Genomic DNA, 110,549 nt, shown 5'->3' with positions numbered 1-110,549 from the left:
GCCCGTAGTCAGCTGGGATAGGCTCCAGCTTGCCTGCGACCCTGTGGAACAAGATAAAGTGGCTAGAGATGATGAGATTTTATTTGAGGTTGTTGGTTTTTGCCCTGGGCAATGGTTAGCACTGTCGTCTCACAGCAAGAAGGTCCTGGGTTCAAGCCCAGCGGCTGACGAGGGCCTTTCTGTGTGGAGTTTGCATGTTCTCCCCGTGTCTGCGTGGGTTTCCTCCGGGTGCTCCGGTTTCCCCCACAGTCCAAAGACATGCAGGTTAGGTTAACTGGTGACTCTAAATTGACCGTAGGTGTGAATGTGAGTGTGAATGGTTGTGTGTGTCTATGTGTCAGCCCTGTGATGACCTGGCGACTTGTCCAGGGTGTACCTTTCGCCCGTAGTCAGCTGGGATAGGCTCCAGCTTGCCTGCGACCCTGTAGAACAGGATAAAGCGGCTACAGATAATGGATGGATGGATGGATGATTTCCCTGACCTGATGCTCATGAGTGCTGATAAACTATCTGTTGCTATTAGTGTATTGTTTTGGTTGTTTTCCTCTACCCATAGTAATCCTAGCATTATGGTTACAAGCTCTACTGAGAGATGATCTGTTGTTCTTTTTATAGCTGTGGCGCTACCAGAGCTTTTATTTTGAAATGTAAAGGTCAACGTATAACTTCCTGTTTATATCACAGACAGGAAGAGGATCTGCGGTGCAACATGGCGTCCAGCAGTAGTGTAAGAATTATTTTGGGTTTAATCATCGATTTCTAAACAGAATTATTATTTGGTTAAAAACATGGGTATGTTTTAATCATGTTATTGATGACAAGTTAAAAGTCTGTGTTTGAATAAGATGCAGAGTACTAACTAACTATTAATCCAAGCACAACACACATTGCTAATGTTAGCTGCTTAGCAATGTATTGTTTTTTTTTTGTGATTTAAAAAAATATATAAAACCAATCGAAATGTCCTCTGGTTCTTTAATAGGGCTGTGAATTACAGGATTTTTGTTAATGTTGCTGGAGTAGACCAACTAATTCTTCATACACACGTGTATATATATAATTTTTTTTCCCAGCGGTGTGACGATTCGATTCAGAATCGTGTTGCAGTGATGTATTATGCATTTTGAATATGCCTCCTTCACATTTCTCATATGTACACTTATATATTGCTCGTTTCTTTTAATGAGCTGTGTAATAGAACATGAACGGTCTATGGAGCACTTGCATGTGACGTCACAGCCGAGCCAGATTGTGACAGACGCCATCTTGTCGGTCAAACGCCATATTTCCGCCTTCTACTTCTACCTTTTCTTCTGGAAAACCCTACTATATACAATTCTACTACAACGGCTGCGGCTACAAGCTCTCCCTACCTGTGCACGTTTTTTATGTTTTTTGTGTGTATTTTTGCGTGTTGTTCGTCTGTACCAGACTTCAATATCCACTACAACCGTATGGACTTACTGGACATTGGTTTCCAGCAGAAAATGACGGTTTGTAGCGATTTCCATTGCATGCACAACATTCCGGACGAGAAAAAAAAAAAACATTCCGGACGAGATAGCGAGACCAGTGGGGTCTCCGTGGATTGTTATCGGAAGCAAAGCGAAGGAGGCGGCGCCGGGAGCGGAAGCAAATGCGAGGCTGCAGAGTCGGCCTGTTGACTAAGCTCAGAAAACAGCTACTCAAACCTCCACTGCTAAGCCTCTATCTCTCCAACGCCAGATCCATGGTGAACAACACGGACGATTTGGAATTACAGCTGGAATTACCTTATTCTATTCTATAATCGGCTGGTCAGTGCTATACTCAATACTTAAGTGACTTACCCGTCCAATGAGGATTCTTGTTTACAAGATGCCACATCTGAGTCGCTGACAAATCCTGAATTTCTGTAAAGAAAACTGTCCAGAGATTTATAAGCACGCAGTGCTTCACCACTGAACAGCGAGGGAAAGTTAATGAGGTAATTATACACGTCCGGGTATTCCGCTGGCAGTTCCATATCCACTGACACGGTCGTGAAAACTCCGTCCGGTAAGCCATAAGGGTCACTAATCTGTAAATTGTTTATTTTAGACATATATCTAGTTATCTGTTCATTAGAAAAATGAGCCGTGTAGTCCGTCGGTTGAAATTGATCCATTCTGTACACGAGTGCAGCAGTATTCAGCTGTGTTTTTTACCGACAAGATGGCGTCTGTGTACTTTCCGGTCACGTGACTGCAAGATCTCTATTCATGGTAATGGGCATGTTTAGATCACGTGACGAGAAGGGCTACCTGGGGGCGGAGTCACTCTAGGAACAGAAGTCTTGTTGTTCTTTTGGCTGCTCCTGATTAGGGATCACCACAGCGGCTCTTTCGTCTCATTGCTCCCTGTCTTCCGCATCCTTCTCTACCACTTTCATGTCCTCTCTTGCCACGTCCATGTATCTCCTCTTTGGCCTTCCTCGTTTTCATTTGCCTGGCAGCTCCATCCTCAACATTCTCCTTCCCACATGCTCTGCATCTCTTCTCTGTTAACTCGGGCCCCAACCGATCCGGTATGGTATTTCTCTTTTCAAGCCGCATGTTAGATTTGGCACAGTTTTACGCCGGATGCCCTTCCTGACGCAATTTATCTGGGCTTGGGACCGGCACCAAGAGTACGCTTATGCACCCCCAGTGGCTGGATTAAGAAAGAAAAGAAAGCACAACTTTATTCATCACACACTTGTGAAATTCCTCTCTGCATGTAACCCATCTGAAGCAGTGAACACACACGTGAGCAATGAGCGCACACACATACCCAGAGCACTGGGCAGCCATGTTAATAGCGCCTGGGGAGCAGTTGGGAGTTAGGTGCCTCACTCAAGGGCACCACAGCCCAAGGCCGTCCCATATTAACCTAATCGCATGTCTTTGGACTGTGGGGGAAACTGGAGCATCTGGAGGAAACCCACGCGGACATATGCAAACTCCGCACAGAAAGGCCCTCGCCGGCCGCTGGGTTCAAACCCAGAACCTTCTTGCTGTGAGGCAACCGAAGACAGCTGACGTTCTGCCGGAGAAAATCTTTGATTAAAGTGCATATTCTGGACCAATTTCGGTTTTTTTATATGAAAGTATGTCCCTTTACACACTCATCCAGAAGGGTAATTTTGCACAAGGCCATCTGTCTACAGCAGAAAAAAATAAAACAACAAAACGCGTCTGGAAAAATCCCAAGGGAGTCTGGAGCCAGATTTGTGACGTTACCTGCGGAAGCACCAGCAGGCTGCGAGAGCTTTGCACGGTTTCAGTGCACAGCCTGTGTAGACCAAGCGCTCCCATTTCTCTCTCATTGTCCGGTCTTTTGGAAAACGATGAGTACTAATCCCATCAAGATTGCACTGCAGTGGTTTAAAGGGAAACATTTTAAATGTCTTGGAATGGCCTAGTCAAAGCCCCGACCTCAATCCAATTGAAAATCTGTGGTCAGACTTGAAGATTGCTGTTCATCAGCGGAACCCATCCAACTTGAAGGAGCTGGAGCAGTTTTGTCTTGAGGAATGGGCAAAAATCCCAGTGGCTAGATGTGGCAAGCTCATAGAGACTTATCCAAAGTGACTTGCAGCTATAATTGCTGCAAAAGGTGGCTCTACAAAGTAGGGATGTTAACCGATGACCGTTTGACCGGTGGTTGACCGAATCAACGTCAACCGGTTAATTTTTTTTTTTGGTTGTCGGTTAAAAAAAAAAAATCAATCGTTTTGAAGCTGCCGATTTTGGAGCGGAGAACCTGGAATTCCGTGTTGTAAACACTTGGGGCATGCCATGCGGTGTAAGGACGACAGCTGACGAATCAGAAACACCCATTCAGTCATGTCCCGCCCTCCCGCCACAGTTAAAGACAGCTGACAAATCAGAAACACCCATTCAGTCATGTCCCGCCCAGCTGCCACTCGGCGAAAGAAAAGTGTAGACACAGGCTTTTTAGCTTACAAATTACTATTCTGTTTTTTTTTTATTATTATTAGAAGGCACACTGAGTTTAGTCCTGCCTTGGTCAGTGCATTCTGAAAGTATGTTTTGGTCTGTAGCCAACAATGCATGTTATTGCAGATCATATCTCTCCACACAAACTAAAGGCGCAGATGCCGACTTTTTTTTTTTTTTGAATCGCACAGATCCGTTTTTTTTTTGGGGGGGGGGGCATTGGAGTGTCTGATTGTAATTTCAAGGTGGATTCTGTATTAAAATTACTAAATAGGTGGGTGCCGTTGCAGTCCATGAGGCGTGGGGGAGGAGGGCAGTGGATCGGGGGGCTGCGCGCGTTTGCGCGGAAGCAGCGCAATCAGTTTATTAAACTGTATATTAAATTTTGTGCGGCTTCGGCGCGGGCGTGTGCGGCTTTCTGATTTGCTGTTTTCTTCTTGTGCTTGTACTTCCTGTGTTTCGTGGACTGTGGTGGCATTTGCTTATATGCAGAATTTGCTTTGATGAACTTGTGGTCAGACGCTCCAACTTTGGAAAGGAAGGTCGGATCTGCGCGATTCAGCCGTGGAGAGGGCGGCATCCGCCAAAAGGCGCGCTGTTTGCATTCCTGTAATAATTCCATCTCATCTCATCTCATTATCTCTAGCCGCTTTATCCTTCTACAGGGTCGCAGGCAAGCTGGAGCCTATCCCAGCTGACTACGGGCGAAAGGCGGGGTACACCCTGGACAAGTCGCCAGGTCATCACAGGGCTGACACATAGACACAGACAACCATTCACACTCACATTCACACCTACGGTCAATTTAGAGTCACCAGTTAACCTAACCTGCATGTCTTTGGACTGTGGGGGAAACCGGAGCACCCGGAGGAAACCCACGCAGACACGGGGAGAACATGCAAACTCCACACAGAAAGGCCCTTGCCGGCCACGGGGATCGAACCCAGGACCTTCTTGCTGTGAGGCGACAGCGCTAACCACTACACCACCGTGCCGCCTGTAATAATTCCAATTCTAGAATTTTAAACTCGTAGGTTAACCGACTTTAACCAGCTAATGAGGCTCGGTGGTCGGCCAAGATTTTTTTTTAGTTTTCGCCATCCCTACTTCAAAGTACTGATATTAGGGGGATGAATAGTTACGCAAGTTGAAGTTTTCTGTTATTTTGTCCTATTTGTTGTTTGCGTCACAATAACAAGTAAATAAATAACAATAAAAAATTAACATCTTCAAAGTCGTAGGCATGTTCTGTAAATGAAATGATGCAAACCCTCAAACAATCCATTTTAATTCCAGGTTGTGAGGCAACAAAACCTGAAAAATGTCAAGGGGGGTGAATACTTTTGGAAGGCACTGTAATAGTCAACAATAGGAGGACCGCATCAGATGGCGTGAAGAATGAAATGAATCTTTGGTTTGTGCAAGTAATTACATTACGTTAATGGCATTTAGCAGATGCTCTTATCCAGATCTACGCACAGCATACCCAGAGCAGTTGGGGTTAGGTGCCTTGCTCAAGGGCACTTTAGCCATTCCTGCTGGCCCAGGGAATCGAACTGACAACCTTTTGGTCCCAAAGCTGCTGCTTCTCACCATTAGGCCATGGCTTCCCCTATTATTTAAAATATTTAAGACTTACTCATATTAATTCTGTATAACGTTACCAGCATACATACCTGGCCCCTCAAAGGATGCATTTCAAAGTTAATGGACAGGAAAAAATCCTTATTATCTCCAGCTCACTTTAAAGAATGAGATTTCCATGTCTTTTACCGAGCCTCACATGACTCCAAACTCCTTTTTCCTTTTAAAGCATGTTTTCTCTGAGAATAACGTTGATGCTATTAAACTGAGTGATTGAGAACGAAACTAGCCATCCGAGGCAAATTATTTTTCATGTCTTTAACAGGCAAAGAATGATTTTCGGCGTAAATGGGACAAAGATGAGTACGAACAGCTTGCTCAGAAACGAATCACAGAGGAAAGAGAGAAAAAAGATGGTGAGTACATTGTCTCTTAACCCCTTCAGACCTGTGGGTGGGTTGTTTGTTTTTTAACTGAGCAAAAAAATTTTTGCACAGCTCATTTTTACTTTTCTTTAAAGTAGAAATGAAGTCTGAATATTTTATTTTTTGCCAACTCGTGTTTTTTTTCCATGTCCATTACAATGAACCAATATATCAAGAAACCTTCAGAACAAATTACCATATTATTTTAGTATTATATTTTTATGTCTCGTCTCGTCTTCTTCCGCTTTAAATGGGACCGGGTCGCGGAGGCAGCAGTCTAAGCATGGAAGCCCAAACTTCCCTTTCCCCAGACATCTCGGCCAGCTCCTCGGGAAGAACGCCGAGGCGTTCCCAGGCCAGCCGAGAGACATAGTCCCTCCAGCATGTCCTGGGTCTTCCCCGGGGCCTCCTCCCAGGGGGACATGCCTGGAACACCTCCCCAAGGAGGTGTCCAGGAGGCGTCCGAAAAAGATGCCTGAGCCACCTCAGCTGATTCCTCTCGATGTGGAGGAGCAGCGGCTCTACTCCGAGCTCCTCCCGAGTGACTGTGCTTCTCACCCTATCTCTAAGGGAGCGCCCAGCCACCCTGCGAAGGAAACTCGTTTCGGCCGCTTGTATCCGCGATCTTGTTCTTTCGGTCATTACCCAAAGCTCATGACCATAGGTGAGAGTCGGAACGTAGATCGACCGGTAAATTGAGAGCTTCGCCTTTTGGCTCAGCTCCTTCTTCACCACGATGGACCGGTAAAGCGACCGCATCACTGCGGAGGCTGCACCGATCCGCCTGTCGATCTCACGCTCCATCCTTCCCTCACTCGTGAACAAGATCCCGAGATACTTAAACTCCTCCACTTGAGGCAGGACTTCTCCACCAACCTGGAGAGGGCAAGCCACCCTTTTCCGGTCGAGAACTATGGCCTCGGACTTGGAGGTGCTGATTCTCATCCCAGCCGCTTCACACTCGACTGCACACCCCCACACACCACCACCACCACCACCCCCAAAAGAAAAAAAGAAGGGTTAAACAGAATGGACAAAATACTTTTAACTTGGTTCATTACCAGGGGGGCACGGTGGTGTAGTGGTTAGCGCTGTTGCCTCACAGCAAGAAGGTCCGGGTTCGAGCCCCGTGGCTGGTGAGGGCCTTTCTGTGCGGAGTTTGCATGTTCTCCCCGTGTCCGCGTGGGTTTCCTCCGGGTGCTCCAGTTTCCTCCACAGTCCAAAGACATGCAGGTTAGGTTAACTGGTGACTCTAAATTGACCGTAGGTGTGAATGTGAGTGTGAATGGTTGTCTGTGTCTATGTGTCAGCCCTGTGATGACCTGGCGACTTGTCCAGGGTGTACCCCGCCTTTCGCCCGTAGTCAGCTGGGATAGGCTCCAGCTTGCCTGCGACCCTGTAGAACAGGATAAAGCGGCTAGAGATAATGAGATGAGACACTCAATGGCCACTTTTAATATTGTCTAAACCATCACTGAAACCACAAGATCTGAATCGACTGTGCCAAATCCCTGCCGAGTTATAAGACCTGCCAATGTCTTACTTAAAGTAATGGAGTTTTTCTGTCAACGCTTGATGTTGGAATGGGCATGACATCTTTAGTTTAAACCAATAAAAATGCATGGGTTTTTTTTTTCCAATTTGAATAACGCTTGGTTACTGATCATCCAATCACAATGAAGTTATGACCTGTAACTTGCTCTCAAAGTTTCAGCCATCACACAAGACTCACCATGTGAACAGGAGGAGGAACAAGCACCTTTCTCACCTTTCAAATACATATATGTTATTTACCAGCTGGGAGGTCCGTATCGTGAAATACTGTGACCTCGGCCTTAAATACTGACCTCCTTGGTCACGGTATTTCACGATACGGACCTCCCAGCTGGTAAATAACATATATGTATTTGAAAGGTGAGAAAGGTGCTTGTTCCTCCTCCTGTTCACATGGTGAGTCTTGTGTGATGGCTGAAACTTTGAGAGCAAGTTACAGGTCATAACTTCATTGTGATTGGATGATCAGTGACCAAGCGTTATTCAAATTGGAAAAAAAAAAACATGCATTTTTATTGGTTTAAACTAAAGATGTCATGCCCATTCCAACATCAAGCGTTGACAGAAAAACTCCTTTACTTTAAGTAAGACATTGGCAGGTCTTATAACTCGGCAGGGATTTGGCACAGTCGATTCAGATCTTGTGGTTTCAGTGATGGTTTAGACAATATTAAAGTGGCCATTGAGTGTCTCATCTCTAGCCGCTTTATCCTGTTCTACAGGGTCGCAGGCAAGCTGGAGCCTATCCCAGCTGACTACGGGCGAAAGGCGGGGTACACCCTGGACAAGTCGCCAGGTCATCACAGGGCTGACACATAGACACAGACAACCATTCACACTCACATTCACACCTACGGTCAATTTAGAGTCACCAGTTAACCTAACCTGCATGTCTTTGGACTGTGGGGGAAACCGGAGCACCCGGAGGAAACTCACGCGGACACGGGGAGAACATGCAAACTCCGCACAGAAAGGCCCTCACCGGCCACGGGGCTCGAACCCGGACCTTCTTGCTGTGAGGCAACAGCGCTAACCACTACACCACCGTGCCGCCTGCCATTGAGTGTATATTTAATTAATCCATTCGTCCCTTTGTTCCCTTCTCTAGGCAAACCTGTCCCCCCGGTCAAACGAGAGCTCCTCCGGCACAGAGACTACAAGGTGGATTTGGAGTCTAAGCTGGGAAAGACCATCGTCATCACCAAGACCACACCACAGGCTGAAATGGGCGGGTAGGTCACTGGTGCACGTCTGCTCTCCAGATTTCCGCAGCATGAATACATATGCTTTAATCACACACATCAGTGGTTGCGAAATGGAAGTTGAAGGTTTGGTTGATTTTTAAACTGAAAGTGGCCACCTGGGATTCACGTCTGGAAGTTTATTCGCATGCTTTCTGGACAAAGTCTGCCCCTTCCCAGCTTTATGCACTGTTTTCCAGCCCAAGAAGAAAACCATCATTGTAAAATGTCCTGTAATATTTCAATTTAACATTGTACGGTATTTTTAAATGAAGCAGTATTTTAAAACGTTCTATTTTCTTAAAGCTAGATGGCCTTTCGATTTCATAAAATCAGTGAAATTTAATTCCCTGTGAAATTTGGTCATTGTGATACAGTGGTACGTCGGGTTACAAACTTAATTCGTTCTTTGACTCCGTTCGCGAACCGAATTAATTTTTCCCATCGAAATTAATGTAAATCTAATTAATCCATTCACCGGCCCCAGAAACAGGGTTTTTTTTTATAACTTTTTATTAGTCTGGTTAACACCAGACCATATCACAAGTGAAATATGGTCTGGAATCCGCCTATTGAATTTCTCGTAGGGGAGATGTGGTTTACGATTGTCAACGGCCGTTTATTGGACGTTGCGAATGTCTATCATTTGGCGTATACGTAGCCCATGGCCAATCATGGCAGTTGTACCCGGTGACGTAGTTAGAGCAACGAAGAAGAGAAGGAAAGAGAAAGAGAAGGCAAAACAAAAATAGGAAAACGATGGCACCGAAATTATTTCACTTGTGATATGGTCTGGTGTTAACCAGACTAATTCAGAACAGTGTCTAAAGCTTGATCGAAAGTTTGGTTCGTATCGCTCGCCGCCATGTTAAATGTGATCCGTAAACAGTCCCAAATAAACTACAAGCTTCCGTTTGTCGAGTAGTACGCGTCACCGTCTTCCCACCCCTCCCCACTCTCTGATTGGCTCCCTAACTCAGGCGAGGCTTTAGACCATAGTTTCCATGCTGTCTTTTCAGATCGGAACGATTGTGCAAAGCAACATGGGATTTCCCAGGCTAACTTTTTATGGGTTCATGTGTGGAAAAAAATACAGAAAGGAATTAAAGATAACCTTAATTATAGAAAAATACAGTAATACTAAAATAAAACATAGTAATTGTACAGTACACTTTACCTTTGTGGTTGATAGTTGCTGGCACACGTGGATGGAGGAGGAGGAGCACTAACACTTTTCACTTTCTTGCGAGCCATAATGAGGGTTAATTTAATGCAAAAAGCAAAAAAGGAATCGTATCAACACAACGCAATGACAAACAATGTTCACAGCACGTCACCTTGAGTACAACTGATGCTGCCGCACGCCTCACGTGGTGCGGAAGCCCGCCAGTTTGTGCGTTCGTGCATCGAAGCATCGTTCGCAAATCGAAGCAAAATTTGTTCGGAAGTGGTTTGACTGTATATGTTTATTTCTGTAATAGCTTACAAAATATCAGGCCATTCTGTGGCTGGGAAGTTATTTAATTTGAGGGGATTCCTGAGCAAATAATGTGCATGAAATCGCTCGCTTCGTGCAGTCAAGCAGACAGAGGAAGTCCATGTGTGCGCACGCACAGGTTTACTTTGACCGTGCACTGACAGTTCCATCATTCTGTCGCTAAACGAACAGCTGATCACACCGAGGTGCTCGCTGACCGCCGATATTTATTAGTTTGGTCCTGCGTTTCCTTTCCTTCACGATATAACGTCTTTTCTTCTCGCTTTCCGTTACTGTAGTCAGTCTTTCATTCTCACGCTCGTGTCCTCTATTTTTTTCTCCTGTTTCAAATTTGTATCCCACACTGCCTTGCGTAAACGGGGAAAGCCCCCCACGTGATGCATGACGTGGTATCTTGAATTGGGTCATGGTGAAGCAGGAAAAAATAGTGGAGAATTTAGGGCCACATGGCCCTAAATTCATTAATTATTATGTTTTAAAAAAAAAACTAATAAAATTGGAAGTCTGTGATTCGAATTCAGTAGCTTTCGGTCCACTAAACAAAAATAATTAGGTGTCGGGGAAAATTATTTTTATGACCTACGCTTGAAAAATCTGAAAGGCAGTACAGCTTTAAAGGGGATTAAATCAACTTGTATTATTGCATATGTTGTTACCATAAATTAAGAATAGCTAGTGATAATGACTAGAACAATTCATGAACACAAATATGAGAAGAAAGTTTGCACGTTTTAATATAGAGATGAATTAATTCATAGCCCAAGGCGCTGATGGGGAATCAACCTGCTAGGTGTATCAACCGTGTGATTGGACAGTTTAAAATTAACTCGATTCTGAAGCAAACCTCAAATCTGTTAACACCGGAGACTAAGCGGTTGTTTGGTAATGTTGCCAAATGTGCCCATGCGAGTTTTGCACTACTTCAGTCAGTGGAGCAATCGGATCACAATATGCATTACAAGACGTATTTGACCCCATTGACGTGCCGTCCACTTGTGATCTGGTCACACTGAGGCAGATATTAATACAGATATTACAACCCCAATTCCAAAAAAGTTGGGACAAAGTACAAATTGTAAATAAAAACGGAATGCAATAATTTACAAACCTCAAAAACTGATATTGTTTTCACAATAGAACATAGACAACATATCAAATGTCGAAAGTGAGACATTTTGAAATTTCATGCCAAATATTGGCTCATTTGAAATTTCATGACAGCAACACATCTCAAAAAAGTTGGGACAGGGGCAATAAGAGGCTGGAAAAGTTAAAGGTACAAAAAAGGAACAGCTGGAGGACCAAATTGCAACTCATTAGGTCAATTGGCAATAGGTCATTAACATGACTGGGTATAAAAAGAGCATCTTGGCATGGCAGCGGCTCTCAGAAGTAAAGATGGGAAGAGGATCACCAATCCCCCTAATTCTGCGCCGACAAATATTGGAGCAATATCAGAAAGGAGTTCGACAGTGTAAAATTGCAAAGAGTTTGAACATATCATCATCTACAGTGCATAATATCATCAAAAGATTCAGAGAATCCGGAAGAATCTCTGTGCGTAAGGGTCAAGGCCGGAAAACCATACTGGGTGCCCATGATCTTCGGGCCCTTAGACGGCACTGCATCACATACAGGCATGCTTCTGTATTGGAAATCACAAAATGGGCTCAGGAATATTTCCAGAGAACATTATCTGTGAACGCAATTCACCATGCCATCCGCCGTTGCCAGTTTAAACTCTATAGTTCAAAGAAGAAGCCGTATCTAAACATGATCCAGAAGCGCAGACGTCTTCTCTGGGCCAAGGCTCATTTAAAATGGACTGTGGCAAAGTGGAAAACTGTTCTGTGGTCAGACGAATCAAAATTTGAAGTTCTTTATGGAAATCAGGGACGCCATGTCATTCGAACTAAAGAGGAGAAGGACGACCCAAGTTGTTATCAGCGCTCAGTTCAGAAGCCTGCATCTCTGATGGTATGGGGTTGCATTAGTGCATGTGGCATGGGCAGCTTACACATCTGGAAAGACACCATCAATGCTGAAAGGTATATCCGGGTTCTAGAGCAACATATGCTCCCATCCAGACGACGTCTCTTTCAGGGAAGACCTTGCATTTTCCAACATGACAATGCCAAACCACATACTGCATCAATTACAGCATCATGGCTGCGTAGAAGAAGGGTCCGAGTACTGAACTGGCCAGCCTGCAGTCCAGATCTTTCACCCATAGAAAACATTTGGCGCATCATAAAACGGAAGATACGACAAAAAAGACCTAAGACAGTTGAGCAACTAGAATCCTACATTAGACAAGAATGGGTTAACATTCCTATCCCTAAACTTGAGCAACTTGTCTCCTCAGTCCCCAGACGTTTACAGACTGTTGTAAAGAGAAAAGGGGATGTCTCACAGTGGTAAACATGGCCTTGTCCCAACTTTTTTGAGATGTGTTGTTGTCATGAAATTTAAAATCACCTAATTTTTCTCTTTAAATGATACATTTTCTCAGTTTAAACATTTGATATGTCATCTGTGTTCTATTCTGAATAAAATATGGAATTTTGAAACTTCCACATCATTGCATTCCGTTTTTATTTACAATTTGTACTTTGTCCCAACTTTTTTGGAATCGGGGTTGTAATATTTTATCAGTATGTCTCATAAGTGGTACACTTTTCTCCATTCAGGTACTACTGCAACGTTTGCGATTGTGTTGTGAAAGACTCCATCAACTTCTTGGATCACATCAATGGCAAAAAGCGTGAGTATTGGGTTTTACATGTTTATTTGCCGTGTCACTAAACGCAGCAGGTAACACAAATGAGAATTGACTTCTCTCCTCTTGTACAGACCAGAGGAACCTGGGAATGTCGATGCGAGTTGAACGCTCCTCGCTGGACCAAGTGAAAAAGCGTTTCGAGATGAACAAAAAGAAGCTGGAGGAAAAACAGAAGGAGTACGATTTTGAGGAGCGAATGAAGGAATTGCGAGAAGAGGTTGGTTATGGAATCGGGATTATTCTCCCGTAAGGAGGGTTGTTTTTAAATTTTAGAAGGAAATACGCAGAGCTACGTTTGTAACAGTAAGGACCAGTTACTAGATAGTCAAATAAATAGCATCGACTACTTTCACGTACCCATAATGCTTTGTGCCTTGGTGGGGGGACCAGATGCTATATTTGTTTTACTAAGTCAAATAACCTCAGTCGTTTCTTCGACTTCACATGGCGGAAAATTACTTTTCCTGATTTAAAGTTTTATAGAGTACCTAAAGAGGCTAAGCGTTGAAAAGCGTTGGTTAGGCAGAATTCACCGTCAATTTTACACCGACAGACAACACACGACTGTGCTCTGCACACTTCAGTGGTGGAGTAAAGTGTGACGATCCAGTTCATGAAGTCTACAACCCCTCTGTGTTTGTGTTTGGTCATAAAAAGTGCAAAAAACAAGAACTGAAAAGGACGACTTTATTGAAGGATCGACTCCCAAAACAAAGCGCAAACGATGCAGTGTACCGTAAGTAAGCGAACGTCCTTCACCTCTCTCGATTACGTTCATTATGTCTTATATTAGATATGGTTAGTTTTTTTCTTTTTTATCAGACATCTAGTTTTAGGTTTGTTTACCTGACATGTTTCGACGTACGTAACTGTCGTCTTCCTCAGAGTGTCACCGGATGTTGTTGGTGACGCATCAAAGCAACAAACAAGAACACAGGGGAGTAGTAATATTGCCATACATCAGAGGAATAACGGAACGCATCCAAAGAGTAATGAGGAAACACACCATCAACACACCTGTCAAACCATACACAACACTCCGTCAGATTCTGGTTCATCCCAAAGACAGAATACATCCGGAAACCAAATGCAACACCGTATATGAGATTCCATGCCAATCATGCAATAAAACCTACATCGGGGAGACAGGGAGGAGCCTCACCACAAGGAAAAATGAACATAAAGAGTGCGAAAAGGAGACAGCTACAAGACAAACCCGAACAATAAAAGAAAAGGCACAACAGGAAAATTACAAGTCAGCCATAACAGACCACTGCAAAAGAGAAAATCACATTATGGATTGGGGGAATGCCAGAGTCATCCGCACAGAAGATAACAAACATCAGCGCTGGATCAGGGAGGCCATGGAGATCCGAAAGCGAAGCCCGAGGACCATCAACCGGGATGAGGGAGCATACATGCTCTCCCATACCTGGAGTGCCATCTTGCAGGGGACGAACGGACAGCAGAAGACGTGACCGACCTGTCAAACCAGACAGGAAGGTCACGCCTTCGGAAACATCAGCCGATAAGATGCGTCACCAACAACATCCGGTGACACTCTGAGGTGGTGTTTACATTAGACCGTATCCGTCTCGTTTTCGTCGCGGATGCACTGTCCGTTCACATTAAAATGCCGGGAAACGACTCCACAGGCGGAACAACTTGAATCCGCCAGGGCCCACGTATTCAACCCAGTTCGTATCTGATCCGGTGCTGTGTAAACATTGAGATACGAGGAAACGCAGTGCTGAGCTCTAGCTGACGTCGTCATTGGACAACGTCACTGTGACATCCACCTTCCTGATTCGCTGGCGTTGGTCATGTGATGCGACTGCTGAAAAACGGCACGGACTTCACTTCCTGCTATTGTTTCCGCCTTGTATCACCTTTTTGTTTTTCATTAAAGAGTATAAAAGTATGAATATAATGGTTTGCTTTGTCATTCTTAATGTTGTTCATGGTAAGATGCAAATACTGCCCATTGTGTAGTTATGATTGTCTTTTGGCTTGCCATCCTTCCACTTGCAAGTGGTGAGTGACTTGCGCATGCCCGATATGCACTGGGATCACACACACAGCGGCTAAGTCCCGAATCACTGCTCGTGCGCTTCACTCGTGCGCTCTGTGAGCTGCGCAGGGCCGGAGTGCGCACCCTTCAGAGGGCACTCGCTGTTCAGGGCAGAGTGATTTGGAGCGCAGCCGCTGAGGAGGAAGCGCTGAGCCGCACTGACACATTTCAACTTGTGTGCCGTCTAATTAGTCATGTGATTAGCGTATCCGTGTATTGGCGTTGCTGTGTGCACGCGAATCGTTTTAAAAACGTTAATCTGATGATCCGCTGATACGGTCTAATGTAAACACCACCTGAGGAAGACGACAGTTACGTACGTCGAAACATATCAGGTAAACAAACCTAAAACTAGATGTCTGATAAAAAAAGAAAAAAACTAGCCATGTCCTTCACCTTTTAGTGTTTCTGTAGGAAGATCGAATGTCATATTTGTCCCTGTCGTCCTAACAGCTGAGAGAAGAGCAAGCAGGCTTCAGGAAGGGTAGAGGATGTATGGGCCAGATATTCGCTCTGAGAAATATCATTGAGCAATGTTTAGAATGAAACTGTCCTCTCTACATCAACTTTATTGACTTTAAGAAGGAGTTTGACAGTCTGCATCGTGATACTCTATGGAAGATTTTAAAGTGCATTTCACGGGTAAATTCAGGAGCAAGATCAATGTAATTCTCTTATTTTATATTAAACTTTGGTCATATATCTGTAACATAATGCATTCTCTGCAATTTTTTTTACCTTGCACAATACCAGAAAAATTCAGTTGAAATCAAGCCATTTGAGGCGAATTGGTCCGCCTCTGAAAAAACTTGCCATTTTTGGATTTCCGGGGAAACATTGATTTTCGTGACGTCGCGTGCGGGATGCCTCTGTCTGAATCCTATGTCAGCGCTGGTTTGTTTGAGAAAACGACCTGGTGGTTTTCTGCAAATTTCTTCATCGTTATCACGTAATTATTAAAATGGTTAACAGATGTATCGTAGGAGGGTGTAGCAACACCAATCTTGATGGGATTAGTGCTCATCGTTTCCCAAAAGACCAGACAATGAGAGAGAAATGGGAGCGCTTGGTCTACACAGGCTGTGCACTGAAACCGTGCAAAGCTCTCGCAGCCTGCTGGCGCTTCCGCAGGTAACGTCACGAATCTAGCTCCAGACTCCCTTGGGATTTTTCCAGACGCGTTTTGTTATTTTATTTTTTTCTGCTGTAGACAGATGGCCTTGTGCAAAATTACCCTTCTGAATGAGTGTGTAAAGGGACATACTTTCTTATAAAAAAAAACACGAAATTGATCCAGGATATGCACTTTAGGGTCATATGGGATTCCTCCCAAGCTGGTTACCTTGATAGAGTTGTTCTACCAACATTTCGAATGCAGTGTCATCATCGACGGAAACCTATCTGAGTGGTTCCCTGTGAAGTCTGGTGTGCAGCAGGGCTGTATCATCTCGCCTGTGCTCTTCCTCCTTGCCATCGATTGGATTATGCGTAACACCACAGCAGACAAACCAAGAGGTCAGTGTCAGTTGATGGACTCTACTTTCCCAGCTGGAAGATCTGGATTTTGCTGGTGATCTAGCGTTTTGTCATCCACTCAAAACCATCTATAGGAGAAGACTGAAAGACTGCATAAATTTGCAAACCAGATTGGCCTGAACATAAATACCACCAAGACACAAACCATGTATATTAACCCAACCACAACAGCGCCCATCACAGTAGACGCCAAACCACTTGAGGGAGTAAATGAATTTACCTATCTGGACAGTATTGTCTCATCTCATCTCATTATCTCTAGCCGCTTTATCCTGTTCTGCAGGGTCGTGGGCAAGCTGGAGCCTATCCCAGCTGACTACGGGCGAAAGGCGGGGTACACCCTGGACAAGTCGCCAGGTCATCACAGGGCTGACACACAGACACAGACAACCATTCACACTCACATTCACACCTACGGTCAATTTAGAGTCACCAGTTAACCTAACCTGCATGTCTTTGGACTGTGGGGGAAACCGGAGCACCCGGAGGAAACCCACGTGGACACGGGGAGAACATGCAAACTCCGCACAGAAAGGCCCTCGCCGGCCATGGGGCTCGAACCCGGACCTTCTTGCTGTGAGGCAACAGCGCTACACCACCATGCCGCCAGACAGTATTGTGAGCTCCGATAATGCAGCCAGCAAAGACATCACTGCACGCCTCGGAAAGGCACAATGTGCTTTTGCTGCACTTCGTTCCATCTGGAAGTCTAAACAGTACAGTCTATGCATGAAGATCCGAATATATAACAGCAGTGCCAAGTCAGTTTTGTTATATGGCTCAGAATGTTAGAGAGTGGTACAGAGTGACATGAGGAAGCTAAACGTTTTTCACAATAGATGTTTGAGAAGGATTTGTGGTATCTTCTGGCCAGCAGTAATATCTAACCAGGAGCTCTACAAAAAGACTAGAAGCTGCAGTGTGGTTGATGAAATCAAACACCAACACATGAGATGGCTCGGGCCTGTCTTGCGTATGGACCAACAGCGGATCCCCAAAGTTGCCCTCATGTGGACACCCCCTGGAAGGTGGAAGCCTGGAAGACCTAAGACCACTTGGAGAAGAACCATCACCTCTGAGCTATCGGAGTTAAATCTATCATGGGGTGAGGCACAACATCTTGCTAAAGATCATCAAAAGTGGAGACGCTTGTTATTAGCCTTATGCCCCACTCGGGGCGAAGAGGATTAAGTAAGTAAGTAGTAAATCCTAACGGCTTCCTCTAACAGCCCAAAGATTGTCGTAATCTGTTAGCATTGATTTTTACGCTAAGAAAATCAGAGTGAAGGAAATCAAAATCAACTTCAACTTAAAAATAAATTTGACACTTCTGCTGTGTTTACAGTCCTTACTTGACCGAGTGAATTCCTTGCTTGTGTTCCCATGCACAAAGCGTTTTATATTTTCTTACGGATTTCTCGTCGTAACCACCCAGCAAAAACCATTCTCACTGTGGATTCTTCTATGATCAGTGTCGGTGTTTCTCAGCTCTTCCACCAATCTTTTAACTTATGCAGGTCAGTAATTGTTGGAACAGCCGTTTTGAGAGACGAAGAAGGCTGCTGACTCACTGTCACCCGAAGTAGAGATGTTCAAAGCGTTCGATACGACATTTACAAGCACTTTTTCATCGACTGATTTCTCGAAGTCCACAGAAAAGCCTTTACAGATTTCTTTAAGCTTTGGTTTTGGTAGTTTTGACACTTCTTTGACGGTTTTATGGAGATTTAAATTACTGTCAGTGTGCGACGCAGTGTTATTTTAGTTTGTTTATATTTTGGTTACCCCCACCCAAGGAGCAAAGCATTATGGGTAATGCGAAAGTAGTCAATAAGGTCGAAGAATATACATTTGCAGTATTTGGAAGATGTCCTTATCTACGTCAACAGTTCCAAGTGACTTATACACTTCTCCATTGGGTGTACATTTGTTGATTTCATTATTTTTTTAATCAGCCAATCATGCAGCAGGAGTAAAATGCATTAAATCAGTCCATGTTCACATCAGATATCAGAATGGGGAAAGGAAACTGTCCTAATCTAAGAAAAAAAATGTGGTGAATTTTTTCTTTTTTTCCCCCCTTCTTCCCCCAGTCTTCAGCTGTTCAGTTTAGGAGAGTCTGTTCCCAGTGGAGTCTCATGGTGATGATACACGGGGCAACTTTTTGGGCAATGTTGCCGAGCAATGTTGCTGGGCAATTGCGTTTTGACTCTTTTCTATTGAGATTGGGCAACATTGTTTCTTTCTGAATGGTTTTGATAATCTCTGGCAACTTTTTGAGATAAGCCAATCAGAACGCGAGTATCGAGTCATGTGACCGCCGGTGAGGTTCGGATCAGAAATTTCAAACAAATATGGCGGCCGCTCAGTGTCAGTGGAGTGAAGAGATGGAGAGACTCCTCATCTGTTTTTACGCCGGTAAGTTGTTATTTTAATATTCTATATGGAGGAATTTACCTCACCAAAGCTCTAAAAAACAACAGACAGCTTGATTAAATGGTCACAGCAAAAATTAAGACATCGATTTTTTTTTTTTTTTTAGCTAACTGTAAACTGCCGTTGCTAACTGTTGTTGCCCATTGTTAGTTGCCCTGAAAAGTTGCCCTGTGTCTCACCTAGTTGCCCGTTGCCAGCAACATTGCTCGGCAACATTGCCCAAAAAGTTGCCCCGTGTATCATCACCATAAGTTATTTTAATATTCTATATGGAGGAATTTACCTCACCAAAGCTCTAAAAAACAACAGACAGCTTGATTAAATGGTCACAGCAAAAATTAAGACATCGATTTTTTTTTTTTTTTTTTAGCTAACTGTAAACTGCCGTTGCTAACTGTTGTTGCCCATTGTTAGTTGCCCTGAAAAGTTGCCCTGTGTCTCACCTAGTTGCCCGTTGCCAGCAACATTGCTCGGCAACATTGCCCAAAAAGTTGCTCCGTGTATCATCACCTTCAGACTCCTGTTCCTGGCTGACAGGAATGGAACCCGATGTGGTCGTCTCCTGTTGTAACCCATCTGTTTGATGGGTTGTTCTTTCTGAGATGACCACTTTTGTAAAGCGTGGCTATTTAAGTTACTGTAACCTTCCTGTCAGCTTGAATCAGCCTGGCTGTTCTCCTTTTACCTCTCTTATCAACAAGCAGCTTCTATTCCATCCCCCTCTGATGTTTGATATGAGCATGAACTTAAGCTCTTGCGTCAGTGCTCATTTTGAAAAATGCTTAGTGCTTAACTATATTAAAAAAAAACCTGTGGGACATCGTGGCTCAGGTGGATAAGGCACCATACCATAAATCCGGGGACCCGGGTTTGATTCTGGCCCGAGGTCATGTCCCGATCCCTCTCCGTCTCTCTCTCCCGCTCATTTCCTGTCCCTACATAGTGGGCCTGTTAAGCATAACAATTGTGCACAAAATGAAAAAAGCATGAAACTTTCAGGGTTTGTTCTTGAAGGCATAAGCTTTAATTTGAGACGTGGAGGCATTCTCAGTTTGACCTCTGGGGTCAGCTAGAGGTCATTGACCTCCATGATATCATATTCCTATGCATGAAATTAGAAAAGGCTGTATCTTAACATCTAAATGTGATGTAAATGTAAAATAAATGTGTTTTTCCATGTGCCTGGACATGAAAAAATCACATATAATACTGATATTCCTCTTAGGTGTAACTTCAGGGGTCAGGTAGAGGTCATTGACCTTTGAAATTTGAAGTTTCTATGCATGAAATTCCAGACGGGTGTATCTTAGGATCTAAATGTGATAGAAATGTGAAGTTAATGTGTATTTCCTTGTTTCTGAGCATGAGAAACCCATTTTTGATACTGATATTACTCTTACAGGTCATCTCTGGGGTCAGCTAGAGGTCACTGACCTCCAGCATAATGCATTTCTATGCATAAAATTAGAAACGGGTGTACCTCAGGTTCTAAATGTGATAGAAATGTAAACTAAATTTGTATTTCTATGATTCTGTACATGAGAAACCCATTTTTGATACTGATATCATTCTGAGAGGTCAACATCATGGAGAACAGGCAAGGTTGGGAAACATCCCACATTTTGATAAGTCTATATAAAAATCTCATGTGTTTTGGATTGTAAGAAACAATTCCATATGAATATGAACATGACAGAAATATACTTCAACTTGTCAGAAATTATGAACTTTAACTAATCAAAAACTTGAACTACAATCAAAACTCTAAATGCAGTGTAAACAGTTGAACAGGTTCCATAAAGAACATTTTAAAATCACTATAGTATCTACATTTATTCTAAGGGCCTTGACCTTTGGGGATTACAATGTTGGCCTACAAATTGTAACTACAGAACACTGATTTAGTCGCTGCAGTCACCAGAGCATGTGCACAGTGCTGTGCACTTTAAGGCTGCCTTTTTACATCTACAGTGCCCAGTACAACCCTTTTTGCAACCACAGTGCACAAGTTCATAGCAAGCCTGTGAAGCTTCAGGGAGTGTTGTCCAAAGTGGCTGCCATCCAGCATCGGTGTCAATCCATCCCCAGTCTGATGGACTGGGCAAACATGGTTGAGAAACCAAAGCAAGGTTCCATATATTAGCCTGGTACATTGCTCTTTTTATGTGTTGCCTCAAAGCATCTTGTGTAGGGGGGATGTTTTCCAGTGATCTTGACCTCTGGGTGAAAAGATGCTTCCTTGCCTCATTCACATCTAAGCATGCACTTGTTCTGTCATACATAAACACGACAAAACGTTCCAGTGTAGACAAAGAAAGATCACTCAACTTTTGTGGCATCTGCAACATTTCATGGAAAGCCTCTGTAACCTCTGGATATACACGCCATGTATCCCAGGCAGTCTTTTTACCACGACCACAGAATGAGGAAGTTGTGTCGCAGCCGGTGAAAGAATGAAATGCTAGAAGTGCGGGACAAGTGGAAGGACCCAGTGCAGCAGCCACCTTGTGAATGGCTATCTCATCTCATCTCATTATCTCTAGCCGCTTTATCCTTCTACAGGGTCGCAGGCAAGCTGGAGCCTATCCCAGCTGACTACGGGCGAAAGGCGGGGTACACCCTGGACAAGTCGCCAGGTCATCACAGGGCTGACACATAGACACAGACAACCATTCACACTCACATTCACACCTACGCTCAATTTAGAGTCACCAGTTAACCTAACCTGCATGTCTTTGGACTGTGGGGGAAACCGGAGCACCCGGAGGAAACCCACGCGGACACGGGGAGAACATGCAAACTCCACACAGAAAGGCCCTCGCCGGCCCCGGGGCTCGAACCCAGGACCTTCTTGCTGTGAGGCGACAGCGCTAACCACTACACCACCGTGCCATCCGTGAATGGCTATATAACAGAAATTGCTACCAGCTCCAAAGGCAATCCACATTTCTTCAAGACTGACTTTCTGAAAGACAGCCACTGCCAAGATGACCACATCAGAGTCAACAGTTCGCACCATCACCTTTCTGGCTCCCTTGTTGGCTGCATCTGTCACATGAAGAAACAGACGAGTATCAGCTTCCTCATGAGTGCATGGAACCAGGAGACTGACATCACAGCCTACAGGAGAACAGAGGACGGTGTTGCCTTTTGTGGCATAGACTTCTTTCTCAGGATTTAACTGTATATTTTCCATTTGAAGAGAGAGAAATTCAAATAATTCGGCTTTGTTTTCTTCCACAGACAAGAAGTCTTTCCAGTTATTTGGCATTAGAGTGCCTGGTTCAACTCTTCTTCGGGTCCCCTTTCCTCTCCTCTGTCTGGTCATGGCTTTCAGACTATTTGTTTGGTACACATCCCAAACAATGTCAATGCGTTTTGTACCTGTCAGCTGTGATGGTATGTATGGTACGAACACATTATCAGCATAAGCCTGGAAGGTTTTAGCAGTACCTGGTTTCAACATATGTGCAGCTGCAGCACCATCAATAAATACAGCTTCTACATAGCCAACAGTGGTTTCTGATAAACCAGAATCCATTGAAGTAAGACAGTGAACCAGATCTGACTTTGTTCCCTTTCTTAATATGCCTGCTTGAGATAAGGATGGTGGTGGTGTTTGATTCTCATGGCTGAAAAACTGATCAAGATCACCCTCTCTTGTTTGACATGATATGTAGAGACGAGAAAAAAGGCTACAATCACTCCTCAGAGCAGCAAGTTGCACCTTGTGCTTTGACTGTATCTTCACAGGTGGAGACTTAAACAAAGGCAACTTGTTCTTCGAAAGTGTGTCTGTAATGGGTGTGGTGCATTTAATCAGGCGTTCCTCCATAAATTTCTCGGACTGTTCTTTGCCTAAGACTTCAACCATCTTGACAGTCGTCGCTACAGAGGGATCTGCGATAACTCTAGTGTCCAAGACGAGTAGATCTTGCCCCCTCAATGAGTTGTGTCATGTCCAGAAACATGGAATCATATATTTACTTTACATTTACAGTATTTCACATTTTAATCCAAAGATAGATTGTTTCTAATTTCATGCTTAGAAATGCATTATCGTGGAGGTCAGTGACCTCTAGCTGACCTCAGAGGTGACTTATAAAAATATCAGTATTAGAAATTAGTTTATCATGTCCAGAAACATGGAAATACACATTTAGAACCCAAGATACACCCGTTTCTAATTTCGTGCATAGATATGCATTATGCTGGAGGTCAGTGACCTCTAGCTGACCCCAGAGATGACCTGTAAGAGTAATGCCAGTATTAAAAATGGGTTTCTCATGGTCAGAAACAAGGAAATACACATTAATTTCACATTTCTATCACATTTAGATCCTAAGATACACCCGTCTAGAATGTCATGCATAGAAACTTCAAATTTCAAAGGTCAATGACCTCTACCTGACCCCTGAAGTTACCCCTAAGAGGAATATCAGTATTATATATGATTTTTTCATGCCCAGTAACATGGAAAAACACATTTATTTTATATTTACATCACATTTAGGTGTTAAAATACAGCCTTTTCTAATTTCATGCATAGAAATGTGCCATCATGGAGGTCAGTGACCTCTAGCTGACCCCAGAGGTCAAACTGAGAATGCCTCCACATCTCAAATTAAAGCTTATGCCTTCAAGAACAAACTCTGAAAGTTTCATGCTTTTTTCATTTTGTGCACAATTCTTCTGATAATAAGAGCTTAACAGCCCCACTAACACCACCGTGCTGCCGGACAGTATTGTGAGCTCCGATAATGCAGCCAGCAAAGACATCACTGCACGCCTCGGAAAGGCACAATGTGCTTTTGCTGCACTTCGTTCCATCTGGAAGTCTAAACAGTACAGTCTATGTATGAAGATCCGAATATATAACAGCAGTGCCAAGTCAGTTTTGTTATATGGCTCAGAATGTTAGAGAGTGGTACAGAGTGACATCAGGAAGCTAAACGTTTTTCACAATAGATGTTTGAGAAGGATTTGTGGTATCTTCTGGCCAGCAGTAATATCTAACCAGGAGCTCTACAAAAAGACTAGAAGCCGCAGTGTGGTTGATGAAATCAAACACCGACACATGAGATGGCTCGGGCATGTCTTGCGTATGGACCAACAGCGGATCCCCAAAGTTGCCCTCATGTGGACACCCCCTGGAAGGTGGAAGCCTGGAAGACCTAAGACCACTTGGAGAAGAACCATCACCTCTGAGCTATCGGAGTTAAATCTATCATGGAGGCGAGGCACAACATCTTGCTAAAGACCATCAAAAGTGGAGACGCTTGTTATTAGCCTTATGCCCCACTCGGGGCGAAGAGGATTAAGTAAGTAAGTAGTAAATCCTAACGGCTTCCTCTAACAGCCCAAAGATTGTCGTAACCTGTTAGCATTGATTTTTACGCTAAGAAAATCAGAGTGAAGGAATTCAAAATCAACTTCAACTTAAAAATAAATTTGACACTTCTGCTGTGTTTACAGTCCTTACTTGACCGAGTAAATTCCTTGCTTGTGTTCCCATGCACAAAGCGTTTTATATTTTCTTACGGCTTTCTCGTCGTAACCACCCAGCAAAAACCATTTTCACTGTGGATTCTTCTATGATCAGTGTCGGTGTTTCTCAGCTCTTCCACCAATCTTTTAACTTATGCAGGTCAGTAATTGTTGGAACAGCCGTTTTGAGAGACGAAGAAGGCTGCTGACTCTCTGTCACCCGAAGTAGAGATGTTCAAAGCGTTCGATACGATATTTACAAGCACTTTTTCATCGACTGATTTCTCGAAGTCCACAGAAAAGCCTTTACAGATTTCTTTAAGCTTTGGTTTTGGTAGTTTTGACACTTCTTTGACGGTTTTAGGGAGATTTAAATTACTGTCAGTGTGCGACGCAGTGTTATTTTAGTTTGTTTATATTTTGGTTACCCCCACCCAAGGAGCAAAGCATTATGGGTAATGCGAAAGTAGTCAATAAGGTCGAAGAATATACATTTGCAGTATTTGGAAGATGTCCTTATCTACATCAACAGTTCCAAGTGACTTATACACTTCTCCATTGGGTGTACATTTGTTGATTTCATTATTTTTTTAATCAGCCAATCATGCAGCAGGAGTAAAATGCATTAAATCAGTCCATGTTCACATCAGATATCAGAATGAGGAAAGGAAACTGTCCTAATCTAAGAAAAAAAATGTGATGAATTTTTTCTTTTTTTTTTTTCCCCCTTCTTCCCCCAGTCTTCAGCTGTTCAGTTTAGGGGAGTCTCTGTTCCCAGTGGAGTCTCAGACTCCTGTTCCTGGCTGACAGGAATGGAACCCGATGTGGTCGTCTCCTGTTGTAACCCATCTGTTTGATGGGTTGTTCTTTCTGAGATGACCACTTTTGTAAAGCGTGGCTATTTAAGTTACTGTAACCTTCCTGTCAGCTTGAATCAGCCTGGCTGTTCTCCTTTTACCTCTCTTATCAACAAGCAGCTTCTATTCCATCCCCCTCTGATGTTTGATATGAGCATGAACTTAAGCTCTTGTGTCAGTGCTCATTTTGAAAAATGCTTAGTGCTTAACTATATTAAAAAAAAAAAACCTGTGGGGCATCGTGGCTCAGGTGAATAAGGCGCCATACCATAAATCCGGGGACCCGGGTTTGATTCCGGCCCGAGGTCATTTCCCGATCCCTCCCCGTCTCTCTCTCCCGCTCATTTCCTGTCTCTACGCTGTCCTATCCAATAATAAAGGTAAAAAGCCCAAAAAAAATCTTTAAAAAAAAAACAACTGTTGCTTCCTGTACAAATGAGTGTACAAAAAGAGAAGGACAGATCTTTTACTTTGAGCTATGCTGACGAATGTGGTAAGAAACACAATATTTCCTCCGTCTAAAAGACATGCGGTTAGGTTGGCATGGGGCAACCATGGCCTGAGGTTGGGCTGAAGTGCCCTTGAGCAAGGGCGCCTAACTCTGAAACTGCTCCCCGGGCGCTGTAGTGTACGGTAGCTGCCCACTGCTCTGGGTATGTGTGTGTGTTCACTGCTTCAGATGGGTTAAATTTCACTGTGTGCTTGAGTGTACAGTACGTGTGACAAAGGCTTCTTGGCCTGGCATGGCTTCTAAAAGTAGACCTCTGTTTTAAAAGACACATAAAGATCCATCCATTATCTGTAACCGCTTATCCTGTGCAGGGTCACGGGCAAGCTGGAGCCTATCCCAGCTGACTATGGGTGAGAGGCAGGGTACACCCTGGACAAGTCACCAAATCATTGCAGGGCTGACACACCGAGACAAACAACCATTCACACTCACGTTCACACCTACGGTCAGTTTAGAGCCACCAGTTAGCCTAACCTGCATGTCTTTGGATCGTGGGGGAAACCGGAGCACCCGGAGGAAACCCACACAGACATGGGGAGAACCTGCAAACTCCATGGAGAAAGGCCCCCATCAGCCGCTGGGCTCAAACCCAGAACCTTCTTGCTGTGAGGTAACAGTGCTAACCACTACACCACTGTGCTGCCCAAATTATAAAGATTTAAATCTGAATCCTTCAAGCACTGTTAACTGAAGAGTTAAGGGAAGCCTACTCTATCAGACGGTAGGTCCCCATTGTGCCGCCAAAACCGCTCTGTGGTACAGATTCCGCAAGACCTCTGAAGGTGTGTTGTGGTATCTGGCACCAAGATGTTAGTAGCAGCTTCTTTAAGTCCTGTAAATTATGAAGTGGGCCTCCATGGATTGGGCCTCTCCATCCAGCACATCCTACAGGTGCTCAGTCGGATTGAGATCTGGGGAATTTGAAGGCCGAGTCAGTACCTTGAACTTTTTTTGTCATGTTCTTCAAATCATTCGTGAACAGTTTTTGCAGTGTGCCAGGGTACGTTATCCTGCTGAAAAAGGCTACTGCCATTTGGGAATACCATTTGCCATGAAGGGGTGGACTTGGTCAACAACAATGTTTACTTTACATTACATTACAGACATTTAGCAGATGCTCTTATCCAGAGCGATGTACAGCATACCCAGAGCAGCCTGGGGAGTAGTTAGGGGTTAGGTGCCATGTTCAAGGATACTTCAGCTATTCCTGATGGTCCAGGGAATTGAACCAGTGACCTTTTGGTCCCAAAGTTGCTTCTCTAACCATTAGACCATGGCATAAGAAGAAGTAGTTCAATTTATATAGTGCCTTTCTCACACTCAAGGTCGCTTTACAGTTGGGGGGGAAGTCTGCCAGAAAAGGATCGGGATTTAATTCCAGTGGCATAGCTACCCACAGTCCCACCAAAAGGCACACAAAGATAAATCCTGCACAGCCGCTGGGCAACATCGCTTGGAAAATCACACCATGGATTCACAAAGCGAGCACAAATACACCACCGCACAGAGCGCTGGTATGGATGCACAGAGCACTGGCTTCCCCTTTAGGTATTCGTTTAGGTAGTTTAGGTAGTAGTTTGTCAAAGTAACATCCAAATGAATGCCAGGACCCAAGGTTTCTCAGGAGAACATTGTCCAGAGCATCACATTGCCTCCTCTGGCTTGCCTTCTTCCCATAGTGCATCCTGGTGCCATCTCTTCTCCAGGTAAGTGACGCGCACCCGGCTGTCCACATGATGTAAAAGAAATTGTGATTCATCAAACCAAGCCAACTTCCTCCATTGTTCCAGTTTTGATGTTCACATGCCCATTGGAGGTGATGGATGGGGTCAGCAAGGGCATTCTGACTGATCTGCAGCTATGCAGCCCCATATGCAGCAATCTGCGATGCATTGTGTGTTCTGACACCTTTGTCATAGCCAGCATGAACTTTTTCAGAAATTTGTGCTACAGTAGCTCTTCTGTGGAACTGGACCATATAGGCTAGCCTTTATGCCCCATGCAAATCAGTGAGTCTTTGACACACATGACCCTGTCATTGGTTCATTTGGTTGTCCTTCCTTGGACCACTTTTGGTTGGTACTAACAACTGCATACCTGGAACACCCCACAAGATGTGCCATTTTGGAGATGCTCAGACCCAGTCATCTCGCCATCACCGACCCATCTAGCCATCAGAGTCACTCAGATCCTTACGCTTGCCCATTCTTCCTGCTTCCAACACATCTTCAAGAACTGCCTGTTCTCTTGCTGCCTAATATATCCCACCCCTTGACAGGTGCAACTGTAATGAGAATCAATATTATTCACATCACCTGTCAGAGGTTTTAATGTCCTGGCTGTTTGGTGTATGTGTTGGTGTTTCTTTAGACAGCTAGATGAAAGATCATGTCGGCTTACTACGTTTGAAAGTTGCTTAGTGTCCACTAATGTTCAAAAGTTTGGGGTCACTTTGAAATGTCCTTATTTTTGAAAGAAAAGCACTGTTCTTTTCAATGAAGATCACTTTAAACTAATCAGAAATCCACTCTATACATTGCTAATGTGCTAAATGACTATTCTAGCTGCAAATGCCTGGTTTTTGGTGCAATATCTCCATAGGTGTATAGAGGCCCATTTCCAGCAACTCTCACTCCAGTGTTCTAATGGTACAATGTGTTTGCTCATTGCCTCAGAAGGCTAATGGATGATTAGAAAACCCTTGTACAATCATGTTAGCACAGCTGAAAACAGTTTAGCTCTTTAGAGAAGCTATAAAACTGACCTTCCTTTGAGCAGATTGAGTTTCTGGAGCATCACATTTGTGGGGTCGATTAAATGCTCAAAATGGCCAGAAAAATGTCTTGACTATATTTTCTATTCATTTTACAACTTATGGTGGTAAACAAAAGTGTGACTTTTCATGGAAAACGCAAAATTGTCTGGGTGACCCCAAACTTTTGAACAGTAGTGTATGAACTGAACATTTGAGCAATTCTATAATGAATGGAGCTCTGTAATGGTTTTCTGTACATAATGTATCTCTCTTAAAATGGAATTGTTGTTTCCCGCCTTTACTTTGTGTATCTCCCCCCCCCCCCCCCCCCCCCCCCCCCAGGAGGAAAAAGCAAAAGCGTACAAAAAGGAGAAGCTAAAAGAAAAGAAAAGGAAGGCAGAGGAAGACCTTCATTTTGAAGAGGATGATGAAATGGCTGCTGTAATGGGATTCTCAGGGTTTGGTTCCTCCAAAAAGGGCCACTGAATACCAGTGTGTCATGTTTACCCATGCTGAGGCCTCAGTGTTCTGTCCAACTGTATGACTGGTTAGAGTTTGTCATCTACACCGAATGCCATGAGGAAATACGACGCCAACAAATCATCCATTTATTTGCCACTGTCAGTTATTTGACATCTGAGTGCTTGTGTAAATCTGGTGACTTGTTATTCCATTTTCTTGTCCAGTCTCTTTTATAGATTTGGAGTTACAGAGTAATCTAAAGCAATATGGCGTTATTGAAAACATGTTAATGTGTGGGTTTTTTTTGTTTTGTTTTTAAACAGATATGAGGTAATCAAGTGTATAGGTGCTGAAGGATAAAGGCCAGCATAGATTTGTTTGTTTGTTTGTTTTTGGTCCTCTTCTGAAATTTGAATGTGCATTTGCTGATAAATTTTCATTTTACATTAAAAACCTTTGAACCTTTAAATGCATTTAAATATTTATTCAAATAATAAACAGATTGATTGATTGATTTTTATCTCATCTCATCATCTCTAGCCGCTTTATCCTGTCCTACAGGGTCGCAGGCAAGCTGGAGCCTATCCCAGCTGACTACGGGCGAAAGGCGGGGTACACCCTGGACAAGTCGCCAGGTCATCACAGGGCTGACACATAGACACAGACAACCATTCACACTCACATTCACACCTACGGTCAATTTAGAGTCACCAGTTAACCTAACCTGCATGTCTTTGGACTGTGGGGGAAACCGGAGCACCCGGAGGAAACCCATGCGGACACGGGGAGAACATGCAAACTCCGCACAGAAAGGCCCTCGCCGGCCACGGGGCTCGAACCCGGACCTTCTTGCTGTCAGGCGACAGCGATAACCACTACACCACCGTGCCGCCCATTGATTTTTATTTCAGTAAAAATAGCAGTGTCCAAAATCAACTCGTGCAATTCTTTATCTTTATATTTTAAATAATTGGTTTTATATGTTACATGAACTTATCAATAAGATCTTAACTCTACAGTTACGTACCTCCATGTTGAGATGAACAGAGGAGAAAAAGCACCTCTTCCTGAATGTAGAGTTTACGTTTCAGGAATCAAACACTAAGAATGTAAATGACGCAGATTTCAAACCAGCGCTCAAGGAGGCATACAGAGTCGTCCCTTTATAAAATTAAATATCTTGATGTATACATTAGCAGTGAAATGTTTGCACACCCCTACTCAGTCATAGGTTTTTTTGTATTTTCTACATTGTAGAACAATACTGAAGACATCAAAACTATGAAATAACGTTTGGCGCTTATACGGAATGATGTGGTAAATAAGTGTCAAAAACAATGTGTTTCATGTTTTAGATTCTTCAAAGTAGCCACCATTTACCCTGATGACGCTTTGCGCACTATTGGCATTATCTTAACCAGCTTTATAAAATAGTCACCTGGAATGCTTTTCAATTAACAGGTGCCTTGTCAAAAGGTAATTGGTGCAATTTCTTGCCTTCTTAATGCGTTTGAGATCGTCAATGACGGCGTAGCTCACTCCAGCCCTGTTTAGTCCAGAAGGAACGATCTAAAGTGGGCCACCTTGCGCAATAAATGTTGCAAGCTATATACACTGTATACAAGCTATATATATATATATATATATATATAGAAGTTATATACACCCTAGGAATACTGACCTATTCACCGGAAAGAATCCAAAACGGCGAGGAATTGACCGAGAAGAAGTGATTTTTGTTGAACGGCTCATTAAAGCTTAATTAGTCCATAACTTCATGAATAATTGTAATTAAGCAAATCTGGGTAGAAGTTATATGCACCCTAGGTCCCCCTACCTTCATGCCAGAAAGAATCTAAATCGGTGAAGAACTGAGGGAGAAGAAACGATTTGTGTGGAAACTGCTCGTTAGGGCTTAATTACTCCATATCTTCATTATTAATTGAAATTGTGCAAATTTGGGTAGAATCTATATGCACCCTGGGCAGATCTACCTTCCTGCCAAAAAGAATACAAATCAGTGAAGAATTGAGAGAGAGAAGTGATTTTCATGAAATGTGGACAACGACGGACAACACATGATGTCATAAGCTCATCGCCTGTTGGCCGGATGAGCTAATAATAAAAATAAATAAATAGCCCTATTCCTCGACTGTAGTAATCCATGTTACATCAAGAACCGCTCAACTAAGTAAAGAGAAACGGCATCCATCATTAAAAGTCACTTAATTAAACAAATAAAGAAAATCATTGAATTAGTCGGTATGTCCAAACTTTTGCCTGGTAGTGTATCTCCACTAAAATAGTGTTTGTAATTAAATGTATATAACATATACTGTAATTTTTGTTCCCTTGTATTTGATAGTGAAACATAGCGTTTTCATTGGTGTCAAGAGTAGTGGTGCTTTTTAGTTATTTCTTCCTTTCTTTTCATTTTTTTTTAGTTCACACAAAGTTTGAGTTAAAATTGTAAGCAAAAAGACAAGGAGTCAAAATGTAAAGGAATAAACACACAAAACAGTCTTTAGTATTTACTCCTTATTTATAAACTCGCAGGTTGCCCCCAGACTTCCATGTCAAATTTGGTGAAGATCCGTCGAGAAACGCTGATGTTAACCCAAGGCAAACAAAAATCCAAACATCCACCACCCAGGAGCCCACCGGGGATCCTCTGGGGCCCAAATATGTAATTTCTGAGTTCTGTCAAATTGTGGTTATCTCCTGTATCTACGTACATGCCAAGTTTAGTGACGATCTGTCAAGAGTTTGTGCTGATAAAGGTAACATGAAAGGCATTGAGGGAGGGGGTGGGTGGGCAGATGTTGTGACCCCCAGGGACCTCCCTGGGGCCCGTGCATGAATTTTGTTTATATCTGCAAAATTCCGGGACCTACTTGTTAAATTTGGTGAAAATCCGTCAAGAAATGGTGACGTTAGCTCAAGACAAACAAACAAACTTTGCCGCTTATTATATAGATGCTTAAATAAAGGCAATTCTAGGAGTCTACTTAGCGTTAAATGTAATAACACTGCATTAGCTTTCAAATATGGATGAACAGATCTCATCTCATTATCTCTAGCCGCTTCATCCTGTTCTACAGGGTCGCAGGCAAGCTGGAGCCTATCCCAGCTGACTACGGGCGAAAGGCGGGGTACACCCTGGACAAGTCGCCAGGTCATCACAGGGCTGACACATAGACACAGACAACCATTCACACGCACATTCACACCTACGGTCAATTTAGAGTCATCAGTTAGCCTAACCTGCATGTCTTTGGACTGTGGGGGAAACCGGAGCACCCGGAGGAAACCCACGTGGACATGGGGAGAACATGCAAACTCCACACAGAAAGGCCCTCGTCGGCCACGGGGCTCGAACCCGGACCTTCTTGCTGTGAGGCGACAGCGCTAACCACTACACCACCGTGCCGCCCGGATGAACAGATTATAATAATAATATATCCAGAAACAGGTAATGTTTCCATTTCTGTGGGACTCAAACACTTCGAATAAGTTACAGTAATTCTGTAAAAAGTGACGTGTTTTTAGAATAATCAAATCCAGGAGCTCGGTTAGATGTTCAGTAAACAGAAAGGTCCATAGATGATGATTTCCCGAAGGGGCCATTTATCCTTTGTATTTAAAGTTTTTTTAGCATAGAATGAGCAAAAAGATGAACTGTTATAAACATCTGCACTAATGGCACGATAAAATTAAGGGCATAATTAATGATGGACTTAAAAATTCTTTAATTATTCGTTATTTACTTTCAATCTGTAATTTTGGTAACGGGGTCGCAACTTGTCAGCCGATATCACTGGCAATTAATGGGGAGGGGAATGATTTCCACATATTTGGATGATCCTCCTTTCTGTTGAACATCGGACTTGTGCAATGTTGAAAATACTCCACAGGGATAAATGTGTTCAGGTAACGGGTTTGAGTAATGTGGGAACTGAAATGTACATTTTTCATAACCTATAATAGATGTTGGTTTGGCATATTAATGCAGAAAATAAGATTTTGAAGTATTTTAATGATTATATTTCAAGGTAAACTATATTTTATATATATATTTTATACATTTTATATGCAAGAAGGTTCTGGGTTCAAGCCCAGTGGCCGGCGAGGGCCTTTCTGTGCGGAGTTTGCATGTTCTCCCCGTGTCCGCGTGGGTTTCCTCCGGGTGCTCCGGTTTCCCCCACAGTATATTTTACTAGTATTTTAATGATTATATTTCAAGGTAAATTATATTTCAAGGTATAGTGAGATGGGACAGGCAACCTTTACCTTTACACACATCAATTTTTCACAATACATTAACACATTTAACAACTTCTTCCAGCTTGTCCCACTTATGTGTGTGGGGTCGCTGCCATGTCATATTAATTGCAGCATAGTTTTACACCGGATGCCCTTCCTGCCACAACCCTCCCATTTCCAGGCTTGGGGCCAACCATTTACACGCACATTCACACCTACAGGTAATGTCTTTGGACTGTAGGGGAAACCGGAGCACCCGGAGGAAGCCCATGCAGACACGGGGAGAACATGCAAACTCCACACAGAAAGGCCCCCATCGGCCACTGGGCTCAAACCCAGAACCTTCTTGCTGTGAGCCACCCATGTTAACATGTTTAACTTCCATCCATCCATCCATCCATTATCTGTAACCGCTTATCCTGTTCTACAGGGTTGCTGGCAAGCTGGAGCCTATCCCAGCTGACTATGGGTGAGAGGCGGGGTAAACCCTGGACAAGTCACCAGGTCATCGCAGAGCTGACACATAGACACAGACAACCATTCACACTCACATTCACACCTACGGTCAATTTAGAGCCACCAGTTAACCTAACCTGCATGTCTTTGGACTGTGGGGGAAACAGGAGCACCCGGAGGAAACCCACGCGGACACGGGGAGAACATGCAAACTCCGCACAGAAAGGCCCCCGTCGGCCACTGGGCTTGAACCCAGAACCTTCTTGCTGTGAGCCATCCATGTTAACATATTTAACTTGTTTCTTCATAATATGACCAACTAAACAGTCGACTCCAAGAACCTCATCTCATCATTATCTCTAGCCGCTTTATCCTTCTACAGGGTCGCAGGCAAGCTGGAGCCTATCCCAGCTGACTACGGGCGAAAGGCGGGGTACACCCTGGACAAGTCGCCAGGTCATCACAGGGCTGACACATAGACACAGACAACCATTCACACTCACACCTACGGTCAATTTAGAGTCACCAGTTAACCTAACCTGCATGTCTTTGGACTGTGGGGGAAACCGGAGCACCCGGAGGAAACCCACGCGGACACGGGGAGAACATGCAAACTCCGCACAGAAAGGCCCTCGCCGGCCCCGGGGCTCGAACCCAGGACCTTCTGGCTGTGAGGCGACAGCGCTAACCACTACACCACCGTGCTGCCGACTCCAAGAACCATGCAGGGAAAAATGAATGTCTCACAGTTTGCTGTTGTTCCGTTGTTTGTCTTGTATTAAAAGGCAACACAAGTTCAGGAGAACGACATTTTAATTTCTCTCTGATTACTGATTCAATTTTAAATTCAAAATTAACTGGGATGGGGCGGCACAGTGGTGTAGTGGTTAGCGCTGTCGCCTCACAGCAAGAAGGTCCTGGACTCGAGCCCAGCAGCCGGCGAGGGCCATCCTGTGTGGAGTTTGCATGTTCTCCCCGTGTCCGCGTGAGTTTCCTCCGGGTGCTCCGGTTTCCCCCACAGTCCAAAAGACATGCAGGTTAGGTTAACTGGTGACTCTAAATTGACCGTAGGTGTGAATGTGAGTGTGAATGGTTGTCTGTGTCTATGTGTCAGCCCTGCGATGACCTGGCGACTTGTCCAGGGTGTACCCCGCCTCTCGCCCATAGTCAGCTGGGATAGGCTCCAACTTGCCTGTGACCCTGTAGAACAGGATAAACGGCTACAGATAATGGATGGATGGATTAACTGGGATGTATAAGTTGTAGATAAAGGGCTAAAACTAGAGATGTGTTGTTACCAACGCCAACTTTGTTGGAGGAGGTTATGTTATGTTTTTGCCTCTGTTTGTTTCTTTGTTTGTTCCCAACGCAACTCAAGAAGCAGTGAACAGATTTTGATGATATTTTGAGGAAACGTGGGCCTTGGGCCAAGGAACAACTGATTAAAACTTGATACAAATCTGAATATGTGGCTTGTCAGAGGGATGCACTCTAACGAGTGCCCTTCTAGTTCGTGAAAGAGCCAGCTCTTGTAGGTAAGTGTTGTGATGCGCTGACTCTCAAATATACAACCCCAATTCCAAAAAAGTTGGGACAAAGTACAAATTGTAAATAAAAATGGAATGCAATAATTTACAAATCTCAAAAACTGATATTGTATTCACAATAGAACATAGACAACATATCAAATGTCGAAAGTGAGACATTTTGAAATTTCATGCCAAATATTGGCTCATTTGAAATTTCATGACAGCAACACATCTCAAAAAAGTTGGGACGGGGCAATAAGAGGCTGGAAAAGTTAAAGGTACAAAAAAGGAACAGCTGGAGGACCAAATTGCAACTCATTAGGTCAATTGGCAATAGGTCATTAACATGACTGGGTATAAAAAGAGCATCTTGGAGTGGCAGCGGCTCTCAGAAGTAAAGATGGGAAGAGGATCAATTCTGCACCGACAAATAGTGGAGCAATATCAGAAAGGAGTTCGACAGTGTAAAATTGCAAAGAGTTTGAACATATCATCATCTACAGTGCATAATATCATCAAAAGATTCAGAGAATCTGGAAGAATCTCTGTGCGTAAGGGTCAAGGCCAGAAAACCATACTGGGTGCCCATGATCTTCGGGCCCTTAGACGGCACTGCATCACATACAGGCATGCTTCTGTATTGGAAATCACAAAATGGGCTCAGGAATATTTCTAGAGAACATTATTTGTGAACACAATTCACCGTGCCATCCACTGTTGCCAGCTAAAATTCACCATCAATGCTGAAAGGTATATCCAGGTTCTAGAGCAACATATGCTCCCATCCAGACGACGTCTCTTTCAGGGAAGACCTTGCATTTTCCAACATGACAATGCCAAACCACATACTGCATCAATTACAGCATCATGGCTGCGTAGAAGAAGGGTCCGGGTACTGAACTGGCCAGCCTGCAGTCCAGATCTTTCACCCATAGAAAACATTTGGCACATCATAAAACAGAAGATATGACAAAAAAGACCTCAGACAGTTGAGCAACTAGAATCCTACATTAGACAAGAATGGGTTAACATTCCTATCCCTAAACTTGAGCAACTTGTCTCCTCAGTCCCCAGACGTTTACAGACTGTTGTAAAGAGAAAAGGGGATGTCTCACAGTGGGAAACATAGCCTTGTCCCAACTTTTTTGAGATGTGTTGTTGTCATGAAATTTAAAATCACCTCATTTTTCTCTTTAAATGATACATTTTCTCAGTTTAAACATTTGATGTGTCATCTATGTTCTATTCTGAATAAAATATGGAATTTTGAAACTTCCACATCATTGCATTCCATTTTTATTTACAATTTGTACTTTGTCCCAACTTTTTTGGAATCAGGGTTGTAAGTCCTGTTTTTGTAGCTGTATGCAATCTCGTTACTTTTGCTGATTTAATTATCTATTTTTCAAAATGCAATTCAAAGGAATGCTCACTGGGTAAATAGAAGCCAGGTAAATGATCTGACTCTGAAAAGAGCCAGAATTTGCTCAACTCGGAACCTAGCAACAAGCTAGAGGATGGACTTCGCCTACAAGTCCCTGAAGAAACTAAACAGGATAAGAGCCTACAGATAATGGATGGATGGGATGGATGGACTCTAATTAGTGTAGCTGAACAGTTTTGGGATTCCTGTGCCACCACTTGGGGGCGCGTTTGTGTACCAAAAAGTGAACAATATTTTTATGCAGCTTTTGTGAATTTCTGGTTTAGTGCATAGTTCAGTTGCTATTTATACAGCAGGCGAGTGGTTATGGAGAGTATGAAGTACAATAACTAACTAAGAAAAGACAAGTGAATGAAAAAATGAATGTGAAACAACAACAAAATCTCCTCAAGTGAATGTACTGTTAATAACTCTGAGGTGCTGTTTATTAGACTGTACATTTTGGATTAACTGGATTTCCTAATAATCTAATAAAATGTATATAACGGCCCATTACTAACATGGAGTCAATGAAAAACATCTTGTCGTGTGTAATAATTTGATGCATTTAGTAGTGTTATAGCCAAGACCACCAAAACCCCAACACCAAGTCATGACCAAGATCAAAGTCTATCAAGACTGAGACAAGACCACAACCAGACCAGACCAGTGTGTGTGAGAGAATGGGGGCGTGGAATGGAGGGGTGACAGCCATTATGTCATCTCATCTCATCTCATTATCTCTAGCCACTTTATCCTGTCCTACAGGGTCGCAGGCAAGCTGGAGCCTATCCCAGCTGACTACGGGCGAAAGGCGGGGTACACCCTGGACAAGTCGCCAGGTCATCACAGGGCTGACACATAGACACAGACAACCATTCACACTCACATTCACACCTACGGTCAATTTAGAGTCACCAGTTAACCTAACCTGCATGTCTTTGGACTGTGGGGGAAACCGGAGCACCCAGAGGAAACCCACACGGACACGGGGAGAACATGCAAACTCCACACAGAAAGGCCCTCGCCGGCCACGGGGCTCGAACCCGGACCTTCTTGCTGTGAGGCGACAGCGCTAACCACTACACCACCGTGCCGCCCGGTCTTGACTGGTATTGAAATAAAATCCCGAGTCCTCAGTGCCTGAGACCGAAACAAGATCGATCACTGAAAAATGCGGTCAATTCCGAGACAAGACCTAGACCTTCAAAAAGTGGTCTCAGGTACTACAACACTAGTATTTAGAAAATGGAGCAGAACTGAAATCCAAATGTGGTCATTTTTGTGTGTTTCGAATAGGAAAAGGCCACTGAGGCTGTAGGTTAATCTAGGAATCGTGCAAACCTGTGCCTGAGAAGCAGGCCTGGCTTGAATAAATGGGGAAGCTAGGCAAAACCTCCTCGTATCTTTCAAAGATTTAAAAATAAATAAATAAATAATGTTTCATTTTGGGCATCCACGTCAGATTGTTTGCTATTTTAACCAAACACAACAGCACCACAAATGGTCTTTCTTTCTTTCTTTCTTTCTTTCTTTCTTTCTTTCTTTCTTTCTTTCTTTCTTATTTACTTATCAATAAATAAGGAATGGTATGAAGAAGGGGCGGCACACTGATGTAGTGGTTAGCACTGTCGCCTGTTCTGGGTTCGAGCCCAGTGGCCAATGGGGGCCTTTCTCTGTGGAGTTTGCATGTTCTCCCCGTGTCCGCGTGGGTTTCCTCCGGGTGCTCCGGTTTCCCCCACAGTCCAAAGACATGCAGGTTAGGTTAACTGGTGACTCTAAATTGACCGTAGGTGTGAATGTGAGTGTGAATGGTTGTCTGTGTCTATGTGTCAGCCCTGTGATGATCTGGTGACTTGTCCAGGGTGTACCCCGCCTTTCGCCCGTAGTCAGCTGGGATAGGCTCCAGCTTGCCCGCAACCCTGCACAGGATAAGCGGCTACAGATAATGGATGGATGGTATGAAGAAACCAGGCTGAGGCTGATTTTGTTCTAGCCCAGGCTCTAGATTCTTGCAGCTAGTCATGTCAGGTCATTACACAGAATGAAACTAGATTTGAGCTCTATTTGAGTTGATATTTTCAGCCCACTTCACTGACGCATCCATAACACACCATTAGCAGTAATTGAGAAGGCGTATATCCAGTCGTAGCTGTAACGAATGTGAACACAGTGGGTTGTTTACTCTGTCTTCGCTAAAATACTTCCGGAAGACAACTTAAGCACATATTGTCCAATCAAAGTCCAAATTACACAAAAAAGACAGATGACAGAACCATGAGTGAGGTTTATTTTTAAAATTTGAACAAAAGGGTTACAAATCTTCTGTTTTTACCATGTTTGGAGGATGCTGCATGAAACTAGTAGGGTATTACAAACTTGAAACACAGAAAAAATGCAGCCTTATTGATATGCCATCCATAAGACCTCATGATATAATGCATCAATCTACTGACAGATATTAGCATTTTAGCTCTTCCGTCTCATATCCTAACCACCCGTCATGACTGAGATCACAGAAGCAGGTATGAGATATCCACTGGGCTAAGATCATTGAACAAGAAATGAACCGCCGTGTCAGCGTTATCCAGTGTTTAAAAGAACCGTGAGCTTGTAGTGAAACTGATTTCCAAATCACCATAAATACAGAATGGCACAAAGGTGACAATGAAGGTACACATCAGATTAGAAAACAGATCTTTATTAATGAGGACATAATCTTAATTGTTGCCATCTTGTGTATAATAAAGATTTGGACTTTTCAAGGTAAATAGAATGAAATGTCATTGGCTTGTTATCAACACAGAAAATTTGTCAACAGACAGTTACAGAGGTATGAATATGTTTCTGACTTGAATTGGGTTTTTTGTTTGTTTGTTGTTGGGTTTTTTTTTACTTTTCCTGCTGTTACTTCATATACACCCACTTAGACCCCATATACACTCAGCAACCATTTTAGTTGCCAGGAAGTGGAAAAATCATACTGTGTAGCGAGTAGTACAAAGTTGAAAGTCATGAGGTTACACAAACAGCAGATGCTATCGCTGGGAATAAATCTAGATGATGCTAAACAAGACTGCACCTAAAGTTCACCAATTTCCAACAACAAACTTAAGGTCCACAGGAAAAAAAAAAATACTGAAAGCACAGATTTTCAGGGGGTGGGTGTAAATTACGGTTCATATACGAAAGTCTTTGGTTTTCAGTTGCAACAGTTATTTAGATTTTTTTGTAACGTTTAAAAAAGTATGGCTTGAATCAAATCTTCTTAATCACATATAATAAAATAATTCATACAACCATACAAACATACCAAACATTGCTGATATATAAACTGAAAAGATATGGATGTTTTCATTACACAATATAAAAGTTAGTGTAATACTGTATTAACTGTCTTGAGTGAGCGCTTGGCTAGCTTTAAAATAAGCGCAAAACAAATAAATTTGTACGTTTTTAATGTAGTATAATATCTGAAATGAAATGCACGTTTGGGAAATTCTTTCCTAAATTCTAACTTTAAAACTGAGTGTTTGATGATTTTTGATATACTTAACCCCCTGAGAATGAAAAGAGGTAGTTCAGATTGCGTATGCCCCTCTTCCCCCTTAAAATTTTGGGGGAAAAAACCTGCAAAATTTACAATTTTACAATTTAGATTCAACATTGCATTATCGCGCCATTCCATTGGCTCTGGGTATGGGTCTAGCCAATCAGCAATGAGGTCATAAAGCCATCTGTAATCTTCAGTAGGAGGCCAAAAATAAGGGATTGTCTCATTCAAGTATATTGTGTCAAATAATCACTTAATATGACGATTTGATGCAGGGGCGATTTCTCAGAGACAACAAGGGAAGCCGAGCTTCCCCTAAAATTCTCTCCCCAAACTGCGGCATCTATGACGTTGAATTCTCATTAAAACAATAACTTGCATAACATATGCCCAAGATTGTATTTATGTTCATAACTATCCTGTAACTTATTTGAGTGATGTCTGACGAACTTGCAGTTCGCTACGAGAATCACCTTTGCTGCCAGGCTGTAACCAGCGTTGCCAGATACTGCTGACGTTTTCCAGCCAAAATATGTTCAAAACCCGCCAAAATGCACTTAAAACCGCCCAATCTGGCAACACTGGCTGTAACCTTTCTTATTTCAATGGGCTCTATGGACTGGCAGCCGGGTATCCGTTGCAGTCTATGAGACGGCTCTGAACAGCCAATTTCGGCTAGTTGTTATTGGTTAAAATCGACAAAATCGTCACTTCCAGGGAAGCCGGGCTTCTCTGGGACTAAATGAGACAGTGGGAGGGACAAGAAGCCGGGCTGATGAAGGATTATTGGAGGTAGTGTTTGAAAGACATGAGGAGGGCGGGCTCTGCACTTCGGCGTCGGCGAGGAACACGGAAGCATGATCAGTCCCTAGCGGATGTTGAGAAAGTGTAGTCGTGTGCCAAAGTGCTGTCCAAATTTCTTTTCATATAAACGTTTCTTCTCATTGATGTCTCTGTACATTACTCTGTAAATAAATGTAAATATTACTCGTTGTGCTCCGTTAACTTTCATCCATTCTATCAGTTTGATCATTCGCGAATTCACTCGTTTATTTCATTTGTAGTTCAATCTGGCTGTAGGCTAGCTTGAGCCTTATTGGGATCTGCAGTGCTAGCTGCTAACAGAAATTGGTGAAGTCTCTGGAAAGCGCAACCAGCTGGTATGACAGGGTCACAGACCATTTTCTGGAAAAGGAGCGGAGGGCAGAATTTGTGTATAAACAGTGTGCATCATATAATGTTCATGAATGTGAAGTGTGTATATTGTTCAGTAATGTTAAGAGAATGGTGGGCTCTGTGTTATAGGTTATACCTGGGTATAATATTCAAGGTTCTGTGTGTTGCATAGCCTACCTGGTTATGAATTTCCAGACTGTGTTGCAGAAGATGTTCAAGGATGTGTTGCACAGCTGGGTGTTGTGTTAAAGACTCTGTGTTGCACATCAGGGTATGATGTTCAAGGCTCTTCGTTGAATAGCCAGTGATTTTTGGATGTTTGATATTTTTGATTAAGGATATGAGGCACTAGCCTGGCAAGCCAGACTATAACATGAAATGTACAAGCAAAAATACTTTCTGCCACTAGGTAGGGTTGTCTAGTTCACTATGCTAATGGGGCACACCTTTCTATGCTTTGATATCCGGCCTACAGGTTTTACGATGAATGCGTAAAATGGGCTTCCCCTGTTTTAAAAACCAGCAGCCGCCACTGATTTGACATGATATATCCTGTGTACCGAAAATAGCTGAAGCGAGGTCAGAAAAGCGAATCCAACAGTGTTCACTGATTATTTTGTAATGCAGTATTTCTTAGAACTAAAATCGGTGAAGTAAGAAGAAAAAGATGGAAGTTTTTGTGACATATTCTCAGGAAGGAACACGATAACAACTGAGTTGCAGCACTTACATGGACACCAGAAGGAAGGAGAAAGCTAGGAAGACCACGAAAAGCATGATGTCGAAGAGTTGAGAAAGAAAGAGCAAGAGCTGGGTGGAAGTCCTGGGATGAAGTACGGTCTGCAGCAAGGAATAAGAGTAATTATTCTAGCCATATTCACTGGATATCAGCAATCGCACTCTCTGATTGGCTACCCTACTACTAGGCTATCAGCTCATATACCGTGAGTAGAGAAAAACAAAACGGCGGCGCGTGTTGCTGAACCAACCAAGGATGAAATAAAAACTCTACTTGAAAACAAAACCCCAAAAATACAAAAGAGCAACAAAATATGGAATAAAAGTATTTGATGGTAAGAACATATATTTTATTTTTATATAATTATTATTATAGCATTTTTCACAAATTGCTCCTGTCATTTCACCGATTTGTTTATGTTCGAAGCGGAAATGATTTTGTTGGATGTTTTGCATAAATTTATCGAATTTTCAAAAAATAAAAATGCTCTGTTTCTCAAAATCCAGTGAATGTGGATAGAATAAAACAATTATTCCACTCAATCTCGTCATACATAGCTTATAGTCAACTCAGTGCTACGTGCCTCATTGGCTATCAGCTCATTTACAACTCGATTTCGTGGAATAACTGTTAAATGGTGGATGGATGTTGAGGCCTTATGCAGCCTATATTCGTGAAGAAGATAGGTAACAGGTAACTGCATGAATTGGTAGCGTTGTTAGGTATGTCATTAGTATAAGGTTGAAGAATAAAACATGATGACGTGTCCTCTGACAGGGTGGCACGATATTACCTCGAAATTGATTATTTTCCTATTACAGCATGTTTCACATAATTTCCAGGAATTTTCAAACTATTATTATTATAATAATGTTTATTAATAAACAACACACTGTACTTTTTAATGGTTTATTGTTATGTCATAGCAGCTATAAACTATGAGGGGCCATACAAGACATTATCCATACTGGCTCTTTTACATACATATATACTCGCTCTCTCACATTCTCACTCTCACATGCATACATTGTCCTCTCACATGCATACATTCTCCTCTCACATACATACATTCTCCTCTCACATAGGCATATTCTCCTGTCACATACGTACATATAAAATTACATAATTATATCAAGGGTTTGGAGCCAGAGGGGCGTAAGTCACATTTGACCAACTTTACAGGAGAGCCAAAACAAAATTTTGACCACCCTTTAATCAACAAAATTTATTTACCTTTAACCACAACATTATAGCCATAAACATACTTAAATGAGGTAGTCATTAAATAAAAATATGATATTAACATATTGAACATATTCAAAAATCTTGTAAAATCTTAAAAATATGGCAAAAAAGATAGGATACGCCTTTTGGGCACCAAACATTTCTAATGTTTTGAAAGGAAAATAGGTGTATCTGCTCATCCTTGGTTAAAAACAATGTGATTAACAAGTAATAATTTTTTTTCTTTTTATTTCAAATACTGTATACAACGAACATATTCTGATGTGTTGGTCTCTCCACTTCTCTATTTAGTTTAATTGCAATGTAGCCTGGCCATTTCCTTCCTATACAAGTACACAATTCAATTCTCATCCCCCTTTTCGCATCCCTTTGCTCCATTCTCATTTATGACCTCACATTTATGTCTTTCATTTCAAACACTTGAACAGTTTAACATCTACTGTACTTTCAAGCAGTTCAATTTCAGTTATCTTGTTCAGTTATCTTGTTGTTATGACTTCACTTAAGCTAGGCCTTCTAAGCCTATCTAAGCCATAGGTGTAAATGGGACATACGCCCTTTTGGCTCCAACACCGATGCCCACTTCTGAGTAAGGTCTTTGTTGTTTTGTTGTTTTATTCAATATAGGTTGATTTCTGATGTGTCTTTTCGGTACAGTTAGATAGAGCTCATCAAGACCTTTCATTTGATATATAGAACTCATTTTCGCCAAAAATGCCACTTACTTCCCTCTGGCTCCAAACCCTCGATATATAGATATATAGGCCTATATAATTTTAGGGAACTCTATTGTTGGTTTGGCTTGAATTTTTGTACTTGATAGGCCTCATCTCATTCTCATTATCTCTAGCCGCTTTATCCTTCTACAGGGTCGCAGGCAAGCTGGAGCCTATCCCAGGTGACTACGGGCGAAAGGCGGGGTACACCCTGGACAAGTCGCCAGGTCATCACAGGGCTGACACATAGACACAGCCAACCATTCACACTCACATTCACACCTACGGTCAATTTAGAGTCACCAGTTAACCTAACCTGCATGTCTTTGGACTGTGGGGGAAACCGGAGCACCCGGAGGAAACCCACGCGGACACGGGGAGAACATGCAAACTCCGCACAGAAAGGCCCTCGCCGGCCATGGGGCTCGAACCCGGACCTTCTTGCTGTGAGGCGACAGCGCTAACCACTACACCACCGTGCCACCCTTGATAGGCCTAATAACTATAAATAAAAATAAAATGTAAATAGGCTATATTTTGACTAAATTACTATTATTGAAAAAAATCTAAAGATTTTCACCAGAGATCATGACAGGAGGACAGAAAAGGGACAGTGAGATAGGGTAGCCTAGAGGGAGATGGCAGGGAGAGAGAGATAGTGTAGGGTCGGGAAATGTCCCAGGCCAGACTCCAACCTGGAGTCAGTCACCCTCTATTATTGTTGTTGTCTAGAAAGAGGTGCCGCATCGTTGTATTACAAAAAGTCATGCCAGTCCTCTGTTTATTAACCTGGCCTAAATTGGCTTACAATGCTACCTTAGAAACTGTTCCAACAACTTATCTGAAGGCTATAGCTATGCTGCTTTATGATGTTCTCATTTGATTAGGCAAAACACACAGTGAGGCTGGTATTAAAGTGCCATTCCACCATTGGATGTATTTTTTTGGCATAAAATACAATATATTTTATGACAACATGACTAGAGAGAGAAATCTTTTAGCTTCAAAATGATATATCAAACATAATTTTTTGACAACGACAAGTATATTAATTTTGCGACCAAAGTCACCTACCCTTTTAATTTCCGCGCGGTAGTGAAACGTGATGTCATCGGCAGGTTCCCCTTCTTGTGTACCACGTCACGTGTGACGTGGCACAGATTATCAGCAATGGCGGATAGAACGCGATTGTCAGCTTCGGAAAAGAAGTGAAGGAAAATAGCAAGTGATGCCCAAAGGAGACGGTCGATGGTGAATATCGGCACAGCAATCGACAAGTGGAAATCGCATTCTATCCGCCATTACTGATAATCTGTGCCACGTCAAACGTGACGTGGTACACAAGAAGGGGAACCTGCCGATGACATCACGTTTCACTACCGCGCGGAAATTAAAAGGGTAGGTGACTTTGGTCGCAAAATTAATATACTTGTCGTTGTCAAAAAATTATGTTTGATATATCATTTTGAAGCTAAAAGATTTCTCTGTCTAGTCATGTTGTCATAAAATATATTGTATTTTATGCCAAAGAATACATCCAATGGTGGAATGGCACTTTAAAATAGCCTAACCGATAATTAGCATGCTTACCATACTGTACATTAGTGCACAATGTGAAACTTATTGACATGGACTTCCCTGTTCAGAATAGCTGTGCAACACTACAATACAGAGAGAGATAAAGAGGTGCTTTGCCTGAAAGAAATGAAGGAAAGGGAAAAGGAGGGAGGAGAAATAGGGATACAGCAATACAGCTGACTTTAGACTGAGATTAAAAGCTGCTCAGTCTCCAATGCAGACAGGTGGGCTGTCTTCAAAATAAACAGAAATGCAAATGCCTAGTGAGAAACAATACAAAGGAACACGGGGTGAGGCACCACTGTAAATGTGCAAGGCTTGGCTTTAGACTTTGGCATCAGTCAGTCCAGTTGAGGAGAATGTATGCAGAATCTACGTAGAGGACAATAGATGTAGATGAGAGGAGAATATACGTATGTAAGAGGAGAATATATGTATGTGAGAGGAGAATGTGTGTATGTGAGAGGATAATATATATATATATATATATATATCATCTCATTATCTGTAGCCGCTTTATCCTGTTCTACAGGGTCGCAGGCAAGCTGGAGCCTATCCCAGCTGACTACGGGCGAAAGGCGGGGTACACCCTGGACAAGTCGCCAGGTCATCACAGGGCTGACACATAGACACAGACAACCATTCACACTCACATTCACACCTACGGTCAATTTAGAGTCACCAGTTAACCTAACCTGCATGTCTTTGGACTGTGGGGGAAACCGGAGCACCCGGAGGAAACCCACGTGGACACGGGGAGAACATGCAAACTCCGCACAGAAAGGCCCTCGCCGGCCCCGGGGCTCGAACCCAGGACCTTCTTGCTGTGAGGCGACAGCGCTAACCACTACACCACCGTGCAGCCATATATATATATATATATATATATATATATATATATATATATATGTGAGAGGAGAATGTATGTATATGAGAGGACAATGTATGCATGTGAGAGTGAGAATATATGTATGTGAGAGGAGAATGTACGTATGTGAGAGGAGAATGTGCGTATGTGAGAGGAAAATATATGTATGTGAGAGGAGAATGTATGTATGTGAGAGGAGAATATATGTATGTGAGAGGAGAATGTATGTATGTGAGAGGACAATGTATGTATGTGAGAGGAGAATGTATGTATGTGAGAGGACAATGTATGTATGTGAGAGGACAATGTATGTATGTGAGAGGAGAATGTATGCATGTGAGAGGGTCAGAATAGATAAAGTCTTATGTGGTCCCTCATAATAAACTGCTTTTCCCTCACCAGCCTCACTTTTTTCTCTCTCTTGAAGTGAATAAGATTAAAAATTGCAGCTTGTCACACCAGTTGTAAGGTATAAAGTCCTCTGTCCTGAAGATTCTGGCAGAAAACTTATGGCGCGCTTGACACTGGAGACTCCTTCTATAAATGTTAAATAAACATCTGTTTACAGAACATTTCACCAAATCAACCAACATATACAGTACCAGTCAAAAGTTTGGACACACCTTCTAATTCAATGTTTTTTCTTTTTTTTTTTTATTAATTCAAAGTCACTTCATGTCTTAAAGTAATGATGATGTCATTTCTCTTTACTTAATTGAGCAGTTCTTGACATAATACTGTATGGATTATTACAGTTGTGGAACAGGGCTATTTACTGTATTTTTATTATTTAATGTTTACAGTTGGGCAGCATGGTGGTGTAGTGGTTAGCGCTGTCGCCTCACAGCAAGAAGGCCCGGGTTCGAGCCCCGTGGCCGGCGAGGGCCTTTCTGTGTGGAGTTTGCATGTTCTCCCCGTGTCCGCATGGGTTTCCTCCGGGTGCTCCGGTTTCCCCCACAGTCCAAAGACATGCAGGTTAGGTTAACTGGTGACTCTAAATTGACCGTAGGTGTGAATGTGAGTGTGAATGGTTGTCTGTGTCTATGTGTCAGCCCTGTGATGACCTGGCGACTTGTCCAGGGTGTACGCTGCCTTTCGCCCGTAGTCAGCTGGGATAGGCCCCGGCTTGCCTGCGACCCTGTAGAACAGGATAAAGCGGCTAGAGATAATGAGATGAGATGAATGTTTACAGTTTGATCTCAAACACATTAAGAAGGCAAGAAATTGCACTAATTAACTTTTAACGAGGCACATGTGTTAATTGAAAAGCATATGGTGACTCCCTCATGAAGCTGGTTAAGAAAATACCAATAGTGTGCAAAGCATCATCAAGGTAAACGGTGGCTACTTTGAATAATCTAAAATAAGAAACATATTTTGTGGTGTTTTAACACTTTTTTTTGTTTACCGCATAATTCCGTATATGTTCCAGATGTTATTTCATAATTTTGATGTCTTCAGTGTAGAAAATAGTCCAAATACAGAAAAGCCTATGAATGACTAGGCATGTCCAAACTTTTGACTGGTACTGTATGTATTATTCTTTGCTAAATACTCATCTCATCTCATTATCTCTAGCCGCTTTATCCTGTTCTACAGGGTCGCAGGCAAGCTGGAGCCTATCCCAGCTGACTATGGGCGAAAGGCGGGGTACACCCTGGACAAGTCGCCAGGTCATCACAGGGCTGACACATAGACACGGACAACCATTCACACTCACATTCACACCTACGGTCAATTTAGAGTCACCAGTTAACCAGGGGCGCAGATAGGATTTTTGAACTGGGGGGGACTGAGCTGTCAGCAAATGATTCCATTTTGTGTGTATATATATATATATATATATATATATATATATATATATATATATATATATATATACACACTACCGTTCAAAAGCTTGGGGTCACTTTGAAATGTCCTTATTTTTGAAAGAAAAGCACTGTTCTTTTCAATGAAGATCACTTTAAACTAATCAGAAATCCACTCTATACATTGCTAATGTGCTAAATGACTATTCTAGCTGCAAATGCCTGGTTTTTGGTGCAATATCTCCATAGGTGTATAGAGGCCCATTTCCAGCAACTCTCACTCCAGTGTTCTAATGGTACAATGTGTTTGCTCATTGCCTCAGAAGGCTAATGGATGATTAGAAAACCCTTGTACAATCATGTTAGCACAGCTGAAAACAGTTGAGCTCTTTAGAGAAGCTATAAAACTGACCTTCCTTTGAGCAGATTGAGTTTCTGGAGCATCACATTTGTGGGGTCGATTAAATGCTCAAAATGGCCAGAAATATACTAAGTAACTTTAAAAACGCACAATGGAATTCAACACGATATCACTTTAGATCCATGCATATATTTGAAATTTATGATATTGTATGTAATGCACACACATCTTGAAAGATCGATAAAGGACGTTTATTGTCAAACTCAAGAATTAATTCACAATAAAAAAATTCAAAGTGACAGTTGGTCCATGTTCGGACCGTCATGCTGGAGATTCTGGGTCTGTGTCGTCCAGGGGTCTCAGCAGCAGTGACTGAGGGTGTCAGGAATCTGTCACGGAGGTGAGCTAGCCTGATGTGCTGATCCTGAACTGGCGTCGTGACTCGAGGCTGACCAGGGCGTGGACGATCCCTGGTGCTCCCTGTCTGTCTGTAACGCTGACTCAAACGGGAAATGGTCGAATGATGAACACTGAAGTGCCGGGCGACCTCTGTCTGTGTACTTCCGGCACGCAACATCCCGATGGCCTGTTCACGTTGATTTTGGCTTAGGCGTGGCATCTTCAATAATGACAATTTTCCCATCATTTCCCCCGGGTATTTATAGGCAAGATTGTGTGTGTACAGTGTCTGCAAAATTTGTTTGAAAATTAAAGCCTGTCCATGTCATTGACTACCCGAGTCATATTGTACGTTATTGAGTACAACTCCCTTAAATTCTGATTTGAGCACAGATTTGGAACTTATTCGGGCGGAACGAAGTTATTTTTCCATTGTGATATATTTATTTTCTTCTTGAGATAAACTCAGCACGAATTCAGCAAGTTTTATCAATGTGCGTTTTTAAAGTTACTTAGCGTATGTCTTGACTATATTTTCTATTCATTTTACAACTTATGGTGGTAAATAAAAGTGTGACTTTCATGGAAAACACAAAATTGTCTGGGTGACCCCAAACTTTTGAACGGTAGTGTGTATACATGTTATTTCACCTCCCTCACTGCCATCACCAGGAACTACCTGCAGGCCAGGACAATGATAACATTTTAACATAGCCTATGGAAATCCAAAGTTTAGACATTATCATCATGCACAGAAATTGCAAAACTAGTTTTAAAACCGCTAAGTTCCAACTGTTAAACATAGCGAGAGGCTGGGCTACGTGTGTGTGTGTAAAGTGTAAACCAGTGCATCCTGACTTTCTAACTATGCCTGTGTGTTGCGTGAGCGGCAGTCAGTCAACAACTCTTTGCAAAGTTTCCTTATGAAACAATATGCTCGCTGAAATTATGGCAGGGAACGCCAGATTAAACATTAAAACTGCCTTCTGAGCACTGTATCTACAGGCTACCACCGAAAGAAGGAGGCTACCAGAAAGGCTTCTCTACTCCGTACGATTTTACTTTCACTACGACATTACTTTGAACAGACTATCAAAAAATTGCAAGATATGATAAAGTAAGGCACAATTTACTTACAGTCTTTTTTTTTTAAACGATGCAATCGTTTTCTGCCTTTTGGCACCCTTCATCATGCCGTGTTGGGGTCCTGAACTAGGAGGAGCTGTCCCCGATATGCCTGTCAAACTTGTTGTGGGTAACCATAGCAACCAAGCTCAAGCTCGCAACCTGTGCAGTCTGCGCAGTTGCAACTATGTATGTACTGCTGTGCACCTCAATAAACCGAATGGTAATTAGTCTTTTGATTTTTCCGTAAGGTTTGCCTTATGCAAAGAAAGACAGCATAGACATTTTTTCCTCCCTATAAGTGGGGGGGACCGAACGAGGTGAATTTAAATCTGGGTGGGACGAATCCCCCCGTCCCCCCCTCTATCTGCGCCCGTGCAGTTAACCTAACCTGCATGTCTTTGGACTGTGGGGGAAACCAGAGCACCCGGAGGAAACCCACGCGGACACGGGGAGAACATGCAAACTCCGCACAGAAAGGCCCTCGCCGGCCACGGGGCTCGAACCCGGACCTTCTTGCTGTGAGGCGACAGCGCTAACCACTACACCACCGTGCCTCCCCTTTGCTAAATAGTGTTTATTATTTTACTGTTTACTATTTGTTTTAGATTATATGGCGCATCTGGAGCGTCTGCCAAACAAGTTGCTCCAGACGTGATAGCCTACTAGAACAGTTCATTAATACAAACCTGTGATTTGATTGATTTGATCTTCTGCTCTTCAGACCTGCCTGATCTATCCTGATGCCTCATGTCTAGTCGGAGCCTCATCACATCGCTCCTGTGGAGGACGGCCCCATACGGACAGTCGAAAGTCGCACTTGGAAGACGCTCTGGACACTTACAGTAATGCTTTTATGGCTGAGGACTACAGTTGACTTGCTAACTTTAGGACTGCATGAACAGTTTTGCACTCAAGTTTCCATCAGTTGAAGAGTTTATAACATCACCGAAACTAACTTCATGTTAAAACTGTTAATGTTATAGTCATGTTGTCTGTTGTCGCCCAAATGAGGATGGGTTCCCTTTTGAGTCTGGTTCCTCTTGAGGTTTCTTCCTCATGTCGTCTGAGGGAGTTTTTCCTTGCCACCGTCGCCACAGGCTTGCTCATTGGGGATAGATTAGGGATAAAATTAGCTCATGTTTTAAGTCGTTCAAATTCTGTAAACCTGCTTTGCGACAATGTCTATTGTTAAAAGCGCTATAGAAATAAACTTGACTTAACTTGACGTGACTTGACTTGAAGCCAGCACCACTGGCAGGAGCTGCTGTTATCAAAAATTCAACAACACCTACAGTCCAGTATCGAGAATCCAAATGCACAGTTGTCTCATCTCATCTCTCATCTCATTATCTCTAGCCGCTTTATCCTGTTCTACAGGGTCGCAGGCAAGCTGGAGCCTATCCCAGCTGACTACGGGCGAAAGGCGGGGTACACCCTGGACAAGTCGCCAGGTCATCACAGGGCTGACACATAGACACAGACAACCATTCACACTCACATTCACACCTACGGTCAATTTAGAGTCACCAGTTAACCTAACCTGCATGTCTTTGGACTGTGGGGGAAACCGGAGCACCCGGAGGAAACCCACGCGGACACGGGGAGAACATGCAAACTCCGCACAGAAAGGCCCTCGCCGACCATGGGGCTCGAACCCGGACCTTCTATGCACAGTTGTATAAAGACATATAAATTTCTTGCACCACAGTTTTGGTTTGAAGCACCACTTTTGCCAGCGATCACTAATTTCATCCATGTTCATATTCCATTTCTATAATGAAATAACTCAGTGTTATGTTTCGTCATGAAATGTAATGTTTTACTGTGCTACATTAATTAACGTGCCTATTTACCACTGACCACCACACACACATTTAACAACGATTACAGCAGTACACATTTCAGTTCAAGTACAAATAAGGAGCTTTCCAAAACTAAAGCAAGGTAATTAAACCTCTGAAACTGACTTTTGCTCTCTTTAAAGTTTACGTAAAGCTAAAACAAGCATGTACACTGTGAAAATGGCCGTGAATAAGTCGTCCCCGACCTCAAAGATAGATATATAATTTACCATATATGTACAGTACAATGGTTTTCCTGTTATATCTGTATGCTTGCTACTGTGTTTGTGTTTATGTAATTTATATAAACAGAAAAATCTGTATTTGTAGGTTGCAGGTTGAAGAGTAAAAAATAGATTTCTGTGTGAAACAGTGTGGGCAGGGAAGTTAGCAAAAACATGTTAATTTCTTTCTCGCTAAAGGACTTGTACTTCCCCTATTTGCTACCAATGTGATCAACAGGAAACCTACAGGGAAGTTCTGTTATTCTTTCTTTTCTCAGTGCGTTCAGTCAGATCCTGGGTGTTGCTTCTTTTAAAGATTTACAAATGTACTTACGGAGTCATTTGGACAGTTTTTCAAAATAATTTCACTTTGTAACCATCTAGGATTTTTTTTTTCCAAGCTTGCTGGTTTTTCCGTCTTCACAAGTTTTATACGAACTTTTTTTTATTGTGTCTTATTTGCGACACTTCTTGTGGGTCGATCGTCTCAGGCTTTTCTCGGCTTTTATCTGTAAGCTGCTAACAAATGGATGGTGAAACATCTTGTCAGCTTTTCAGCTGCCATGTAACTTGCGTGATGTGAAGTTACAGTCAGAGGAGAGGAGAGGCTGCTATTTCAGGAACTGGGTTACTTATTTATTGTTTTTGGGGTTTTTTTCTTACACTGAAGAGCAGCGAACTTGAAACCATGAGTTTTGATAGCATGCCTCCTAAAGCAGAGGTCATGGGTTGGGATGCAGCTCACTTAGCTGACTTTTTGAGAAGGGTAAGTTTTATTTGCTGGAACTGCAGTTGCAACAACATTTCATGGGAATTAAAGCCATTCATGCAACTTTTATGATTTGTTCATTTTGAAGGGACGGCGTTAAGGCATCCTGATCAACATCCACCATTTTAAAAATTTATATCCGGATAAAAATCACTTAATGTTGAACTTCAGGAACAGCTGTATTAACATGTTTGACGTGGTCACATTACGGCACTGATAGTATGCTAGTGTGTCTCATTTGTCTTTTTTGTACCCTTTCTTACTCATTTCCAAGGGAGATATAACTTTTAATCTTTGTTAACAGCAAAATCTGTCTGGATGTGACAAAGTCGTTTTGAAAAGTGAAATGACTGGGCAGAGATTTCTGGTGAGTATATATTCCAGAGAAACTTTCTCTTCACTCCCTGGACATCAAGTTATGGCACCCATACAGGCTGAACATATTAATATTAATATTAATATTAATTTACACAACAGCAATTTTGAATTCTCAGTTCTGATGTTGATTACTTTTCTATAACAGCAAGCTGCAAGGCAAATCACAGGTTTATATTAATTAATGCACTTGTTCTAATACATTATCATTTGTATAGTAACAGCTAATGCTGCACAAAATCTAAGCCTAATATGATAATAAACAAAATGTAATGCTGCTATTTAACAAATAGAAATGTACTGTATGGCCAGTGATACGGTGAAGCTTCAAGATGTTTATGTAACATTTATGGAAGGAGTCTCCAGTGTTAGTGCTTCGTGACAAGTTGTTCCTTTAAGTTGTCCCCCATTGGAAAGTCTTCAGGACAGAAAATAATGCTTGTTGTGATTTCTCCGTAGCATGAAAAGCTGTATTTTGTTTTGTTTTTGTTTTATGAACTTCTAGAATGAGAAAAAGGGACAAGCTGGAGATGTAATAACCGCTTATAGCTGTTATGTAGTGACTTGTTTTGCGGAAGTTGCACAACATTTCATTTGAACAATTAATAGTTAAAATCTTGTTGTATGTCAATCATCAATAAATAAATTGTAATAGTTGGCAAATTACTGTGGTATAACAGGAATAAAACATTTCAGACTTGCTTGGTATAGTAACAATAACTCATCACACCACCACCCATATATATATATATATATATATATATATATATATATATACACACAGTACCAGTCAAAAGTTTGTACACCCCTACTCTACTCATTAATAGGTTTTTTTGTATTTGGACTATTTTCTACATTGTAGAACAATACTGAAGATGTCAAAACTATGAAATAACATCTGAAGCATATACGGAATTATGTGGTAAACAAAAAAGTGTTAAAAAACAAAATGTTTCATATTTTAGATTCTTCAAAGTAGCTAGCGTTTACTTTGATGACGCTTTGCACACTATTGGCATTATCTTAACCAGCTTCATGAGGTACTCACCTGCAATGCTTTTCAATTAACAGTTGTGCCTTGTCAAAAGTTAATTAGTGCAATTTCTTGCCTTCTTAATGCATTCGAGATCAAACAGTAAACAATCACCATACAGTAAATAGCCCTGTTACACAACTGTAGTAATCCATACAGTATTATGTCAAGAACTGCTCAACTAATTAAAGAGAAATGGCATCATCATTACTTTAAGACATGAAGTGACTTTTAATGAATAAAAATAAAGAAAAACCACTGAATTAGCAGATGTGTTTAAGCTTTTGAATGGTACTGTCCATATAGATATAGATATTTAGATGTTCACAGTTATTGACAAACAAATCAAACCCAAACTATGTTTTAAACTGTATTAAAGCTTAACACACTGTTGCATAAAATGATTTTTTTTTTCTCTTAAGTAAGGAGGAACGACAAAAAAGTACAAAAAGTGGCGTCATTTTTCTCTTCTTGTGTAGTGTATGAACAAATTTCCCCTTAGTAGGCTTAGTCATTGTATCCTGGTTGTTGTCTAGGTTTAAGGAAGTGTCATTATTAGAAATGGTAAATGCTGTTAATGTGGAAAGATTTATAAATATTTATATATGTCACGTTGTTTGATTAGGCCAAAGCAACAAAATATACAGATGGGTAACAAATTAAAGCAATAAATAAATAAATAAATAAGGGGCGGCACGGTGGTGTAGTGGTTAGCGCTGTCGCCTCACAGCAAGAAGGTCCGGGTTCGAGCCCCGTGGCCGGCGAGGGCCTTTCTGTGTGGAGTTTACATGTTCTCCCCGTGTCCGCGTGGGTTTCCTCCGGGTGCTCCGGTTTCCCCCACAGTCCAAAGACATGCAGGTTAGGTTAACTGGTGACTCTAAATTGACCGTAGGTGTGAATGTGAGTGTGAATGGTTGTCTGTGTCTATGTGTTGGCCCTGTGATGACCTGGCGACTTGTCCAGGGTGTACCCCGCCTTTCGCCCGTAGTCAGCTGGGATAGGCTCCAGCTTGCCTGCGACCCTGTAGGACAGGATAAAGCGGCTAGAGATGATGAGATGAGATGAGATAAATAAATAAATAAATAAATAAATAAATGCTCCTAGACAGGAGCACTACATTATACAGTTAAGCAATTAATATTCTCCAATTCTCCATCAGTCATTTATAAAATGCTTTGCAGGGCATGTTAACATTATATTTGCTTAAGATGGCAAGAGGAAAATCTCAGTACATTGAAAGATGATCGATATTGGAGGACAAATGCCAGAGCTTCAGTCACAAAGCTCCTCAATTGGCTGTGTTTCAATAATGATGATGTGCATTTAGATCTGTGGGAAAGCCATCAGTAAGTAGGGCTCGAAATTCTGGTCATACGTGCACATTTAATGACCCTGATGCTCATACATGAGTGCAGTATGTTAGGAAAAACAGTACAAGAACTGTTCTTCACGTGACTGAGAATGTCCAAGTGATTAGACTGTGTCACTACATCTCAAGGCAATTTAACACCTCTCAGAGACTTTAGAGCAACATGTTAGACCGATCTTTCCATCATCTTCATCGTCATCCTCCTCATCATCATAATCAAAACACAAACTGAGGGAATATCTTTTAGAAGAACGGCGCTCTGTTCCTCCAGTGCAGTTCGAGTTACAGCTACCTGAGTGACTCACAGTGGTCCAACCCCTTATTAATACACTTTTATTTTATTTTCCCTTTAATTTTCACTCATCTGTATATTATAATACTGTATAAATAAGTCTTTTAGAGATGTAACAGAATGCAAATAGATTGGGATTGAACAGATAAGATGTCCTAAATGGATAGAAATAGAACTACACATGGATTTTTTTTTCAAAGAAAGCTTAAGAGAACATTTCACCTGGTTGAAACTAGATGGGATCCTGCAGGACAAATAATAAATAAATAAATGTCAGGTGGTACGGTGGTGTAGTGGTTAGCGCTGTCGCCTCACAGCAAGAAGGTCCGGGTTCGAGCCCCGTGGCCGGCGAGGGCCTTTCTGTGCAGAGTTTGCATGTTCTCCCCGTGTCCGTGTGGGTTTTCTCCGGGTGCTCCGGTTTCCCCGACAGTCCAAAGACATGCAGGTTAGGTTAACTGGTGACTCTAAATTGACCGTAGGTGTGAATGTGAGTGTGAATGGTTGTCTGTGTCTATGTGTCAGCCCTGTGATGACCTGGCGACTTGTCCAGGGTGTACCCCGCCTTTCGCCCGTAGTCAGCTGGGATAGGCTCCAGCTTGCCTGCGACCCTGTAGAACAGGATAAAGCGGCTAGAGATAATGAGATGAGATGAAATAAATAAATGTCACATCAGCAGTTACATATGAAACAAAAATGCTTACATGCCAGAACTGCATGGCACATTTACAGCATCCTTAGTAACTGCCTGGTCAGAGTCATGGTGGTTTAAATAAGCTACTAGTTTGTTTATATTTTGGAAAACAGAACCAACAAGATTTGTTGGAAAATTTCAAGTGCAGGTACAAATAAAAATAGTATCTGTGCAAGCAGGATCAAATTTGGGTTTAACTCCAAATATAGAGATGAATACAACGGCAACAAACAGGTGCAAATGCAGATAGTTACATTATGTTAGACTTCTAATCTTTATCTTTATCTATCTACGTCTGCATCTATATATAACTATATCTACATTTACGGTATATGTAACATGATTGAAAAATAGTTGGAGCTATGTTCAGTATATAAAACCCCAGATAACCATCTGGACAGAAATCTTTAGATAAAAAATTAGATTAAAATAAATGGTTCCTCAGCACTTTTTAGTACACCTTTGACGGAAGCCATGGCCAAATGGTTAGAGAAGCAGCGTTGAGACCAAAAGGTTGCTGGTTTGATTCCCTGAACTAGCAGGACTGGCTCACGTACCCTTGAGCAAGGCACCTAACCACCAGCCACTCTGGCAAGAGTGGTGGTGTACCTTGTGTCTGATCAACCAGAGGAAAAAACTGATGATGTGATTATCAGTTCGGGCAAGAACCTCGCTGTAACTAAGTACACCTTTTAAAGGAAAAAAAACCTACAGCAATTTTGTAATATATCTCATCTCATTATCTCTAGCCGCTTTATCCTGTTCTACAGGGTCGCAGGCAAGCTGGAGCCTATCCCAGCTGACTACAGGCGAAAGGCGGGGTACACCCTGGACAAGTCGCCAGGTCATCACAGGGCTGACACATAGACACAGACAACCATTCACACTCACATTCACACCTACGGTCAATTTAGAGTCACCAGTTAACCTAACCTGCATGTCTTTGGACTGCGGGGGAAACCGGAGCACCCGGAAGAAACCCACACGGACATGGGGAGAACATGCAAACTCCACACAGAAAGGCCCTCGCCGGCCACGGGGCTCGAACCCGGACCTTCTTGCTGTGAGGCATACCAAATGAGAAATAAAATATTTTTCTCATCTCATCTCATTATCTCTAGCCGCTTTATCCTTCTACAGGGTCGCAGGCAAGCTGGAGCCTATCCCAGCTGACTACGGGCGAAAGGCGGGGTACACCCTGGACAAGTCGCCAGGTCATCACAGGGCTAACACATAAACACAGACAACCATTCACACTCACATTCACACCTACGGTCAATTTAGAGTCACCAGTTAACCTAACCTGCATGTCTTTGGACTGTGGGGAAACCGGAGCACCCGGAGGAAACCCACACGGACACGGGGAGAACATGCAAACTCCACACAGAAAGGCCCTCGCCGGCCACGGGGCTCGAACCCGGACCTTCTTGCTGTGAGGCATACCAAATGAGAAATAAAATATTTTTCTATTCTTGCTTAATTCTCTATTTGTTATTTTTTATATTCCTCATTATCATTGTTCCTGTTTTTCAGCAGGACTTACAAAACAGCAAAGAATTATATTGTGTTAAACCTGTAACTTATCTTGTTTGGGTTTATAGAATATGTCTGATAATGACCTTCAACGGTTCCCCAAACTTCATGCTCCGTGAGTATTACCTTTTCCTTTGTCATTGCTTATGGACCTTGATTTTAATCCTATTGCTTGTTGTACTTGTTCTACTTTAAAAGGATACCGAAGTCTTCAAATGCTACACAGCAGTTGTTAAAAAAAAAAAGGCAGAAAAGTCATGCCATTGTATTACTGGTGACCTGATGGACTCTCATGAGTCCATGCCTTTCGTGTTGTCTTTAGAGGAATTAGTTATGGTCGATTTGTTAATGTTATTGCTTTGAAATAGAGAAAGGGTTTTTTTTTGTTTGTTTTTATCTTTACCTTTCACTGCATGCCAATTTGCATTTTTACCACCTAGTCATTTTGTTGCTGAGCAATACTTCTAAAACTGAAATACATTTGTCTGTTCTCTGTCCCGCTGCATGCACTGACATAAGAGGAAGCTTTGCTCTACAACGATAGTGCAACAAACATAGATGTGGCAGGAACCATCGAAAGGCAGAGTCATGTGTTGTTTCAGTGCTCATTTCACAGAGATCGAATTGCAGAATATGCACATTTTCCAGGAACAGAAAACTAGCACAGAGTATATAAGTGTGGTCAAAAGCTGTGAATAAAGGATAATGTTGTTGAATATCACACTGGGAAGAAAGTTGATAAGTAGAATATTATAAAGGCACACAGAGGAAAGGGGAACTGTTTCGCTTACCACATCCTGTCAAGACTCAGCCTTATGCGCCCACCCGTTACACCCACTGCAGATTAGCATGAAATGTGACATGCTTTTAGACAACTCTGATATATCTTACCGCATAAAATCCCAATTCGTTATATTCATTATTGCTACTATCGGCGTGGTCAATCAATATGAATACGAATACTTTATTGTCCACAATGTGGAAATTTGTCTTCAGTTTCACTACAGACATTTAAACAATTAAACATTAAAATCACAATACACAAATCAAGCATTCAAGCACTGCATTTTGTAAAAACAGAAGAAGAGAAAACTAAGTTATTATAAAAAATACATTAGCACTCAAAAGAGTGTTTAAAAGAATGAAATAACTGAAAAGTAATAAATATCATAAATATAATAGTAAATAAGTAATCAGACCAGTAAAAAGGACTGGGATGAATTAAGTAAAGAATCCCTGTATTATTTATCGCCCTTATTCCTTTTGGGACAAAGGAGTTTTTAAAGATGTTCTTATTAGCGTTGGGCACTCTAAAACGCCTCCCAGAGGGTAGAAGCTCGAATTCACAGTGGAGCGGGTGGGAAGAGTCATTTATGATTTTCCTGGTTTTGTTGAAAATCTGTTCATCACACATTATACTTAAGTGCTTTTGTGGCTTTCCTATTATCTTTATGGCCATATTCACTATTCTCTGTAGCTTATTTTTTCTCTGCATGTTCAAGTTACCATACCACATGATCATATTAAATGATAGAATGCTTTCAACAAGGTTTTTATACACTGTTTGTAGGATGTCCTTGTTCACACCAAAGTATTTGAGTCTACGGAGTAGGCAAAGATGTTGTGAGCACTTTTTAAAAATAAAATCTGTTTTCTTTAAAAATGAGTTTACTGTCTATAAAAGTACCAAGATATTTAAAATCATTCACAACTTCCATTATCTGTCCCTTGATGATTATTGGAGATAACAGGTCCTTATCATTTTGAATGACAAGTTCTTTAGTCTTACTTACATTCATTTCTAAAAAGCTATTTTGGCACCATTCTTGAAGAGATGATGTATGGCGGGCGTAGGCATATTCTCTTTCCATATCACCCTGCTGCAGTAGACCAACCAGAGCCATGTCATCAGCATATTTAAATAACCTAAAATGTTCTTCTTGGATTTTGAATTCGTTCGTATACAGTGGTGCTTGAAAGTTTGTGAACCCTTTAGAATTTTCTATATTTCTGCATAAATATGACCTAAAACATCATCGGATTTTCAGCACAAGTCCTAAACGTAGATAAAGAGAACCTGGTTAAACAAATGAGACAAAAATATTAGACTTGGTCATTTATTTATTGAGGAAAATAATCCAATATTATGTCTGTGAGCGGCAAAAGTATGTGAACCTTTGCTTTCAGTATCGGGTGTGACCCCCTTGTGCAGCAATAACTGCAACTAAACGTTTCCAGTAACTGTTGATCAGTCCTGCACACCGGCTTGGAGGAATTTTAGCCCGTTCCTCCGTACAGAACAGCTTCAACTCTGGGATGTTGGTGGGTTTCGTCACATGAACTGCTCGCTTCAGGTCCTTCCACAACGTTTCGATTGGATTAAGGTCAGGACTTTGACTTGGCCATTTCAAAACATTAACTTTATTCTTCTTTAACCATTCTTTGGTAGAACGACTTGTGTGCTTCGGGTCGTTGTCTTGCTGCATGACCCACCTTCTCTTGAGATTCAGTTCATGGACAGATGTCCTGATATTTTCCTTTAGAATTCGCTGGTATAATTCAGAATTCATTGTTCCATCAATGATGGCAAGCCGTCCTGGCCCAGATGCAGAAAAACAGGCCCAAACCATGATACTACCACCACCATGTTTCACAGATGGGATAAGGTTCTTATGCTGGAATGCAGTGTTTTCCTTTCTCCAAACATAATGCTTCTCATTTAAATCAAAAAGTTCTATTTTGGTCTCATCCATCCACAAAATATTTTTCCAATAGCCTTCTGGCTTGCCCATGTGATCTTTAGCAAACTGCAGACAAGCAGCAATGTTCTTTTTGGGGAGCAGTGGCTTTCTCCTTGCAACCCTGGCATGCACACCATTGTTGTTCAGTGTTCTCCTGATGGTGGACTCATGAACATTAATATTAGCCAATGTGAGAGAGGCCTTCAGTTGCTGAGAAATTACCCTGGGGTCCTTTGTGACCTCACTGACTATTACACGCCTTGCTCTTGGAGTGATCTTTGTTGGTCAACCACTCCTGGGGAGGGTAACAATGGTCTTGAATTTCCTCCATTTGTACACAATCTATCTGACTGTGGATTGGTGGAGTACAAACTCTTTAGAGATGTTTTTGTAACCTTTTCCAGCCTGATGAGCATCAACAATGCTTTTTCTGAGGTCCTCAGAAATCTCCTTTGTTCGTGCCATGATACACTTCCACAAACATGTGTTGTGAAGATCAGACTTTGATAGATCCCTGTTCTTTAAATAAAACAGGGTGCCCACTCACACCTGATTGTCATCCCATTGATTGAAAACACCTGACTCTAATTTCACCTTCAAATTAGCTAATCCTAGAGGTTCACATACTTTTGCCACTCACAGATATGTAATATTGGATCATTTTCCTCAATAAATAAATGACCAAGTATAATATTTTTGTCTCATTTGTTCAACTGGGTTCTCTTTATCTACTTTTAGGACTTGTGTGAAAACCTGATGCTGTTTTAGGTCATATTTATGCAGAAATATAGAAAATTCTAAAGGGTTCACAAACTTTCAAGCACCACTGTATATAGAGAACAGTAAGGGAGATAAAATGGTGCCCTGCGGTGCCCTGCGGTGCCCTGCGGTGCCCCAGTATTCAAGACATGCCCCAGTATTCAATAAACATACACTTTACAGTATAGGCTACTACAAAGACATACGCAGAATTTATGTTCATTTACGTAATTGTCAATGATTGGTGAATAAAAATACTATGCGTACTTTGTGTTTACAAACCTATCTAGACTCGTCTCCAAGATCTCCCGGGAAATCAACAAAAAAGAGGAGAAGAGAGGATTTTTCCAATTAAGGCAAGCAGTTACACATATACATAATGAATCTCTGCTGAGTTTTTGCTTTGAGAAGTTTTAACACATTGTTATTCTCTTTTGTTTAGAACCTCGGCACCCAAGTACCAAGAAACAGGTATAGATGGCACTCAAATATTCAGTTTCTTTTAACAGTTCCTACTTTCACAACACATTCATAAGCAGCGCATGTAAATTCCTGAAAGAAATGTTGAATTATTTATGAAGGAATTTTGTCCAAATTTGTTCATAATGCAATGTTAGAGGATGTGAAAGAAAGCAAGGAGATTGAGACTGTGATATTTTTACCCTTTTTTTTTTTAGTTTAGTTTGAACATTCAACATCACTGTGGTATAAAATGTTATTATAACCTTTTTTTAACCAGGTTAGTCTCATTGAGATAAAAAAAAAAACTATTTTCCAAGAGAGACCTGGCATAGAATGGCAACAGTAAATATAGTTTCACATTCAGCATTAAATCACTGCAGATGAAGACATCTCAAAGTGCATTCCAGTATGTAGAGAGAAATATTCATCCATCCATCAATTATCCGTAACCCTTTATCCTGTGCAGGGTCGTGAGCAAGCTGGAGCCGATCCCAGCTGACTATGGGCGAGAGGCGGGGTACACCCTGGACAAGTCGTCAAATCATCGCAGGGCTGACACACAGAGACAAACAACCATTCACACTCATGTTCACACTTATGGTCAAGTTAGAGCCACCAATTAGCCTAACCTGCATGCCTTTGGACTGTGGTGGGAACCGGAGCACCTGGAGGAAACCCACGCAGACACGGGGAGAACTTGCAAACTCCATGGAGAAAGGCCCCCATTGGCCACTGGGCTCAAACCCAGAACCTTCTTGCTGTGAGGCGACAGTGATAATCATTACACCACCATGCCGCCCTAGAGAGAAATAGATATTACTAATTAAAACATTCACAAGTTTGGATAGACTCAGATTCAATGGATTTAGCAATGCCTTTAAAATCATTGAGTGAAACTAGGTACTGGAGTTTGAGCTTGTTCTGCAGGCTGTTCCAAGCAGATGGTGCTGAAAACATAAAGGCCTTCTTCCCTAGCTCAGTCCAAGCTTGAGGAATAGTCATGAGGAGAACATCCTGAGACCTTAATCCATATGCACCCTGTTTCACAGAGTTAGATAACATGGAAGTCTGCCTAGAATGGCCTTGTACAGAAAGATGTACCAATGACTAAGCCGACAAATTGACAGAGAAGGCTAATTTGGACCTTGGAGTATAATACACAATGATGAGTGAGGGGGGTGGCATGGTGGTGTAGTGGTTAGCACTCTCACCTCACAGCAAGAAGGTTCTGGGTTCAATCCCAGTGGCTGACGAGGGCCTTTCTGTGTGGAGTTTGCATGTTCTCCCCGTGTCTGTGTGGGTTTCCTCCGGGTGCTCCGGTTTCCCCCACAGTCCAAAGACATGCAGGTTAGGTTAACTGGTGACTCTAAATTGACCGTAGGTGTGAATGTGAGCATGCATGTGTGAATGTCATGCAGATTAGGTTAACTGGCGACTCTAAATTGACTGTAGGTGTGAATGTGAGTGTGAACGGTTGTCTGTGTCTATGTGTCAGCCTTGTGATGACCTGGTGACTTGTCCAGGGTGTACCCCGCCTCTCGCCCATAGTCAGCTCGGATAGGCTCCAGCTTGCCTGTGACGCTGCACAGGATAAGTGGTTATGGATAATGGCTGGACGATGAGTGAGGGGTTTACAGGTTTTTATGAACCTTAAAGCTCCATGGTCCATGGTATCTAACATATGAAGACACTGAGATGTACACAAGATGACACTTTTTATACTATTACCAGTATATCCTGACAGTTTGGACCATATTTTTTATGCCTTTTAGTTTTGTTTTGTTTCACAAAATACATTAGAAATGTGATGAATTATCACAACTTCAGTTTGACATACCTCCGTTTCGCCTGCACACACACGAACATACACAGGAGTAGTAGCGTTACTAATAACAAAGATGTTCCTGTGTATGTTGCATCGAAGATGATGTCACAGCAGTTTCATGCAGTATCACTATGACGACCAGCTGTAGTGGAAAACAAATCACAGATACCAAGCGCTAGTAGAGTCGAGTCAAGTCAACTTGAGTCAAGCCGGTACCATGCGGTAGAAAAGGACCATACATGACCAAAAGTATGTACAGACCTGACCATCATATCCATATGTGGTTCCTATTCCAAAACTATAGGCATTAATAGTGAGTTGGAGCATTAGTGGCTCCATATTAGTGTATGGAGTTGAGCATTAGTGAAGTTTAGTATTGATGTCGGGGTGGAGACCTGGCATGCAGTCGGCATTTCGTCCCAAAGGTTTTCAGTGGGGTTGAGGTCAAGGCTCTGTGCAGGACACTCGAGTTCTTCCACACCAACCTTGGCAAACCATTTCTCAATGGAGCTTGCTTTGTGCACAGGCGCATTGTCATGCTGGAACAGTTTTGGGCCCTTTCATTCCAGTGAAGGGAAATCATAATATTAAAGCATACAAAGACGTTCGAGACAATTGTGTGCTTCAAACATTGTGGTAACAGTTTGCAGAAGAACCAGGCCAGGTGTTCGTATACTTTTGACCATATAGTGTATATGTTCTATTTCTATTAAAATTTTATAGTTTTGGTATACACTACCACCTTTGTCTGAGGACATGAAAGTCATTAATTTAGCCGACATCCATTATGGACTTCTAAAACTGGTGAACTGGCTTCTTAGATTGAACAGAAAGGGAAATCATATGCTCCTATTGGTAGTAGATACATTTCCCAAAAGGAGGTGTGAAGTAATCACACGAAATGTAGCTAAATTAATTTTTACATATTCAACAGTACTAAACAGCTTACCAATATATAAAATACCGGTCAAAAGTTTGGTTGTTTACAGTAGAGTTATTTACAGTACATTATATTTTCCTTTTCATTAATTCATGATCAAAGTGCATAGTGTTAGTCATGCACACAACAAGCAAACCTAATGATGTTTTCAAGCAAAACAATGTAGTTATTTTAAAAACAAAAATCATAATATAACAGTTTTACAGTGTATAGAGGCTTTGCACCGTCACGTGACCCCCATAGCAATGGTAACTATGCCACCATGATAGAAGGCACGCTTGTAGTGCTTCATTCAGATGAGTTAGTTGTTACTGATCGGTATGGGAAGATTTTGCTGTGTTTTTGGATGTGCAGATCATTCTGAACGAACTAAATATATAAGAATTTTTAATTTACCAAAAGTAGTTCATCATCGGGGGAAAAAAGTAGGGAAATTTCTAAACATAGAAGGGAAAAATGGCTTGCAAGCATACAAAGTGTAGCAAGGTGCTCAACCTAATTTTCACTTCACTGTACAAGAGTGAGCAGCTCGCTGCACTTTGTCGCTTATGCTCATGTTCATCTGTCTGTATAAAAATGAGCACCTTGCTGCACTTTGTATGTTTGTGAGCCATTTTTCCCTTCTATGTTTAGAACTCTCTCTAATTTTTTCCCACTGATGATGAATTACTTTTGATAAATTAAGAAATCTGATGTCTTTGATTCATTTAAAATGACTTGCACATCTAAAAACACAGCAAAACCTTCCCATACCAATCAATAACAACTAACTCATCTGAATGAAGCACGACAAGCGTGTCTCCTGTCATGGCGGCGTAGTTACCATTGCTGTGGAGGTCACATGATGGTGCAAAGCCTCTATACAGTAAGTAATAAAGATAATTTCAATATGAAGTATGGCATTGAATTAATTTCATCAGTCAAAAACCTTTGTTTTTTACTTTTTAATATTTAAGAAAATTTAAAGGTAGCAATGTTTAGACTTCCACTTTTAACTAGGTAAGATTTTTACACATTATGTATACTTTCACTTAAGTATCTTTTCTCAGTACTTTTTCCACCCCAGATAACTACAACCCCGATTCCAAAAAAGTTGGGACAAAGTACAAATTGTGAATAAAAACGGAATGCAATAATTTTCAAATCTCAAAAACTGATATTGTATTCACAATAGAACATAGACAACATATCAAATGTCGAAAGTGAGACATTTTGAAATTTCATGCCAAATATTGGCTCATTTGAAATTTCATGACAGCAACACATCTCAAAAAAGTTGGGGCAGGGGCAATAAGAGGCTGGAAAAGTTAAAGGTACAAAAAAGGAACAGCTGGAGGACCAAATTGCAACTCATTAGGTCAATTGGCAATAGGTCATTAACATGACTGGGTATAAAAAGAGCATCTTGGAGTGGCAGCGGCTCTCAGAAGTAAAGATGGGAAGAGGATCACCAATCCCCCTAATTCTGCACCGACAAATAGTGGAGCAATATCAGAAAGGAGTTCGACAGTGTAAAATTGCAAAGAGTTTGAACATATCATCATCTACAGTGCATAATATCATCAAAAGATTCAGAGAATCTGGAAGAATCTCTGTGCGTAAGGGTCAAGGCCGGAAAACCATACTGGGTGCCCATGATCTTCGGGCCCTTAGACGGCACTGCATCACATACAGGCATGCTTCTGTATTGGAAATCACAAAATGGGCTCAGGAATATTTCCAGAGAACATTATCTGTGAACACAATTCACCATGCCATCTGCCGTTTCCAGCTAAAACTCTGTAGTTCAAAGAAGAAGCCGTATCTAAACATCATCCAGAAGCGCAGACGTCTTCTCTGGGCCAAGGCTCATTTAAAATGGACTGTGGCAAAGTGGAAAACTGTTCTGTGGTCAAACGAATCAAAATTTGAAGTTCTTTATGGAAATCAGGGACGCCGTGTCATTCGGACTAAAGAGGAGAAGGACGACCCAAGTTGTTATCAGCGCTCAGTTCAGAAGCCTGCATCTCTGATGGTATGGGGTTGCATTAGTGCATATGGCATGGGCAGCTTACACATCTGGAAAGACACCATCAATGCTGAAAGGTATATCCAGGTTCTAGAGCAACATATGCTCCCATCCAGACGACGTCTCTTTCAGGGAAGACCTTGCATTTTCCAACATGACAATGCCAAACCACATACTGCATCAATTACAGCATCATGGCTGCATAGAAGAAGGGTCTGGGAACTGAACTGGCCAGCCTGCAGTCCAGATCTTTCACCCATAGAAAACATTTGGCGCATCATAAGACGGAAGATACGACAAAAAAGACCTAAGACAGTTGAGCAACTAGAATCCTACATTAGACAAGAATGGGTTAACATTCCTATCCCTAAACTTGAGCAACTTGTCTCCTCAGTCCCCAGACGTTTACAGACTGTTGTAAAGAGAAAAGGGGATGTCTCACAGTGGTAAACATGGCCTTGTCCCAACTTTTTTGAGATGTTGTCATGAAATTTAAAATCACCTCATTTTTCTCTTTAAATGATACATTTTCTCAGTTTAAACATTTGATATGTCATCTATGTTCTATTCTGAATAAAATATGGAATTTTGAAACTTCCACATCATTGCATTCCATTTTTATTTACAATTTGTACTTTGTCCCAACTTTTTTGGAATCGGGGTTGTATAAAATCTCAAAAGGAAAAAGTCTCAAATCAAAAGCAGATGTCACTTATTTCACATTATATAACACTATTTTCTATTCCAACTCTTACAATAGAGTTGCCTGTGGAGGACCAAGGATGGGGTTCTGAAGAGTTTGTAAGTTTGTCATCTGCTTTGATTATTTTACATACTTATGTACTTGACTGCTTTGTTAATGTTTACACACATCACTGCTGATGTGAAGGAAAGCGATGATGATTACGAGAGTCCAAATTCAAACGATGATGGAGAAGGCAGTGGTGGAGATTATGAATCAGCAGCAGATGGTGGAGTGGACAGTGATAATGATTACGAGCCACCCCCAAGTGAGCCATCTGATAACCAACAGCATCACCAAATCTGTGCTGCCAAGCACAGCAACAGCGAGTACATTGGTAAAGAATATATGACAATTCAGTGTTACTTCTTTAGTTGTAGAGAATATGAGGTCTTTCCATCCCTTTATCCTTCCTTATACCATAGCTCTATTGAATTCTCATTGGTCAGAAGGTTTTGATTGATTTTCTCTTGCAGGTTAATATTAATGCACTCGTTCTAATACATTATAATTTCCCTGGTAACAACTTACACAAGGACTTGTGCTGCAAATGCTCCATGTACGGATTTAAAAAAAAAAAACTGTGATTTTTGTAGTCTTTTTGGAAGGAGTCTTCAGTGTCACTTGGACATAAACCTCTAACTTTAAAAAGACTGAAAACTTTTCAGAGGACTTTGTATTTTCTTGGTAGCATGACTAGCCGCAGCCCTGTAATGACCTGGCGACTTGTCCAGGGTGTACCCCACCTTTCGCCCGTAGTCAGCTGGGATAGGCTCCAGCTTGCCTGCGACCCTGTAGAACAGGATAAAGCGGCTAGAGATAATGAGATGAGATGAGATGACTAGCTGCATTTCTTGTCATAAACTTCAAGACTGGTGAAGGAACAACTATTTATAGATATTCTAACAAGTGATAACAGGAAGTCACTTGTCTTGTGGACGTTCCACAACATTAAACATAAATTTAAACTCGTGGCGGTTGATGGTTTTTGAAATAGAGGAAGTTCAGATGTTGGTTGTTGAAGTATTAAGTACATCTGTGAGAGTTTCACCTGTTAGTCTGGCCTCCTGTTTAATTGTCAGTCTCTCCTCATATGTTACAACAGCAGAATACTTCAGGTCAACAATATTAGTAGCGTCTGCCATGTCACTCCAAAAAGCAGCTAAGCTGCTAATTACTGTAGTTAGCTATGTTTCACTGAAGAAGGTAGTTACAGCTAGCTAGCTGGACCTATAAATAAACTAACAAATTCCAAAACAAACGCAAGTAATCAAACTAGAAGAAGGGCACTCGGTAGAGTGCATACCTCTGCCAAGCCACATATTATCAACATCAAAATTACTTGAACCTAGGATAATACTAAAGCTGTACACCAAATTTCATAAAAATCCATTCACTGCTTTTTGAGTGACGTTGGGAACAGACAAAAAAAATCCTGGATCCACATACATTTCCAGATCAAAATCTAACCAATTGTTCCTTGGCCCATGGCCCACCTTTTCCCAAGATTTCTTCACTACTTTTTGAGTTACGTTGGAAACAGACAAATATATTATTATGGCCAGCTTCCCTGCCTGAACTGGGAATTCATCAGCAGCTTTTCTTTGGCTAATCAGACACAAGCTACACCACCACACTTGCCAGAGCAACTGGGGGTTAGGCACCTTGATCAAGGGCACTTCAGCCAGTCCTGCTGGTCCAGGAATCAAACCAGCAACCTTTTGGGCCCAAAGCTGTTTCTCTAACCATTAGGCCATGGCTTCCCCCTAAGCCATGGGAACAGACAAGCAAACAAGAAAACAAACAGAGGTGAAACCATAACCTCTTTCAAAGTTGGCGGCGGTAATTACAAGCTTTACTAGTTGTGTAAAAGTGTTCTGCATGAGGCTTAAGTCTGAGATGTCAGTCATGTTCATTACTGCTTCAGTGACTGACAGTTGGCAACAAGGTTCTGCCCCTTTGAGATGCTTCTCAATCATCATATGGAGAAGCCATCATCCGGACAGGACAAGTGGAAAGTACACTATTCAATAAACACTGAGATGTTTATTTCTATCCAAAACTCACTTGCCTATACACTTTCTGACTCCTAGTGAAGTCGTGCATCTGGACGGGACATAAAATGACATGTTAAAACCTGTTGTCCAGTGAAGGTTTTCTGTCCTTCTTTTTGTCTCATTAAAACAAAGTGTACTTGAATCGGCTATAGACATCCAAGGAGGGTGTGTGGCAATGGCGATCTATCAAAGGTACTTCTACAGTCTTGCGTGAAATGAAAGAACAGTTGATATTTTGATTGACTAAAACATTGTACTTCATCACCCAAACTGATAATCCCGTCATAACTTTTTCTCTGACTAATCAGACACAAGGTACACCACCACTCTAGCTGGAGCAGTTGTGGGTTAGGTACCTTGCTCAAGGGTACTTTAACCAAGCCTACTAGTCCGGGGAATCAAACTACCAACCGTTTGGTCCCAAAGCTGCTTCTCTAACCATTAGGCCATGGCTTCCCCATGCTTCACCTAGAGTAATGAATAATCTAGAGACATGTCTTCATTTTATATAGAAATATTTCCATTGCCACAGTTTGATTAAATTTTTGGCGAGACTGGTCTTCCCATGTAGTCTTAATCACCTGTGTTAAAAATGGATAAAAAGTATGATGTGTCATTCATTCTTTCATTAATGATAGAGCTGCCAGCTTGCTGTGGTATAAGAGAAAGGAAGCATTTTTTAGAGAAAAGACCCTGATACTTTGCAATTGTTGATTATTTTCCTATAACAGCAAATATAAAATCTTTTATATTTGACATGTCGACTTTCTTTTGCATCTAGACCGGTCTTCAGTCAAAAGCCAGCCACCAGTGCCTCCAGCACGGCCCGGGCCTGGTCCTGGTCCTCCACTTCCCGCTATGGGACGCCCAAATGTAAGTCTTACTCAGCAGTATCGTCTCTGCCTCAACTTCTTTCTTTAAGTATTATAATGGCAGTACAGTAACATCTTTCACTTGCAGGTTCCTGGAACATACCCAAGGACAGAACAGGCTCCTCAAATGAATCAGAGACCTCCTCGTAAGAACACACTGCATTTTTGTTTGTTTGGTGAAGTTTTCTTATATTTTTTCATTCATCCATTATTAATTATTTTTATTTTCCTTCTCAGCTCCTGATCGCAGTAAAAAGCCAGGGAGTCTGGAAAGGGGGATGAATAATAAAGGTAATTTATTCGTTATAGAGTGCAGTTCTAAGTAAATGTACAAATGTGATGTAGTTTCTTATAAAATCATCATGTCATGTGAGAGAAAGTGTTAGCGTTCTTGCCAAATGGTGTGTTCATGTTGCTAAACTCAGGTTCCCTGAAAGCAGGGCCGGACTGGTAATAAAAAGCAGCCTGGGAATTTGCTGTCAAGCAGATTGTCCTATAACACACAAAATGTTTGTTGATCACTGAAATTTTAATTTGTATTGTCTGTGTTATGTGTCTGCAAAGACATAGGTTTATCTGTTTGTTAAAAATGCATAAAATAGACATTATTCGGACTGTCTGACATGAGCAGTAAATATTGTTGTATTGGTTAAATTCATAAGTAAGTAAAGTTTATTTATATAGTGCTTTTCACAGACAAGTGTCACAAAGTGTTGTACAGGGAATAAATAAGAGGAAACGTAAGATACGAGTCACAATATACAAGAAACAAGAAAACAGAAATGCAAAATATAAAAAACAGTAGATGCAGGCACAATGTATAGAATCCACGAAGCACAAGACATAAAAGACAAAAACGTAACAGTTACCCAAATGCCATATTGAACAGATGTGTTTCCAGTTTCTTAGAGTCAATGGTGTCGGCAAGCCTGATGGATAGAAGTCAAGCATTCCACAACCTTGGAGCAACGGACTCAAATGCCCGATGGGCACGGGTTTTTAGACGGGTATAGGGCACAAAAACTAGGTTTAGGTTGTTTGACTTTAGGGAGCAAGCTGCTGAGGAGGGCACTATGTGGAGGATATCAGTCAGATAAGCAGGGGCCTGACTATTTAGTGGTCTGTATGTGAGAGTGAGACTTTTCACTTGGATCCTGAAAGTAACTGGGAGTCAGTTTCATGATGAATAATCCAATCTTGACACAGGCAACTACAGTGTGTGGTTTATTACGCAACATACTTTCCATCTGTTCTATTTCTTGGAATGAAAGAATAAATAACTTGAAGGAAGTAGTCTAGTGCTCTAATTTACTTCACAGTCATGCAATAATATTCATTATTATAAACACAGGACACTTTTTCGATGGAATAAAAACGTGTCCCTTACAGAAAAAACACATGAATTTCCCATGTATTTCACATGTGATCACGTTACCACATGTGGAATACATGCTATCAGATTTTGTAACATGTGTTACCATGTAGAGCACATGTGGAAAACATGTTACCACATGTGGAAAACATTCCCACATGTGATTCACATAAAATTGGGCCAAAACCACATGTTTCCCATGTGCAAATAACATGTTTCCCATGTGCAAAACACATTTTCCACATATTTCACATGTGAGAAATCACATGTGAAGTTCATGTGGTTTTTCTGTAAGGGCTTCTAGTGGGTTTCATTCATTTAATTTGATAGCATGCAATATATTGTTAGCATATCGCTTATCTTGCGTGTATTACATCACTCTACCCACTGGACAATGAGTGTTGAATATGGTTTCCGATATTGCATGGTTGTCGAGACAACGTGACATCACACGTCGGAGATGTAAAACTTCTGCACTAGCGAGCAACTGTGACAATTTGTAAACAAACATGGCCGCCATGTTTGCTTCGTTAAATATGGAAGATTTTGAGATAATTTTGAAAGACAAAGACGTGTTGAACACCCGAAAGGAATGTGTGTATAATAATAATAATAACAATAACTACTTAATAAGTCTTCGACTTGTTCAATATCATGCTCGCTGAATGGAATATACAGTGGTGCTTGAAAGTTTGTGAACCCTTTAGAATTTTCTATATTTCTGCATAAGTATGACCTAAAACATCATCAGATTTTCACACAAGTCCTAAAAGTAGATAAAGAGAACCCAGTTAAACAAATGAGACAAAAATATTATACTTAGTAATTTATTTATTGAGGAAAATGATGCAATATTACATATCTGTGAGGGGCAAAAGTATGTGAACATAGGATTAGCAGTTAATTTGAAGGTGAAATTAGAGTCAGCTGTCTTCAGTCAGTGGGATGACAATCAGGTGTGAGTGGGCACCCTGTTTTATTTAAAGAACAGGGATCTATCAAAGTCTGATCTTCACAACACATGTTTGTGGAAGTGTATCGTGGCACGAACAAAGGAAATTTCTGAGGACCTCAGAAAAAGCGTTGTTGATGCTCATCAGGCTGGAAAAGGTTACAAAACCATCTCTAAAGAGTTTGGACTCCACCAGTCCACAGTCAGACAGATTGTGTACAAATGGAGGAAATTCAAGGCCATTGTTACCCTCCCCAGGAGTGGTCAACCAACAAAGATCACTCCAAGAGCAAGGTGTGTAATAGTCAGCGAGGTCACAAAGGACCCCAGGATAACTTCTAAGCAACTGAAGGCCTCTCTCACATTGGCTAATGTTAATGTTCATGAGTCCACCATCAGAAGAACACTGAACAACAATGGTGTGCATGGCAGGGTTGCAAGGAGAAAGCCACTGCTCTCCAAAAAGAACATTGCTGCTTGCCTGCAGTTTGCTAAAGATCACATGGACAAGCCATAAGGCTATTGGAAGAATGCTTTGTGGATGGATGAGACCAAAATAGAACTTTTTGGTTTAAATGAGAAGCGTTATGTTTGGAGAAAGGAAAACACTGCATTCCAACATAAGAACCTTATCCCATCTGTGAAACATGATGGTGGTAGTATCATGGTTTGGGCCTGTTTTGCTGCATCTGGGCCAGGACGGCTTGCCATCATTGATGGAACAATGAATTCTGAATTATACCAGCAAATTCTAAAGGAAAATGTCAGGACATCTGTCCATGAACTGAATCTCAAGAGAAGGTGGGTCATGCAGCAAGACAATGACCCTAAGCACACAAGTTGTTCTACCAAAGAATGGTTAAAGAAGAATAAAGTTAATGTTTTGAAATGGCCAAGTCAAAGTCCTGACCTTAATCCAATGAAAATGCTGTGGAAGGACCTGAAGCGAGCAGTTCATGTGACGAAACCCACCAACATCCCAGAGTTGAAGCTGTTCTCTACGGAGGAATGGGCTAAAATTCCTCCAAGCCGGTGTGCAGGACTGATCAACAGTTACTGCAAACGTTTAGTTGCAGTTATTGCTGCAAAAGAGGGTCACACCAGATACTGAAAGCAAAGGTTCACATACTATTGCCACTCACAGATATGTAATATTGGATCATTTTCCTCAATAAATAAATGACCAAGTATAATATTTTTTTGTCTCATTTGTTTAACTGTGTTCTCTTTATCTACTTTTCGGACTTGTGTGAAAATCTGATGATATTTTAGGTCATATTTATGCAGAAATATAGAAAATTCTAAAGGGTTCACAAACTTTCAAGCACCACCGTATCTGATATACCACTCAACGCCAGCCAATATTATTTAATAGTGCACCTCTAACAGGATATATGCTGGTTCCTGCTCCCTCATCCTCCATCTTTTCCTTGTCATGTTCAGAGCCATGTTCACCTGTTTGTTTAGATTGTAGAGTCAGTACACCTATTTAACAAATCATTTTCATTGCTGGACTAGCTATCAAATATAATACGCCTTACAGGCTATAATATGAAAAAGAATTGACGAGTAATCTCAAAGAAAATGATCACATGTACATGTTTATTTTATCCATTTACAGGTGAATGTGATGGCCTTTTTTTAGAGAAATTTTGATTAAACTTCTCTAAATGTTTGTACACTGAGTCTGAATAGTTAAACCTTGTTAATAACCCAACCTGCAGCAGGACTCTAGCATTGAAACCCCAAGTTGAATCAAAATGTTTAGTTCTTTAGTTAGTTCATTTAGCTACAGTACTTCGCAGCACATAGCATGTCAGCATGACAAAGCACCTGCTCCCTGCTCATTCCTCTTTGATATTTCTACCTTTTTCTCTTTTTTTGGTGCATCTTCTCTGCACTCTTGGCTGTGGGTATTTTCTTTCTATCCATGTTTTGGCCACAAGTGCTAGATATTTAATAATTATTCCACGAAATCGAGTCGTACATGAGCTGATAGCTGTCGAGGCGCATAGCGCGGAGTTGTTTATAAGTCATGTACGACGAGATTGAGTGGAATAACTGTTTTATTCTATCCACATTCACTGGATTTTGAGAAACAGGGCATTTTTTTTTTTTTTGCAAATTCAATAAATAAAACCTTTATACAAAAAGTCAGACAAAATCATTTCTGCTTAGGTGGACTTCTTAAAAACCTATCGATGGCTGCACAAATTGAGTTTAGTGTTGTTTTTTGTAGAAAGTGCCGTCTTGCTGTTGTGCTGAGGTATAGAATAGCTTTAGACATTTATTTAATTCTTCCTTGGACATTTCAGTTCTGTAATTTTCAAACTTCTTTGAGCTTTTGAACCAGTCTAAAAAAGTTCAACAAATTTTAATGCTTAAAGATGAAGAATGTAAACAAACCGGTGAAATGACAGGAGCAATTTGTTAAAAATGCAATAATAATAATTCTTGAAGAAAAAAAAGGCACATTCTTAACACCAGATACTTTCATTCCATATTTATTTTGCTGCTTTTTTTATTTTCGGGGGGGGGGGGTGTTGTTTTCAAGTAGAGTTTTTATTTCGTCCTTGGTTGGTTCAGCAACACGCTCCGCCATTTTGCTTTTCTCTACTCATGGTATATGAGTTGATAGCGTAGTAGTAGAGTAGCCAATCAGAGCACACGATTGCTCATATCCAGTGAATGTGGATAGAATAATTTCATTTATGATAGCAATTGCTTCTTGCTATTATGGATTGCACCAGCTGTGTCACTGCAGCTAAGATGACCTCTTGAATATCTGTATAGTCTATATGCCAAGGCTGAGGGGAAAAAAATGGCCCTCACAAGACCTGCCCAAAAGGAAAATTCCCAAACTTTCCCATGGCCCGTCCGCAGCATCTGCTTGAACGTACTCAGGGTGCTATGGTGTTGTAGTGGGTAGCATTGCTTCTTCACAACTCTCGGGCTTCTGGTTCAATCCTGGGCGCAGGTTATGGAGTTTCATATATTTGCCCAATGTTCATGTGAGTTTTCTCCAAATCCATCCAGATAGGTGAATGTGCGTGTATAGTATTATGTCATTCCTGCCATGCATAGGAATAGGTTCCACTGTGACCCTGATCAGGATTAAAGCAATTATTGAAGAAGAATGAATGACTGAATAGTCTCTTTAGGATTAAGGAAGGATATTTTATATCTTGTATATGGATACAGCCTGTGGATATCTCATTATATCATGTCTTTTAACTCCGGTCACTATTATCCTATATTGAACCTGCAAGTAAAAAGTCATTTATCAGTTGCTCAAACATACAGTGCTGGATCAAAATCAGGCCCGAATGGCTTAAAGACAAATGACATGACAGCAATATAAGGCTATATAGGGACTAAAGAACACAATATGATGACCAGGTTTCAATGGTTGGCCTAGTTGTCTGTCTCTTCAAAGAGAAACGGAACTGAAAGTTGCTTCCTGGGCTGAGATGACAAAAAAAAAAACAGAGACCGCATAAGATGTTTTCTCACAGCCTCACCATTGCTTAATGCAGTTTTTATCCAGAAGTTTTGTGCGTAACACTGAAGATTAATGCCTGTTGTCTTTCTGTGTTCACAGGTATACATATCAGCAACTCAAACGAGAGGGTAAGGGAAACATATTATTATTCTACACAAACTTGGTGTTAAACGGGCCAGCTCACCCTTCCCAGAAGCCTCTGTGCTAAGTAGCGAGTGAGCAATTTTGGTGCCATTGATATTCCGATGCAGCGACATCCTAGGCCATAGATAAAGATAATAAATTCTTACATGAAATACATGAAGATATTTTTTGAAAGGAGTTTTAGTTTAAATTCTTTCAACTCATCCATTCCATGTTCGTGTGCTTATTCTGCTGTAATGAACCAGAATTGACCTCGACCTTCTCGTAGGCGGCCATGAAGGAAAGAAAATATCAGGCATATTGCGTTCAAAATTGTGTGTTTTTTATTCGTGAAAGTTTTCTTGTAAAGACTCGGTATTCAGCGAGGTGAGCGTGCACGAAGAGAGCTAGCAGAGTAGTGACAATGTGCTTTCACAACACAGTGGTCCATATGTAAACAAAAACACCGAATTGGGCTCTGGGAAGTATGATCTGCACCTTTAACTTACATTTTAAGAATAATAGAAAAGTAATAACATGCTGACATAGTGGTTAGGATAGTTCAACACATTTATAATACAATATTGTTACTAAAAATAAGCTCTACTCTACTAAGGCTTGTACTGACCTTTAAATGGATCCTCCATCGGATTTATTCTCAAATTTATTTTTAGTAAAAGTAGTCACAGATTTCAAAAATCAAACGTTCATTTTCGGAGACCAAATAGTGTCCGGGAAAAATTAATTTTCTTTAAAATGCCAGATGGGCTTCCTGCAGTGGTGATGCATGCAATGACGTCAGGTAGTGGTCGCTTGGAGCAACTCAGCTGTTTATATTCTCTGTTTACATCGTAGTTTTGTTAGTTTTACAAGTATTTTTACCAAATTGATCAGTTTTTAAATACGCATGCCTTATTGTGTAGCATATAAATGCCATAATGATGCTAAAAAGTAAGCACAAGCTGGAACTAGACTGCATTTAAACAGAGAAAATGCAAAGTGTACTTGATCAGCTGTAGCTGAGGGTCACCGACAGAAACTGAATCAGATATGAGACCTTGTGCTGCAAAATCTTTTTTCACATGATCTACGGGTAGTGTGGGTAGCAAAGTGTGCATGACTGCACGCTCTAAAATCTTGGCTTAAAATGGCTCAACTTGCAGCGTGACATGACAATTTGCGCTCTAAAATCTGTTTTAAACCATGCCATTCTCTCTCTCTCTCTCTCTCCCTCTCTGTTAATCTTCCCAGCACTAGCTGTAGATCATTTAAAAAATTATTTTAGAGCGTGGAAGTCTCATGTCACGCTGCGAGTTGAGCCATTTTGAACCGAGATTTTAGAGCATGCAGCCACACACACTTCGCACAGGACACGCACTTTCTGCAGATCATATGTAAAAAGGTTTTGCAGTGTAAGGTCTCATGTCTGATCCAGTTTCTCTCAGTGAAGCTTTGCTACAGCTGAGTAAGCACACTTTGCATTTTCTCTGTGGAAATGCAGTCCGGTTCCAGTTTGTGCTTTCTTTTTAGCATTTATATGCTACACAGTGAGGCATACTTATCTAAAAACTGATACATTTAGTAAAATACTTGTAAAACTAGTAAAACTACAATGTAAACAGAGAATATAAACAACTCTATTGCTCCAAGCAACCACTACATGACGTCATCGCATACGTCACCACCGCAGGAAGCCCATCTGGCATTTTAAAGAAAATTCATTTTTCTCGAACACTATTTGGTCTGTGAAAATTCAAGTTTGATTTTTGAAATCTGTAACTACTTTGACTTAAAATAAGTTTGCGAATAAATCCGCTGGAGGATCCTTTTAAGGGAAAGTCATGCAGTTCCTGCTATTTTGTCATTACCTTAATCTGAATCTTACTTTTAACATTCATGTTGTCTGTTTTCTTTTCTTCCAAAAAATGATGTCCCATAAAGAGTGCCAAGCCACCGATGAGGTACTATAATATCATTTTAATATTTTTAACCCTTGATGTTGTAAAGTATCTGTATCTAATGACCTTTTTATGATCTTCTCTGCCCTTAATCTTTACTCTTCCTGGTAGTACTTGCTATCTGGCTGTTTTAAACATATTTCAATCTCAGAAAAATACTAAAGCCACTTCTGGTGACATGTTTGATCATGAGCGAGATAGCTCTGACTATCAGAGAGTTGGCTGTGTGCTGTTATTTTTGGTTAGCAATAAAATGGCATTACTGTACATTATATAATATGGTACAGAGTTTAACAAAGCGGTGCTTGGGTTCTGAGTACTAACAATGGATGCGCTGCTAAACGAGAAAAGCCAATTTAATAAGAAATTAGGCCGGGAAAAAAAAGATACCTGATTTGATCAGTATTTGAAAAATATTTGATCAGTTGTGAAATATGTTGTTCCTGCAAAATCAAAGGTTTGATTGCAAAGTCTACATATGTAGTGCCTTTTTGCAGCTAAACAGTCTTGCTGCGGAGGTGACTCATGCAAAACCAGTTTCCAGCTATGTTGGGGCTTTTTTTTAATAAACCACTGAGAGTTCATCAATGCATTTGCACATCTCACGACAGTCCCTTTCTGCAAGTGCATCTGCATGCTTAATTGTAAAATATGAAATGTATTTGTGGGGAGCGCAGTGGTGAAGTATGTGTTTTGTATATTATTGTCTCTGTGGGTTCCCACCAAGTTCACCAGTCCACCCCCCCCCAAAAAAAAGACAAGAAAAAAAACAGATAGGTGGATCGGCTATGCTAACTTGCCCCTGAGCGTGAAAGTGTCTTAATGTGTATGTATCCATCATGCTTATGATAGTGTGTCATAAGCTAGTGGAGCAACATTTGCCATGCTTTCTGGATGGGACCAATGGCATACTCTCTCTCCTCTATCAATCACTGCAACACTAGCCATTGTGGGTGCCTGTGAGCTCAGATAACAGGGTGGATAGTGCTTTCCTCTGAGTGGATTACACTCGTATTGGTTGGCACGTGTCTTGGAGGAAGCACGTGTTAACCTTCACCCTGCTTGGTAGCTGTCATATGATGGAAAAGAGCTGGCTGGTGGGTGGGAATTAGTATGTGACCAAACCGAAGAGAAAATGGTCAAAAAGTGAAAGTCCGGTGGTGCCTTTGCCAAAAGAGAACGAGCCAGGGTACGTGGCTATGTGTTGTTATTCAACACATGTATGTTGTTTAAAATTTGTTGTAACGTCACAAATGCGTCTTATACCATTGCATATTACTTATCAATAGGCCAAAGCAGCTAATACCAGTAATGTACAACAACTGAAAGGCCAATACCTTGTTTCATATATTTAGTTAGGATAATATACATGATATATGTGTGGAGTGATAGATATAAGATGTCATCCGGCATGTTTTGAAAGTTTGTGAACCCTTTAGAGTTTTTGATATTTCTGCATAAATATGACCTAAACTTCTGGTAGCTACTGTATCTAACATGATCTAACAGGAGCTTAGACATGATGTTTTTTGGAGTGGGACCAATAGTGTGACGTGACCAGGACCATATGTTTAAGACATTATGCTGTTTAAACAGAATCTTTAATAGACGTGAGGGCAGACAATCTCGATAGCTTCCCTGCTTCATGTTTTGTTTTCATGCAATCCAGAACGACATACACTGATGTGACGTCACTCGCCCTAGCGGCAAAAACGGGCAAATGGCTCATGGCGCTTGTAGAAGCCGGGGCAAAAAACACAAAATCGGCTCTGAAATTCTTTATTTTCTACAAAGACGACCCTTTATTCAAGTTGAGTTTTGGATATTTTATTTCACAATACAGCAATAAAACAATAAATACACATATTACGTGGTGTAAAAAGTTGTGTCAGTGGGTCTTTAACATCGATGGTGCATTTGTTAAATCTTCACCAGTTGTTAGGAACCTTGGAATATTGCTTGACCCCTCACTCAACTCTGATCCCCACATTAAATCCCTCACCAAGACTGCTTTCTTCCCTCTCCGGAACACTGCCCGCCTTTGCCCCTTTCTTTCCACTAGTGATGCTCAAACTTTGGTCAACTCCTTCATTATGTCCCGTTTAGATTATTGTAACTCCCTTTTCATTGACCTCCCTACTAAATCCCTTCAAAGACTACAATACATTCAGAACTCTGCAGCGAGACTCATCACCCATACCAAACACTCTGCTCATATCACCCCCATTCTTTCTCAGCTTCATTGGCCTTGACCTTGCTCCTTCTTACATTTGTGATCTCCTGACCCCTTATACTAATCCCGCTCTTTCAGATCCTCTAGCCATAATCTCCTTGCTGTTCCTCACACTAGACTCTCTACCTTGGATGGCAGGTCCTTCAGTGCCATGGCCTCCAAGCTCTGGAATTCCCTTCCTCAACCCCTCCATGACTGCTCTTCTCTTCCTTTCTTCAAATCTCATCTCAAAACCTTTCTGCTTCATGAAAATTTCTCCACCAGTGCATAAACTCACCACTCTTTAGCAATTTTTTTTTTGTGTGTGTGTTGTTTTCTTTGACCTATGTAAAGTGACCTTGAGTTTGAGAAAGGCACTAGATAAATGTAACTTATTATTATTATTATTATTATTATTATTGGCGGCACGGTGGTGTAGTGGTTAGCGCTGTCGCCTCACAGCAAGAAGGTCCGGGTTCGAGCCCCGTGGCCGGCGAGGGCCTTTCTGTGCGGAGTTTGCATGTTCTCCCCGTGTCCGCGTGGGTTTCCTCCGGGTGCTCCGGTTTCCCCCACAGTCCAAAGACATGCAGGTTAGGCTAACTGGTGACTCTAAATTGACCGTAGGTGTGAATGTGAGTGTGAATGGTTGTCTGTGTCTATGTGTCAGCCCTGTGATGACCTGGCGACTTGTCCAGGGTGTACCCCGCCTTTCACCCATAGTCAGCTGGGATAGGCTCCAGCTTGACTGCGACCCTGTAGAAGGATAAAGCGGCTAGAGATAATGAGATGAGATGAGAGATTATTATTATTATTATTATTATTATAGGGTTCATCAGTTTCATTTCTATACAAGTTATATCGGGGTATATACCATACACCTGGGGAATATAACTGTCGATCTTGTAATAGAAAGCACTTTCCGTAGGATATGTGCAGTTCCCAACAATGTTATTTTCTGAATTTGGTTGATCTCACTATCTCCTGGTATTCTCCCAAGGTACTCACTCACTCCCTTTTTTATCACCCCAAGCGCTCTAATTACGACTGGGATCATTTTAGTCTTCATACCCCACATTCTAGACACTTCGATTTCTAGATCTTTGTATTTTGCTAACTTTTCAAATTCTTTCGTTGACACATTTCTGTCTGATGGAACGGTGATATCAATCAGGGTACATTGTTTGGTGCTATAGTCTTTGAAGGTGATATCAGGTCTGTTGTTGCTTAAGGCTCTGTCAGTCATGATTGGCAAGTCCCAAAGAATCGTGACCATGTTGTTTTGTATAATAATGCTATTATTATCCATCCATCCATCCATCCATTATCTATAGCTGCTTATCCTGTTCTACAGGGTCGCAGGCAAGCTGGAGCCTATCCCAGCTGACTATGGGTGAGAGGCGGGGTACACCCTGGACAAGTTGCCAGGTTATCGCAGGGTTGACACAGAGACAAACAACCATTCACACCTACGGTCAATTTAGAGCCACCAGTTCACCTAACCTGCATGTCTTTGGACTGTGGGGGAAACTGGAGCACCCGGAGGAAACCCACGCAGACACGGGGAGAACATGCAAACTCCACACAGAAAGACCCCTGTCGGCCACTGGGCTAGAACCCAGGACCTTCTTGCTATGAGGCGACAGCGCTAACCACTACACCACTATGCCGCCCCATTTATTATTATTAATGATAATAATAATAATTTTGTGTCAAACTTTACTCCTGATTTACTTGTTTGTCATTAAGCATTTGTGTTGGATATCATGTTTTCCCCATAACTATAGTGTCTAGCAAGTCCATTTCGTACTGGGATGTATTATGTAGGCTGTGTATTACTGAGCAGTAAAGATGGCGGTGTATTTACAACATTGCCAAGACTGACAGGATACAAGCTCAACTCATTAGTCCAGCAAATACCCGTGTTTTCAGTAATAGCAAAAGCAATTTAAAGAAATTGGTCATTGCACCATTTGTTATTAAATGTTTGTCACACTGATGCTACCAAAAGCGTGCACAGTGCTCACTTCGCACCTGTCTCGTCTTGTGTAACGTGTAAAAACTTGAACTCTTGAACACTTCAAACTGAACTGCAGTTTCTTGCATTTTTGCACTAACATGAAAACTTGCACACATGCGCAATGCCACTTTGCACCTCTCTTTGTCTTGTTATTTATGTTGTTTATTGTACTTAGATAGCTAGATGTCACTAAGATAGCTGTAGATTGAGTTATTCATATGTCTTGTTTTGTAATATTCTATGGGGAGTCTGTATACTTGCATATGGACATATTGACAATAAAGCTCTCTTGAATCTTGAAAAACAGACCTGGAATGGAAAAGCTTTTGGAGCCTCCACGAATGTCCAAACCTCCACTACCTGCAGGGGGAGGTGTGCGGAGAAGTGCCTCCTCTGTTACTCCTGGTCAAGCTTATAACAGGTGTGCTATTCTCACTTAAGTCAAGTTTGTTACTGATTTATTGGATTGTCTGATGGTGCAGTCTGGAAGCAACTGGACATACAGTATAGAGCCAAAAATACATGGACACCTGGACATGACCCCATATTACATTACATTAATGGCATTTAGCAGACGCTCTTATCCAGAGCGACGTACAACATACCCAGGGCAGCCTAGGGAGCAGTTGCCTTGCTCACGTGCACTTCAGCTATTCCTGCTGGTCCAGGGAATCAAACCAGCAACCTTTTGGTCCTAAAGCTGCTTCTCCAACCATTAGGCCATGGTTTCATATGTGGGCTTTCCACAAACTATTACCACCACGTTGGAAGCACAGAATTGTTTGGAATGTCTTTGTATTCTGTAGCATTGCAATTTTCCTTCACTCGAACTACAGGGCCCAAATCTGTTCCAGCATGACAATGCCCCTGTGCACAAAGCAAAGTCCATGAAGACATGCTGTGCCAAGGTTGGTGTAGAAGAATTCGAGTGGTCTGCACAGACCCCTGACGTCAACCCCACTGAACATCTTTGGGATGAAATGGAAAGTTTGCCATTCCTCTTCACCAGACATCAGTGTCTGACCTCACTAATGCTCATGTGGCTGAAGGAGCACATTCATACGGGATGTTCACTAAGCATATCTAGGTGTCATGGTCAGGTGTCCGCATACTTTTGCTATACGTTGTGGTCGCTTTAGCTTTGTAAACCATGCCTAGAGCTAAAGTGCACAATGTCAGTCTTCCAGGGTATTTCATCTATACAGGGTAAACTATAGAGGAATTGTATGGCAGTTTTTGTAAAGTATTCTAACACACAAGTTCAATCGATCCAATAGCTATTAAGATTATTTGTCTGATTTTTCTTTTAACAGACATTCACCTGATCCCAGAAGTGAGGTAATTCTTTTTTTTCCATTCAAAATCAACGCAACATTTTTGCACACAAATGTTTTGCTTTTATAAGCTCATAAAACCATTTTTTTTGCTATTAAATTCGACAAAGATTTTAAACCATCTACAGACTGTAGTTGTTTCTGACTTCATCCCTGGTTTAGTAAAATTTTCTTCATTTTTTCTGTCATGCGATAACTTGTTGCGCTATGCCTTATTCTTATGACATCTATGTATCATGATGTATATCAGTCTTTTATAATGACCTTTTCCTTGTTTTTGTCTCTTGTAAACAGTTCAGTGACGATGGTAAGCGTTTCTTTCATATTTCTTCATTGCATTGTTTTAGACACAGTGATTCTCTTTCACTGAAATATTGTACGTACAATTTGTAAATCCTGCATTCTAGCACACACTCTTTTCTGCTCATTCTCACAGGTGTCAGGTCCAGCTTCACCTTTCCTCACTCCAAGCACTCCAGGAATCCATCACCAAGACCACAACCACACGGACCTGGAGGTCCACCTGACAGGTAACTTTCTACTTTAGTACAAGAATCTTCATGCCAAAGCTAACACAAGTTCAACAAAATAATGTGAAAAGATGTGCTACTGAAAAAGTGATTCATTTTGCGTGAACTTTATATTAATCGAAGTACTAATTAAAGTTGAAGGGATGGGGGTGTTGTTCCTGAAACTTACACCAAACTTCATACTAAAATGTTTCTCCATCTGTGTTACAAAAAAAAAAAAACCAACCATAGTTGTGCCAACTGCAAGGCAAATTAGAAGTAACTGTATAAAAAATAATTGCATGTGACAATAATATGGTAACATAAATTGTACTTTTAGGCTTATTAACTTGACTAGAGAGACAACAGAGGCTCGTCATGCTACAATGTGAATGTTAACAGGATGTTGTTTCACAGGATGTGTTTCCACATGCAACATGTGGTTCTTTAATAAATAAATAAATAAATAAATAATCACTTGCAAATGATTATGCCCTGCGATAAGTGGAATAAATAGAGGGTATTACACAGTTGCGCAAATATATGAAGCTTATCTTCGAGTGGTGAATGTATTTCATGAGTGAGCAAAGCAAACAAGTGGAAATATTTTCAACACGAGAAAATAAATTTCATATCTTCATACCACCATGTAATGTTCTTTATACAACCCCAATTCCAAAAAAGTTGGGACAAAGTACAAATTGTAAATAAAAACGGAATGCAATAATTTACAAATCTCAAAAACTGATATTGTATTCGCAATAGAACATAGACAACATATCAAATGTCGAAAGTGAGACATTTTGAAATTTCATGCCAAATATTGGCTCATTTGAAATTTCATGACAGCAACACATCTCAAAAAAGTTGGGACAGGGGCAATAAGAGGCTGGAAAAGTTAAAGGTACAAAAAAGGAACAGCTGGAGGACCAAATTGCAACTCATTAGGTCAATTGGCAATAGGTCATTAACATGACTGGGTATAAAAAGAACATCTTGGAGTGGCAGCGGCTCTCAGAAGTAAAGATGGGAAGAGGATCACCAATCCCCCTAATTCTGCGCCGACAAATAGTGGAGCAATATCAGAAAGGAGTTTGACAGTGTAAAATTGCAAAGAGTTTGAACATATCATCATCTACAGTGCATAATATCAAAAGATTCAGAGAATCTGGAAGAATCTCTGTGCGTAAGGGTCAAGGCCGGAAAACCATACTGGGTGCCTGTGATCTTCGGGCCCTTAGATGGCACTGCATCACATACAGGCATGCTTCTGTATTGGAAATCACAAAATGGGCTCAGGAATATTTCCAGAGAACATTATCTGTGAACACAATTCACCGTGCCATCCGCCGTTGCCAGCTAAAACTCTATAGTTCAAAGAAGAAGCCGTATCTAAACATGATCCAGAAGCGCAGACATCTTCTCTGGGCCAAGGCTCATTTAAAATGGACTGTAGCAAAGTGGAAAACTGTTCTGTGGTCAGACGAATCAAAATTTGAAGTTCTTTATGGAAATCAGGGACGCCGTGTCATTCGGACGAAAGAGGAGAAGGACGACCCAAGTTGTTATCAGCGCTCAGTTCAGAAGCCTGCATCTCTGATGGTATGGGGTTGCATTAGTGCGTGTGGCATGGGCAGCTTACACATCTGGAAAGACACCATCAATGCTGAAAGGTATATCCAGGTTCTAGAGCAACATATGCTCCCATCCAGACGACGTCTCTTTCAGGGAAGACCTTGCATTTTCCAACATGACAATGCCAAACCACATACTCCATCAATTACAGCATCATGGCTGCATAGAAGAAGGGTCTGGGAACTGAACTGGCCAGCCTACAGTCCAGATCTTTCACCCATAGAAAACATTTGGCGCATCATAAAACGGAAGATACAACAAAAAAGACCTAAGACAGTTGAGCAACTAGAATCCTACATTAGACAAGAATGGGTTAACATTCCTATCCCTAAACTTGAGCAACTTGTCTCCTCAGTCCCCAGACATTTACAGACTGTTGTAAAGAGAAAAGGGGATGTCTCACAGTGGTAAACATGGCCTTGTCCCAACTTTTTTGAGATGTGTTGTTGTCATGAAATTTAAAATCACCTAATTTTTCTCTTTAAATGATACATTTTCTCAGTTTAAACATTTGATATGTCATCTATGTTCTATTGTGAATAAAATATGGAATTTTGAAATTTCCACATCATTGCATTCCGTTTTTATTTACAATTTGTACTTTGTCCCAACTTTTTTGGAATCAGGGTTGTATTACATGGACACATCCACAAAAAATACGCAAGTGAATCAAAAGAATTTTAATTTTGAACCGGTTCGCCATTTTGACAACACACATCCAGTCAGCAGGAAAACAGTGGGAGTGACATCATCGGAGTGAAATATCAATAATTATTATATATACAGGACACTTTTTCGATGGAATAAAAACGTGTTCTATTCCCATCAAGCAGGTTTCATTCATTTGCTTTGATAGCATGCAATATTGTTAGCATATTGCTTATCCTACATATATTGCATCACTCTACCCAATGGAGAATGAGCGTTGAATATGGTTTATGATACTGCATGGTTGTCAAGACAACATGATGTCACATGTTGTAGCTGATGTGAATATTTAATGAGAAAGTTTTCTGCTGCGCATGCGCAAAAGCATTTCTTTGTTTGTTGGGAAAGAGAAAGACGCATTGAACACCTGAAAGGCTGCCAAAACTTCATGAAATATTCTTCACGCATATTTACAAGAGAAAAACATACCAACGGACATCGAAAAACTGGAAAAGAAACACGACGGAGACGTAAAACTTCTGCTCTAGCGAGCGACTGTGACAATTTGCAAACAAACATGGCCACCAGGTTTGCTTCGTTAAATATGGAAGATTTTGAGAGAATTTGGAAAGAGGAAGACGCGTTGAACACCCAAAAGGAATGTGTATGTATAAAAATAATATTGGCTGGCTTTTTTTCGTGGTTATATTAGATGTACTCCATTCAGCTCCTCGTCTTTGACTCATTAAATATCATGCTAGCTGAATGGAATATAGCTTGTATATCTTATATACCACTCAACACCAGCCAAATCACACTATGTTTATTATCTTCCCATAACAGCACACCCTGCCTTGTGTTTATTCCTTACATATAAAAGCATGTAATATGAATTGAAAAACTATTACCTGTTTTTTTTACAGTATTAATCAGACTGGCCCTCTAGCTTCAAGACTACAGGATGGTATGTACCACCAAACTTGACAAAATCAAGATTTCTACAAAATATACCAATTAACTGAGGAATAATCTGACTGATTTTTAATACTTTTTTTACAGCAATGAGAGGGGGTAGAATTCCACCACAACCAATGAGGCCATCTGATCTCAATACAAGAGGAGAGCAGGTGGGTTATATGGAGTATGATGTAATATGGAGTCTTCAGCAGGTGGCGCCTTTTCACTAGAGTTCCAATATACATTCTCCGAGTCTTCAAATATTTAAGGTCCTTGCTAGTACATGTGGAAGTCAGCTATTATGATCAGTATGATGGCTGGAGTGTAAGTAAACAGCCTGAAAAATGTATTTCAACAGAACTAAAAAGTACACGCCACTTTTAACTGCAGCACCAATGACCACATGTGTTCTGTAAAGCTAAAGAATTGGGTTTGAATTTTTTTCTTTGTTAAGTTAACTAAAAGAAATCAGTAATAAATAAACACTCTACATATTATACTGAAGTATAAACTGTCAAAAACATCACCTGGACTTTTTCCAATCGTCACCTGTCCAGTTTGGGTGAGCCTGTGCCCACTGTTGCCGCTGATTCCTGTTCTTGGCCTCAAGGGTTGACGTTTTGTATATTCTGAGATGCTTTTCTGCTCCCCATGGTTGTAAAGAGTAATTATTTTAGTTATGGTTCCCTTCTTGTCAGCTCAAACTAGCTTGGTTATTAGCTCATCCAGCCAATAGGCGATGAACTTATGCCATCATGCGTTGTCCATCGTCCATCCGGTGTCGTCCGTCCGGTGTCGTCCACATTTCACAAAAATCACTTCTTCTCTCTCAATTCTTCATCAAATTTTATTCTTTTTGGCAGGAAGGTAGGTCTGCCTGGGGTCCATATGGCTTCTATCCAAACGTGCATAATTGCAATTAATAATGAAGATATGGACTAATTAAGCCCTAACGAGCAGTTTCCACATAAATCGCTTCTTCTCCCTCAATTCTTCACTGATTTTGATTCTTTCTGGCATGAAGGTAGGGGTACCTAGGGTGCATATAACTTCTAACCAGATTTGCTTAATTACAATTATTAATGAAGTTATGGGCTAATTAAGCTTTAATGAACGGTTCGACAAAAATCACTTCTTCTCGGTCAGTTCCTCACTGTTTTGGATTCCTTCTGGCAAATAGGTCAGTATTCCTAGGGTGGAGATATAGATATATATATATATATATATATATATATATATATATATATATATATATATATATAAAATTTGCGCAAGGTGGCCCACTTTAGATCATTCCTCCTGGACTAGACGGGGCCGGAGTGAACTACGCCGTCATTGACGGTCTCGTTAGTCTTAGTCGTGAACATCTACACATACTGTCTTATGCTGGGGTTTGAAATAAACTCTGTATACAGTTATTGGCAGCGTTATTATGAATACCTACTTTGTTTGTCCAACTTGTAGGTGTATAAATAGAAATTTTAGATGGTTGTTTTGTAAAAAAAAAAAGTCTGTTAAATCTTTCTCAGTATCAGTTTCTGAGCACAGCACTGGTGTTGGCTGTCGTTGGACTGTTTCTCAATTCTATGAAAATCCCAGGAATGCTGCTGTGCTTAATACTCTCATGCTGCACACACACACAAACACACACACACGAACACACACTACCATGTCAGCATCACTGCTGAGCTGAAAATGGGCCAAAACCCAAAACTAGTAAAGTAGTCCTATAGTCTTCCTACCCACTGATGGATTGCACGGGGGGGATGATGTTATAACCATGAATACCAATGAATGTATTTTGTCTGTCTTTCTGTAGGATATGGATCCTGCATGGTATGTGGGACAGGTGACACGTGGTCAGGCAGAAGGCAATCTGAGACGGGTAAACAGGGTGAGTCCTTTTCTATAACTCTGACCTGTTTTCTAGTATAATCCTATAATTATATCCAAATACTCTTGGAAACTCTTGACATTTCCTTCCACGTCACATCTACTCTGCATTAGGATGGAGCATTCTTAGTACGGGACAGCTCAAAGGGCTCCGTCACTCAGCCTTACACACTCATGGTACTTTACCAGAACAAAGTCTTCAACATCCAGATTCGCAAAGCGCAGGATGGCTTCCTGCTTGGGACTGGTCTTAAAGCTTCCGAGGTACGCCTGCACTTGCTTCTGTAAAGTTGGTCATTAAGTACCACCATTTTCTTTTCTTTTTTTTTCTGTTTACATGATATACATAGTTAAACATCAAATGGATTTACGTTTAAATTTCACTAACAGGTCTTTCCAAGTGTCAGTGGCATTATCAGTCAACACATGCAGATGCCACTGCTGCTGATTGATGCGAAAAACCGTGGAACAGGTCAACAAAACCAGTGTGCTCTGATTCACCCTGCTGGATTTTGACTCTCTAAAGGACAACGTAATAGAGTGGGCAGTTATATCACACCTGACATGAAAAACAGCACTATGAACTTCCCAGAAGGATCTTAAAGAGACGGCAGAATTTGTTTTACTTGTATGTTTTCTGGATGCAGTCACATCAATGTGCTGGATATGCATCTTGCTATTGATAAGTATACTGTGTGTATATATATATATATATACTAGTGCATCTCCAAAAATTGGAATATTGTGAAAAAGTTCAATATTTTCCATCAGTTATTTAAGAAAGTGAAAATGTTATATATTATAGTCTCATTACACATAAACTAAAATGTTTCAAGCATTTTTCTATTTTAATTTTAATCAGTATGGCATACAGTACAAAAACATAAAAAAAAACATCTCAAAATATTAGAATATTTCATTTCGAGTTTGAGTAAAACAGTATGAACACAGTGCATCTCTCGGTCTAGTTCAGTACACACAACCACAATCATGGGGAAGACTGCTGACTTGACTGTTGTCCAGAAGATGATCACTGATGCCCTCCACAAGGAGGGTAAGCCACAAAAGGTCATTGCTGAAAAGGGTGGCTGGAAAAGGTACACAAGCAACAGGGATGGCCGCAGTCTTGAGAGGATTGTCAAGAAAAGTTGATTCAAGAACTTGGGAGAGTTTCACAAGGAGTGGACTGAGGCTGGTGTCAGTGTATCAAGACCCATCACGAACAGACGTCTTCAAGAAAGGGCATACAACTTTCGCATTCCTAATATCAAGCTACTCCTGAGCCAGAGGCAATGTCAGAAGTGTCTTATCTGGGCTAAGGAGAGAAAGAAATGGACTGTTGCTCAGTGGTCCAAAGTCCTCTTTTCAGATGAAAGTACATTTTGCATTTAATTTGGAAATCACGGTTCTAGAGTCTGGAGGAAGAGTGGAGAGGCACAGAATCCAAGGTGTTTGAAGCCCAGTGTGAAGTTTCCACAGTCTGTGATGATTTGGGGTGCCATGTCATCTGCTGGTATTGGTCCACTGTATTTTATCAAGTCCAAAGTCAACACAGCCATCTACCAGGAGATTTTAGAGCACTTCATGCTTCCATCTGCTGATGAGCCTTTTGGAGATGCTGATTTCCTTTTCCAGCAGGACTTAGCACCTACCCACAGTGCCAAAACTACTACCAAATGGTTTGCTGACCATGATATTACTGTGTTTGATTGGCCAGCCAACTTGCCTGACCTGAACCCCATAGAGAATCTATGGGGTATTGTCAAGAGGAAGATGAGAAACACCCGACCCAAAAATACAGATACGCTGAAGGCCACTATCAAAGCAACCTGGGCTTCAATAACACCTCAGCAGTGCCACAGACTGATCACCTCCATGCCACACCGCATTGATACAGTAATTCATGGTAAAGGAGCCCCAACCAAGTATTGAGTGTATAAACGAATATACTTTTCAGAAGTTGGACATTTCTGTATTGTAAATCCTTTTTTTGATTGATCTTAGGGAATATTCTAATAATTTGAGATACTGGATTTCTGATTTTCATGAGCTATAAGCCATAATCATCAAAATTAAAACAAAAAAGGCTTTAAATATTTCACTTTACATGTAATGAATATAGAAGATATGAAAGTTTACCTTTTTGAATTAAATTATGAAAAAAAGGAACTTTTTCATGGTATTCAAATTTTTTGAGATGCACTAGTATATATAAAAAATATAGTGTCATGGGGACGTGTGTGTGTGTGCTACTCTTTACAGCCTGACAAAAGATATATATATATATATATATATAATACACACACATATATATATATATATATATATATATATATATATATATATATATATATATATATATATGAGAGAGAGAGTGAACTGGAGGCTGGATGACCACCAGTACAAAAAAACATGGATTGAACTAAATCGATCAAGATTTTAAAACTTTTTCCTGATTAATATTCTGAAATATTTATGTATTTGCATATATGTTCATTTTTCTGTCATGCAAAGAGAAGTGCTTGGATGTTTTAGATTTTTAAAAATTTTTTTTTGCTTGAATAAAATTCTCTGCAGCTCAAATCTACCATGGTGTACATATTTCATATGCACGTTTGCAGCCTATTTAGGAATAAAGCGTAGTCTGTTTCCATGAAAGACATTTCTGGCAAGCAAAAGAGTTCGGTTTCTTTCAATTAACATCTTGACAGTTAAAAAAATGACCTGCAGACACAAACAATCAATCTGTCATCAGGGATACAGTTACGAATGATTTTTTAAACATGTCAGCCTAATACAATGACAATGGAATAATATGTGTACAGTATCTAGGATTGAACAGTTGCTGTGAGCTATGTAACTATCCCATTGGCCTTGTATTAGCTTGTAATCAATTGGCTACAGATGATATGACACGATGGTGTTCGTTTTGACTACGGCTGAGATTCAACTCGGGATATATTATGCAATTATTTTAAAAAAATAAATACATAAAAAATGAAAGTATCCTGAATTAGTCTACTTTATATATATAATCATACAAACTACATCTGGGACATTGAGCAACATATTTTCCAATATCCTCACTCATGAGGAAACTGAAGAATTGTTTTTATAAATTTGGGTACTTTTTGTTTGTGAATGTGTCTATATAATAAAAAGAAAATCACATGTTGGCTTGAAGATATGAAGTTTATCTTCTCATCTTGAAAAACTCGTATTTTTCAGACGAAATACATAATGGATCTGAGTGACATATTTAAATAATATTGGCTGGCTTTGAGTGGTATATCAGATATATTCCATTCAGCGAGCATGATATTGAATGAGTCAAAGACAAGCCTTGACAACCATGCAATATTGTAAACCATATTCAACGCTCATTCTCCATTGGGTAGAGTGACGTAATACACGTAGGATAAGTTATATGCTAACAATATTGCATGCTATCAAACCAAATGAATGAAACCTGCTAGAAAGGAATAGAACACATGTTTTTATTCCATCAAAAAAGTGTCCTGTGTGTATAATAATTCCCGATATTTCACTCCAGTGACGTCACTCCCAGTGATTTCCTGCTGACTGGACGTGCATTGTCAAAATGGTGAACTGGTTCAAAATTAAAATTCTTTTGATATACTTGTATTATTTTTTGTGGATGTGTCTATATAATATAAAGAATATTACACGGTGGCACAAAGATATGAAGTTTATCTTCTCGTGTTGAAAAACATATCACTCGTTCACTATGCTCAATATATTAACCACACGAAGATAAACTTCATATCGTCTTGCCACCTTGTAATATCCTCTATATATATTAAATCGTTTCAACTGTTTCAAAAAAAGTTGGGACATTGTGTAAAAAGTTAATAAAAACAGAATGTGATCATTTGCAAATTATGGAAACCCTATATTTCATTGTAAATAGTACAAAGGCAACATAACAAATATTGAAACTGAGAAATATTATTGTTTTTTGAAAAATATATATGCCCATTTTGAATTTGACGAGAGTAACACAATTTAAAAAAGTTGGGATGGGGCATGTGGTAACACTGTGTTGCATCACCTCTATTTTTAACAACAATGAAAATGTTTGGGAACTGAGGAGACTAATTGTTGTAGTTTTGAAAGAGAAATGTTGTCCCATTCTTGCCTGATATAGGATTTCAGCTGCTCAACAGTTTGGGGTCTCCTTTATCATATTTTGCACTTCATAATGCACTAAATGTTTTCAGTGGGAGACAGGTCTGGACTGCAGGCAGGCCAGTTTAGCACCCAGACTCTTTTACTATGGAGTTATGCATTTATAATACATACAGAATGTGGTTTGGTATTGTCTTGCTGAAAGAAGGAAGACCTTCCCTGAAAAAGATTTTGTCTGGATGGCAGCATATTGCTCTGAAGCATGTATATATCATTTAGCATTAATGATGCCTTCCCAGAAGTACAAGCTACCCATGTCATGTGCACTAATGCACCCTTATACCATCACAGATGCTGGCTTTTGAACTGTGCACTGATAACAAGCTGGATGGTCCCTCTCCTCTTTAGCCTGGAGAACATGGTGTCCATGATTTCTAAAAAGAATTTCTACTTTTGATTCATCAGACCTTGGGACAATTTTCCACTTCACCTCAGTCCATCATAAAAGAGCTCAGGCCCAGAGAAGGTGGTGGTGTTTCTGCATATTTTTTTATATCTGGTTTTAACTTGCATTAGCGGATGCAGCAATGAACTGTTTTCACAGACGCTGGTTTTCCAAAGTGTTCCTGAGCCCATACAGTGATTTCCACTACAGACACGTGTCTGCTTTTAATGCCGTGTTGCCTGAGGGCCTGAAGATCACAGGCATCCAATGTCAGTTTTCAACCTTGTCTCTTGCATACAGAGATTTCTCCAGATTCTCTGAATCTTTTAATGATATTATGTATGAGAGATGATGTGATCCCCAAATTCTTTGAAATTTTACATTGAGGAACGTTGTTCTTAAATTGTTGCACTGTTTGCCCATGCAGTCTTTCACAGAGCCGTGAACCCCTCCCCATCTTTACTTAAGATACTTAAAAAATACTTAAGTTATTTAAGAAAGTGAAAATGTTATATATTATAGTATCATTACACATAAACTAAAATGTTTCAAGCATTTTTCTATTTTAATTTTAATCAGTATGGCATACAGTACAAAAACATAAAAAAAACCCATCTCAAAATATTAGAATATTTCATTTCGAGTTTGAGTAAAACAGTATGAACACAGTGTATCTCTCGGTCTAGTTCAGTACACACAACCACAATCATGGGGAAGACTGCTGACTTGACTGTTGTCCAGAAGATGATCACTGATGCCCTCCACAAGGAGGGTAAGCCACAAAAGGTCATTGCTGAAAAGGGTGGCTGGAAAAGGTACACAAGCAACAGGGATGGCCGCAGTCTTGAGAGGATTGTCAAGAAAAGTTGATTCAAGAACTTGGGAGAGTTTCACAAGGAGTGGACTGAGGCTGGTGTCAGTGTATCAAGACCCATCACGAACAGACGTCTTCAAGAAAGGGCATACAACTTTCGCATTCCTAATATCAAGCTACTCCTGAGCCAGAGGCAATGTCAGACGTGTCTTATCTGGGCTAAGGAGAGAAAGAAATGGACTGTTGCTCAGTGGTCCAAAGTCCTCTTTTCAGATGAAAGTACATTTTGCATTTAATTTGGAAATCACGGTTCTAGAGTCTGGAGGAAGAGTGGAGAGGCACAGAATCCAAGGTGTTTGAAGCCCAGTGTGAAGTTTCCACAGTCTGTGATGATTTGGGGTGCCATGTCATCTGCTGGTATTGGTCCACTGTATTTTATCAAGTCCAAAGTCAACACAGCCATCTACCAGGAGATTTTAGAGCACTTCATGCTTCCATCTGCTGATGAGCCTTTTGGAGATGCTGATTTCCTTTTCCAGCAGGACTTAGCACCTACCCACAGTGCCAAAACTACTACCAAATGGTTTGCTGACCATGATATTACTGTGTTTGATTGGCCAGCCAACTTGCCTGACCTGAACCCCATAGAGAATCTATGGGGTATTGTCAAGAGGAAGATGAGAAACACCCGACCCAAAAATACAGATACGCTGAAGGCCACTATCAAAGCAACCTGGGCTTCAATAACACCTCAGCAGTGCCACAGACTGATCACCTCCATGCCACACCGCATTGATACAGTAATTCATGGTAAAGGAGCCCCAACCAAGTATTGAGTGTATAAACGAATATACTTTTCAGAAGTTGGACATTTCTGTATTGTACATCCTTTTTTTGATTGATCTTAGGGAATATTCTAATAATTTGAGATACTGGATTTCTGATTTTCATGAGCTATAAGCCATAATCATCAAAATTAAAACAAAAAAGGCTTTAAATATTTCACTTTACATGTAATGAATATAGAAGATATGAAAGTTTACCTTTTTGAATTAAATTATGAAAAAAAGGAACTTTTTCATGGTATTCAAATTTTTTGAGATGCACTAGTATATATAAAAAATATAGTGTCATGGGGACGTGTGTGTGTGTGCTACTCTTTACAGCCTGACAAAAGATTATATATATATATATATATATATATATAGAGAGAGAGAGAGAGAGAGAGAGAGAGAGAGAGAGAGAGAGAGAACTGGAGGCTGGATGACCACCAGTACAAAAAAACATGGATTGAACTAAATCGATCAAGATTTTAAAACTTTTTCCTGATTAATATTCTGAAATATTTATGTATTTGCATATATGTTCATTTTTCTGTCATGCAAAGAGAAGTGCTTGGATGTTTTAGATTTTTTTTTTTTTTTTGCTTGAATAAAATTCTCTGCAGCTCAAATCTACCATGGTGTACATATTTCATATGCACGTTTGCAGCCTATTTAGGAATAAAGCGTAGTCTGTTTCCATGAAAGACATTTCTGGCAAGCAAAAGAGTTCGGTTTCTTTCAATTAACATCTTGACAGTTAAAAAAATGACCTGCAGACACAAACAATCAATCTGTCATCAGGGATACAGTTACGAATGATTTTTTAAACATGTCAGCCTAATACAATGACAATGGAATAATATGTGTACAGTATCTAGGATTGAACAGTTGCTGTGAGCTATGTAACTATCCCATTGGCCTTGTATTAGCTTGTAATCAATTGGCTACAGATGATATGACACGATGGTGTTCGTTTTGACTACGGCTGAGATTCAACTCGGGATATATTATGCAATTATTTAAAAAAAATAAATACATAAAAAATGAAAGTATCCTGAATTAGTCTATTTTATATATATAATCATACAAACTACATCTGGGACTTTTATATATATAATCATACAAACTACATCTGGAAGGTGGCGGTGTTTCTGCATATTTTTTTATATCTGGTTTTAACTTGCATTAGCGGATGCAGCAGTGAACTGTTTTCACAGACGCTGGTTTTCCAAAGTGTTCCTGAGCCCATAAAGTGATTTCCACTACAGACACGTGCCTGCTTTTAATGCCGTGTTGCCTGAGGGCCTGAAGATCACAGGCATCCAATGTCAGTTTTCAGCCTTGTCTCTTGCATACAGAGATTTCTCCAGATTCTCTGAATCTTTTAATGATATTATGTATGAGAGATGATGTGATCCCCAAATTCTTTGAAATTTTACATTGAGGAACGTTGTTCTTAAATTGTTGCACTGTTTGCCCATGCAGTCTTTCACAGAGCCGTGAACCCCTCCCCATCTTTACTTCTGAGAGACTCCGCCTCTCTGGGATGCTCTTTTTACTGTATACCCAATCATGTTACTTACCTGTTGCCAATTAACCAAATATTTTTTTTTTAGCATGACACAACTTTTCCAGTATTTTGTTGCCCCTGTCCCAACTTTTTTTGAAACATGCTGCTGGCACTGAGTTCAAGCAATACAATTTCTCAATATTTGATATGTTGTATTTATTTACAGTTTACACAGCATTGCAATGCTCTCTCTCTCTCTCTCTCTCTCTCTCTCTCTCCTATGTGTGTGTGTGTGTGTGTGTGTGTGGGTGTGTGAACTTTTGACTGGTACTACTATTTCTTGTGACTGGTACTAACGTTGTGTGAACTAAAGAAAGAAAGAAAGAAAAGCACCACTACTCTTGACACCAATGTAATCCATGTTTATAATGAAAATGCCACGTTTCATTACCAAATACAAGGGGGGGAAATCACCTTCTAGGTTACACACATTATATTTAATTACAAATGCTTTTTTTAGTGGAGATAAGGTACCAGTCAAAAGCTTGGGCACACCTACCAATTCAATGATTTTCTTTATTTATTTGTTTCATTAAAAGTCATTTAATGTCTTAAAGTAATGATGGATGTTGTTTCCCTTTATTTAGTTGAGCTGTTCTTGACATAATATGGATTACTACAGTTGTGGATTAGGGCTATTTACTGTATGTTTATTATTTACTATTTACTGTTTGATCTCAAATGCATTAAGAAGGCAAGAAATTGCACTAATTAACTTTTGACGAGGCAGACCTGTTAAGTGAAAACATCCCAGGTGACGACCTCATGAAGCTGGTTAAGAAAATGCCAATAGTGTGCAAAGTGTCATCAAGGTAAACACTGGCTACTTTGTAGAATCTAAAATATGCAAAAATAATAATAATAATAATAATAATAATTTAGCACTTTTTTGTTTATGTTCCATATATTTAATAGTTTTGATGTCTTCAGTATTGTTCTACAATGTAGAAAATAGTTAATATACAGAAAAACCTATGAATGAGTAGTCGTCAAAATAATCTTTTGACAGGTACTGTGCACTTTGTGTTATGTATGTATGTATGTATGTATGTATGTATGTATGTATGTATGTATAATTTTCTTTTTTTACTTCAGTCATTAGCCGCATTCATTGGCTGCATTAATAATTAAGTCAATCTTTACAATAATTGTCATATCCGACAATTATTTCAGTTACATTTAAGTTGTTCACTTTTAAATCCCAATGAAATAAACTTGCAGAGGCATATCAAGCCTAATCAAGTCAAAGAAACATGAAGAAAGACAATTTACCTGGTTAATAATAAGCAGTGGTGAATGTAGTAAATCTAATAACCATAGTCTATATTTATGTTAAAAGAAATAAAATATTTTTTACCAAATGTGAGACCTGAAAAAAATTGATGTAAATGTGTTTCGGGGAGGCACTGGCTATTCATTTTTGCATCTAGGTATCTGTTAATAAGGTTCAGTAAAGCAGCATATCACCCAAATATTTAGGTGTTTTTCCACCCTGCCTCTAATTTCATCAGAAACAAATTAGGTGTGAGGTGTTCATGGAATGGCCAATCAGATTAGAGGGGGTGTAGCCAGAGAGATATAAATACTCCAGGTGACACAGGTAGTAGGCTATGGTGCACCTGACCAACCCGCCTGAGCTGGACATACAGTGGGACAAAGAAGACTGAATTTCTCATACACAGTGTTTCCATCTCCAGCTGGAAAACCAGAAGGTGACAGACAGAACTAGGGTGAGCATGACATCATTTATGCCACAAGCCCTGTCACCCCAATTCCACACAATGGGCCAGGAATCCCAAGAGTGCAGCCTATACAACGACAACTTCTACTGCCCTCCGCCTTTGCCGAGCCCACAGCAGACCTTGCCATCTGCCAGTGACCTGGTGGACTATGCCCCCCCGTCCCCCAACCCTTATTTGTGGTTCACTAGCCCTGGACTGAATGCTGCGCCCAACTTTGGAGGAGGGCCCCAGCCCTACGGCATGCAGAGACCCTATCTTGGTGCAGGAGGAATGGGGGGTACAGAAGGGAGTTTCAGCTGGTTTCCTTTGCCTTCTCAAGAAGACCTGATGAAACTTGTTAGACCACCATATTCTTACTCAGCTCTGATTGCCATGGCAATAAACGGCGCCCCAAATCGCAGGCTGACGCTCAGCCAAATCTATCAGTATGTAGCGGATAACTTCCCTTTCTACAACAAAAGCAAGGCTGGCTGGCAGAACTCCATTCGTCACAATCTTTCACTCAACGATTGCTTCATGAAGGTGCCAAGGGATGATGATGACCCAGGTAAGACTTTCTTCTTTCTTTCCTTTAGTTTTATTTGATTTTAACCAACGTATTGTCGCAAAGTGTTGCAAATGAAGTAATGTTTATGGTCATAATGTAATTGTAATATTTGTGTGCAGGAAAGGGCAATTACTGGACTCTTGATCCAAACTGTGAGAAAATGTTTGATAATGGCAACTTCCGTCGCAAGAGAAAGAGAAAATCAGATTCCCTGGCTGAAGAAGAGGGAAAAGGCTACATAGAAACAGATTCCACTGCGTCCAGCCCAAAAGACCAGACTAACACCAGTCATGAATCCGAGAGAGGACCCTCTCCAGTTTCAGCAGGCGCACGTGCCCCCTGCCTTAATGGCTTCTTGTCTCAGATGAATGAAATGGTCTCGGGTTCAAGTGCAGTGCTCCCCCCTATGCCACTGGGTGTGTCTTTGGACACTCAAAGAGTCTCTTCAGCTGGGGGTTTCGGCTCATACTCACCAAGTTCTTCAGTACCACAATGGGAGGCACAGGTTTCTCCTCCTCCTCAAACAAGCATCTCTTCCTCACCTTCTCACTACACAGGCAGCTACAGTGACTCAATCCTGAGTCAGTTCAGTAGCAATCTCTACCCAGGCCTGGACTCTGCTGGCATGGTGTATCCACGGGAAGGCCCTGACGTATAAACAAGGAATCGAAGTGTGTTTTCCACCTGGCACTTGACAAAACAGTTGGTTAAAACAGTTACCTAAATTTCCACAGTGTTGGCTGAGTCAGCATATCCAGCAAACTCGAATGGACCTATCCCCCCTTACCCCTATTCACCTCGCTGTGTTAATGCTCACACACTTGGCTCTCATCCCCAACTACTGATAGCATCTCATTTCAGATTATGGCTAAGTATTTTTGATGTGCTTATGATTTTTTTTTCTTGTAAAATACTTCGTGTATGAACCATTTTGTTGTAGTATATTCACTGCGCTGACTGTAATGTACTTGTGGGTGGGTTTTATATATATATATATATATATATATACATATATATATATATATATATATATATACATATATATATATATATATATATATATATATATACATATATATATATATGATACTGTGATATATTCGTGTGTGTATGTATATATGTATCTGTTCAGAAATAAACTGAAATGAAAGACACTTTTTTTGTATGTCTACTTTGTATTAAAAAATCATGAAGTGTAATTATAAAACTTTAATCGACACTATTCTTTTTTTTCACATTATTCTGGGATATAAATAATTTCAGTGATGCGAAATACAGTAAAAACAATATACACTGATAAAAATGAAAATTAATTAAGCATTTATTACAGTGCCGTTGACAGACAGAAGGTATATTTGTTATTTTTGTTAATGGTCCATATGACGGGTGTGGGGGGGTGTGAAGGGGATAGCCAAAGGATCCGTTGAACAGTAAACTTGAAAGGAAAGGGGGGGGGGGGGAAAGACTGGTTTGACAGCAGGGGAAAAAAGATAAATTATGCGAAGCTTGTTCCTTGGATATTAAGGTACAGTCTCCCTAATTACAACAAATTTTGAGGTAAAAATAAAAAAATTAAAATCACTCAAAAAAGGCAATATGAAATATTCCCTAATAAAATGTCCTAATCCACTGAGTGATATGTGTAGAAGTAAAAAGATTTCATTATACTGCATAACCATAACTGCCTAAAAGTGGGTTTGAAATGATGTAGTTCAGCTCAGATGATAAAATAAAGTTGCTTTAATTAATTTGATAAGATCCAGGAAGCGTTTTATTTCACCAGTAATAATAGGAGGTGATTTAACATTCACCTAAACCAAATAGGATTTGAAAGAAACATTTCTGATGCTTGTTATGCCCAATGATTTTAAAAAAAAAAAAAAACATTGGTGAAAAGTTCACACAGACAAAATCTTATTGGAAATGTTGATATCATCAATTGGCAACTTTCCACAGCATTGGATTGAGCATTCACACTCTCTCCCTCTGGCGAGGCAGGCCACAGCAGCCACAACAGCCACAGATACACACAACGTTCCTTGATAAAAATAGGGATATAAAAATAATGTATGCTCTGCAACTATGCACACCAAATCCGTCTGTATATTTCATTTTAAAGACACAAAACTTCACAGCTTTTTATAACACTAATTTAAGTGTGCTATACTTTCAGCGTAAGTATGTTAGTGGTTCAACTTGTAACCTCTTCTAACCCGGAAACTATCAGTTGTCAACATAGATTCAACACAGGTCCTTTAACAGTTCCCACAAAGGTTCAGCTTAAATACAAATAATGTAAAATGTACACTAAAATGTACCCCGTGTCCGCGTGGGTTTCCTCCGGGTGCTCCGGTTTCCCCCACAGTCCAAAGACATGCAGGCTAGGCTAATTGGTGGCTCTAAATTGACCATAGGTGTGAATGTGAGTGCAAACGGTTATTTGTCTCTCTGTGTCAGCCCTGTGATGACCTGGCGACTTGCCCAGGGTCAGCTGGGATAGGCTCCAGCTTGCCTGCGACCCTGCACAGGATCAGGGGCGCAGATACGTTTTTTGAACTGGGGGGGACAAAGCTGCCAGCAAACCAACCCCAACCCCACCCCCAACATGTGTTGTGCGAGGAATATACTCTGATGCCCTCAGGGCGGCGACATTACTCAGCTAAGACAAAAAAACCATCACTCCTTCATCCCTGCAACCGTTAGCTTAGGCCTACTAATAAATAAAGAGTAGGAATAGAGCACACCTGTGATGTCTGGTGCTCTCACGTGCTATTTACCACTGACACGACAGGATGTCATGTGGGTTGAATGTGTGTGTGTGTGTGTGTGTGTGTGTTCTGGATGACTGCTGACTGTTTTGTCTACCCTTTGTATTTATCTATAGCAGGGGTCACCAAACTTTTTTCTCTGGGGGCCACATTGTCGTTCCTGACTGTGATGGGGGGCCGGGGTTGGGTCAGCTATATCACATAGAATTGTATGACCCAGACAAATATGACCACCAGCAGGCCTCATTGTGTAGTAGAGATTACTAGCCTGGCACAGCCATCCCCGCTACTATATCCACACTACTATATCAACACTTGATTCCTGGCACATATTTGTTTATCTTTACTAGTGCTTTGCAAAAGTAGTAATCGAGTCTTCACACTTTGTTTTAATTTGAAATACCACTGATATTCCATTTATTTATTTTCTAATAAAAATAATATCAAAGCTGTCAAGGTAAGAAACATCTGCCTAGTTGAGGTGATTGACACTGGCAAAGGTGAGTGGAAAATTATAAATTGTAGGTAGGCCTGTTGATATTATTAATAATATAAATAATAATTGTATGCAGCACTTAATAAAGGTCAAATAAATAGGCCTATAAAATAAATACATTTTAAAAAACAGTGAAATTTATAATAATATGAGCAATAGATCAATAGATCACAGCAGTTGTGCTGTGTCCTGCACGTCATTGCTCTCATCCATGGCCAAAGCAAAAAACTCGAATTCTGACGCTCTCTCATTCAGCTGGTCATACACGTTGTCCCCCAAATCTTCGGTTCGCCTGGTCATAGTAGGTGCAGAGAGACTCACCGCATTGAGCGCTTCCTTCTTGTCGGGACACACCTCCTTGGCCACAGCAAGCATGCATACTTTAACAAAGTCCCCATCAGTAAACGGCTTTCCATGGGTAGCTAGTAGGTGAGCTACCTTATAGCTAGCTCGGACAGCAGCCTGGTTGAACTGGGTTTGGCGAAGGAATACATTCTGTTGTGCAGCCAGTCCGCATTTCATCCTCCGAATCCTGTCTTCTCTTGTTTGCCCTCGCAAACTAGCATACTCTTTGTGGCGGGTTTCGTAGTGACGACGCAGATTATATTCTTTGAAAACCAACACACTTTCTTTACATACAAGACAAACTGCACGGTCCTTACACTGAACGAAAAATAATCGGTGGTCCACTGTTCTTTAAAAACTCTGCACTCTCTGTCAGCTTTTCACTTACCGCTCGCCATTTTGCTGTCCTGAACACTGACAGTTCTCTGCGCATGCGCTGCCTGTCACTGCTTGATCGCGAGCATATGACAAAAATTTGGAAAATATGAACAGTTCATTTTATAACTAAATATAAATTTTAATTGATAAAATCAACAAAATACAAGATGCAGACATGTTATTATTTGCCAAAAAGCAATTTAAAAAAATAGGCCATGACCACTTTTGGGGATTGCCTCATAGGGCCGGTTCAAGTGATGGGGGGCAGAGGGGCTGGGGGCCGGTCAAAGGGGGGTGGCGGGCCGGATCTGGCCCGCGGGCCGTAGTTTGGTGACCCCTGATCTATAGCGTCTAGGTCTGTGTATCCTATGTATTGAGACTTGGACTGTCAAACTTAATTACCCATCATTGAAAGAAATAAAGCTTATTGATTCTGATACTGATTCCAATCACTCCCCAAGCATGCCATATGCCGTATGCAAAAACTGTTTTATTTAAACATTAACTGACTTTCAGCACACTGATTCTTTAAGAAAACTAGTTTTAAAACCGCTAAGTTCCAACTGTTAAACATAGCGAGAGGCTGGGCTACGTGTGTGTGTGTAAAGTGTAAACCAGTGCATCCTGACTTTCTAACTATGCCTGTGTGTTGCGTGAGCGGCAGTCAGTCAACAACTGTTCACAAAGTTTCCTTATGAAACAATATGCTCGCTGAAATTATGGCAGGGAATGCCAGATTAAATATTAAAACTGCCTTCTGAGCACTGTATCTACAGGCTACCACCGAAAGAAGGAGGCTACCAGAAAGGCATCTCTACTCCGTACGATTGTACTTTCACTACGACATTACTTTGAACAGACTATCAAAAAATTGCAAGGTGATATGATAAAGTAAGGCACAGTTTACTTACAGTCATTGTTTTTTGAAAAAACAATGCAATCGTTTTCTGCCTTTTCGGTTTGGCACCCTTCATCATGCCATGTTGGGGTCCTGAACTAGGAGCTGTCCCCGATATGCCTGTCAAACTTGTTGTGGGTAACCATAGCAACCAAGCTCGAGCTCACAACCTGTGCAGTCTGCGCAGCTCAACCAACTGAATATCAGTCTTTGTTTTGTTTTATGTGAGTTGTTGCAACTATGTATGTACTGCTGTGCACCTCAATAAACCGAATGGTAATTAGTCTTTTGATTTTTCCATGAGGTTTGCCTTATGCAAAGAAAGACAGCATAGATGTTTTTTCCTCCCTATAAGTGGGGGGGACCGAACGAGGTGAATTTAAATCTGGGTGGGACGAATCCCACCCGTCCCACCCTCTATCTGCGCCCGTGCACAGGATAAGCAGTTGTGGATAATGGATGGATATTATTTTCAGATTGACATAATCAGACACGACTCTTATACACTTTTTGTCAATCTGGAATGGCCATCACTGAACAGAGGTGGTGGTCTAATGCCGCTTTTCCACTACAAACGCGGCTGAGCCGTGCCGTGCTGAGTCGAGCTGAGTCGAGCTGAGCGGGGCTGTTGGAGTTGCATTTCGACTACAACCGCACTGAACCGTGCTGGCTGGAAGTGGGTGGACACATTGGGTGGAGTTAGCGAAAGTGGGTGGATGTCACGTGATGTCGTTAAGCAGTGCAAACAGTGACATCAGTGATCTTTTAAGTGGTAGTCTCACGACCCGAATAGTAAACAATAAACATGGAGGACATGGAGTCGTTAGTGTTGCTGGTCTTGGTGCTGTGGCTTGTTGTCACCGACAACGCCAACAGATACTGGCAAGAGCGTATAGATGAGGCGAGGCGCATAAGGCTTCAGAAATTCTCGTAATTCGTAATTATTCTTCTTCCGGGTTTACGGTGTTTACAGATCCCAGCATGCTCGCGGGGCGTGTGTGGGCATGTGAGGACACTCCTCCTCACCAATCAGTGCACAGGGGAGTGTCTGCTCACGCCCCCAGCCTCACTCGGCTCGCTTTGGCTCGCTTCAGCCCCACTCCAAAACCGTGCGAGTTTTAGGGGCTAAGCAGGGCTGAAGCGAGCCGAGTCGTGCTGTTTTTTGGTAGTCGAAACACGAGCCGTGTCGGGCTGAAGTGAGCTGAAGCGAGCTGAAGTGAGCTGAAAAAGGGTAGTGGAAAAGGGCCATATGACACCATTTATCAGCTACCTACAATGCAGTCCTTGGCACACTTCCCAGACAACTGAATGCACACCAAAACAGCTGTTTTCAGTGACTCACAGGAGGACAGAGAGAACCAACAACCATTGATCACCCCAACAACTCTCTAGGCCGTTCACAGCCAGCCCCCAGTGACCCACACTAACAGAATGACTCAACAACACCTTAGGATTGCTTTTCATCCATGAGCGGATAAGAAAGAAAAAAAAAGAAAGCACAACTTCATTCATCACACACTTGTGAAATTTCCTTTCTGCATTTAACCCATCTGAAGCAGTGAACACACACATGCACATCAGGGCTTTACATTAACTTTTTTGCTCACCGGCCACTGTGGCTAGTGGTTTTCCCGAGTCACTAGCCATTCAGCCTTTTCATTAGCCACAATTTTGTTGCCAGGAAATCGCAGCTTTTTCTTCACCATGATACGTTAAAGTTCGGAAGATCTAGATTTAATTATGAATGGCAGCGTATAATGTATCTCTACAGTAGCACTCAAGTATTCAGCGCTAAGGTAGCTCCCTATATGAAAACATGCAACCAATTCAGACAAAAATATAAACAGAGTATTCCGTTTATTGAACTCAAATTCAAGCCCCTTACAATATGAAATTTCGTATAATATGAAAAATAACATTCAGTACAACTGAACTGATTCCAATATTAAAAGTCCAATTCAAAACATTTATCATTGAAAAACATTTGATGTTTTGATATGCAAGTATTATGTGTATTATCAAGTATTATTATGTATATTATGTATTATCTATTAATAGTGTGTGTGTGTGTGTGTGTGTGTGTGTGTGTGTGTGTGTGTGTGTGAGAACATGTGTAGAGAGAGACATTAAATGTCCTCATTACATTCATCATCAGATGAGTCTGAATGGTCCATGAAAAATGGTATTCGTGACCTGAGGCTTCCAGCAGGCCATAAGTTGATAGCTGGGGTGAGATCAACTTCTTTCCAATCGCGTGAATGTTTCTAAACAGCAGCTCCATCCTCTCCAGCTCAGCCGACTTCATGACAGCCAGGGACTGAAAGCAATGCTGTCCTGTAGTGAACCAGCTGTCTTCGCCGGTTTTGATGTTATAGTACCGATGTGTGCATTTGACTTTTCGTGGTCCTTTATAGTTTCGAGTTTAAAATTACTGGTGCCTGTCATACTTTGCCATACTTTCTACAGTCTTCGCAGTACATGGTATTTTTGGTTTTGCTATGAACTAGCCAATCTCGCCCGAACTTCCATTTGTCATTGAACTGTCTTATCTTCCTATTAGCGTCTTGTTCATCTCCATGGCCATAGCCAGCTCTGAGGCCCCCGCAGTCTGGACCTCGGTCATTTTTAAGAGCTGAAAATACATTTGTACGCTAAATATTCAACTGGATAAAAAAAAAGAATAACATTAAAACATCTCCGTAAAACGTGCATTGTTAATTATGTTAAACATTGATTCTGTCTTCTGTGTGTGTTTGGTGCGTGTGGCTCTGAGACCAAGAACACAAAAGCGAATGAGTGCGCGACTCGGCGGAGGAACGCAGTGCAGTCATTTAAATATGTCGAAAATGTTTCGGCGTGCGCTTTGCTCATCACGGACCTCGGTAATTTTAAAATGCTGCTCCGGCCCTGTCCATCTCTGCATCTTTTTTCCTGAGCAGCAGGGTTTGAAACTCCAGTTATATGCCGCCACATAGTGCGCTTGTCAGTCGTCAGCAACTTTGTTGCTTCGTTCATTAACCGCAGGTTACTGTATCATTGATTTTATCTGAGCCGTTAACGAATGTTCTAAGCAATTATAACATGTTGTGTCAGAATGTTTATGCAGGTGCTCATGGGAGTTGTAGGCACGTAATATTGCATTGCAATGCGTTTATTATATCAGATGCCTTCAGAGAAAACTACAATTAAAATATATTGTCATATCACAGAATAACCCCCCCCCGCCAAAGTGGCTAGTGAGACTAAAGTCATTACCTGCCAAAGCCGAATTTTACCCGCATTTGGCGGGTGCTAATGTAAAGCCCTGATGCACACACACGTGAGCAATGAGCACACACACATACCCAGAACAGTGGGTATGTGTGCTACATATGCCATGCTAACAGCGCCCAGGGAGCAGTTGGGAGTTAGGTGCCTCACTCAAGGGCACCTCAGCCCAAGGCCATCCCATATTAACCTAACCTGCATGTCTTTGGATTGTGGGGGAAACCGGAGCACCCAGAGGAAACCCACGCAGACACGGGGAGAACATGCAAACTCCACACAGAAAGGCCCTTGCCGGATGCTGGGTTCGAACCCAGAACCTTCTTGCTGTGAGGCAACTGTGCTAACCATTACACCACCGTGCCGCCCAATAAATACCTGATACTCCCTATTAGTCAGACAGAACCGAAGAAGCCTTTTGGATGAGAGGTGAAACGTCTTCAAGAATCTTCAAGCAAGTCCAGTTGCTCTCTTTTACCACCCATAGTTTACTATGACCTGGATGACTGAGAATCTTCACAGACATTCGTTCCTTTTAATAACACTTTAATTGTATGGGAGCTGAGGATACTAATTGTTGCAGATTTGCAACAGAAATTTTTGTCCATTCTTGCTAGATACAAGACATCAGCTGCTCAACAGTCCGTGGTGGCCGTTGTCTGATTCTCCTCTTCATGATGCGCCATACATTCTCAATAGGGGACAGAGCTGGACTGGCAGCAGGCCAGTCAAGCACGTGCACTCTATGTCTACAAAGCCACGCAGTTGTAGCCCGTGCAGAATGAGACCTGGCATCGTCCTGATGAAATAAGCATGGACTTCCCAAGAAGAAACATTGCCTTGATGAATATATCTCTCTAGAATTGCAATATATGCCCCAATATATCAATAGTACCTTCACACACATACAACTAACCCATGCTGTGGGCACTGTTGCCACCATACTATCATAGATGCTGGATTTTGCACCTTTCTCTGATAACAAACTTGATGGTCATGTTCACCTTCGGCATGGAGAACTCGATGTTTGATTTTCCTGAAAACAAGCTGAAATGTGGACTCATCTGACCACAGCACATGTTTTCACTGTCTTTCTGTCCATCTAAGATGAGTTCAGGCCCAGAGAAATCGGTGGCGTTTCTGCATAAAATTGATGAATGGCTTCCTCCTTGTGTAATACAGTTTCAGGTTGTATTTCTGAATGCAGCGGTGGACTGTGTTAAGCGACAAAGGTTTTCTGAAGTATTCCTGAGCCCATGTGGCTATATTTGTCACATTAGCATGATGGTTTCTCAGGCAGTGCCGCCTGAGGGCTCGAAGGTCACACACATTTAACAGTTGTTTCCGATTTTGCCCTTTCCACACTGAGATGTCTCTAAATTCCCTGAATCTTTTCACAATACTGTAGAGTTTGAAAGACTTAAAATCTTGCATTGAGAAATGTTCTTTTTCAATGGACTAACAATTCTGTCTCATGAATTTTGGCACAAAGGAGTGAGCCACGACCTGTCCTTGCTTACAAAGACTGAACATTTGGTGCTGCTCCTTTTACACCCAATCATGCTACCAATTAATCTGCTTATTGTGGAATCTTCCAAAATGGCATTACTTGAAAATCCTATAAACTTTTCAGTCTTATTTTGCCTCTGTCCCAACGTTTTTTTGAGTGTTGCAGGCAGCAAATTCTAATTTCATTTATATTTACAAAATACAATTAAGCTGGTCAATAAAACTACTGAAAATCTTTTCTTTGCACTTTTATCGGTTAAATAAAGGTTTGTGTGAATTGACAAATCACAGATTGTGGTTGTTATTGCATTTTGGAAAATATCCCAACTTTTCTGGAAATGGGGTTAGTAGATATGCAACTTAACAAAGGTTCTTCAGAGCGATGACATAGAAATAAAATTTATGGTTCACAAAAGAACATTAGGTTCCCTAATTAACCTTTTAATTGTTTTTGTTCTTGCCACAACAAATGACATAAACATTCACCCCAAGGATTATTCCTTGTAAGAGTCACACTTGTGGTGTGGGGAAAAAAAATCTCTCTGGCACCAACAAAAAAGGTTAATGATCCATGATTCAAAAGCTCCATTAGGAACTTGTGAAAAAGAAAGATTTCTGGCGTCACTTTCAAAGTATTATCTGAGGCAAAGCAAATTATCAACATTATATGCCTTCATGAAAGTGCAAAATCATTCAGATCAGCAGCTAATGACAGCTGATAACAGCCTTTGTATCTAAGGCTAAATGCCCTA

General features: G+C 41.1%; 3 protein-coding genes across 3 annotated transcripts; all 3 read left to right on the top strand.

The window, feature by feature from the left end:
• Positions 1–653: 653 nt before the first annotated feature.
• Positions 654–29,627, top strand: zmat2 (zinc finger, matrin-type 2). The gene is made up of 6 exons (XM_060936259.1): positions 654–727; positions 5,869–5,959; positions 8,631–8,754; positions 12,952–13,025; positions 13,115–13,260; positions 29,039–29,627. The coding sequence occupies exons 1-6, from the start codon at positions 710–712 to the stop codon at positions 29,180–29,182; spliced, it is 597 nt and encodes a 198-aa protein (XP_060792242.1). The 5' UTR covers positions 654–709; the 3' UTR covers positions 29,183–29,627.
• Positions 29,628–52,709: 23,082 nt separating this feature from the next.
• On the top strand, positions 52,710–92,635 carry lcp2a (lymphocyte cytosolic protein 2a). The gene is made up of 21 exons (XM_060936258.1): positions 52,710–53,234; positions 53,542–53,604; positions 58,599–58,645; positions 62,321–62,386; positions 62,473–62,501; positions 68,026–68,066; positions 68,155–68,344; positions 70,846–70,937; positions 71,025–71,082; positions 71,174–71,227; positions 76,862–76,890; positions 78,827–78,846; positions 83,380–83,493; positions 84,386–84,410; positions 84,701–84,713; positions 84,843–84,936; positions 88,122–88,162; positions 88,258–88,325; positions 89,975–90,049; positions 90,163–90,312; positions 90,439–92,635. The coding sequence occupies exons 1-21, from the start codon at positions 53,157–53,159 to the stop codon at positions 90,562–90,564; spliced, it is 1,473 nt and encodes a 490-aa protein (XP_060792241.1). The 5' UTR covers positions 52,710–53,156; the 3' UTR covers positions 90,565–92,635.
• Positions 92,636–99,473: 6,838 nt separating this feature from the next.
• Positions 99,474–101,113, top strand: foxi3a (forkhead box I3a). Its single transcript, XM_060935179.1, has 2 exons — positions 99,474–100,139; positions 100,259–101,113. The coding sequence occupies exons 1-2, from the start codon at positions 99,587–99,589 to the stop codon at positions 100,795–100,797; spliced, it is 1,092 nt and encodes a 363-aa protein (XP_060791162.1). The 5' UTR covers positions 99,474–99,586; the 3' UTR covers positions 100,798–101,113.
• Positions 101,114–110,549: the final 9,436 nt, after the last annotated feature.

This window comes from Neoarius graeffei, chromosome 12 (assembly GCF_027579695.1).
Source record: "Neoarius graeffei isolate fNeoGra1 chromosome 12, fNeoGra1.pri, whole genome shotgun sequence".
Classification (NCBI taxonomy): Eukaryota; Metazoa; Chordata; class Actinopteri; order Siluriformes; family Ariidae; genus Neoarius; species Neoarius graeffei.
Note: the sequence above shows the minus strand (reverse complement) of the source record. Positions and strands in the feature narration are given on the sequence as shown.

Excerpts from the sequence above, each read along its gene's own strand:
- zmat2 (XM_060936259.1), top strand. Across the intron at positions 13,026-13,114 it reads TCACATCAATGGCAAAAAGC|ACCAGAGGAACCTGGGAATG; the intron begins GTGAGTATTGGG and ends CCTCTTGTACAG. Across the intron at positions 13,261-29,038 it reads TGAAGGAATTGCGAGAAGAG|GAGGAAAAAGCAAAAGCGTA; the intron begins GTTGGTTATGGA and ends CCCCCCCCCCAG.
- lcp2a (XM_060936258.1), top strand. The coding sequence starts at position 53,157 with ATGAGTTTTGATAGCATGCCTCCTAAAGCAGAGGTCATGGGTTGGGAT. Across the intron at positions 62,387-62,472 it reads AGAGGATTTTTCCAATTAAG|AACCTCGGCACCCAAGTACC; the intron begins GCAAGCAGTTAC and ends TCTTTTGTTTAG. Across the intron at positions 76,891-78,826 it reads TCAGCAACTCAAACGAGAGG|AGTGCCAAGCCACCGATGAG; the intron begins GTAAGGGAAACA and ends TGTCCCATAAAG.
- foxi3a (XM_060935179.1), top strand. The coding sequence starts at position 99,587 with ATGACATCATTTATGCCACAAGCCCTGTCACCCCAATTCCACACAATG. Across the intron at positions 100,140-100,258 it reads AAGGGATGATGATGACCCAG|GAAAGGGCAATTACTGGACT; the intron begins GTAAGACTTTCT and ends ATTTGTGTGCAG.